Source organism: Plutella xylostella, chromosome 17, assembly GCF_932276165.1.
Source record: "Plutella xylostella chromosome 17, ilPluXylo3.1, whole genome shotgun sequence".
Taxonomy (NCBI): domain Eukaryota; kingdom Metazoa; phylum Arthropoda; class Insecta; order Lepidoptera; family Plutellidae; genus Plutella; species Plutella xylostella.
The window spans coordinates 1,363,672-1,507,850 of NC_063997.1; the positions used below are offsets into that span (position 1 = coordinate 1,363,672).

The following is a 144,179-nucleotide window of genomic DNA, read 5'->3' on the forward strand; positions in this document are numbered from 1 at the left end:
CATGCATGACAATACCTAACCTAATAACTTAATATATTACATTTATTTCTTAAAATAATTACAAATAAGTAAGTACTTATACCAAATTTTAAACATATAAGTAAACATTCATAACAATTTATGAACCAACTGGGTGAGATCTTTCTTAAACTTAACCAGTGAACCTGATAACACATCCAGAGTCTGGTCATGGTGAAATAAGATATTATGGTTTCGACAAATCCGAGCTATAACATTGTTAGCGCCGGTGTTCGTTCTATAAAAAGATAAACTAAATGGATGGAAATTAACAATGCGGGCATTACTACGAGGCACTGTGTAATTTAAGCGCTTAACTAATTCGGGACAGTCAATGAGGCCTCTAACAATCTTAAAAAGTAGCACTTGATCTGCAATCCAGCGACGGTCATGTAAGGGAGTCAACTTGAAGTGCTGGAGGCGACTTTTACTTGTTGTAAGCACAGATTTTTTGTTTTGGTGCACAGTCAGAAAGAACAAAAACCTCTTTTGAATGCCCTCAAGTCTATCAATATGACACTGATAGTGCGGATTCCAGATAGGAGAGCAGTATTCAAGTAGACTACGAACCAGCACATAGTACACTAACCTCAAAGTGGTCCAATTCTTAAAAGCTTTACAGTTCCGCCATAAGAAACCCAACATTTTATACGACTTTTTTATTATAGAGTCGATGTGTGGGATAAATGTTAATTTGCAGTCAAAAATAATACCCAAATCTCTAATTTCATATACCTCTTTTATAAGCGTGTCAACTATGTAGTACGACGTAGTAATAGGGTTTTTTCTTTTGGTGAATTTTATATGAGCACACTTATTAATATTTAAAGGTAGACGATTTTCATATGACCAGTTTACTATCTTCGACAAATCACTCTGTAGCAACATAGAATCATCAATATTATTTATAATTTTGTAAACTTTTAAATCATCCGCGAAAAAAGAAAATGTACTATTAATAATAACGTTAGCGAGGTCGTTTATAAAGACTAAAAAAAGTACTGGCCCCAGATGCGAGCCTTGCGGTACACCAGAAGGGGCTAAATATGTTCTCGATTCATGACCGCTGACAGATACTTTCTGAGACCGACCATTTAAATATGCAGAAAACCAATCAAGCAAACTTCCGTGCAATCCTACCGTATGAAGTTTTGATAAGAGAAGTTTATGATCCACTCCATCAAATGCCTTACTGATGTCGGTATAAATAACATCAACCTGCAGGCCTTTGTCTACTGCTTCAGTGATATCAGTCACAAAAAGTGCAAGGTTAGAAAGAGTGGATTTTTGGCTGCGAAATCCGTGTTGCTGAGGCACCAATATTGATTTAAGGTGTCCCGTAATGACTGGGCAGACCAAGGACTCAAAAACTTTGGCCAGTATAGAAAGTAGACAGATTGGTCTATACTCCTCAACAGTGTTTATATTCTTACCTTTAGGAATAGGCACCACATTAGCTAACTTCCATATAGCAGGGAAAGTACCAGTCGATAGGGAATGATTAAATATTATATGTAATGGTTCAACTAATTCGTTGGCACATTCAACAAAAAATAATGCTGGAATGCCATCGGGCCCAGCTCCAAGATTTTTATCAATATTTTTCAAAGCTGTTAATATAGAATAAGAAGACAATTTCAAATTACCTATAGAGCTATGGGAGGCATTTCCATAATTATTCGAAGCACAAGTGTGAACAAGGGAGCAGTTACAATTAGATGGCAACGAGTAAACTGAAGCGAAGTGGTCAGCAAATGCATTGCAGATGTCTTTAGGGGTAGAAAAGGTACTTCCATTTGAGACCATTATACTAGGAATGGACTGAGCACCATTACGTTTTGCCTTTATAAAAGACCAAAATGCCTTTATATTGTTGCTATGGATTGACGATTCAATTTTATGTAAGTAATCAGCATAACAACGTTTGATTGCAACATGACAATGGCTTCTAGCGACTGAAAAATCTATCGAATCTAAAGGATTCCCTGTTTTTTTGTACTTTTTGCGGAGTTTATCCTTTTCATTTAACGACTTAATAAGGCTGGGCGTATACCAAACGGGATACTTCCCGGGTATCTGGTGACTTTTTGGAACATGTTATAACTACAACTTATCTAGTCACCTGGCCGTCTAGTACTGGAGCTCAAGCTTAACCCCTGTCGATCTAATACCCATAAAATCTGATTCAGGAATGAAGTACATCTGTAGCTGAAACTATAATTCGAATTTGATTATTTATAGCTAAAATAATACTTACGATTATCTACCTCTTATGAACGAAAATCATCAACTACCAAGTTAACTCCGTCCGGTTTAGTAAGTAAGTACTCATTGGGTTTTTTTCAGTTAGGTATTTGTTTCAAATAAATGAAATAGAAAGAATTATTCTCTTTATGTGAAAATATTTAGTGTGACAACCCCAAGAACGTATACCCACATAAAAAGTAACCTAGATAATAAGCCAAATTGTTACTTACACAACTATGGACTTATGTCTGAAATAAATATTCTATTCTAAATACGACAATAACTTGAGCATTAGAAAGCTCGCCGCGTATGCTCGCGACAGAATCGGAATTAGCATCTCTTCTCATGCAAATTGTTCACTAATGAATATGGCACTACGAATTATATTGAAATTAATTCCTCAGACGTGTAGTGAGGGAAGGAGGGTAATTACGAACCTGAGATTGCGGTGCGTTCTTGGTGCAACCATAACTTTTTTTTGAGTTATAACGTACGGGATAGAATGGCACTCATTCATTAGCCGACTTCGAAAAAAGGAGGAGGTTCTCAATTCGTCTGTATGTTTTTTATTTTTTATGTAAGTATGTTCTTTTATTAATTCACACACACACATAATTCACCTGTTTACTTCATATTGCAGCTGGTAAACCTAACAGATAGTGGAACCTTAATACCTAATATATTCCTCTAACCTAAACACCATAACAGTAAGGAACCCTAATAAAACGGGCTAGCGTCTAGCCATTTCTTTCTTAATTAAAAGAAACACCTTTTCCCGCAAATGTTTCTATTTAAATTGTATAAGACATTAGGGACTCGTTACTTTCTAAGATAAGTGAATTTATGGTAATTAAACTTTCGAATTTATTCGTTGTTTTCAGAAAATAACAGAGAAAACATTTCAAAGAAAGCTCATTAACACTAGCTTTTGCCGCGAACTTCGTTTCGTGTTTAATGGAAATGTTTTGCTTCAATTCTATAATACTTATAGGTCTTAATCGCAAAAAACTGCTAAATTACTTAATCTGTGGATAACGGTGTGGATTGTACACCAAATTACTCTTCTTACATATACGTGTTACATAATGTATGTGTACAATTGTTTGTTGTCCCTAATAAATAAAATAAAAAATAAATAAAAAAATAAAAAAATTATCAAGAAAAATATATGGAACCAGCTGAATTTTTAAAACGTTCTTTGTGAACGAACCGTTTTTGAGTCAATTGACTGTGAAAGAACGTTTCAGACTACGGGACATGATATGCACCTTAAGGTCCACCTGTCGGTATCGTATGTGACGAACCAAACGGAATGCCATAAATGTATGAACGGTATCGGCAATGCCGATGAAGTGGACGCACTTGCGTGATCTGTAAAAGAATGCGATATGCGTCTGTTGCGTACGACGTCGAAAGATGGACGCTTACCATAAAGTTCACTTACTTCGCTCACGGAAAGTACTTACTTATATCAAGTGACCTCCCATCCCTCAACTCACTTCCTGGACAAAGACACTTTAATCCCGGTATTCTTTCAGTACAAGAAAGACACGTTTCAGCTTAAGCTGCTTTACGTGAGGAGTTTGCCGACGACAACGCCCGAAGGACGGTTATGTGTTTGCCTCTGTCTGTGAGAATATCAGGCATTATCACTGGTATTATGAAACGTTCGAGAAGCTTCCACAGTCTTGAGCATAGACTGGATTATAGAGATCGCTCTGACATTATTTTGTTTTGGACTGCTGCATGTAGAATAATGTAGATAAAACAGTTTAATAGTGATTTTTACCGACTTGGTAATCGGTGACGGCAAAGTTGGAGTGTAGTTTTTTAGTTATGTACGTACCTAACGTTAGCAATATTGCCGTATGTATGTAGCTAGTACTTAGGCATAATGTAACTGATTTTTCTAATATTCTGTAAACCTGGGCCTGGGGCCCGAAATTTGACAGTTATGTGATAGGCAAATGTGTCATTTCCTAGTGATTGTCATGTATAAAAAAAATCAGACAATTTATCTTTAAACTTTAATTTTTGGTTATTGCTTGAAAGGTAACTGCTGGAATACATACATAATTCAATTCTCGCTTGTGTAAGTTTTTAGACAATCCAACCAATCACAGCGCTGGATTCCATACCGATTCTCAGGTGTTAAATTGTCAAAAACTCATCCCTCCGAATACAGGTCAATTCTATGTTTGATATAAACAAACAATAATTAATTTTAATTGGATTCCTAATTATTAACGAGAGCGGCCCTAGTTATTTACTTCATGGTTTGTTATGTTTGTTGAAAATTCCACATATTTTGCCAGGGCCAGAACATACATAATTAATTAAATGTTCCACCCTGTAACAAGGAATACTAATGACATTATTAATTATTTAACACTTTTCACCTTTAGTAGACTTACTTATAATTAGATAATTAGTCTAATTTTCCATTATATATCAAAATTATAAAATAAATTTTGTGAGATATAAATGCTTGTTGTTCTTTCACAGTCAATTGCAACATCAATTGAATGCTTGTTGACTTCCTCGAAAGGGAGGGGCTGTACTTGATGAATTCTTTCTTTGAGAAACAGCCCCAGAGGAAGTGGACATGGGCAAGCCCCGATGGTAGGACGAAAAACGAAATCGACTTCATTATGACTGATTTCAACTACCAACAAAACAATCTTATAAGCTTATGATATTTTGCTTGTCGTCTAAAAAGTTCACAAGTTGATTTCTTTCTTCATAGTGTTGTATTTTTGCGGAGTGGCTCCGGTCTTCAGTGGCGGCATCTAGCGGCTTCCTCGTCGATGTTTCCGCAACATTTCTCAACGTTGACGGACGCCTAGGGTTGCCAATATTCAGTATTAAGAATAATATCATCATAGTCGTTCGAATAGAATGGGGATCGTGATCATCATCAGACAATGTCAGCATTGAGGTTGGGCCGGGACAGTGTCCTCCGGGTGCTTCTGTCAGCAGCAGTGTGTATACTTGGATCTTGCTCTACAAGATGGTGTGACCAAACCCAAAGACCAACCCAAGCTCAAGTACTATACAAAGTTACTACTAATATGCCTCCAGTGGTTCCTAAGATTTAATAATATATGACACCTAAAAACCATTAATTAGCTTTTTGTCTGATTAAGTTTAAGTAAGATTAGCTTGTTTTTATTCGTATAAAGCTGTTCGTTTTATAAAACTAAAATAAAATAACTAAATGTAGGTGACAACCCTAGGACAAACTGCATTCGCCTAATGCAGCATCTCGCGCCGGGCAGCCCTAGCACATAAATTCAGTTACATATGTACACATTACATGTACAGAAATAATTGAGTTGGTTCGGTGGCCGAGCCGAATAGTTCACTGCTATAACTGCCGGTTGCTTCGTTTATTTGCTTCGATAAATAATAGACAAACAAGATGGAGCGTATCGGTGCAAGAAAACGTCTCGACAAAATAACATCTCACTTTCCAAGTGAGCTTTTATTTTGAATTAGTTCGGTTAGACGATTTGTGACTTGTTTTATTGGTGCAATGGTTGTTATTAGGTTAAAGTTAAAAAATTAAAAAACCGACTTCAAAAAACCCACTAAAATGTAAGAAATAATTTAAGGTTTACACAAATTCTACTCTTATGAGACAGTACAAATATACCTAAGCAGGAACTGTTCTTTTTTGATGTTGGTGCGGTGACAAAGTAATCTGAAGAAATATGGCACCAACTTCAAAAAAGAACAGTTCCTGCTTAGGTATATTTGTACTGTCACATACGAGTAGAATTTGTGTAAACCTTAAATTATTTCTTACATTGTAGTGGTTTTTTGAAGTCGGTTTTTTTATTTTTTTTAATTATTATTTTATTTTATAGTTTTTAGTTTATTTGCAATAATTTTCATTCAAAAGTAAGGTGCAAATGATATCAAAAAGTCCTACTAATCGATACGAATCATTCAAGCCTAAACACGAAGTAGTTGCTATATACCGTTGAGGAGTTCCCCTGACTGCCTTCCGTTTCCATCATCAGATCAGCTCAAGGTCACCATCATATTTTTTTGTTATAAGAACTATATTTACGTTCTTTATTTCATTAGAATCGGTTAATAAATGTGCCCAAAATGGAAATTCATACCCTGTTTTTACCCCTTTACCCACCCTTGGGGGTGAGATAAAATTCTGAAAAAAATGGGACCACCTGGGAGCTCAATCCAATACAACAAAAAAAAGAATTTTTAAAATCGGTTCATAAACAGCGGAGTAATCAGTGAACATACATAAAAAAAAAAAAACGAATAAATTGAGAACCTCCTCCTTTTTTTGAAGTCGGTTAAAAAAATATCTCGGCTTGACAGTAATATATTAAATATCCATGCAGACAGTGTTTGGCTTTGATTTTTTTGTGTGATACTATATCTGGTTCGTTTATTGTTTATCAAACTTTATTTGCCACTGTAAACTTTGTTTAATGTGCATGGATATTGGAGAAGGGCGTTTATTATAAACAACAGCAATGTAACTAGAAGTCATTTTCAAATGTATGTACTCAAAAAATAAAAATTTGCATAAATGTTACTCTGTGATATATGATACAGTATATAGTGTGAATTTCATTTCATTGCTTCATAGCTTCATAGGCACTTTATCAAATAATTCTGATAAGTACCTATAAAATATTTTACTTACATAATTAATACTGTTTTAAATAAAACAATAATTTTATCATGTAGGTACTATACTAGGTACTTACTTACTCAAGCTTCACTTTTTGCAACAAAGCGTAAAATTTGGTTTTTTGAAGTTTTAGAACCATGAAAGTGCCTGAAAGACGAAAATAATATGTCAGTACATAATTACATACTTTGTATGTAGACACAATTCCCTGCGCCTTAAAGTCGACTCTAGCAGTGGGCGAATCGCCTAACGCCACATACCACAGTTCAAACTAAGTTTTACTAGATGCATTCCTATCTCCCCCGACAGCTGGACAAATGACGTCGGAAGGCTATCTCCGCCGGACTCACAGCCGTGAAATTATTTCCAGCTGTAAACAAATGATGCTGCAGCTGAAAACATTACCGGAGTTAAAAGTTAATAACTTTACTTTGTGCCCTGTGAGACTGGTTAACTGGAAGAGAATGCTATTAGCATTAAGTTCGCCTATGTACAAAATTATTAAGTACTTACTTAATTAACTTCTTGAGGTTGTACCGAATCCGATCTACACAATAGGTTTCTTTTATAACCTCAGTAATTTTAATAAAAATAAGTACCTATAAATAAATTTTGTTTTGTCGGAAAATTAGGTAGTTACATGAATAAATTAGTAATATATACGATTGTCTAAATTATACCATTCTCACAGGTACTTAAACTAAAAAAACAAAGTAAAAGTCCAAATCTAGAGGTAAATAATTAACAAAGCAAACTAACCCCTTTAGATGGACCTGTGAAATTATTTTGTACTGAAAACAAACGAGCTAATCTACTAACTAAATTAGAGGAGCTCAGTGTTACCTGCTTAAATTAAATGTTGGTTTCGGGATTAATTTCCTCAGGGTTGCTACCTACATAAGTATTTTTCAGGGTTAACACAATTTTAGCCTATCTAGGAACTAGCTTTACCGGTCAGTTTCGCGTCGCTTTAAAAGACTAATCAACTTTCGTAAATAATTTTATGAATTGATGATAAATTTAATGATAATGATATACTTAATTATGGTACTATTTTTATTGCAGCGGGCCACTCCACTCCAGACTGTTTCAACTGAACCTATTTAAAATATTCTCTCCCGAACGTCCAAACAACGTCGTGCATAAATCATCCTAAAAAAACATTTGTGAGAAAAAAATCTTCGCATTTTTCGCCAAGTGAGTAAACAAAAGTCTTCTTCCTTGGAGTCTCACGAATCTTCATTTCCGAGTTGCGCCGAGTGTCATCGTTACTGCCGATATAAATCTTAGTCACCCCTTCCTGATATGTGCCTGTTTCACAGCAGGAGGCCTGCTGGGATATTATTAAGGCTTTCATATTAGATAGACATATAGGCTGTTCAAAAAGGTAAGCTAAAAGTGGCACAAATCGATATTGAAATACCGGGAAAAAATAGGCAGTATTTTCCAAAAAAAGCTGTTCATAATCATCATCAGTCTATAGCAGTCCACTGCCGGACGTAGGCCTCACCCAAAGCACGCCACTGGATGCGATCTTTAGCTTTCCGCATCCATTCATATCCAGCCACCTTTCGCAAGTCGTCACCCCATCTAGTCGGAGGGCGTCCCACACTACGTTTGCCTAGTCGCGGCCTGTAAAGCTGTAAAAAAGTACAAAAAGGAGTTTAGAATGCCGTCTTGTTTAACCCAAAATGTCTTCCCACGGAAAGAAATCGAAGGTAGCAGCAGCAATCCCTTAAGAGTGTAATTTCATCTGTGACATATCGCAGTCAATTTACGTCTCGTATGGAGATATGCAAGATGACGGAGCGAGCCATACGTCTCTGTACGCCGGCTTGTAGCTAGAATGTAAAATACGACAGGACTCGCCGTGGGGTTTGTAGCGTCTGGGTCGATTAAGTTTAGGTATTTCTTTAAACACAGCGTTATTTCATATTTAATAAATATTTTTATATCTATATTACGTATATTAATCTTAAGAATTATTGAGCCTGCCCCCCATGTAGTCAGTTAATCTATTGCTGTCATGAGACAGCAATACATTAACAAACCCTTCGTTTTAAGAAAGGGTCAGTCAAGGGTTGGTACTAGCAGTCTTAGAATAGCAGTTGAGCCTTAAACGCTTAATATTATAAGACGATGGTGGTGGCATACAGTCACTGGACAATCTTATAGTAATGTATTTATATATTTAAGGATAATTTTATATTTAAGGTGATAAATTTTAAACTAGGCCCAAATCATATTAGTCTGTGCCCAAATGGAAACGTTCCGAAACAAAATAGTACTGCGGGTCGCGTGAGATATTTCGTGTAATCATCGCACCGGATTAGAAGGTGTCGTTTGTCTCTCGAGATTAAAGTGGAGATGGCCTGGATCCCTGGAGGAGACTTCAAGGACATTGGCGCACTTGCCAAGACTTAAATTTTAGCGGAATATAAACCGAAACTAACTAGCAAGTAACTTAATTTTTTTATACAATCTCATGTCGTGTGTACGTGAGAATTATTGGCTACAACTCTTCAACCACTATGTCGTTCGTTTATACACATAGATAGAATAGAATACGTATCTATGGAAAATTTTGAAACATTGTGAAAAATGTATGATTTAAAGATGATTTATTTGACACCAGCCAGTAGTCTCACACTACTTACTTTACATACACACATCCCGAAGTAGTAGTAATCCCCGAAGGGGTTGTCAGAGAGTCAGGGTGACTCGCAAGCGAGACACTGCTTTTCGCTGTACATTATTGTACTCACGTGATAGGTCGTCGTATCGCCGTTTCTATTATTTTACAGTACACATAATATATTTCTAAAATACTTAATATTATTGTGAAAAATATATTCTCAGTCATTTTCATAGCTTTAGTTCATAAAGCAGGGTAGAGAGTACACAGCCCAGTAGCTCAGTCCCCCAGTCGGGCTGCGACTGGCCGATAATTGCATTCCTTCTTCACTGGCTGGAATTTTCATATTTCGAACGAGCATACCAATAGACAAAGCTAAAAAATATGCAACACTATTTCCTTTGTAGTGCTAGACAAAAAACTACGGGGAAACAGATTTAATGAAGATATCGAAAAAAAAGAGAAGCTAACTTAAAAATATTGTTATTGTTATCAGAAAATATAAAAAATCTATTTATCATTATCACAATAAGAATCAGTCACTCACTTACTAATCAAGTCCATAATATCCATCAGTAGACACATAGAACACACCGGTGGCGTTGCCCGGATTGCTGTACCCAGCTATCGTCACCTCGTTGCCGGCGCACCGCCCTTTGTTGAACTCCTTGTAGGAATCACACTTCCACGCCAGGAAATACCCAGGGTTATGAACCGTGTACGCCCAGTACCGCACACACGCCTTGTGACTGCATTTAGCAGCATCAGACTCCCCCTTTCCTGGCAAGATGCCTGGGTTGCACTTCGGCTGGATGGCACCTTCGTAGTTAAAGAAGAAATCTACGTCTCCTAGTACGCTGGTGGTCCCGAGACCCCCCGCGTTGCAGTGGTACACCTCCACGTATTCAGCTACCCCAGAACGTATCTGTTCCTCTATGAGACTGTTCGAGAAGCAAGGACCGGCCGGGTCGATGGCTGTGACTCTCCACAGCTTCTCTCCTGTAGCGTTGATGTACGCACTGCCAGCGTAGCCCAGCATCTGACTTCCCAGGCTATGCCCCACACAATGTATGTTTCTAGACGGTACCCCTTTCCTCCGCAGCTCGGTCAGGAATTTCCCGACAGCTCTTCCTAAGTAGTACGTGTGGTACACCGCTCTTTCGTAGCCTTTTAACTTACCCGGTCTTGACGTCGTGTAGGTGGAATGGTCGAAGATTATGAGGTAGGTATTTGGGACATTCTGGAACGTTTGTCGGATGAGCTCTTCGGTCTTTTTACTGATATGTGATTTGTAGCCGGGAACGAAGACTATGAAGCGACGCGTCACATCAAGGTTATAAGTGCTGATGATGTTAACAGCCTGGTCTATGGGGCTGGTTGCGTTGATATCATAAGCGAAGTCGTAGAAGAATACTTGCGTTTCGTTGACGCTCACCTCCATATTCTTGTTGTGGTCGCCTGCAACGGTATAATGAATCAGTTTTGGGTTAAGGACCTTCAATTTAAGGTTGCGCGAAACGAGTTTTGGATGTTTCCTGCATAAGTAAGTAGGCGGAGCTAAACAAACTATTTTATTTATCGACTTCTTAGTATAACAACATGTAATTAAACGATTGAAACAAAATCACGGTTAGGTACACTTAAGATAAACAATGACCAATATAGATAAGTAACAATAACCTCTTAAAAGTATCTAAGTTTGTAAATATGTATTATGATAATGACATTGGTCCTATAGCCTTTTAAACTACAAGTGAAAAAATACTCACATGTAATCCAATCGGAATAAAGAAGGGTTCGGAAAGGGCCGAAGCTGTTATAATTGGCATATGTAGACAGAATCAGACTCGCTGATAACATGACACAAACAATAACAGACGTCATGATGATAGCGCGGCGCGCGCGCACGTCCATGCCTGGCAGTGGACGCTGTCAGAATGACGAGTTGACGAGTTGACGGTGACGAGTCGATGACTGACAGTGACAGTTGAAAAGCTGTCGACGGTGCGAGATTGAGGAAAACTTTGCAATAAACCGTTGATTTGGATTGGTTATTCCTGAACTTGACAAGGTACCTACTAATAAAGTGATAAGGGTCGAAAGTGAGTAAGAGGATAATACCTAATACTTGGTAGGTGCCTAGTTATATCATGAAATTCTAAAGTATCAACTTCCTACCTAATTGGTAGGTAAGTGGTTACATAGGTTGAAGTATTCATGTGTATAGGTTGAAGTATATATGTAGTATATTTATGTGTATTAAGTAACTACTTAAGTATATCTAATTAGCTTAAAACGCTTTTCACACAAAATACAATACGACATCTCTATTCCCTCGCCTCTAGGCCCAGTTTTATTTATTTAATAATGTTAGTTAAGTATAAATAAAATATTCAAACTTGAAGCAAAAATTCTGATAGAGTTGTAATTTAAAAACTCATAGCCTGGTCTCGATAAATTTTAATTCCTACATTTCTTTCTGTAATTAACTTGCTTTTAACTCTTGGACAGGCGATAAAAGTTTTTAATTGACTTTTCGTCGGGAGCTCCAGATCTACGGAACCCGTATTTCAGTTCATTCGTTTTAGAATATTCGGCAAATAATCGAACTTAGTGACCTCGTAAGCTTTGTATGTAAAACTATCAATCTTAAAAGTTGTTCAGAATGATCCTCTAAGTCTCTGTCGGCTATACATACTACAACATGCTGTATACTTACCATAATCGTGCAACAACATGTAATTAAATGATTATAAACATTGCATAAACATAACATAAACATAAACATTTCTTTATTGCAACACATAGAGTACAATTTATTGTAGCCCTGGTTCCTAAACTAGAGTAACCTGTGTGTCAGGAACCAGTTCCTTCCATTTGGTGGACAATTCTCATTGAGTTACATCAAGTAAAAGAGTAGGTATAAATACTATGCTTACCATTACCGGTATGAAACCTAATGGTAAGCATAACTTTACTTTATCAAAGGCCCAGGGCTCAAAACTCAGCCGGGAACGGCATATTTTCTTCTATGTGAAGCAGTGGGCATGATGTTTCTGAATGAGGACAAATTCTTCGTTAACTGCACCTCTACGTGACTAAAAAGTATAGATAAATATGTAAGGAATTCCCCGCGTTACAGGAATCCCAAAGTGATAAGATTGTTAGGTAAACTGCTTATTGCTACTGTAAACTTCTAAGGTATTACGAGTGTTGTGCACGAACCTTGATGTTGCTATCACGTACCTACCAATGTGGGCACGCTTACCTACCTACGTTTGAAACCTACATCATGGTCACTTTCAAACAGTTACTGCAATATAGCATTAGTTGCATAAATATTACCAATATGAGTTAAATAATATTTAACTATGTACTTATTCGGAATAATACCTAATTAAAAGGTATTTTTCCCAAGTTACGTCATCATACTTACATTAATAAGTAGTACTAAGGTAAGTATATCTGAGTGCCTTACTTCGGTTCGGAAAATCCCTAGACCTGTGACTCAGAGAAAACCAGAGTTCCAGAATACGTGAAAGTTTTTATTTGTACAATTTTCGTTTCGGCTCGTTAATCTCGATCGCAGATAATAGCGGAGTCGACACGAGAGCTAGCCGGCGAATATCACGCTTTTGAATTAATCTTTTAATTTAGACAACTCACTAAGATTTGTTTCTAGGGATAGCAAATGAACGGGTTTTTTAACCGACTTGGAAAAAAGGAGGAGGTTCTAGAGTGTAATTTTTTATTTATTTATTTAATTCTTTATTGCACAAATATAAGAAATCAATCTTACAAAAGGAGGGTTAAAGGCTAAGAGCGTTTTCTACCAGCCAACCTACAGGAGGTTCAGGAAAACTAGTGGGTACAAAGGTGTGCAAAAAAAGTATAAAGGAGGAAAGAATTAAAAACAAATAAGTCACTTAATAACTAATGTACGTACTATGTCCGATATCTTCGCCAGTTATGATTCAAAATCTTTGTTTTTTTTTTAATAAGTAAGTACCTGCATGGTCGGTATGGATAAATCTGCATAAATGAAGTTAGGTACGGATTAGCACAGCGTTAGAGAGGTAACTTATAAAAATGTTCCTTGTTATCACCACAACGTTTGTGTTATGTACATATGTACCTACCTAGATTTGACACAATTAAAATTTATTTAAGCAATGTAAAAAACTGTTTTTTATAAGTAATTATGTTAACAAACTGACATTTGCGCTTACTTGAATAGCACAATAATCTCGAATTACTTACCTTTATAAAATTAAATTTTTGCTTTCCTAAATCTATAATATCTATTTGATGGTGTTCGGATCCAGTTCAGTCAGAAAGTTAAAAATCTAGGCATCATCATTGATAGTTGTATGACGTGGACGGCTCAGGTTGGAGAGGTTAGTCGGAAGGTGTGTGCTTCGGCAGCGTGTCTTCGCAGACTGCGGAACTTTCTCCCAACAGCCACCAAAATTGCGCTCGCACAATCTCTCCTTCTCCCTATTCTTGATTATGCCGACAGTTGCTATATTGATTTAACCGAGGAGCAACTCAATAAACTTGAGAGACTACAAAACTTCTGCATTCGGTTCATATATGGTTTGCGCAAATATGACCATGTTTCTGAATTTCGTCGCAAACTCAAGTGGCTCCCTATTCGCCTTCGCCGGAATACCCATATTCTCTCTCTGCTTTATTCGATACTGTTTAACCCATCTTCACCTGCATATCTTAAGGAACGTTTTGAGTTTCGTTTCACGACTCACAATAGAAATCTGCGTTCCAATGAAAACCTGCGAATAAATATTCCGTCCCATACAACCAGTTTTTACTCAAACTCTTTTACTGTCCAAGCCATCCATCTTTGGAACGCTCTCCCCTTGAACATAAGGCAAGCCCCATCACCTGCATCTTTCAAACGCATGGTAAAAAACCATTATCTTCAAGAATAAATATATTATTTTATTAATCTATGTTAAATTCTATTTATCTAATATATTTTTTGTTGTATTAAGCGTACTTTGAGCTGATATAGGTATATTGTATATTTATCCATACTATATATGTATATAATATATATATATATTATATATTTATTTATTTATGTATTTATTGTATGTATTTATATGAGTATTTAATTAATAATAGTTAGTAAGTATCAATGTTATTTGAATATGTATTTTTCTTTTTAAAATATTATTTGTAAATACACCTTGTAAATGCCCTTTTCTATGTTTAGTTCTTTTCTTACAACGGTTGTCTGGAAGAGATCGCTTTTAGCGATAAGACCGCCATTTGTGCATCTCTGTTATTTAAGTTAGATTTAAGTTTTTTTTATGGTGTGCAAATAAAGATTATTGTATTGTATTGTATTGTATAATTTCTGCCATGGCTACCATTACTTGGATTTTTAAATAAAACAACATGGTTGTGGTTTAATTTCAAGTGTATTAATTTAAAATCATCTAGTTAAAGTTTTCAATTGTAATAGACATTTATAAACATTGTATCTAACTATTTCAGTACAGTATTCATTCATTCAAAATAATAGATAATTTTGAGAAATATTATTTAATTTTCCATAACATACAATAAATAGATTCAACAATTCTATAAACCTGTGTCCGAGATATAAATACATAAATAGAAATACCTACCTAAAATTTAGGCAGTTTCAGAAAACTGAAAGCTACATAGAAAGTCGACTACATCATCACAACACATCACGTCCCCACTGCTGGGGACGGTTTCCTGCCAATGAAGGAAGGTTTTAGGCCTAGTCCACCACGCTCGCCTAGCGCGGGTTGGTGGACCCCAACACAAGCAAGCTTGTGCTGAGAGAGAGATGCCTATATTTTACTATACTAAACCTAAGCCTAAGTAGATAATAGGTAAACATTTTAAATTTTTTTTTCGTTTCAGTATACATTATCGTAATGCCTATATTTTACTAAAGTACTTATACCTAAGCCCAAGTAGATAATAAGTAAACATAGGTATTTTCTTTTTTTTTGTTTCAGAATACTGAAAACTACATGTTAAATTGACTAAGTATATAGAATATATTATGTAAATACTCATAGTTTACTATTATACCTAAGTACATAATAGGTAAACAATAATTTCCCTTTTAAAGGGTTTAATTCTAAATATGGATTATATAGGCTATATGTTGTAGCATGTTGTAGCAAAATTTGTTTTGTGCGGCAAAAGAACAACTTAATTATGACAAAAAAGTCATCGATGTTCGTCAAGCATTGTATTATTTTAGGCCGAATATAAAAAATTATACTTATTTAAATGTATATTTGGCACATATTTATTATAAACCTAAAGTAGAGTCTATTCTTTTATCTCAGATCCTAAATTGAAAAGTGCAAATGTCAAGCTGTGAAATATTAGTTAAAACTTATTTTACTTACTTACCAACTTACTTATGTATGACCTACTTTACTTACCTTAGATTTTATTCAAGATTTTATTATACCTTAGATTTTATTAGATTTTATTGACATTTGCACTGGTCATCAATGGATACCACACTGAGAGCGCTCGCCAAACGATTCTTGTCTTAGATGGAATGAGGAGAGGGACATTCCACCAGGCAAGGAGAGTTATAACGCGGCTCCAGAGGCCCTATTGCGAAGTCAGAACGTTTACAAAATGATTAAGTATAAAATTAATTACAATTTGAATCCGAAAATCGCGGTCTTAACACAGGAGCGCCTAGGGTACAAAGTAATAGCTTTATTAGTTCAAAATGAACTCTAATAAATAGGATATAACTAACATATATTATAACAGTAGTATATTTCAGTAATACCTACAACAATTTTGTAATAAATACGTGCTTATCCTAGTAATATCAATAGACATGAATATAAATTACTACCTACACACTAAAGAGAGCCTGTTTCACGATGTTTGGATGAAAGTTCCACACATCCCACAGATAACTTTATCCAGGCTTTGTGAAACAGGACTTTTAATTAGTTTCTGTGAAGTTACATAATGTTGTGTATGATTTAGCTATTTATCGGATTTATTTAAGTAAACTAATCATTAAAGTTATAATTTGTTAAGGTCAGAATGTAAAAATAACGTTAGGCATTCGGAATTTACCAAATTTAAATGTAATCGTTGTAAAAGTGTCTCTAAGAGCCGGTATTCTTATCCGTTCTGAACTGATTTAACATAACTCAACTATTGGTCAATATCGTTGAATATATTATAATAAATGAGTACTAATTTAATAAATCCTTAATTAAAATTCTATTATTCAAATATGCGTAAAGTTTGGCAACACTATAATTATTTGTTGGAATAAAATTCGAAACTGTAAATTTACTGAAACAAAATAAAAGTCTTACTAGTTACACCTCGAGTAACATTTACACAATAAAATAATATCCCTGTAAATAAACAGATCCAATAAATAAATAAATACATTTTATCTCTTCTTTCAACATTAAAGCTACTCAACTCCCTGTCACTTTCTCACACCCGCGTCGATAAAAATCAAGTTAAATGCAATAACATAATGATCGATAAATTCGATGATGAAAAATTAGTAGGGGGACATACTTACGTAACTTATTTTGTATACTTACTAACTTCCCACAGACCATATTTATAACCTAGACAGGTCTTGGTTATAAAGTCTGTGCAACTCCTACTGTAGGATTTTGATAAACAATACGAAATAGACGGAGTGTCTCGAAAAATAATACCTCACTTTCTGAGTGAGATCTTACTTTAAATTTGTGTGGTTAGAAGATTTGTGTCTTTATTCATTGGAACAATGGTGGTCTAGGTTAAACTTAATTAAAACGTTTATCTCGGTTTAACAGTGAACAAAATGGCGATAGTATCTAGTTTTGTTTTTGTATGTTCGTATTGTTTATCAAACACTACAAACGTCTGTATTCTATTTTTTTAACAAACGAGTACCTACCGCGTACCTATATGTCTCGCACATTTCCGATATTAACAGAGTGAGGGTCATTGTTAGAACCTTAGAACCAATACCAACACAGCAGCAATCAATTACGTGGACCAATAGCAACAAAATAATAATCGGTACTAGTTTGTTAAAAAAAATACACGTCTACTAGCGCCATCTACTGCATAATAGCCGGGACAACTCCGGGCTCGCGCTTCACCGCCGCGTCTGCCTGTTCGTGTAGCGTGGTCATTTGATCCACTATGGGCTGGACGAAGGTCGCCATCCACTCCTCGAAGCTTCGCTTGCCGAGAATGGGGGCGAGCTGGGACTCGATGGACTCCTTGCATGATAGCATACGGGACAGTATGCTGAGGAGAGAAAGAGTAAACACCTTAGTTATGAAAAACTTTTGGTTTCATGTTCTATTCTATTCTCTGTGAGGGTGTAAGAAACTACACCTGGCTCTCCCATGTGGAACCTTTGTGCATATCCCGAAGGTCTGAACAGACTTCTTAAGCTTGGACCATTTCCCACCACGCTGATCCACTGCAGGTTGGTGGGTTCACATATCTAGATGAGCTAAATCTAGATATGCAGGTTTCCTCACGATGTTTTCCTCACCGTAAGAGCGATGGTATAAATTGTACTTAAACTCAAAGAACTCATTGGTACATGTCAGCGCCGGGATTCAAACCCGCATCTCTGGCGTGAGAAGCTCAGTCGTGTAAGCGCTGATTTATTTAATTCTTTATTTACTTAGGTATAGAAATATGTCTCACAGTCCGGTGTCTTCGGCCATGCTCTGCAGCTGGGCCGGGTTGGTGTAGCCGCGCTCCACGTGCCACGGGTTCAGCCACGAGTGCACACTGGAACGCAATTGCAAGTTCACGTTATAAATATTAGTATATAGTACTTATAGTACTTATGTAGCAACAAAATCCACTCTCGGTACGAAGGTAGCTCAGTCGTGAAGTGCCCGCTTCTCACGTCCTCCAATGGGACGGGTTCAAATCTCACCCATGTACCAATGAGTTCTTCAATGAGGATGCTGTTTAGGCAGGATCAGGCAATGTCACCCCCTTTCGGCTTAGTATACCCTGTTTGCAACATCCTCTATAATGCTAATGATACAGGCTCTGCTTGGGGTCGGTGTATAAGATGTCCCTCACATATATCTATATTTATCTATTTATCTACCCTTATATATTTAGCTATATATTCACCCGTATCCATCGGCGCGTACGACAGAGCAGGCCTGGTCCCGCAGGCAGCTGAACTTGGCCACGGCGCGCGCCGCGTCCTCGAACGGCCACGAGTCCAGCCGGGGCAGTTCCGCCGATATGTCCTCTACAACTGTGTTTCAAAACATATCGTTAATTACATATACATACATATACCATGGTAGTAGAAAAAAAGACGGAAGGAATCTCGCTAACTAAAAAGTGAGGCACTTAAAGTAAGTCAGTTTCATTGTTACGACGAGCCCGCCACACACACATTCACACTCAAAGTAAGTCAGTCCGCCGCCGCGCGCCAATCACGTCGCACCTACGCACCCACACTCTCATGTCGCCGCCATTGCTGTGCCTCATTTTTTAGTTAGCGAGATTCCTTCCGTCTTTTTTTCTACTTCCATGACATATACATATGCACGACTGTGATCCCCGAAGGGGTAGTCAGAGGTGGCTCACAAGCGAGCCACCCACTTTTCGCAGCACATTTGTACTCACGTGATAGGTTGCGAACCATATCGCCGTTTTGGAATAAGTACAATGCACCGTTAGTAATAAGTACAATACCGTTAATTTATTGAAGATAATGTCAATACATACCCCCTTATTCATAGATAAGTTATTGGACGTTTGAGCTATTGAACTATTTTGTCGCTCCGTGTCAAAGAACAAATTGTTCAATACCTAAAACGTCCTATAACTTTTCTATGAATGAGAGGGTTACAATTTGTGTTTGCGCGGAATAAAATATGCAAAGTAAAGGGTCTCTGTGCCGCCAGTTAGTTTAACTGTGTCTAGTTACGATCTAGAAACCTAGATATTACGTGCTTTGCGGCACACGATGCGTTGCGGCGGCGGTGCGGCGTCGGAGCGGTGTCGCTGCGTCGTCTTACATAGGAATATCTGTGGCATGTCTTACGATGCGCTTCGCCGGACCGGACTTGCGACCACCAACACGAGGCGGGGAGGGGTGAATACGTTGTGACGTCGGATCGGCATCGCTCAGTTGTTTTGCGTCACAAGGAAGGCCACACAATAACAGACTGTCCATTGTTCAACGCTGCTACGGCGCCGCTGCGACATAAAAACGTTACGGCGCCGCACTGCTCGTGTGCTCACTGACACGGTGAAATCTTTGCGGTGCGGCAACGCATTGTGTGCCTTTGCCCTAACACTGTTTCATTAATAAAACACATTGAATATCCAACACCAAAACTTTACCTAGATACCCTTCACCTTCGCCTAATATCTCCTCAACAGAATGACCCTCAGCGATACGGTTCAGCATGTTAATGATCCAACAGACTATGGTGCAACCAGGGATAAATGTTTCATTAATAAAACATATTGAATATCCAACCCTATTTCAATTTAGACGGTCGAATGGCGTAGTGGTTAGTGACCCTGACTACTGAGCCGAAGGTCCCGGGTTCGATTCCCGGCAGGGGCAGATATTTGTTTAATGACAGATATTTGTACTCGGGTCGTGGGTGTTGATATTTATTTATATTGAATATTTATGTATTTGTGTAGATATATCAGCTGTCTGACACCCATAACACAGGTGCTGCCTACCTTGGGGTCGGATGGCCGTGTGTGAGATGTCCCCACATATTATTATTACTATTATTATTATTCACCTGGTCGTTCCCCCACTATCTCCTCGACAGTGCCCCCCTCGTGCAGACGGCTCAGCAGTTCGGCGTGGAACACGTTGATCTCGTCGCCCGTGGGCGCGGGCCCCGGCGTCTGCTGGTACACGTGCAGACACGCGGCCAGCGAGCCCATCGACACGGGCAGGATCTCGCAGAGTCGCAGACTAAGGATGGATTCGACCAAACTCGAGTACTTTACTCTTTATCCGAGAATAAAGTCAATTGTTATTCCAATGATAGCGTAAATTGCATTTTAACAAGCTTGAAACCAAGATAAGTAGCTTGTACCAAGAATAAAAAGTTATACTTACCGCCAAAATTGACCGTGTAACGAACTTATCCGAGAGTAACTTTGTATAGATTGGCAAGTTGCTTGGCGACCCTCCTTGCGGGGTGAAAGACGCGGAGGGGACGAGGTACCCAAGACGACAGCGGGTAGCGGGAGGGGCAGCCGTGAAGGGCAACGCGTGCACTGCATGTCATTGTTACGGCAGTCTCGGCCGCGCAGCCGAGGCGGCCACATGTCTTATATAGGCTGTCATAATTTGAGTGCGACCCACATGAGATCATTGATCCTGAGACCATTAGTCTTAGGATGAGTGTTGAGGCCTTTTTAATATTATCATTATATTATTATTAGTTATCTATAATTCGTCAACAAAATAACGTTAAAAACAACAAATCGTATAATGTCTCAATATAGGGGCTTCTTGTAGAACAGCGTACCGGATCAGTCATGCTACGCGGCTAAAGGTTGGTACTGCGCAGTCAGATACGAAAAAGTAAACAACAAAGACGAAGAGTCCATATGACAGTGCGTCAGATGTCAGTTCTTGTAACTAGGAAAGCAACCAAAATTTATGTGATTTAATGAAAGTAATTAATGAGCAAAACACAGAGAAAAATTACAAAATTGATGAAATTTTGAAAGAAAATGGTCATATCGTGCCTCGCCTACCCCCATACCACCTGGAATTAAATCCTATTGAACTTGTGTGGCGGTACGTGAAAGGCGAGCTCGCAAGAGCGTCGATTGACTCTAACTTAGATAAAGAGATAAAAGACTTAGAGTTGCTTTTCTCTAATTATTCGCCTGAAAAGTGGAGAAATTGTGACGACCATGTCATAAAAAATTAAGACGAATATTATAAATCTGATAGAGTATTTGAGGATGTATTGGACAGGTATGTTATTGTTTATTTATAATTTAATGTAAATTAAACATAAAATATTATAGGTAATATTATATTATAATATATTATAATATTATAGGTACACTGAACTAATATGACTGGCGTACTCTAGTACATTATACTTCAAAGTAGGTATAATGTTTTTTGGTTTTTGTCTTAAATTTATAATTGAAGTTAATGAAAACGATGATGAAGATGAGGATGACGACGACCATGAACAAGTTCAAACAGAGAGTGAACATGAAAGTGACATGGAAATTGATTTATAAAATAAAACACTTTTACATAAATAAATTCAAATTGGTAGATATTTTGAAGGTAAATATCCAAATTTTAATGCTGTCAAACTATAAATTTTAAGCTAAATATGACATTTACGGGAACACTCATAGAATAAAATTTTACTTACGTCAGAAATAGTTACAAGCTATCGCGAGATTAATCCGGGCACACTTTTCTACGTGTGTAGCATGTCGTGCTACCTCGCCCCCGCCACTTCTTTCACCCCGCAAGGAGGGTCGCCAAGTAACTTGCCACATTATAATAGCGGCGGCACGTCAGCTGATTACAAAACCGTCATATGCCATTTCATACTATTATAATCCATTCAAACTAATTTGGCTTGTAATTTATTTTGCCTGCTTTGAAAACGCAGCTATTTTTATTTATGTTGCATTACAGTTTCGTTCCTCGTTGATTCAACATACAGCCTACATATTATTCATGGTATAACTTGGTAGAATACAAAAATGAACTTATCCCAGATATTTAATCTAGTGTTCATTTTATTCCGATTTAGTTACCCTGATACAACGTGATGTTTGGTCGAATCCACCCAAATACTGTTTCATTAATAAAACATACTGAATATCCAACCCTACTACAATTTACCTCGAATCCAGTTTGCTCGGGAGCTAGGCTGGCTGAGCTGAAATCAAGGGGATATGTACAAAGGTTCCACTCGAGAGAGCCATGTACAGGAACTTCACCCCTATGAGAATAGTAGAATAGGATAGGATACCTGGTCGTTCCCCCACTATCTCCTCGACAGTGCCGCCCTCGTGCAGACGGCTTATTAGTTCGGCGTGGAACACGTTGATCTCGTCGCCCGTGGGCGCGGGCCCCGGCGTCTGCTGGTACACGTGCAGACACGCGGCCAGCGAGCCCATCGACACGGGCAGGATCTCACAGAGGGTGGCGAAGTGGTCGTATCTGGAAACAGCACGTATAAAAGTTACAGCTCATATAAAAGTAACGCAAACAGATCGCATATAATTATCATTATAAACAACTGTTGAAATTTGCACTATGAAAGTTTTTATTTCCTAGCATGCCACAACATTTTCCTAGCCCCAATAGTAAGAACTGATGGTCACGAAAAGAGCTTCCGAACGACATACGTCTATTCGTGGACCAACAGAGCGCCTATCTCAGCTATTGCAACACCCAGACAAACGTGTTCGCGACTAGGCAAACGTAGTGTGGGATGCCTTCCGGCTAGATGGGGTGACGACTTGCGAAAGGCTTGTTATGCGGAAAGCTATAGATCGCATCCAGTGGCGTGCTTTGGGAGAGGCCTACGGCCAGCAGTGGACTGCTATAGGCTGATGATGATGATGATGATGATAGCTACCTGGACCATCCCGTGAGGATGACTCCGTGGAAGTGGAACTGCTGCTCGCGGCGCTGGATCTGCTGCACCCAGTACTTCTGGTTTGACACGTAGCGGCATGTGGTGGACATCATCTGGAATTCAATTAAATACAACGTTAATTGTGTTATTTCATTTTATTCTTGAGTTATTATTAGTACCTATATGTATACTAATGTAATGGGCCTATAATTATGGTCCACATTACGTTAGAGTAGATCGTCTGGTATGGGACCCTGCAATGATTAGCGTGCCAATTTAATTAAGGTCCACACTCCACATTACCTTGTTAAGGAACGTTTGGTGTGAGTGGTGTAGTTCGTCAATGATTATGCAGTGTTTTAACTACAGCTTCACCTTGATATAAGGCTTACATTACCCTGAAGCTCTCTTTAGCGCCCTTGTACTCCATTACAGCTTGGATTGTCTAATAACCAGCGTGCGTTACCACGATATAGGTAAATAAGATGCTAACTAACTACAACCCCAATGGCGTAAAACACAACGCTCACATTACCTTGGAGCTCCCGTTGGCACCCTTGTACCTCGAGACGCTAACTAACTATAGCCTCAATGGCGTAAAACACAAAGCCCACATTACCTTGGAGCTCCCGTTGGCGCCTTGTACCTCAAGATGCTAACTAACTATAGCCTCAATGGCGTAAAACACAAAGCCCACATTACCTTGGAGCTCCCGTTGGCGCCTTGTACCTCAAGATGCTAACTAACTATAGCCTCAATGGCGTAAAACACAATGCCCACATTACCTTGGAGCTCCCGTCAGCGCTCTTGTACCTCGAGATGCTGATTAACTATAACCTCAATGGCGTAAAACACAACGCCCACATTACCTTGGAGCTCCCGTTGGCGCCCTTGTACCTCGAGATGCTAACTAACTATAACCCCAATGGCGTAAACCACAACGTCCACATTACCTTGGAGCTCCCGTTGGCGCCCTTGTACTTCAAGATGCTAACTAACTAAAACCTCAATGGCGTAAAACACAAAGCCCACATTACCTTGGAGCTCCCGTTGGCGCGTACAGCTGCCACGCGTGCGCGGGCACGCCGCCCCCCAGCCCCCGCTCTATGCCCCCCGGCCCGTAGTACCAGACCACGGGGGGCGCGCGGGGAGAGGAGGGGGCAGAGTGACTGGGTGCTAGCTACCATAGCATGCTATTGACCATGGAGCTTCCTATAGCTCCTATACGTTCCATGGGCACTTGGATCGTCAGGTGTCTTAATTCAGCCTCAATGGCGCTATAGGTAAATAACGTGTTTATTACCTTGCAGCTCCCGTTAGCGCTCTTGTACCTCGAGATGCTAACTATCTATAGTCTCAATGGCGTAAAAGAAAGAAAGAAAGATAGAAACATTTATTTAAAACACAAGGTTCACATTACCTTGGAGCTCCCATCTTACGCTCTATTAGCTAGCTTGGATCTTCTGGTGTCGCTTATGGTTTAGCTCTATCTAGTCTAGCGTGGAGACGGCTAATAAACAGCGTGATAATGATAAGTAACTATAGCCTCAATGGCGTAAACCACAAAGCCCACATTACCTTGGAGCTCCCGTTGGCGCCCTTGTACTTCAAGATGCTAACTAACTATAGCCTCAATGGCGTAAAACACAATGCCCACATTACCTTGGAGCTCCCTTGCGCTCTATTAGCGCTTAGATCGTTTTACGATAACTAACTATAACCTCAATGGCGTAAAACACAAAGCCCACATTACCTTGGAGCTCCCGTTGGCGCCCTTGTACGCGGAGGCGGCCCACAGCGCGGGGAAGGCGCGCGCGTACAGCTGCCACGCGTGCGCGGGCACGCCGCCCCCCAGCCCCCGCTCTAGGCCCCCCGGCCCGTAGTACCAGACCACGGGAGTGACTAGGGAGGGGAGCTCGAAAGCTGCGGGAGGAAGTGAAAGGATACGGGTTAATTCCCGTTCCTTATAAACGAATTTTAGGCTTCGTTAAACAGAAAGCGTTACTGACGCGCGTCAGAGTGCTTACTTGACACCGCGCAATGACGCTAAGATGTGTAGTAATACCATGGTAAAATACCATCTAGCGCTAGCGGTACGCAATGCAATGATAGCGCTCTCGCCTGGCTCTAGTAACACTTTCTGTTTGACAAAGCCTCCATGGGATTAAAGATACTGTAAGAATTTCAGGATTAAAAGGTTGTAGTTGTAACTAGCGGTTGAAAAACTCGCAAGCCTTTTGCCTTGGAAAAAAATCCAGTCCATTTCCGGGATACAAAGTAGACTAAAACTTTCCCTTTCATAATATTAGAAAGAAATTGGCCATCGGTAATTATGCAAGTTAGTTTGAAGATGCTCATGAGATATAAGAACTAAATCGCCATCAGAAATAAAAGTGGACGCATGCATGTACCTACTTCACCAAAAGAATTCGCTTTTGCAGACATCTAAACAAACGACGCTGACACTCATGAGCGCTAAAAGTCTAATAACACGTTAAAAATGGCAAAGAAAGAAAAAAAAATCGCAACATGGCAAGCGTACGCGCTCACTGTTCAACGAGCGCTATACACAAGTTAAAGCGGTCGCATACCAACCTAACGAAAGAAAAGAAGAAAAGAAAAGAAAAAAAGGATGAAATAAAGCAAAAATCATAAAAAAACACAACATGTAAAGCGTACGCCATGCTCACTGTGGAGCGCCTGCTCGGTCATGGGGCGCAGCATGTCGTCCCACAGCAGCACGGACAGGCCGGGCCGGCGGCGCCGCGCGTGCCGCGCCATAGCGCGCACGTGCCGCAGGAACAGGCTGTACTTGCCGAACATGGCGTCGCGAGAGTGCGCGCGGCACGCGTCGCATTTCGCCATGAACCATACCTGCGGAGAGGGTAGAAGGGAAGCTTGAATGTAGTAGTGATTATAAGTTTAAAGCATAATTATGTGAATTATGAGAATATTTTCTGAACTAAATTAATTCGAAATGAATCTGAACTAAATTAATTCGAAATGAATGAGAGTACTCACTCAAGAGAGTACGCACTGACCATGAGTCTATCTCTTAAATTAATAATACAGATGGCATAACCACCCTCGATAGAGCTTTTTCGTGTCCTTATGTATAGGAGCTTCACACATAAAGAATATAGATGTCAAACTTGTAACTTGTAACCTCCTTCTATTTCACCTGAAGCTTCGGCCCCAACACACAATAAAGTAAGCTTTCCTTTGATTTCTTTTATTCACAATGAAATAACTAATGAAACATCTACAAACACTAACCTCATCAGCCCCAATATGCAAGAACTCTGCATCGGGCTGCGCGTCCAGTATCTGGTCGATCATCATCTTCACGAGCTGCTGAGCCTTCTCCTTCAGCGGGCAGATGGCGGACGGGGAGTGCGGGGCCTCGCGGAGTTCCTTGAACTGGGGGTGTTTGAGCACGAACTCCATGTGGCCCATGGTCTGGACTAGTTGGATCTGGGGAGGAAGGATATTGATTTATTAGAAGATGACTTGCAATTTTTGGCGCTTTTGTGAACATGACCAACACCTAAGAACAGTAAAATTTTGTGCAGAAATATAACACCAACAATGTTCTTCCATTAGGTTTGTATGTGTATGAAAAGTGGTATTTAATTGAAAGAAGCTTAAATGCATTTTTATATTATATAACACAATGTTTTTATAAACCTTCCAAGACATGACTACCATCATCAACCTACATAAGCCATGGAGCTTCGCACTATGTTTCCGGTTCACTATCTCACTAAAAACCAACTTAACCAACTTACCACTTTAAAATCCTTGGACGAAAAGGTCTGAATAATATGCTTCACTTCTTCCATGGTGTACATTCCCTCCGTGTTGCTGGGTCCATTGCTGCCGATCGCCGCCAGCTCCCCGGTGTAGGGGAACGTGTCCTCCCACTCCAGCAACACGCCCGTGGCTCCGTAGTTCTTCGAGACATGGATCACCTGAAATGGTAAAGGTAGGATTTTTTTTTATTTTATTTTTCTTAATTTTAAATCAGTGATTGGCCAGTTAACTGTAACCAGATGCTTGGATATTGATCTGCATAAATTATTATATGTTGGAAAGTGAGCACAACATTTTAGTCTTGGAATATAGAAGACACATAGTCAATAAATTGTCTTTTTATCATGTCCATTACAAAAACAAGAGCAAGAATATGGCTAGAGCTGGGTTTATCAATGTGGCGAAAGGATTGGCAGTCTTATTAGGATCAGCTGCTGGCTGGCCATAGCCAAGAAATCAAAAAGGATAAGTTTAATGTACTTACTTACTAGTGAATTAATTACAATAACTATATTATACTTACTTAATGCATTGCCCTAACCAGGAATATTCTTTGTTCTAGGTAGTGTACAATAAAGTTAATAAAATACAAGCTGGTTACGAATGAATGTAGATAAGACTTCAACAGGTGGTAAATAATATTATGTAAGGGAACTTGGACTTACTTAAGTATCTGTCATTATTTTTTTTCGTTAAAAAAAAGTATTTTTGAACCTTTCTTACCTTTAGCAAGTATTCCATACGAAGAGGAGCTCCCTTTAGATCAATATGGACGATCCTGGAATATCAAAATACACGTAAATATGCATTAAATATACCAACACTTGTTAGGAATTCACTTCAATAAACGCTACAAGTGTTAGAGGGTCATTTTTAGGTAGAAATACTTACTTATCCATTTTTTTGAAATCAAAAGCTGCGCCCTCCATGTTCTCGAAGTTTCTCTTCATTCTTATTATTAGTACACGGCAATTAAATCAATACTTTGTTTACGATTTTCGGCGCAGATGCGACCTGCGGCGATCGATCAATGAAATTTATTTATTTTGATTTTCAACAGCTGACACTAGTAACAGACTAACAATAACAGCTGATGATTACGTATCTGTGGACTGACTGACTCTCAGAATAATAATTATGATGGAAAGTACCTATTAGTTAGATAATATTCCATGGGTTGAACCAAGAAATATAATAACTCATTACTTGATGAATGCATACATAACAACGCACTTTTATCAAGTATGTACCTATATCGTTCTATCACAGTACACTCGCAAGTGCAGTATAGTCTGTACAGTGAATAGCTTTCTCTATAGAGCCCGGCAACAATAAATTTGCAATAGTATCGAATATCCACCCAAAATACAGTTTATTACAGAAACATGGTCGCTTCACAAAGTGTAAATCAGTAAAGTCGCAGCTCCAGCACAGTACCACTGCAGTTATTCATTTTGAAAATTCGCGATAAAGGTTACCTATTTAGTTAACTACCTCCATCCCTACCTTACCCCATCAGTTCCCTTTCGGCGTAACTAACTGACGACCGAATGGAGTAGTGGTTAGTGACCCTGACTACTGAGCCGAAGGTCCCGGGTTCGATTCCCGGCTGGGGCAGATATTTGTTTAAACACAGATATTTGTTTTCGGGTCTTGGGTGTTGATATTTATATTTAGTATCTATCTATATATGTATTTGTGTAGATATATCAGCTGTCCGACACCCATAACACAGGTTCTACCTAGCTTGGGGTCGGATGGCCGTGTGTGAGATGTCCCCACATATATAAAAAAAAAAACTTGGTAGTTATACACTTATACCACGTATCGTATGCAACCAAGGACTTATTGTGTTATCAAAGTCCTTGTATGCAAGACTCTGTACCTATAGAGTGTTCATTATAAGTAGTTAGGTTAGGTATAGGTAGAGTTAAAATAATGTAGAAATTAAAATTGTCAAACATTTAATTTAAGATTATAAAATGTCAACCTTATCTAAAGTCATACTTACTAAACTATTATTTATTTATCTATCTGCTCAATAAGTAGAAGCCAAACTATGCCTAAACTAAACAATACCTTTTTCATAAAAAAATATACTTAAGTATAAATCCGTATTTTAAATTCTTTGTTCAATTTCATTGTGGCAAGTTTGAGACTGAGTACTTATGTAAAATATAAAATAAGATAGGTTACCTATTTAGGGTGCTTTTCCACCAGAGATGTGCTATGCAGCTATGCTGCGAAGATGTGATATCTACGCTACGAAAATATGTGACCGTTTCCACCAATACTACGCTAGGTAGCTGTGCGAGGAAGATGCGCTACGAAGATGCGCCGCCGCAAAGTAGCTGTGCGAGAAAGATGCGCATCTCGAGCTATGCTATGTATCGATAGTAGGGAAACGACGGGGGCGGCGGCGCCATAGCTACACCACTCGCGATGGTCCATAGCACATATCCATAGCACGCATCCATAGCACACATCCATAGCACGCATCATTCCATACAAAAAACATATCTTAGTTGAATCCGTTTCCACCAGTGCTAAGCTATGTGCACCAATAATATGATTGGTGGATATCAAACGCATCCATAGCATCGTAGCATAGCACATCTCTGGTGGAAAAGCACCCTTATTGGTACTTACTTATACCTATCATAGGTATAAGTAAGTACCATACTATTCTCGGTAAAGAATGCTATTACTTAACAATTAGTTCGCCTGTGTAGTGTAAAAGTACCTTTACATTGTGATTTTGTGATACAAAACAAGGGCAAAAAGTGGGTCAACATAATGCTTGTTTAACAGCTATAAGTAACTAACTATATTTTTATTTTCTCGAGTAGGTATAAGTATCTTGAGTCTTTATAGGCTTGAAGATAAATTAGTTATACATAATTAATTAAAATTTATCTACCTTTAGGTAGGTATGAATATTAATCATTTATTTACTAAGATCTTTCTTTTATTACAACCTATAATTAAAGAAATAAATAATCACTTAAAAAGTAATCACTATATTTTTATTTTTAAATAGGTGCCTAGTATGTACCTACCTAACATACTGTACATAAGCTCAAAAATTCCAAAAAGTATAATCACTGAAACACAAAAAGTATACTTACTTGCTCTAACTAACAATAATTACTTAACTTAATTTCTAATCAGCATCATTATCATAGCTACCTAAATACCTACATAAAATAAATCACTCTCAACCCAATCAGCACAACTGTAGATTCCTTATTACCTCAAAACTCAAACCCTTTATAAATCAGATACCAAAAGTTTGTCACTTCTAAAGAACTCGCTTAAAGCTGCGTACACACCGGGCCAACGAACGCCCAACGAACGCCAACGGTTATCCCAACGATGGATATTAACGTACAGGGCAGATTGCAGAAACGAAGGCCAACGAAAAACGTTCGTTGGCGTTCGTTGGCCCGGTGTGTACGCGGCTTAAAAAGTACTTACTTATCTTCTAAGTAATAATTACCTTAGAAGGTACACCTACATGTAAAAGTTTGCGAGTACATATTTTAGTGGTAACTACTTAATACACTCACGAGCAATACTTAATTAGCTAATGACGCCGCGCCGTCTTCAATATCAAAAAAAAAAAAAAAATCAAAAATGTATTTATTGTTACAAACAAATCATTAACAAAAATGGCAAGGGCCCTTGTACTAGGTGGTAACCTGTATTACTAGGTACCCCGCTCTTTCACCACGACAATAATTATTTTAAAAGTAGCAGTATATTAAAACAAACACTGTACGCTATTAATTTCAGTTTTAGAATTGTAGGTATATATATTATTATAACTATCCGAGTTGGTTAGTAGTGTAAAGTGTGTGTGTGTGCGTGTGTGCGTGTGTGCGTGTGTGTGTGTGTGTGTGTGTGTGTGTGTATGTGTGTGTGGTGTGTATGTGACAATGGGCTAACATTTTAATTAACAAGATTCTCTGTTTCCTTATAGCTAAATTTTAACAATAGATTAGGTAACTTTCTTTTAATTTCGTTAATAGTCAAAGGATAAATTTGAATTATTTTATTTACTTTATTATAGATTGATGAACACTGGATCATAAACTGTTTTTTGGCAAATTTAGTGTTAAATATGGAAGACCTACAGACAATGTCATTTCTTCTTTTGAGCATATGTTGTTTGTCAAATGGTAAGCTTTTATGTTTTTTTAATATAATATTTAAAATATACATTTGCCGCGCAGTCAGTAATTTATATGTGTTATGCAATTCATAAGTTGGGAACCGTATCGGCTTAAATTGCATAACTTTTATAAGGGCTCTCTGGGCTCTCTCGATGGTTATAAAATGGGTCTTAGCTGCTCCACCCCACACAGTTATACAGTAACATAAAACTGATTGGGCGAGTGCTTTATAAGTAGTTATTAGAAGTTTAGCATTTGCGACATGTCTTAACTTACTAAACACCCAGATCAGCTTTCTTACCCTATCAGATGTGTTGTTGATATGTGGTTTCCATGTAAGATGCTGATCTAGTGTGACTCCCAAGTATTTAATATTAGTTTCCCTTACGATTTTACTACAGGGGCAATTATTTACGTTAGGGTTCGCACAAGAATGTACTTTAATACTAAACTCAGCATCTGGTAGGGTATTTTTGCGGATCGAAAAAGGTACAAACTTTGTTTTTTTAACGTTCAACGTAAGCAAATTATTTCTTAGCCATTTAGAAACTTTAGTAACTCCGGACTCAGCAATATTCTTTATATGGAAGTAAGTATACATTTATCAGCGCACCAGAATATTACCACTACCAAGTACTTAATTAGAAAATTTCAGTTGTTAAAATGTAATGTATTGGGGTGATTTTTGTGTCGCCATTTTGTGAAAACTTTTTTATTGCTCGCGAGTGATTAACAACTCTCGTCCATCATTAACCACTCACGTCCCGATGACCCATTGATAAACCAGACACAATTAGGTAAGTTTTATAAATTTTTAACTGTCCTGATTTCCCTGGATGTGACAGGTTAATGAGCGACAATGATCCTAATGCCCGGGTCCGGTTCAGACGCCACGTCCTTGCAGAGCGGCGCGCTGCCCACGATGCGGAAGTTCTTGGTGTACGGTATGATGAGGATGAGGAAGCCGGACACGATCACCCAGATGCCGGCCAGGTAGAACGCCAGGTCCCAGGTGCCGGTGTTGTCTTTTAGTGCTCCTGGAATGAGGAAAGAATTGGGTTTAGTTTGGTCAAAGTACAGCTCTGTTTTTTTTAAATTATTTCGAGAAGCATCGGTCTATGAGGTGAAGAAATGGCCAAAGAAATTCCTCGAGCATCTTTTCGACTTTTGGTCGGTGTTTTGGGATCACTGTGTTCTTACATCAGTGGTTGTCTCCGTGGTCACCTCATTTATCAATAACAATATTTTTACGTCATAACTTTACTTATCGTTAGTAAGTCGGATAGGACATATTCCCTTGATTTTAAACTTGTTGTGTCTTTCTTTCTTTAAAACCAAATAGGTATGTAGTTAACTGAATATTTTGATAGGTACATTTGAAATGTCCTTACCTGCCATAGGAGGCCCAATCAGATGCCCAAGTCCTTGACTCAGCAGCACCAAACCATAGGCCATGGCGAATTTATCCAGTCCAACCAATTCCACCAGGATACTAGGAGTATAGGAGTATGAGCTTGAAAACGTAAGTCCGAAGATCAGGGCATTAGCAGCGAGGAGGTAGAAACTCATCTCGTTGTCAGCATCAGTGGTTTCCATGATCACTGCGAACATTATGATGGATACTCCACATATGATCAGACATATGGCGTAGGTTTTCATGATGTGGACCCAGGGCTGGTCTCCTGCCCAACCGAGTGACACCTGGAAAATAAATGTTTTTTTATTGGATTGTGTTCACGACGATTAAATATACCTACTTAACTATAGAAGTAACTTACGGCTCAAACCAAAAATAACCGTATGCTGTCAGTGATGATTTATATGTATAGGATGCTCAGCATTAATATTATTAGCTACTCTATATATCTATGGTATTGGCTAGCCAAGCATCAACTACATTCGTTAAATATGTGATTTAGGTACGTAGCCAATTACAAAGTCGATTTTCTAACCAATTTAATTTGTGCTTTCAGAATCACTTACATTAAAGCTCATGCTACCAGTCGCAACTAGGGCATGCAATACCGTAATACCGGTATCCGTAATACCGGGATCCCGGACCAAATTTCAGCTTTTTTCAATACCGGTATTGAAAGTTAATACCGGTATTGAAGTAATACCGGAATAGGACGTTTTTAGGCTATAAATAAAGCGATTAAGATTTAGTTAGCCTTGTGTTCCTATATTCTGTGAAAGCGCACTTGTTCCTAACCGTTTAATGCAGTTTTCGGCTGCTAGAAATCTACTGTTGACCATGCGTAAACCGACACCGGATGAAAAAAATAATTTATTCTAAAATTTAAACTCGAAAACTGAAGTCTCGTAAAAATCTACAACAAAATACAGAATATGATTGCATTTTCTTGTTTTATTCTGACGTATACGACCTTTAAAGACAGTATATGCCATTTATTACAAGGAAGTCTAATACCGGTATTAATACCGGGATCCCGGTATTGAGTTGTAATACCGGAACTCAATACCGGTATTGAAAATTGTTCCGGTATTGCATGCCCTAGTCGCAACACAAATACTCACAATGCCAATAATAGTCGCGACTCCGAAAATACTCAGCATAATAGCGCCTTGCGTCTCGGTGTAGTTGTTCATAGTCATGAAGGTGGATATGTAGAAGTAGGGCACGATGAACCACACGAAGAGGACCAGGGTGGACAGGTTCATCATGAGGAAGTGGAATTCGGTGAACATATTGAAGTCAAAAGTCGCGTTGGCCATGTCAGCGAGCTTGCGGCCCCAGGTCTGTAAGTTTAAAATTATGATTAGGGTTAATTAGTGAACTTGGTAGTGTTAAACTTTGGTAGGAACAGGGTGGTTTTACATCAGTCTAGTTACACGGAAGGAGGGATTTAATTGCTTCTAATACCATGTAGTTTCATGTATAGTATACTGCAGGTAAGAAAAACATGCTTAATTCGAGGTAGATATAACCGGTTCAATGTAACAAAATATAATTGTAACTACTCATAGTTACTTCCGAGTCCGCGTTGCTATATTTTCCTGCATTGCCTGTCTTTATCATAGCTACTATTTAGTTATAAGTACAAATGTGTATATCTGTCATTGTGATTTGTTGTGTATGTAAGAAAGTGGATCAAATAAACGATTTATCTATCTATCTATCTATCTCCTTGAGAAACTTATGCTTAGGTACTTAAAAATATTGATAAATGGGAAATAATTTAGAGTAAGTAGAAAACCTACCCTTTCTTGATCTTCTTCGACAGACCACATCGAATTCCTGTAGATATCAGGGCAAGAAGACGCCCTCAACTTGTACTTGGCAATGTTCATCATGGCTCCTCGATGCATAATAGAGTTCCTGTGCACCCTGAGGTCCCTGAAGTAATGGTGATTAGTACCGAACTGACGGGACAACCAATCTTGTCTGACCCCTCTTGCGGTCTGTGCTGTATTTGCTGGCTTGTTCTCTGGAATCGGTTGAAGGAACTTTTCCCTGACAATGTCAAGCTTATCCTCGAAATCTTTCTTCGCTTTCTTCTTCATCTTTATTTTCATAGACATAGTAATTGGCTTCTGCTTCGACACTTCAGCTGCAGGCTCTACTGGCAGTTTTTGTTCTGATGTGCTTCTTAACGCAAGCAATGACGGATAATTCTCCAGGATGATGTTGTATAATCTTGTGTTGGCTTTCAGATGTTCTAATACTTCAGCTGGAACCTGAAATATAATAAATATTACATCAATAAAGATGATAGGTTGAAGTTGATGAACACAGTTAGGTAGGAGAAGAAAATAAATAGATAGTTACCTTCTCGCTTTGCCTTAAAAATGTTGGCAAATTGATTACCGAGTTGACTTTGTGCTGCGATAGTTCTGAATTGATTTTAGTTGTTGCATCTAAAGTTTCTGCTTCCGCTATTGATGCCACAAGAGTTGTCAAAATATATTCCGGTGTTTCTCCACTTTTCATCAAAGTTTTCAGTTCCTCAACACCAGGAAACACGGACTCCGTCCCACAAGATCTTGCAGATTTGGCTGATATGGAAACGGAACTTGAAGCTCTCTTTGATTTATTCAGCTGTCGTTGTTTTTTCTGCTCTATTTTTAACCATTCAGGATCCCTCATTACTGCTCCACAGACACATACATTAAGTACAGTGCCGGATAAAAGGAGCAAAGTTCCTCTCCAGTTGTACTCGTCCAGCAGATAGGTCGTCAGAGGCGAGTAGAAGAATGTACCAAAGCCGACACCACAGGATCCCAACCCTACAGCCAAGTTACGGCGTTTGTCGAACCAGTAAGCAATGCAGACCACGGCTGTAACGTAGAGTAATCCCATTCCTAAGCCAGCCATTAATCCATACGTTATGTAGAGTACTTCAATAGAGTTGCTGTAGGATGCAGCCACAAACCCGATGGTTGACGATACGCCACCAAGAATGGTCATTTTTCTACAGCCATATCGATCAACGAGAGCACTCATGATAGGTCCAGCAATCAGTGGGACAGATATGAAAAGACTTCCAATCAGTGAGGTTGCTGCTTCTTTTGTTTCGAAGTACTCGACCAGTTTTTGGTTGACCAGGCCGTAGGAGAACGCTAGACCGTCCGCAACTGTTGCGATCAAGAACGATGCGACCACCACCACCCAGCCCCACCCTCCGTCCGGTATCTGCGGAGTCTGCTCCTCCGACGGCGGGTTGCTGGAGCAAATACTGTCATCGTCGCCGAGACCCAAGAATTTGACTCCTTCGTTAGTCGATACAGCATCATCATCGCTGTTCTTTCCGTCCTTATGATATTCTACGGCTAGGGTATCTTTAGCCGCATTATATTTCCCTCCATCCGTTTTCATAGAATTTATTGTATTGAGATCATTCTTAGATGTTTCTAACCCTTTCGTGTAGTAATGCTCATCACTTTTATGAAATACTGCGGGATCGGAGTTTAATTTGTTCCCATCGACGTTGAGACGATCACCACTCGCCAGGAGGGGTGACGTAGCCTTCTCCTCTTCAGAAGGTACTTTCGACTCATATTTGATCGTCTTTTCTTTGCCTGGTATTCCATTTGTATAGGCTCGTTGGGTGTCCATCAGTTTTTTTCAAAAACGAGACGGAGCTAAGAGCTAAGCGAACTTAGTTCTATATTCGATCCCTTGATTAGGGATCGTAGGGTTGACTTCAGAAACTGGGTTCTCAACCCTTTCCACCGACTTACGTCGATGAATTTAGTTCTCTCGACCAATGTCTTAATCTTGGGTCTCTAGCAGAGTACCGGCAGGGTCTCTTAGTGATGCAGAGAGTGAGGGAGCGCGGCTTGTTGGTTGTCGAGTACATCAAGGACGGACAAGTCCTCGATATTACACTTTTGAAAAATGCACTTTTCACGTTCTTGCGCCGTCGGCTTCTAAACGCTGAGGACCTCGTTGACATAAAGAATCAAAGTTTTATTGACCACATGACAACGCGGAGGCGATGAGCAGATAATCTGAAACAAAACACAAGACGGCATTTAATAACATTATTAGAGGTTTAATAATATCCTATTCTTAAACGGCGATACGGCTCTCGACCTGTCTCGTGGGTGACCTGCTTGCGAGTCACCTCTTACTAACTCTTCGGGGATTAAAGTCGTCACAATAGTATAAGCTCTTTGATATAGCTACATAGGACGAGACAATGAAGCAAACAAGATATAAAAGTTTTATGTTGACCTAGTCAAAACTGCAGCCAACTTTCTCTTCTCTTGGTAGCACTCGAAAGGAACTTTTTTCCTACCTACCTAACTATGTACATGTACCATGGACCCATGGTACATAATAGTCTGTAACCCTAACACCAATTTACCAAACATACTTAATTGACTATCAGTGGATCCCAAACGCTTAAACTTATTACCAATAGGTACCATGAAAGCGAAATTGGTATTCATTCCACGATCAACCTAATAATAACAACGTAAAACGGTTGATGCCGGTTTTGTTTAAAGATCCGTTCAAAAACTGCAACGTTTCGGTTCTCGCCGGTTTCTACCGGTTGGAATTATTGGAAACTAGAAGCTCCGAGACTGTTACGGTGGTCTTGATAAAAAAGGTGGACTCAACAATGTTATATTTTATGCTATTCGTGGTAGCGTAGCAAATTAAAGTATCTATCGTCACAACCAATACCATCTAGGTACCTACTTAAGTATTATATTCCGGATGTTTTCCTTCACCCTTTGCACTGCCAAGTAACTATTGACATTGACACTGGTAGATGGGCAACTTAAGGCAACTTTACATATAGTTACTTAAATATTATAATATATATGAATAAATAATATTTCTGCCTAATCGAGACGGAAATGCCCTGTGGAGTACCTATCATACAGGTTTAGTTAACAGGTTTTATAACTTTCGTTGTTAGAGATAAATATTACATGAAATTAAGACTTATTAAGATACCTACCTACTACACTACTTTACATAATGTTTGTACAGTGCCATGCGTAAGTGCTATATTTTTTATTCAAGTAAATAATTAATTAAGTAAGTACTTATGTCTTCTTGAGTTCAAAATACACCACAGAGATAAGACAATGCATTTTTATTTTTTACATAATAATATCTGTCTTCAAGATTATTTAGATATTCCATTTAAGTATGTACACACTTAATTAATTAATTTTAAATACTTTTTATCTCATACATTTAAATACTAAACCAATTAATTGAGATAATTTAAGCGACAAGTAAACACAAATAACAGGTAGGTAAGTACTTAAAAATGACAATTAAAGTCGGCTCTTCCTATCAACTCATGAGTGGGTGGGTACATAACTATACCTTATCATTATTAAAACATATCAGCACTATCACCTTATCAGAGTAAGTATTCGGTATATACCAGCTAGCACTACGAGATGAGTTTTCTTTCAGTGATAATGATAAGTGATAACTTTAAGAACAAGTGATAAAAAATTTACGAAGGTCGGCCATTGACATGTTTACTGTCAACCAAAAGATAGGAGCGGAAATAAATTGAGCTCCAATAAAAGTAGTAAATTAAATGCCAATACAATAACCGTTAATCAATGAAAGGACTTCCTTAGCCATAAATTTTGATCAGCACGCGAAAAAGCTATAGGTAAGGCCGCGTACCCACCCATTTGGGAAACTGCTATCTTACCACCACCGCCACATTAGCAATCAACAATCCATAAGGAATGTTACTCTCCTGTCAAACATCAGTCAAATCCATACAACTTACGTCTGATTTGACAAGCGAGCGACGACGCCGCTTAAGGATTGTCAATTGTTAATGTTCGGTGATGGTAACCCCACTGGTCCCGTCGAGAGTTCACGGTTCGCTATTTTAGTGCTCACCGTACACAGTTTTTTAGTTTTGCGCTCACTCTACGCATTTTGAAGCGGCATGCAGACATCAAAACCTACCTACTATCTAGATACTTTCATCACCTTTCCATCAGGTCAGACTACACGTATGCCGACTGAATAATTATCTGGTCATTGTAGTGTGGTAGTTATGCACTTGATGCGTATACTTGACCCAGTTGGTGCGAGTGCCGATAACTGTAGTAGCGTCAGCATTGACACTATTAACTCAAGTAAGAATACAATATAAAACATAATTTGTTTAAAACAGAGGACGTGAAATCCAAAATTCCGTGAAACTGAACAATAAAAATTTAGGGGTAATTTTTTTTTTGAGTTGAGGCCCCGAACAGTCGCTCGTCAATCTCGTCATATGCGGGATATGGCTAAAGTGTAAGTATACATAAATATACTTATCACGGATAATAATATAGTTATGTGACAATAATCACCTTAGGCTTTGGTCTTTGGTTGGCCTTTACTTACCAAGCCATCTTTTGTTGATGCGATTATAGTCATCAATTCGGTCACTAATCGAACTCCATTGGGGCGTAAGTCAGCGTAACGTAAATCTCTACAATGTACCTCTCCATAGCCTAATCCCATTCTACATACCTACCTATCCATCGGATAAACTTATCAATTGATCTGTTCCTTTGACAGATGACTTGACGAGCCTTCTACCAAGGGTGCCTTTCCACCAGAGATGTGCTATGCAGCTATGCTGCATTGATGTGAAAGAAAACCGTTCCTACCACTGCTATGCTATGCGGACCAATTAATAAATGAAGGATATCAAACGCCACATAGGTATATAGCAACGCAGCATTGCACATCTGTGCTGGGAGAAACAGACTTACTGATTACGTCATTTGTCTTCTATAAAATAATAAAATACATTTCCAAGTAATTCGTCCCTGCTTGCGTCAGAGGCGCATGATTATGATCCAGACAGAAAATTTGGCTAAAATCCAATGTTTATTTGTACTGTTTACGTAAATAGCTTATAGCCCGCGTCACATTGATATTTCACCTAATGAAATACATAAACTGCCTGCAGTGTCTTGTAGCGTTATTTTTCAATTTCAGTTTTGTTGCAGTTTTATACGCAGTGAATTTTTGTAAATAATCGATCTCTTCATCAGCCAATAATCATCTACTGCTGGACATAGGCCTCTCCCAAGGAGCGCCACAACACTCGGTCCTCGGCCTTCCTCATCCACCCACTACCCGCCACCAATAATCGACCTGAAAAATATAATTGACATACTTACTGAACAATATAGGCAAACATGTTTCATGATGTTTATTATTTTATGTTTAATCAAAGTCAAATATTTTTATCAATCGAAATAAATTTGTCTGATGTTCGTAAATTTTTACAAACTACTCTCAAGGGCACTTAACTCCTCAACGGCCATACGTAACGGAATGAAAATTCCTGTTTTTGGGATCTGTGCCATTTAGGAATTGACATTGAAGATCGTACCAAAATTATTAGAATAGGTAGATCTAATCATAATTATAATACAGTCATATAAAATAATAATATGACTGTATTATTAAGTCATAATAAAAAAGTTATTAGATTGACCACAGCACAATAAATATGACAATAGCAACAGGAGCCGCTTCGGTACCAGGAAATCATAAACATTATGCAGGTTTATATTCAACACATGATACGTTTGTACGCAACTCGGCCATTGTCTGTGTCCATTGTTTGTGCGGATGTTGAGATTGCACAGATTGATCAAATGCAGTCATCAACTACACCGGCAGGTAATTAGTTATACAGGGTGGCGCAGTAATGGTATTGTTAGTTTAGTATGTTAGCCGAAACTCGACACAACTCTGGTCACCCTAATAAACTACTGCTGCTACGGCTACTACCTACTTACTTACGTTCTCTTAAACACCCTGTGTGTACCTATTATTAGTTAAGTTGGTACCTTGGTACCAAGGAACATAATACTCTCTACCGAGAGGTTGCTAGGTACACTAACTTGGTACCTACCACCCTACATTTCTACATGTTATAATAATTATGTTACTAGGTTAGGTTGCGACTTAGACATTAGGTATACTTACTAAGTACCTAGGTGCCTACTAATACGAGGTCAATGACTGGGTTCGACGGCACTTGTATGATAATCTGCAGTGCTATATAAGTAACTACCTATAATATCTACCAAGGCAGCACATAATCTGTACCTAAATGGGTATATTTATTGTGGCAAAAGTATAGTATAGTATGATTTGTAAGCCGATTTTACCGATGAGCCTTTTATTTTCATACATAAACTTATAACACCCGTCGCGGGGTTAAAAACTTGAGAAGGATTGTTATTCTATGGGTACAATTTAAATCATCACCAAAAAAAATATTTGTACGCTAATACATTGCACCAAAAAAAATAATTAAAACCAAATTAATTAAACCAACTCCAAAATAGAAATCCCAAAAAAATACATTTACCTTCCAAAATAAATAAACACGCCTCCAAATAATTGGAAGTTTACAACAGATAATCTTTTTTGTCCCCAAAACGGATAAATCATCACCAAATCATGTGTCCTATAATATTGTAGAAATGTTGGCACTATTTACACACCATAAAAAATATATGAACATCATAAAAATTTATTTCAAACCAAATGAGGTTGCCGTCCCCGTCCCGTCCCCAAGGTCCCCAAGGTGTCCAAGATGCCCAAGTTCCCCTAGGTGCCCAAAGTGCCCTAGGTGCCCACTTAGTGCCCAAGGTGCCTAAGGTGCGCAAGGTGCCCAAGGTGCGCAAGGCGCCCAAGGCGCCCAAGGTGGCCAAGGTGCCCAAGTTGCCCAAAGTGCCCAAAGTGCCCAAGATGCCCAAAGTCCCCAGGTCGCCAAGGTCCCCAAGATGCCCAAAGTCCCCCAGGTCCCCAAGGTCGTCAAGCTACCCAAGGCGCCTAAGGTCCCCAAGGTCGCCAAGGCCTCCTAGATCCCCAAAGTCTCCTAGGTAACCCTAGGTCTCCAAGGTCGCCAAAGTCACCAAGCTCCCCACGATGCCCAAAGTCCCCCAGGTCCCCAAGGTCCCCAAGGTGCCTAAGGTCGCCAAGGTCGCCAAAGTACCCAAGGTGCCTAAGGTCCCCAAGGTCGCCAAGGTACCCAAAATCCCCAAGGCCACCAAGGTCGCCAAGGTCGCCATCCCCATCCCCGTCCCCGTACATATTCCCATCCTTATCTTAATTCGCATCCCTATCCCCACCCTTATTTGAAAATATTATAAAGATATATTATAGTAGGTACCTACTAATTATTTATTCCTAAAAGTATTTTAACTAGTAACTTTGGTTTAGGGTACAATTATTTTTTTTGGCTTAGCAGGGTTACTAAATTGGTACTCATAAAATAATATATTGGTTACATCTACTTAGCGACAATATAGTTTATCTGGTTTGAAATAAATTTAAATAGTGTCGATATAATTTTATAGTATACAGTAAAAAATTAATTGGTACATTTCTGCAATATTATAGGACACATGATTTGGTGACGATTTATCCGTTTTGGCGGAGATTTCGAATTTATTGGAGGCAGAATTGAATATTTTTTGGTGGAGGTTTAAATACAAGCCTTATTCTATTTACAGTGGAACAAATGGATGTCTGAGAAGTTTATTTTCACCCAGTTAAATGACCATTAACTGGTTAAATTGTTCAATTACTTGTTATACACAAATACATTGGCATACAGCCGGTTCAATTGCGGACAGCAAGCATTCAATTAGTGGGTAGGTACTCGCGATGGCCCATTCGATCTAAGTAGAAGATAAACTTCTAGAAACATTTGTTAGGTCCAATGTACCTTCATGTTTGTATGAAGGTAGCAGGGGGGTCACTATGTAGATCGAAAAACTAACGAACGATAGTTGTCAAACCATCGGTACAGATAATAACATTCAAAAGTCAAACCCCACAATTATTCAGAAGTTACGGATTCGTTCATCTTTCTTTACATAAATGTTGATAGTAAATAGCTACGCACTCGAATTAAAGTACCTCCTTCTTATGGTTAACCTAATAATATCTGTCCTATCCTATACCTTGCAGGGTTTCTTTGTACAATAAAATTATACCATATTATACACAATTCAAATGTTTTCAGTAAGATTATTGATTCTAATGTAAGACCTGCTGCCGTACCACCAGCATAGCTTAGATTTTTGATAGATAAGCGAGGCTGATTGGATTGTTAATTGATAAAGTACGGTGCGGCAGCGATACTTAACAAAAACCTAACCTTTCTAAAAGTAAAAAAAAATAAACGCTAATGCACTGCATGGCTTATTGATGTTTGGTCTACGCTACTTTGCCTACAGACATACACAACAAACGTAAGCACCTTTCATTTTCAGTTGCGGGTCAAAATCGTCTAGACATGAGCACCAGACGATGTTAAAAAAAGTCAACATGCAGGCAAGGACGCCGCGCGGGGCGGGGCGGGCGGTGCGGGGAGGGGCGCCATGGCGAGCCGGGTAAACGGACAAAATGTTATAAAAAAACACTAACTGTTCTATAAATAAAGCATCTGAGAGGATTGGCGGACATTCTCGGCACGACTGTAAAATGCGAGAGCTTTATAGCTTTAGTTTAACAATGAAGAGTTACTTGCATTTTTAAAGCCTAGTAACTGGGCCAAAACAACTGAGAATACCAATTAAGTTAAGTGGAACTTAAGTGTTACACTGTGATTGGATTAATTGTCATTGAGCTTTAAGTTCATGCTTGTTGAGGAATAAAATAAATGTTTGTTACTCTTTTGCGGGGAAAAAGATGTTGTCCACAGATAATGTCGCTAAGATGTTGTCGCAGGGCCCTAGCCGTCCGCTGCAACATGCTCGCGAGGCGGTTTGCTCGTTGTACTGAGCAAGTAAAAGTAACTCTGTTTAGAGCGTACTGCCAGAGCTTTTATACTTGTCAGCTCTGGCTAAATTACACGAAACGCGCATACTCGACTCTTAGGGTTCAGTACAACGATGCATTCCGTATACTTCTAAAGCATCCTCGTTTCTGCAGTGCGTCAGGCATGTTTGCGGAGGCTGGGGTCCCTGACTTTTTTGCAATAATCAGGTCACGTGTTGCGGGCTTCTGGGACAGAGTGCGCTCCTCCAGCAATACCATACTGCAAGTGGTTAGTGACGACTTGAATGGTCCATTCTTTAGGCACTGGCTAGCTGTGCATCGTGGTGGGAACGTTAAATGACATGAACTTTATCCAAAGTGAAATCTTATTATATACATAATTATATATATATTAATATTGTCTTTAAACGTTAATGATATTTACTTTTGTATCTTTTAATTTTTAATTTTATAAATGTAAATGTAATTAGGATATGATATGGGCTTTTTACACCTGAAATAAAGATATATTATTATTATTATTATAATGTCCTAAAAGCTCGGGGGTTTAGCTTGGCCATGGCCGCACAACGTTTGTTTATTGGGCACGTCAACAGATTGTTACAAAAATGAATTGTAAAGTGGCAATTTTAACAACTCTATACGATTTACGTACCTCTACCAAGCCACAAACTGCCTCTTTCACGCTGAGAACGGCAAGTTAAGTAGAACTTGACTCAGTATGAACTCAGTTTATCACTGTCGTTGAGTAGGACTTAATTGCAAGTTTATGTACTTAGATTAGATTTAGTCAAGTGAAAAACCGGGTGTTATAGAAGCTGGGCTTATCCCATCCGTAAACTAAAACGAATAGAGTCACAAAAATAGCAACTAATAGGAATAAATGATAAAGTATTCAAATAACCATGGGGATTTTCCACAAAGACAAACTGAGACAGGCTGCTCTCACGCAATGAGTTATTTATGTGTTAAACTCAGTACTTATACCTATTATAATTCATGGATTTCACCAAGATGCACGCACATTTTTAACTCCATACTAACCAGTAAAAAGGTAGTAACGTAACGTACCTTGGGACGCTTGTACCTCGGGACATTGATTGTATTTTAAAAACCGGCTAAATAAACACATTAAAATTCTACCCTAGGCATAGTATTTTACTCGCTTGGCAAAACTAGTGAGTCTCGTGATCATACCAGCATCGAGTGTGTGGTGAAGACAATATGAAGTTTTTTGGAGTCAAAAGTAGCTTTTGTATAGTTTTTTGTGTTGCTTTATCTCATTGAGGCATGCTCAAAATAAAGACATGGATGTCACGTATAACTTTTCAGTTATTTAATTTTATGGCATGGCAATTATCTGAAAGATTCCTATTAATTAAAAATAAAGGTATTTAAATTTTGGTTAAATATTGCTTTTTTGTACCTTGGGACACGATTAAATTTGTACCTTGGGACACTGTTTCCTATGGCTTTGTACTATGGAAAATGCAAACATCTAAATAACGCCTTATGTCTCTGTTCTTATTAGTGCCAGAGTGAAACTAGACAGAAGAGAGATGCTGTAAATCAATAAGAACAGAGATATAAGGCGTTATTTAGAAGTTTGCATTTTCCATAGTACAAAGCTATAGGAAACAGTGTCCCAAGGTACAAACGTGTAACGTACCTTGGGTCAAAACAAGCATTTTTACTTTTATCTTAATTTAATAAAATCTGGCCACACTAAAGCTTTAGCATAAATACTAGTGATAATAGATTATATATCCTACCGAATAAAGAAAATTTCACATTAATATCTTAGTTGTACGCTGCGATCGCTTCATTCAAAGTTGGGGTAGTCGAAAATGTCCCTAGGTACGTTACGTTACCTACTTATTAGTACTATTCGAACGAACAGACATGTCATTTATTTTAGCGATAAGCCCGTCTATTTCTACTCAAAAATTGTATTAGGTATAGGTAATATTGTCTATTTTATCTATCAAGTTATTGTATTGTAAATATTGATCCAGATAAGCAGATAAAAGAACAGCCATGTGCTCCTGTAAGAAATTCATAGTAGATTCATCGTTGAATGTCATAAACGACAATAACTGTAAATAAAAATATATTAAAAGTAATAATTATTATTGACATATCTCTGATTATATACATTTAACGGTGAATTACAGAATAACCTAGCCTTCTCCTACAAGAGTAGGTACTAACATGAAGTACTAATTCAGCTGATATAATTGTACCATACAAGCCCTGATGACTTGCAACAACAATAAACATACTTATGCATGTATAGGGTTGAGGCTTAAGGTATCAGGTAGCATCTGAGAACACGACTGGTTGGAAAGTTGCATGCGAGGTGAACGACCGTCGGTCCATTCGCATCTTTCGCAGTACGAATCGAACCTGCCTTATAGTATAGAAATGTTTATTTAACTATTCTTACGCGTTACTTTATATGAATATGATATCAGAATAGTAAAGTAGCCTTTAGCTTTTAGAGGACTACCTATTTGTTAAATTATTTAAGAGGGAATCGTGAAGGCACGAGAAAATAATTTGATCAATTTATATTTTGAATAAATGAGAGTAAGTAAATTTGTTTTAGATAACGATGCTAAATTTTATTTGGAGTTACCTACCGACCTACCGACTTAACAAAAATTCTTAAGATTCATTAAAATTAGCTTCATTTACAAACCTAATCGTGATAAGTTCTGTACAATCGTATCGAATCAAACAATAGAGACATTCTCATTATTATTCCGCACTCCGTATTAAAACTTGTTTTTTTCATTTGCCAAGAACATCCGAAGATATTTATCTCAAGACAACCCATAAATCAGCGAACGGTTACAAAAACAACAATAAAATGGTTTTCAAACGCCAAGAATCGAACCCGAGATAAAAATACCACGCTATCCACCTCCAGCTGTGTTTTTACATAATTATAATACCAAACTATATTATTTAATTATTGTGTCCTTGTAGGTAATTAAGCGCGAATAAGACATTGAACTAATATTACTAGAGTAGGTATAATATTAGTTCAATGGGAAAAGATTATATTTTTACTATAGATTACATGACATCTTCGTTCGTTCGGTTTCTATAGTGACCCCCCAGACGCTCACTTCACTACTGAAATCCATATTACTTAGGTAATTTTATAAATAAATTATGAGATAAAACTCTGAAGGTGCCATCTACAGAAACAGAATCCTTCAAGTTCTGATGTTGAGTTTTGAGGATAAGTGAATGTTGTTCGTACTGAATACATAAAGTACTTACTCTAAAAACTTCTCAATGCCTGAATTACGGGTAAGGAGCGGGTATGGACCTACTTATACATTTATCTTATTAAAGTACCTATATATCTTTCACTGTTAGGCACAGGTAAGGTATGAAAGGTGTTACTACACTATCATCATCATCATCATATCATCGGTATCATTTATTAGTAGAAATATGTGCAATAAAACAATAAAGTTGAAAAATCTGTACTTACGTACATCAGTAAAGATAAGGAGATGCCATTTGATATGACAATTAAAAGATAACCACCCAATAAATGTGACATAGCATATCAATGTAATTTCCTTTCATAATTTGGTGTATTACCTACCTACTACTACACAAAAAATACTAGAATTAGGGAATGCTAGATCTTTATTGGAAAGAGGGATTTATAAGCTGTTTGACAGCGCTAAATGTCTGTAAGGATCGTATAGCGTTTGTGATAAGGCCGTTAGGATTTTAAGTTTTAATCCATTTACGATAAATTAGGTGTGTGTGGTATACACGTGTCTGCTTTTTCACATTTATTTCCTCAACAAAATACTCAGTAACACCAAATTGTGATCCCTCATTAACTTATAAATATTTTCAGGGTGAAGTAGGTATTGTAAAGTCAAGTGAAGTGCATTTAAATGTAAACGCCCTCTTTATCAATCGAAACATTATTGTCTATAAGTACCTATAGGGTATAGGTACTTATATACAATAATGTTCAATCATAATATATATGTATATACTTATGACTGATGATGATCAATACTGATAAGGAGAGCTTAGGTAGTTAAGTAGGTATAGGTAGGTTTAACTAGTGTCAATGTGTAGCGATATTGAAACTGCGTTCATAATTCGCACATAGGAAAATGAAAACTGTAGGCCGAGTGTGTAGAGTTATTAAAGTAGATAAATGTAGCCTATGTAGAGCCTTAAAATAACAATAATCTAAGTAAATACTACCTACTAAAATCCTACCTAACTCAAATTTAACTAAGTATCATTAAGTACCAGACCTGCCTACTTAATAATATTTTTTCAGTCCTACCTACCTACAGTAAGTATCTATGTTAATCAGTCAGTTTTTATTTACAATGCTAATACCTACATAGTTTATCTACAATAAGGTGCAGTTGTTCAATGAAACATGAATACCTACAAGCTACCTAAACACTGTAAACAACTAAACACTGATGAGATTTAATGTGAGTGCAACAATTAATGCATCACTGCCTTTCATCAAGCTTTCCATCCATCTACCATCTTTCCCTTCCACAAATTAGGTAAGTAGGTATATATTTGAACAATGCCAGTAATTTTCCCCTGAAATGACTCATTTCAGCACATTCAGAGAATCCATCCGTGCATTCGTAAGTGTAGTCTGCTAATTATTGTAAAAATTATATCACATCAAGATCTTTACTTTAAATTTAATGAGGTACGTACTTAAGTTCAAAAACTTGTGTCAAATTATTCAAGTGCGTAAACGAGATTAGGTTGTGAGAGTATTCGCAGCCGACAAACAGCTAATTGACCAATACGAAACATCGCTATCAATAACCACTCCGTGTTTACTTAACCTAAATGCTAAACAACAAACAACCGCTAACTAACTTCACAATTACCACCTACCTTTCCGATTCCGATTCAGGCGTCGGCAAAAAACAATCACTGGACAGTTTCAGTTTGCACAACAGTTAACAGCTGATCACTGGCTGCAAAACACTTGGAATAATCACGCGAGAGCGTTGGCGCGCGTGCGCTGACGTCCACTAGCGAAGCGGTTCTGTGGTGCTGGCTGGCCAGACGAGAGCCCATAAAAAACAAGCACAGAGGCAAGGCGGCTCAACCGCCCGGCCCCATGCTATAACACCGCATTTTTGAACACTAATTCTAGAATTTTCTCTCAATAGAACACTGCACATCCACTCCCTCGGGAGAACAGGCACCGAGTGCTGGCTTATCAGCTCCAGATAACAGTCGTGATGCAGACGCATCGTAAAAGTTATATGGCAGCGAAATCCGGACCGTATTTGTAGTGGAATTTTACGCAAGGATTTTGTGATAATTGTATTTTCTCTTAATGTTCCTTATGATTTGTCTGCTTGTGACTCTTGTGAGGAGGAAAGAGGTCGTGGTCGATGGCCTCCTTTGATTCTTGTCGAGTGGAACCATCAATGAAAGCCAATAAATATCCATTATAATAGATTCCAATTGTGAAGTGGAACTCTCTATTAATTGGATTTAAGTATAGCTAAGTAGATGTTATAGTTAATCTCTATATACAGTCATAATTAAGTCTCTATAGTTAAACGCTGACATTGAAAGTATTATCTTTTAGGACTTTACAATGGTTTCTTATGTTCTATTCTATTATAGATATATAGTAGATACTCCATATAGCCTGATAGCTATAGGATCAAAGAATCTGAAGATCATGATTAACAGATCATAGAGGTCACAACATCAAGGTTTATTTAAATAAACACACTTTGGACGAATAGTAAAAGCAAATAGGAGTCTAACTTAATTAACTTAAAATTATGTCTAGATAATTTACCTAATCAAAAAGATAGTATACTTACTTTTTGTTGTAAATTCTACCTTATCTAGCATTACCAGTTACTAGTCATAAGACTCATAAGATGAAGATAACGAAATTATAGTTAGAACAAGCGCAATTAATATAGTGATCACTGTAACGTTAGCTCGCTCATTTCAAATCACGTGCAACAAGTTGAGGAATCCTAACACAACGTCTATTGTTTGTATTGTTCAAGATAATACAATAACAAAGAGATAAGTTTGTGGACGAGCAACAATATCCCCCGAGTACTCAGAACTACTTCACTCTTGGGTGTGTTTAGAAGCCATTTATTAAGAGCGATCCAAAGCTGCGTAAGAATTAAATAGGTACTTATTGTTTTTAGGATTTTTTTAAAATGTTCATATCTTGTTTTGTAAAAAAAACTTATTGCTCTAGTGACATTATCCAGGGAGGAAACAGGGGACTACTTTTGTATGGAAAAACAGCTCTTTGGATTCCTCTTAAAGTTAACTCTCTGTTAATTTTAGATTTAACCGGTTTAATCTTAAGTTTATCTTCACAACTATAATTTGACATAACAGGTTTATAAAAATTCAAAAATACCTTACACGTACTTACAGAAAATTTAGTTCTTAAGTACTTAGTCCTGCCTAATGAACTCCAACCCGATATCTACTCGTTCATTAGCAATCAACAAAAATAATAATTATGAAAAAAATAAGCAATGCTGGGTGACCAGACGATGAAACAGAAAAGCAAAAAAAATTGTAGAGAACGATGACTGGATGAGGGATGCTGTGGATAGAGTGAGGCGGGGGCTACTCCTGGAGGCCTATTTCCTACAGAGCCTACAACGCGGCAACGGCTACAACCACAGACCTGTATTTGAGTAGACAACGCAAGTGCATGTACTTCGCGTGTAAAAAGGGAGTGAAATTATCTTCCTTTAGCGCAGTGTCATTAGGGACGTTCCTAGACTAAATCGTTCAAGTGACGTGACTGACGTGACAGTAGGTATAAAAATAATGGCACGCTTGGTTTCTATACAAGGAATGAGACAAGCGTTGTCTATTCAAATACAGGTCTGTGGCACTGTGGCTACAACGGTGTTAGTTGTGTTAAAATGTTCTTAACTGTCTCAAGTGATAGGTAGATTAGGCCAACACATGATCAGAATGATCAACAGAGGTGTTCTCTATCTAATTACTTATGAAATGTAAAGCTACGTACGTAAACAATACCTGTGTAAGTAGATAACTAAGATGTTTAATTTGTTTTCAATTATGGAATGTGCAGTTGTGCAGATTAATTAATTGACAATGCTCTGTTATTGGTAGATATGTAGGCACTCAACTTTATATAGAAGGGTATTATGTAACTGTGCCTTCTATGTACAGTTTACTCAGTAGTGTAGTGTGGTTAATACGGTTAATTAAATATTCATGTATTTTTTTGAGAATGTGAATCATGTAACATGACATAAGCAAGATTTGTGTCGTAGGGCAACCTGTACAATAAGTAAAACTAATAATCTAAATTTTCTCTCTGAAATTTTATAAAAAATTTGGGTAGGTCATGTCTTAGTGATACACTTAACTAATAAAAATGTAAGTAAGTAAGTATTAAAAATAAAACAATGTTTAGGATACTAATAAATTTTATTAATTTATTGAAAATATGTATTGCTATAGTGGCTGTATAATAGGAATAACAATAAGTTCTTAACGTTATACAATAAATACGTGTAGAGTAAAGTTAACTACAATTTTAACAATAGACGGTACAAGGTTTGGTAAAATACTGAGATCAAAACGTTTAATTAAAAATATCTCTAACAAAGCTCTAATCTTCTATTTTCTTCTATAAAAAATACGATCTCGTCAATGCCTCATAGTAATGTTTCCTTCCAATAACAATATTTTCTTACGATTTTGATCGTTTAATCCGTAATTAATTAGTCAACTTCAAAGGGATAGAGATAATATATATCAGAAATAATATTAAATACAATAGTTAATCAAGACATTGTTTTATCAATCCCTTATTGTAGTATTCTCAAACGAAGATGATTTTTTTTCAGTTCTTTGCATTCATAATGCGGGGTTTTACATAGACCGTGCGGGGAAAAGTCAACACAACTTCGCGTAAAGATTACATAATATATTATTATATTATGCATATTTCACACAATGCAGTATACTTTATGACTATCGCATTTTGCTGACTTTACCTCTTTTCCTTGCTAATTATGTGAGATCAACATCATCGTCATTTACGGTAGGTAAGTATATCAACTCTGTGTAAGTAACAACACAACGATTAGGCATAGACAAACCAGCTTGAAGCAACTTTTTCCAGCTCTACCTAGAGTACCTAGGTTTTGTTCTAGATGCTAGATCTTAGATCATACCTAGTTGGCGCCGGATCATTGTGTCATCTCTCGTATACCTAGGTATATGGGTTCCTTGCTACATAATCATATGTTATAAAAGGATATATAATTAATTACATTGGTATATGTATTATCATTTCTAATTCAAACTTAATTTAACAAGTGCTAGTGTTTATTTAGTGTTGTGTATAACTGTGGCAGTTTTCCATTTCGGTAACTATTAAATCCCTGTAAGAAAGACTTCAATGGTGCAAAATTAAAATAAGTACTTAGTTACCTAATTGTCCTAAGGTGTATTTTTTTGTATCGCATCTTATCTTCTAGGTGTTTTTCAAAACTACTACTGACCGTCATGCGATTGGTGGATTAAGTATAACCTTTATTTTAAAACTACACTCACGAGCAATGAAAAAGTTCCTTTTACAAAATATCGACACCAAATGACCCCAATTCTTTTAAACATTGATGAAACTATTTACGTTTTTTGTTGGTAACTAATATTCTAATGCGCTGTTAAATGTACATTTAACAAACATATTTCAGACGGCATCACTAACCTAGTCTTATCCGTTAAGGAGTAATTTGGTGCTATTGTCACTGGAACTGTTTCATTGCACGTGAGTGTAATATTTAGACTGCTCTGGCCCTGTAGCACGGGGCGCTGTTAAGACGTGACAAAGGTTACCCGTCGCGCTCGCTCTTGAGGCTGCGTGATGTGTGTGAGCGCCATGCAAAACTTATGTCACGTCTTAAATGCTCCCCGTACTAGCCTTTCTGCTCGCGCCGCCCGCTGCCCTGGTTGTTGACAGCTAATGTCCAGTAGTGGCATACGGTAGCCGGTCTAAGCCAAGCTATCCACCTCGCTGTTCCGCCGCCGCCCCTGCCCCTGGCCGCAGATGGTGAAGTTCCTGGTCATCGGGATGAGCGCTATCAGGGCTCCGGCGAGCACGATGCAGCCCCCGGACAGGTAGAACGACAGCTCCCACGAGAACGTCACGTCGTAGATGTAGCCTGCAGATGGAGGAGGGGTTACTGTATAATGACGAAAAACTAGAGAGCTGCCGTGCCATCGGCATGATGGCCCACGGTCTATAATCGCGGCAAGATATTAGGAAGGTAAAATCCAGATAAAGACACTGTTTTCTTCACGCCTTCAATATCCAGCCGGTACGGGCCTCATTTCATTGCAGCTTATAATAGCTCTCTGGGTATCCAGATCATAATGCTACCTCATTTCACATGCGATCCTTCAGTACAGTGATAAGTAAATACACCAATGCAAAACCACCAACCTGACAGCGGCGGCCCAATCAAATGGCCGATACCCTGCGCGAGCAACACCAGTCCGTACGCCGACGTGAACTGATCCAACGACACCAGTTCCACCAGCAGACTCGGAGTGAACGTGAAGGCTCCAGCGAACAGCAGACCGAAGGTGCAGGATACGGCAGCTAGCAGCCAGAAGTTGGCGGCTGCTGGCGGCATGGCGGCCACGCAGGCGCCGCACAGAGCCAGGCAGACGGAGTAGAGAGCGCCCACGCTGATCCACGGCCGGTCGCCTATCCAGCCGAGGCCCACCTGGAATATTGGGGTATTGTTTATTTGCAACATAGTTATAAACAACATGGATGTTTAAAATCTACTTATTATAGCATGGATGGCTTGCTGATTGTAAAGTCTGCTAGTCTACCTGGTTACTTAATATTATGTTGCTGTATCGATTTCGATGGAGATATGAGGATATTAAATAAGTAGTTGAGTACGTCTATAATAATGTCACGTATGATAATTAAACTCAGCCTTCTACGTCCTAACCAAATTTCCACCTGGGCATCGTACTCGGACCTCCCGGTCCCTCCCATCTCTGCATGTTAAAGCAGAGCTTCTGCTATCCTTGAATTTACATTGTATAGGTAATATGATTTTTAGCTACATCTTCACAGTTTTTAATCATGGATTGGAATGTGAGCCTGAAATCTATCAAGGACATCATTCGCGAAAATACTCCTCAAAACTTTGTTTTGTTTCCAACACAAAATTCAGTCCAATGTTACAGGAAGTTACATAAAGCAGCAACTGTCCTTACGTCGATATAACAAGTCTGCGTAAATCATGTCTGGTTCAAAATTAGAAATCCATTCGAGTGGATTTTGGCACGAATGTGAAAACTTGTGCAGTGCAGACGGAATGTGGGGGACACTTGCGAAACTGGAGATTTAGGTATTTTGGGAGACCAAGATCATTCGGCCTCACGTGATGGCCATGTAGTCATCTCACTACCTTACTACAAATCTGTCATAGTTATAAATAATGATAGTGTTGAAATATTTTGTAGTTTCATCCTAATTAGGTAAGTAATAAATTAAAATAATAGTTAACATAGACGGACATAAAGCCATCTTCTAGAATCTTCTAGAATCTAGAAAAAGTGTTGTACAACTGATCTTGTTATGAAAAACATCGAACAAAAGTATTACTTATCAGATAATAGGGTAACTATTTAACATTTAACCAGCCAGCCCACATAAAATTACCGCAGTATTTTAATAGCTGAGATTAGGGCCTATTGTATCTGTCAGTATCAATCAATAAACTCATGAGTTAATTTTCTTTGTGTTTGACTATTTTAATAACAATAAAGAGTAAGTAATACCATTACATAAAATATGTGAATAAAATTTAGGTATAAATTTTAAAGTCCGTAGAGTCTATTTTAAGGGCACAAATAAAAACAGTTTCAAATATAAAATTAGTGCCCTTATCAACGCTAAAAATTATAAAGCTCACCATCCCAATAGTATTAGTGATCCCGATAAGACTCAGCATGACAGCGCCATCGTCCTCATTGAACCCCCGGTGGATCATGTGCTCGGCGAGGTAGAAGTAGGGCACGATGAACCACACGAACAGCACGATGGTGCCAGAGCAGAGCAGGAAGAAATGCCACTCGAAGAATAAGGACACGTCGAGGAGTTCACCAAGGCAACTGAGGCAGGACGTGTACCATTTCTGGAAAAGGATGGAGAGGAACTTAGTGTTAAGGAGTTATTAAGCTTGCAAATGATTCAAATTGAAGATTTTCTGCATCAGCTGGGAATTAGAGGTATGAAGCACTTCAATATCCTCAATAATGGAAGAGGTAATTATGATAATATATGATATTAACTTACCTCTTCTTTCTCATTAATTGTAATCATGGAGTTCTTGTAAATATTCGGACACGAAGAAGCTCTTAATCTGTATTTAGAAATATTTAACATTGCATTGCGATGCATTATAGAATTCTTTGGCATTCTCAAGTCTTTTAGGTAGTGGTAGTTTACGGAAAATTGTTTCTTCAACCATTCTCTTTTCTCTCCTTTGCTATCCTGCTTTTTCACTGGCCCCTTCATTTCCATTGTTTCGGCTGAGAGTAGTCCGTCTGTGACATCGTCTGTTTCTTTCTCGCAACTTTTCTCTCGTGCCATAGCCTTTAGTTTGACAGAGACAACAGGTTGTGCGTGAGTTTCCTCTGAGGTTTCCGTTGGGAGGGTGTGCTCAGACGTGCTTCGACAGTTGTTGAGAAGAGAAGGATAGTTGACCAAAATAATGTTGTAGAGTCGTTTGTTTGACACCAAACCCTCCAGCACTTCAATTGGCACCTGAAAATGAAAACAGTATGGTCACTGAATCATAATAGTATTAAGTAATAATATTGTGATAAAACATAATAAACAGATTCAAACATGGATCAAAAGACATGTCTTGTGTACCTTTTCACTTTGCTTCAAAAAAGTTGGTAAATGGACTAATGAATTCCCTTTGCTCTTCATGTTAGCGTTCATTAGCGTTGTGGACTCGAGATTTTCGGCGTTTTTTATGGAAGCAGCTAGTTGAGTCAAAATATAGTCGGGTGGTTGGCCACTCTTCATTAACTGGCGGAGTTCTTCCATGCCTGGGTAGATGGACTCCCCGTCCCCAGACCGATTTGATACAGAAACTGAACTGGAGTTCTTAGACCTGCTCAACTCAGCCTGCTTCTTTTGTTCTAAAGTCCACCATTCAGGATCTCTCATAACAGTGCCACAGACACAGAGATTCAGGAGGGTTCCAGAGAGCAACAATATAGCTCCCCTCCATCCAAATTCTTCAATAAAATACTGAGTCATTGGTGCGTATACGAAGGTTCCCACTCCTGTGCCACAAGCACCTAATCCAACGGCTAATGTGCGTTTTTTGTCGAACCAGTAAGCTATCGAGACCACTGCCGTAACGTACACCAGCCCGAGGCCCAACCCGGCAATCACACCAAAAGTTATCATCATCATCTCCAGCGATGTAGATATTGAGGCAAGAACAAACCCCAAGGTGGATATTATTCCTCCCAAAATCGTCATGCTTCTGCACCCGTACCTGTCCACCAGTGCACTCATTATAGGTCCAGATAATAATGGAACTGCTATGAACAGACTTCCGATCCAAGCCGTAGTGGACTTACTAGCCTGGAATTCATCTAAGAACTCAATGTAGAGCAGTCCGAACGAAAAGCTTATACCGTCAGCGATCATCGAAATAACAAATGATGACAATACAACGATCCAACCCCAACCTCCATCTGGGATATTAGGTTTCATAGGGTCATCCTCATCATTAGAACAGATACTGTCTACATCGCTAAGTCCAGCAAATTTCACCCCATCATGCACTTCTGAAGACGGGTTCTCTGTAATTGTAGCTTGAACTTTAGTTCCACTTTTATCTTTATTAGCGATCTCCGGGCCTTGTTCAATGACAGTAGCTACGACAGTTTCGGTGACCTCTTCCTCCAAATCAGGGGAAGCAGTAGAGTGGGAGTAGCTCCCGACGCTAGTCGTATCATCTTCCGGCGTTCCTTTCTCTATACCAGACGTGGAATCTGATATCAGCGACTCCCTTATCGTTTTGTCTCTAACAAGAACGCCTCTTTTTGGCGGTGTCCTAGTCTTCTTGAGGATAGCAGCCTCACCCTCATTGAAATCAAGCTCCATTATATAAGCTAAATTAGTACCGTGTGTGTTTAATACTGGCAGTAAGTGGTTGTGCGTGTTTAGTCGGTGGGCAGTCTTAACCGCGGGTCTCTGGCGGAGTATCGGCTGGCCTGTCTCGCCACGCTATTCAGTTTCAAGGCGTTGGGTTTGTTCTGTCTGGGGAGCATTAAGAACCTGCTCAGTTCGCCGCCGGAGTCCTCAGGGGTGGCGCCCATGCGGGGGCAGTGGGGCGAGGCGGCGCGGCCGGCGCGCCACGACCCTTGGCACTAATTATCGCAGTGGAAATCCTCTTCGAGGGAAAATCTGCCGCAGACGGCTGCGATGATCTGCAATTGATAAATAGGTCGGTTTACATCGCACTCTTATTTATTTTAAAGTCATAAATACCTAAGTACCTACATTGAGCAGTAGGGCAGTAGGTACGTTAAGTAAACCAGCGATATAGGTTACGCAAATATTATTATATTTTGTTTGCTAGGTACGATAGTCTAACTACTGGGAACACAAAGTCTATTAGTATCATTAATCATTATCGATTTGCCTTCGGCTAAGCATTGCGGTACAGATACAATGAGGTGGACCGTCTTCTCTTATGTACAGAGTCTGGAGCCAACAGGGTAGGTAAGCCTATGTAATGACATGTCATGTAGATGCTATAGATATTGCACTGGTTGATAATAATATGAGTGGGATGGGAGGAAATGTTGTAATGAAATGTAGGTACAATTGCACTGAACACGGGTAGTTATACCTACGTACACACACTTTTCAGGTAGATACGCCCTACTGTTCTTATCTCATTAGTTGGTAAGATAAGCTTCAGCTTTCTTTACATGTATGTACACCAACTATGTATTTAGTTATGTGCTAACACTAGGTACATCAAACTTACCTGTACTAAATATTAAGTAAGTATACGTTATAAATATTATATTGCTCAATTCAGTATTAAGTATGAACAATACCACTCGCGGTATAAGTCTAACCTAATAGTGTAATGTGACTAATATGACATACCTACAGCACCTACCCAGTCATGAATCTTACATAAATATGCTAATGGGGACTATTATTAGGAAGTTACTAACGTTTATGTTTTTTATAGGGCCTATCCTTAAACTTACTTAAGTGCCGGTTAACATGCAATGGGAAAATGGTAATGCAGGTGAAAAACTACAGCAGTTTGAAATCTAGTAAACTACGATAGAATGTGTATAACAAACCTGACGACCAGGGTAGCAAAGGATGCAAGAGAATCGATCAAACAAAGTTGTAATGTTGTCGAAAGAAGAAAACACGTCCACTCCAGCCAGTTTCCTTACAAAATATGTGGTAGAGCGCCTGGCTCGATCGATACAGGGAGGTTTGACATGACCAGCGTGGCTTGCTCCGCCCCGCCCCTTCGACTGCCATATCTACCCTTAACACAACAGGAACTAACCAGCTGAGTGCAGGATCATAATAAACTGGCTAGCATGGGGCTGACAGGATGACGTCAGGTCTCAAGTACCTACAAAGAATGAAGCTATGGCTGAGGAATTGCAATAACAATTTTATTAATGTCTTAGGTATAGGAAAATTCCTTTCAAAGTAAATTGCTTTTTTCCTTACATGGTGGTAATAAATTGGTTTGGGTGGGACTGCTGTTTGGTATGATTCTGCAATATCTAATGGGTGGTAGGTATGTGTACTCTACGTACTCAGTATTCACCCTTTATTGTCTCAAACAATAAACAGCCAATATAGTTACCAAAGTTTTGTCAGAACCACAATTTTTATGCATTTAGGTGTTCATATCTGCCGAAGAACGATAACCATTGGGGTAGACGAGTTCTCGAGCGGAGACGGTGGGACGCCCTCCTGCCCGCTGGACTGACGACCTAAGGCGTGTCGCCGGTAGTGGCTGGATGAGGACGCCGAGGACCGAGTGTTGTGGCCCTCCTTGGGACAGGCCTATATCCAGCAGTGGATAATTATTGGCTGATGATGGTGATGAAATAATGATGATAAGGTAGGAAAAAAATATATTTTTTAGACCTGATGTTCGGGATTCGGATTTTGATGGACGGAATAATACCTATATATTATTTTTATCGGTGGTTGACAGTCGACGCGATGGTACTTCAGTGTCCTTATCATCATCAAAGGCATATTCGTCTACCTAACCAGCAGGTAATCAAGATTCAATTTATGATAGGAAAAAAGTATCACGGCTATGACTTTGCTATTGCTTTATTCCAGGCGCGACTTGTGGATTATACAGCAATACTGTTCATGTTTAGTTATATTTTGTTACTGTTTATACAGTATACGCCACGTATACAATAGTTGATGCAGACTTCATAAACATGATGTTTGGTTTGGAGATTAAATAGTTTTAGGTAATTTAAAGCTCGGATAGGTAACTGGTACCTACTTATGAAACCAACTAGATGACATCGAATAAGAATCGCGAGTCAGTCAGAGCCTAAGGTCCGAGCCCATAATCGTCAAGGAACGCCCCGTTCTTTCGCACTTCACCCATCCTCACAATTTCATGCATAGAACAACGCGAACTCGGGTGTATTTTAAAGCTGAAACAATGCTTAGAACACGCCACACGACAGAACAACGAATATAACGAATATTATTATTCCAAGGAAAACAAGTTAGCATCTACATGAACTCAGCTTTAATAAAAGTTGCCACACAACAAAAAAAACTTTTACTTTTCATGTTTCTACTTTATAAATTTCTTGATATAGGCTATTTTTATAAATTATTTATACTTACTATTCAAAAGATTACTACTTCTTATTAAATATATGAGGAAAAAATACAGGTATAAATCAAACCCTGTTAATTTACATAAAAATCGCGAGTCAGTCAGAGCCTAAGGTCCGAGCCCATAATCGTCAAGGAACGCCCCGTTCTTTCGCACTTCACCCATCCTCACAATTTCATGCATAGAACAACGCGAACTCGGGTGTATTTTAAAGCTGAAACAATGCTTAGAACACGCCACACGACGGAACAACGAATATAACGAATATTATTATTCCAAGGAAAACAAGTTAGCATCTACATGAACTCAGCAGCTTTAATAAAAGTTGCCACACAACAAAAAACACTTTTACTTTTCATGTTTCTACTTTATAAATTTCTTGATATAGGCTATTTTTATAAATTATTTATACTTACTATTCAAAAGATTACTACTTCTTAGTAAACATATGAGGAAAAAATACAGGTATAAATCAAACCCTAGTAATTTACATAAAAATATTAACTTCTGTCAAATATGGCTAAGCATCTAGTAGAAATTTTACTCTGAACGAGGGCAACACTGACACATTCTTTTTCTCCCTAAGTTGTCGGAGACACGTGCGTGATTTACGCCGAAAACACTAAAATAAGTAAAAATGAGTGAAGGAACGGCGACAATTCGCACCCGGAAATTCATGACCAACAGGTAAAAGTGCCACACTATTATTTCCATGCCCGAACACTCATATTTTCGCCATCAAACCTTGTTGCCCATGATGACAGGTTATGTCTGACAACGTTTTTGGTTTCCAGGTTGTTGGCCAGGAAGCAGATGGTGTGCGATGTCATCCACCCCGGCAAGCCTACCGTCAGCAAGACTGAGATCAGGGAAAAGCTGGCTAAGATGTACAAGGTGACGCCCGACGTCGTCTTCGTCTTTGGTTTCAAGACAAACTTCGGTGGTGGCAAATCGACCGGATTCGCTCTTATCTACGACACACTGGACTTCGCCAAGAAGTTCGAGCCCAAGCACAGGCTGGCGCGCCACGGCCTGTACGAGAAGAAGCGGCCGACGCGCAAGCAGCGCAAGGAACGCAAGAACAGGATGAAGAAGGTGCGAGGAACCAAGAAGTCCAAGGTCGGAGCGGCCGCCAAGAAGTGATGTGACGGTTAGGTGTAAGTAAATAAAAACCCAAAAAAATACTTTTGTTGTTTTCTTCCAGTTTTCCAATGTCTCTTGTTATGTTCTCTAGTATTTTTAATTTATTTCTGCTTTGTATATAGTGCCTATCAGTATTATTCTCTCTATGTTACTTCAATTAATAGTTCTTGCTGTTGATATTGTTATATTGTCCAGTTTCTGAAAATGTGAGATGATCTTGCCGCTGATCTTTCAAAAAGTTAATTTAAATTGATCCTTTCATCTTGATAGCAGAACCTTTATTTCTAAACCGATGTATATTCTGTCAACCACAGAACAATACCATTCTGGTGCCATTTATATTTGTAAACAACACAAGACAAAATAAAGGTAGCCTTGTAGACTAATGGGGGCCATGAAGGGTTTACCGGAGAGGTTGACTGAAGTGTATCCTGATAAATCTGTGGTGGATTGTAAACTGTATAACCTCCTTAAGGTTAGCTAGGAATTAACAGCAAGAAAAGCTTGTAAGTATGCTACACTACATGATGTATGATGTACATGAGTTCACCTGTTGGGAGGCTTGCATGCGGCTACGAGTTAAGAAGACTCAATTAACTACTATCAAAAAGGACCCTCTTTGAGAGATATATCTTATGTATACATCACACAGTGAGTATAGAAACAGCGCACCCTGAGCAGTCATCAACTGACTGCCCAAGTGTTCCACCTGGGCGACAATGACAACTAGGTGACACTAGGCCGATTCCGGCTTTCATGACCAACATGAAAAGAAGATAAATGAACAAGTTGAACCGGCTGATGAAGTAAGGTTGCCATATCCTTGGTTGCATAATTAATATTGCATTGAAGATGAAGGCCAAGTTGTGTATCTTGTAGGATAGGATAGACAGGACAGCTACGGCATTCTCTAAGAATTTATTAGTAGGATCATCACATTCATCATTATCTGAACCATGTCAAAATTTATAGTATAAAAATGATTGGCAAATGATGGCATTCCCATTCCATGGGGAAAGACGCCTGATACAAAAACTACCCTTATTCAAATGTAATAAGGGTTCTGTCAGATGTCTTTCCCCATGGAATGGGACATAGGTACTTTCATTTTATTACAGAACTATCCAGCAGTACTAGTTGCCCAAGCCTAGGTATTATTTGATTCAGTTTCATTTTGTGACTGATTCTATTCTATTGCATTATTTTTGTAAGGGTCATTGTAGGTAGATACCTGCACTTCGTTCAATCTAATGAAACCTTAGGGCATAATATTTTCGTATGGTCTACATTTCCTTCTTAAGCTTACCATGAACGCAGTCGCCATGGCCGAATACGGCTAGGAGGATATATATACATACCATTTCTCATTATCCATGGTGGGTTAACACTGTCATTGTCATCTATGTGTGATAAATAGTAAAGTAGGTAGGTAAGGTCAGGGTCTATTGTGTCAGGGATCCCGGGTTCGATCCCGACCAAAGCACGGGAAAAGATGGGACTGTCAATAGAGATAAGGCACAGACTTTTATGACTAGGTACATATGTCTGTGGGATAAGGTGAATTATTTAAAGTTATGATATTAGTTAGTGGAGACTCTCTGCACCTCTGGGGTGCCATAGGACGTCTTGGACAACACAACAACATGATATTATTAACAGAGCGTCCTCCACTACCTATATTGGATTGGAACTAGAACTTATCACTAGTAGAAATTGGGACAGATAGATTTAATGGACTGGACCAAACTGGGCTGAGTGTAGCACAGGACCGTGGGGCTTGGCATAACATGGAGGAGGCCTATAGCCTGCAGTGGGTTGACATAGGCTGATGATGAGATTTAATGTTTGGGCATGATAGTTAACAAAACTATAAGTAGGTAATGGCATAGGCATGCTGAGTAAAACAAGGGTAAAACCCTTTGTTCCCATCGAGTCACACATCAAACCTGTCACACTGTATACGGTTGGGAATTCTTCATGAAAAGTGTGCCATCTAGTCACAGTGTTACTCGATGGGAGTGTTACTCGTTGGGAATGATTTATTTCTGAATTCCAAACCAGCCGCTGTAACTGGATGGGAACATAAACTAGAAAATTCCCAACTGTTCTCTCGTTACTCGTTAAGATTTGTTCAGTGATGATGAATGATGATGATGCCTAACCAGTGATAGGTACTGTGACTTATACAGTGTGTTGTTTTTCGGACCCGACAAACTTTAAGGGTGGATTCTACGAGTAGGTAATTTCATCTAGAAAAAACCCCCATATGTGGGGTCAAATCTCAATATTCTAGAAATGGCGGCCATTTTAAAGTTGCTTTGAACTTTTTTTATGTAACTTTTAAGCAGTTGTGAATATTTTAAATGAATAGAGATGACTTTTTGCTGATAATAGCATTTTATTTCATGTCCGTAAGGCGTTTAAATCTCGAGATGATTTTCTAATCTCTTCTAAACGAAGAAGAAAATGTAATTTAAGTTACTTAGACCCCCACATATGGGGGTTTTTTCTCGATGATATTACTCGTAGAAACCCTTAAAGTTTGTCGGGTCCGAAAAACAACACACTGTATAAGTATTTAATATTACGATTTTTTTTATTTTCGTTTCTTGAAAAAGTATGAAAATAGAAATAATTATTCCGAACAATCAAATAAGTTTTATTAAACTAGTTAACAATAAAATTATAAAATCAAAACCGAATTGTAAAATCCAATCATTTTTTTTCTATGAATGATAGATAGATACTGGGTGGGTAGTACAGCAGTAGCCACAAAATAATAGAGAAAATGAAAACTTTCATTTCCCAAATTTTGCGTGGAGGTGACTTTATGGCTGTTTGATATTTACTTATCGACTCATATCTGCTCTGCTTCACCATGAAGAAATAATTAGGTACTTCCGAAGTAACTACCGCAGATTAATGATGATCTGGGGCTTACACCGCGGGCGCGCCTCGGACATAGACGGAAGATGCAGATGATCTCAAAATAATGGCGAAAATTATGGGGACCAACACCGATATAGTACTTACGTGCTTATTTATTTATTTTATTCGGAAAACATAAACTAGTTAAAACTTAATATTACTAATTTGCATAACAGCCATGTAGTAGTTATAGTTATCGCATATGGTGGAATTCAGATCCATTGGACTCTTGTATTGGCTCAAAAGACTTGATGAGGTTTCACTAGCGCCATCTACCTAAATATCTTATTCACTCCATCCAAAGGTTGTCTGGCAGAGATCGCTTTTAGTGATAGGACCGCCTTTTGTACCCTAATTAGGTTCATCATCTTTAGCCTATAGCAGTCCACTGCTGGACCTCTCCCAAAGCACTGGATGTGATATTTAGCTTTCCGCATCCAAATTAGGTTACAACTTGTATATTTTATTATTCTTTTGGGGTGTACAAATAAAGTGTATTCTATTCTATAATCGGTTTGGTCTATGGTGGAAAATTATAAATTGAAAATCCCAACAAGTTACTGTGACTTGTTGGGAATTTTTATTTTCATAGTCCCAACTAGTTACAGTGTTACAGTTGTATGTGACACGTTGGGAATGAAGGAAAAGGATGTTTCAACGAGTAACAGAGTGTGGACTGATGGGAATTTTATACATAAAATTCCCAACGAGTAACAGTGTGACTGGTTGAGGTGTGACTGGCTGGGAACAAAGGAGTAAAACGCGTGGAAAGTGGAAAGCACGCCAATTTGTATAGCACGCAAGAGTTGCCATCTAGTGGTAAACAAGCTGCACTACTGTGATACGATAAAGTTAGTTTCAATCCAATGTAATAGAGGGCGGCTTATCAACATCATAGAATTAAGAATATAGACGCGGCCCCAGACCCTCGCAAAAACAGTTACTATTCCTGCGAGCTGAAGGGCCACCCCACGCTATATTTGCCTGCTCGTGGTCTCTGGTTCCCACTCGTGAGTTGCGATCTTGTTTAATTCAGAGGTCATCCGCATTCTTCAGCTTATATGGCCAACTCATTGGCAATTTCCTGCATTAACTATGGTTGAATATCAGAGGATATTACCTTTACCACCTCTGAAGGCTCTGAAAAGTAAGCATCGAAGACTAGAAATTCACCATAATACATATTCTAATATTGTGCTCTCAGTCCCAGAATAATGACTGAAATTCCTGCGTTCGAAAATTGATTTATTAGTTGCTAAACAGTACTATTAGGCGCATATAGATGGCGTTATGAAACACATTTTAGCATAGAATTTCCATGCAATTTAGCTTTCAGGGATTTATTGGTAGTTGGCCATTCCATCTAACAATAATAATTATCTAACTAAGAAACGGAATGATGCAAAATGGATCCTCGGTTAGCGAGGACCCACAATCTCATTTGATTAATTTAATTTCATCATCAAACATACAGTAACTAACTAGGCATACAGAGGATCAACCCATTATCCATCCATGTCCACCATCGCCGTCATATCTGCATTAGCAGCTCAAAGTACACTAGTATGTAGATTATTATTAAGTACCTACGTATTAAAATAACCTAGGTACTTCGATAAGTATCTATTTAATAATAATAAGTCAAGTAAAGTACCTAGACCTACCACCACAATCATGTTTCTTGTGTATAATGGGTAGGATACCTACTGAGACGGTCCATCTTCTGTAACCCCGGTAGGTAGGTTACTTACAAGGTATCCACTTGGCCGCGAACAGTTTGGTATCTCCAGATGACGTCATTCTTCAGTGTCAATCTCAGGCTATTAAAAAAATTGGAACGTAATTTATGTCGAAACTATCATCATACCACAATCATACCAATACGATAAGTACGATAGTGTTCCCTAGTAACTATCGAAAACAAAAGTTTAAGAGGTCAAAGAACTAGATTTCAAATATAAAATTTTACAATCATCAATGAATGGGAGACTTTCTGACAGCTCATTAAAACAAGTAACTAAGTACTCAGGTAAATCATAGATGGCGTTCTTAAGAGTAAATTTTATTAACTTATTGAAAACCAATAAAAATAAATTGAATCACTGCTTTTTATGTTTTATTTCTTATATGTATTTAAATGAGCTGTCAGAAAATCTACCATAAAATCAGATAAAACGAGTCCGAAGCTGCGTTTCAAAATCTACTCGCTGTCCCTAACGTTAACGCTTGCAAGATTGAAACGAATATCATCGCCCACTCATAATGCGAAGGTCATACATTTTCATGGCATGCCTATCACCATTGGAGGTATATTGATTGCGTCAGCCAATGCTTGATGAAGGTTTTTGTTCTAAGATAGGTAACTACAATGTTAGAAGCAAGCAACGCGTAACCATAGAGTAATAGATTTTGAAGGGCAACTTAAAAACTCATTCTATAGGCCATCTACATCATGGATTAAAGGAGATTCTATGAAATTATCCTACATTTCATTTTATAACTGATGATCCCTACAAGGTGAATGATTGAGTTCTATGGCTCGCTAAGCTTTTCCTGTTGTAGGTAGGTATACGACCTTGCATATACCTAGATGTAGATAAGTGGATAGGTACTAGGTAGGTGTAGGAGGATATGCATTAGCATTATTACATTATCTATGTACTATGAATGTAGATAACTCTTGTTATGGCTGAAGCCGAGATATTGCTATTTTATTTATGTCCTTACCTACCTACTAAGTCTCCTAACATACATATACTCACGACTGTGAGTACGGTATGACCTATAGTTAATGCAAAGAATTTTCTTTATAAGTACATACTTACATAATTTTCCTAGGTAAGGTAACAACTTTGCATTATTTCAACTGTATAACCTAATTTATGTACCTAAATAGGTTTAATAGGTCACATTTGACATGTGTCTTGTTACTCTTATATTTAATTTAGAATTTATCGTTGCTATTGCTCTCAAATGTGGCCTATTAAGTAGGTTTATTAACTCTATTAAAATAATATAGAAGATGTTTAATATCCCCTACGTAAGATATTGGCAAAGCGTGTAGGTATATAGGTCAGAGAAAAACTATATTTTTACTGTTTACGAATTTATTTCCTCAGTATTTTCTCCCGCTATCCTTCTGTGCTGGCGATGTAGAAATTATGGTACCTGTAACAAAGAACAAAGTTTATATTAATTGTGTTAAACGTGTGCATTAAAATAATGAAGAAGTTGCTAATTAGGTACCTAAGTATTCTAAACCCAAGAAATGAAATACAAGCTTAAATAATATAAGAACAATGAACAAAGACAAAGTTGAAAGTATACTTTAATAGGTACTTGTGTATATTTTAACAACCTACTTGTGCAAGTATACCTAAATTGAATTCTACGAAAAAATGCTTGAGAGTAACAATAATAACTGCTAGCCATAAATTTATGCTTACCAGAGCAAACCTCGAATTACAACGAACGCTTCGCTCGTACGCGACTGGCCTCGATCCCTTTGTTACGCTGCAGATTGCTGTAAAATTAATAATTTGTTTAGTCATTATAATGTTAAATACGCGTGTATCACTGGCATGTAAGAATAAAAAAGTTGACGACATTTTTGTCTATGCTAAAGAGGCGCTTTCCCGCCATTTTGGTGCGCGGGCTGAAAAAGCGGAAAATCTTGAAAACTCGAGGTGTGAAGTCTATCATATAAGAAAGAGAAAAAGACTGACTGATACAAAACAAAGTCTAAGTCGATTTCTCTCCCCATACGACAAACTGTTGTCTTCAGTTCTTCAGTTTTTCACGGAAATCCTTGGTAGTTTTTCTTCATTCTTGGAACTGTAAAGTGAACCGCCTTGAAAACCCTGCCATGTTTTACTACCTAGTAACAAACGAAGGTGATACGATAGAAATAACATCGTTATCTTATCGTCATTGAATCTAGTCGGGCAAGTAGATAGAGGTACCTTTGTATTAAAATAACTGTTCCTATCCAATTAAGTTACAATACATGCGAACATGTGTTCAAATACTTTAGTAGGTAACACGTGTGTAGGTATAACCTTATTGTTACAATCGCGTCGGCAGAAGTTTAGGCCTATAATTTGGGTAATTTGATTAACATAAATATTTAAGGTATCTTACTAATTATGTTAGCGGTAGGTAAAGTAGGTTATCAATAGGATACGTAGTAGGTTAGTGCCTAGACATTTGCAAGCAGCCGTTACAGTGTAATCAAATAATGATATCAGAATGTACATAGCGTTGTTACTGTGACTATTCATTATACAAGCTCAGTACCTAGGTACCTAGTTAGGTACTATGTAGTTCTCGGCCGCAGTCTAGGCAATGTAATATAGTTAGCTATGACGTCTCTGCGTTATTTTAAAAACCGGTGCAGGTACTCATTTAGCCACGGATTTTATTTAGCAACTCTGCCAGTGGAACTCGACAGTTAGATAATTTAGAAAGCGACGTTCTTCCGAAACTGTTTTGACACAGAAAGGTCAGCTACCCAAACAAAAATGTATGAAGTACTTCAGCCATTGAGAGTAAATGGAACGTGACCAACTGTAATTGATTCTAAGCACACAATGAATGTGCGAAAACCTTGACCAATTTTAAGACACGATGATGAAAATTCGGCGGCGATAAAACTTAACGCTATTGCGTTTAGAAACCTTGGAGCGGTTACGAAATAACATGGTAATGGCGGTTGAAACACACGAGCAACATACCGTAATAGCACACGTAAAATTGTAGGCTACCGAACGTCAAACGCGCCACTCACAAATTGGAAGTAAAACTGAAATTTTCAAACTCCGCCAACGGTCCTTATCTTCAGGCTATAATCTTATCACACTATCGCAGCGTGTACACAAGTGGGCCTCGGTGCGACGAAAAACGTTCGATAACCTAGATACACGCGAACACATGTCACAAGAACAACGGAAATTTAATAGAAATAATAAATGGAGGTCTTACCATTAGGCGCGCGCTGCCGCTGTCATCGATTTAGCTGGAACTGCGACGTATCTATTCCGCGTGCTAGCTGGCTCGACCCGCGACTACGTTCACGGCAGAGGCGAGTGGACATCGTGCCGTCTCATGATCCAGGGGCGCGCTTTGCGCATCTTGCCACCAAGCGATGACCTAATTCTTCATGACCTCATTTTTTTATTTATCTAGGTCAACCTCGCGTCGGGGAGTAGACAAAGGCTCTGCACTAACCGCCGACGGAAAGGCACATTCCTGTAACACGCCCATGGTTTTCGGGTAGTTTTTGACACGGAAATAGTTGGCAAATCAATTACTTCAACAAAGCACACGGGTCGATGATTCAGTGTAATGAAATATTACTGCGACTATATTTACCCGGAATACCCGCAAACCACTTGAGGAAATGCAATAGTTTTCACTGGTTATGTTTAGAATTGAATTTTTGTGAAGTTATATTACTTGGAATAGACCAGGAAATGCACAATGATGTATTTTTTGTTAGTCAAATACTAGAACACGTCTATCAGGCTCGGCAGCGAGGTTTGCAATGGCGCTTGACGCCACCGGGTATGCCATGAAACGCGCGCAGCGAAAAACCGACGGCCACAGACGCAAAAGCGGAGCGATTCATAGGCGAGCGAAACAGCGATTATGATCCGACTTCCCGATTCTGATTTCTACGTCCCACAAGGAAATGATTTAGGACTTAGGTTAGGACTTGACTGATAGGTCCTGAAAACAAGGTTTTTAACGTTTTTTCAGCAACTTTTGGTTGATATAAGGGTCAAAATCAGAGAGGTGAGCATTATGCCGGCGACAAAGTTTTTCCTAATTTTATTACATGATATTACTAAAATAATTATTTCAAAATAAAGGTTCTGTGCATATAATTACAGTGCACTCAGCATATTTATTTCGCTACGGTAATATTTATTTGATTTTAAACAAAATACGTCCAAATCGTCATTCCGAGAACGCGTCCTTATACCATGTTTCGAAGTTCAAACAAGTCAAAAATGTTTAAAATTTAACTTAAAATTGACATATTTTAATATTATCTTTTAGAATAATCAAATTATGAATATAAGTATAAATTACATTATTACAAGTAAAACTTCTTCATATTTTGGCTATTCAAATGCTGTCCGTCGTTTATCAAATCATTCCGTGAACGTGGTGGATATCGGTCGATGTAAATAAAACAACACACGCCAGGTGGCGTTAGCGAGCAGTAGTGTAAAGTTCACAATTCAAAGCAAAAGGCGTGTGTTGTGTTTTCGAAAAAAAATTATTAGATTTTGTTGGTAAGTACCTTTTAATTTCATATGTGTGAAGCGTACTTTAATTCCCTGTCACTACGGGAACGCTCTTTAGTATGTAGTTTTTCAAAAATTTGCGTACTTTTAGCAAAATTCTTATAAATATTGTTGCTCACTTGTTCATAATCTCTAAAACCAATATTTAACATGGCGGCGTCAAGCGAGACATGAAAATATTTAACGAATAATCATTTCGGGAACGGTCATTTCGGGAACGTTCTGTTATATGACAGATGTTCACGAAATGACGCCTACGTTCCTGAAATGCCATTTTTTTGGGGCAAAATGATGCTTTAATGCTTATAAAACAATAAACATGCAAAATCTTGGTTTTAGGTATCCATTTAGTACGAGTAAGATGGAGAACGATGAAAATGAAGAGAAAAGGAAGTCAAAAAAGTCGTCCGAAAAAACCTTAGCGTTGGTAGCTCAGTCGGGTAAGCGCCCGCTTCTCACGCAAGAGATGCGGGTTCAAATCTCGGCGCTGACATGTACCAATGAGTTATTTTAACTTAATTACAATGTATACCATCGCTCTTACGGTGAAGGAAAACATCGTGAGAAAACCTGCATATCTAGATTTAGCACATCTAGATATGTGAACCCACCAACCCGCAGTGGACCAGCGTATTGGGAAATGGTCCAAGCTTAGGAAGGCAGTTTAGACCTTGGGGATATGCGCATAGGTTCGACTCGAGAGAGCCAGGTGCAGGTACTTGCAACCCCACAGAGAATAGAATAGAACCTTAGCGTTTGTAGACTATCAGAAGGCCTTTGATTCGATCGAGACGTGGCGTGGGCGGTGCTGAACGCCTTACAACGGTGTCACATTGACTACGGGTATATCGAAGTGTTGAAGTGATTGTATAGAAACGCCACCATGTCAGTTTGAGTACAGGACCAGACTACGGAAGCAATTCCATTGCAGAGAGGTGTGAGACAAGGAGATGTTATAAGTATCTCCGAAGCTCTTCACTAATGCGATGGAAGATGTCTTCAAGCTCCTAGACTGAAAAGAACTCGGCAATCAACGGCGAATACATCTCTCACCTTCGGTTTGCCGACGTTATTGTGGTTATGGCAGAATCGTTGGAAGACCTCAGCAAAATGCTGACCTCAATCGCGTTTCCCAACAGGTAGGCCTCAAGATGAATATGGACAAGTTGAAAGTCATGGCCAATTCTCAGGTAGCGCCCACCTCAATATCTATAGGGAACTCGATTCTTGAAGTGGTGGAAAATTACGTCTAACTTGGACAAACAGTCCAACTAGGAAGATGCGACTTCGAGAAAGAGGTCACTCGGCGAATCCAACTTGGCTGGGCAGCGTTTGGGAAGTTACGAAGCGTCTTCACGTCCGAAATTCCCCAGTGCCTCAAGTCGAAAGTCTTCGAACAGTGCGTGTTGCCAGTGATGACCTACGGTGCCGAGACGTGGTCCCTAACTTTAGGCCTCTTGAATAGGCTCGGAGTCACCCATCGAGGTATGGAAAGGGCTATGCTTCGTATAATCAGAAATGAAGAGATCCGTAGAAGAACCAAAGTAACAGACATAGCTTATCGAGTCAGTAAGCTGAAATGGCAGTGGGCCGGACACATTGCTCGAAGGACTGATGGTCGGTGGAGCAGAAGAGTCCTCGAGTGGAGACCACGTACTGGCAAGCGCAGTGTTGGGCGGCCCCCCGCAATATGAACGGTCGATATAGTCAAGTCCGCGGGGAAGCACTGGATGCGGGCCGCCTCCGATCGTACAAGGTGGAAATCTTTGGGGGAGGCCTATGTTCAGCAGTGCACGTCCTATGGCTGAGATGATGATGATGATGATGATTATATTATTTTCATACACCAAATGTACCAAAAACCTAGCTTTGCGTTCATTTAGGGAAGGTCAACGTCATTTAGGGAACTTCGTTGTCATTTTGGGAACACTCCCATCATTTTCGGGAACATCACAAAAACGGCAAATAAGTCACTATTATGTAATGCTATAATTAAATCTTGCATATACAGCATTAAATTACCTTGAAACCTTTGTATTAATATTATTAATATATAACGTAGTGCAAAAATGTATACAATAAATTGAAATTATGGAACGAAATTTTCACAAATTGGAAATTTATGGAGAGTAATTTGAAAAATAAGTGGTTTCATTATGAAAAAAATCAAAATAATAATATTTTCTGATTTAGGAAAAGGTTAATTACTATTTCTTGAAGGGGATTCTTAAATGTGTTCGTTATATTATTATTTAAAAAATAATTAAAAGTGTTCCCGAAATGACTCTTGGCCCTGTCATTATTCTTATTAACAGGTATAATTTCTAAAATATATAATTTTGTGCGTGCCTCATCACAGGCTATGTTCATGACAAATGCCACAACAGACTCCACTTGTTAGTTTTCTTCAAAATAAAACTTAATTTCTCAGAAATTTGAAAACCTAAAATGCTCACCTCTCTGATTTTGACCCATAAGTATGCCAATTTGAAAGTTTTTTTTAATCTTAAAATTTTCTTCTGGAAAATGTAATACCAATCTGTTAAAATTTCCATTGCCAACTAAACTCTAATGCAACATTAGACAAACAGACCATTGCATTTCCACATTGAACAACGCGAAGGGCCTTCGACCTCGCCCTATTTCCGTATTTCCACGAGCCGTGGAAACCGCCGTTCGCCCCGCTCTGTCCCTGCCCTCCGGTTTCCCAATTTCATGTACTTCTGAAAATGGGGGCGAAACTCGCGCAGGCGCGCCGCCGCCCCAGCCTCTGCAACATTTTATCGGGCGAACTCTGTATACTACGGTATGCATGTACCTAGCTCGTAACTGGTAAACAGTGATGTCACTGTATTGAAAGTTTGCAGGTCACACAGACATCGGTATTTCGGGGCGGGTCGCGGTATCGATCCACGTTACACAGCGCTCTGCGGCTACGGAGCTCGCGCTACATCGGTCTGCTACCGCTTCCAACCACCGCCCAGCATACGCTGCTCCATCACCTACTAGATGTAAAGGTGTTATTTATAGATTTACGCATAGGGAATGTTGTAACAGTGGACAGCTGTCTTAAGATTTTTATTCAAACCAGTTTCGCTTTGTTCTATTGAAATCAAAAATCGCCATTGAGCATTGAGACCCCTTTATGGGAGCGGATTGGCACAATGCGATGGCGACTGCAGACATTGGGCGCGGAATATGCTAGAAGTGACAAAGAGCGTCGTGATTCCGTTCTAAATTGGAGTGAATCGAGCGAGTCGTTATCGCCAGCACGTGGCCGTCAGATGTGTGCGTGACCCGATTGCGCGCACAGTGGCGACTGTTCGCTAGTTTTATCGCGGCGCTGGCGAATTAGGGCAAAGGCAGGGCGCCGCCGACAACGAAATTTAGTTCAAGCTTAGTCGATATTGCGCTCTTTGTTCCTGACGCGCCACGTCTAATACGCAGTTCGCATGTTCCAACGCAGATACGATGGGTAATGCGACGTACAATCCATATTTACAAGGATTTCACGCCTATCTCCTCTCCTCTAGTAGTATAGCTCCCAGGCTGTTGGCCAGAGCTTGTATACAAAGTTTCAGGGTTGGAAAGTTCATTGGTCCCTGAAAACTGTTTAATTACATTACACAAGTCGCTAGCACTACGTGGGTAATCGTAAACTTTACTGAAAAGTATTTTCGTTTAACATGGACTTGAAAAAACTTTCACGAAATATTTCACATACTTTTTTTTACTTTTAATACAATATTGTGAAACTGAAACTCATGAAAATATAATCATTATCACCAGGCAAAAATTACTTACTGAATATTAATTCAGCTCGGCCAGTACATATTCCCTTCAGTCGTATTTACTAATAAAAACATACAAGATAAGAACATTGTATAACTTTATTTTTATAATCATTCAATAACTTAAAATAATTTTCAATTTATACAATTTTCTAGGGCAATTAGTATTAAAATTTATGCTATGTGTGAACGCAATTTCAACAAAAATTTGCACTGTAATATTTTTACATAGTCATGATGATAGTAAAACTCGATTTCATTAAAATTGCACTCACAGACAGAATCCGACACTTTGGATAAATAACTTACTGAAATACTTGAAAGCAAATTATAAATAAATACCACTAATTTTAAACAATTATATGATAATCTTTGTACCAAAAATAAGTAGCTATTATAATTATAAGTCAATTATTGTAATTATAATAGTTTATATCATGTCAGGAAGATACACTTGTGCGTTCGAACTCTCTTAATTTTATAATTGAGCAGCAAAAATTCCTGCATTTCATTAGGTACCATGTTCTTTCGAACTAGTTATATAAAGCCGAAGTACATACGTAGTATCTACCTAGTAGGTAAAACGGCAGTCTATAAAACTTATCCATTGATAGCAATCTACGATCCATTGAATCCTAAAGTTGTATGACATATTTTGAGAAAATTAAACGTTGCATAGAAACTGGTTATAATATATTCATTATACTACACACTTTGAACTATTACTTGTTGTAAACATAAAGAGTATTTATCGTGTCTTTAGAAGTTTAGAAGGCATGCGCATAATAATTATGTGAAACCAAAACATACATAACAATATTATCGTTCTGACATGTTTTGTCAATACTTATCTACGTAAGTTTATATAAGTAAATAAAGGAATTATGCAGTGAATCAGAAAGGTTGTGATGCTTTTAGCATCATTTATCCGAACTAATATTATAAATACGAAAGTAACTGTGTCTGTCTGTCTGTCTGTTATTCTTTCACGCCAAAAAACGGATTTGAATGAAATTTGGTATACATATGGTCTAGACCCTGAGAAAGAACATATGCTACTTTTTATCCCGTAATTCCCACGGGAAAACTTTTTAAGGCGAAGCGAAGCTTGCGGGAACAGCTAGTTTAGAATAAAACATGTAAGTAGTCCTACTAATATTAAAAAAGCGAAAGTTTGAATGTATTGAAATCTACATATATGTATTTAAAAAGTAATAAACGGATTTTAATGACATTTGGTATGCAGCATGCTTATAACGCTGGATTCACATATACTTTGGCAAATTTTTATGCCAGTTTTTTCCCAAGAGATTATTTTAAAGCCAAGCGAAACCCACGGGATCAAGCTAGTTCTTCTATAAAAGATAATATATAGGATCCGAACTACCTAATCAAGGCCGATTCAGATCTTCAATTCTTTATCGGCAGGCGTGTCGTGACCTACTTTTTCGTTTCGAAATTTCATAGATAAAATAGTTTATTACATCCCAACTCGTATCTTTTATACATTTACTCATGAACTTGTGACAAGGATGAGAAGTTTATAATTTACTATTTTAGTAATTATAAATATTAATGTGGGTATAAATAAACCACACTGTTATGTACTGAGTACTGACCCTATTTTGGGCTGTGGATTAGTGAAGGGATTTCACTTGCGTAGGCACGCAATAATAACAGTCGTAAGGCTTCCACGAAATTTCCCCACTATTTCCTCACCCAATCATGTAACCGCTAATATTATTTTATTATTAGATATTCATTGAACGTCGTTTATATTACGTCATTCCTGTAAAATGCGTCACCTCAAATGTGGTACCTACTTAACATGCAGAACAAAGAATCTATATTTTTTACTGATTTTATTCTTCAGTTATTCTTCAGTGCATCTTGAAATATCTTAATATTGATAAAGAGAGATAATAAGTATTGCTTTCTTTTTAGGAACATGAAAACCCAACATCTACTTTTCAAATGCCAAGTGTTCCCCTTTGTAAGTTTCAACTGAAAAATATTCTCAATTTATGGCTGGCAAAACACAAACTTAGGGGAATAGCATTTGCCTAGTACCTACCTATGTATAAATATATATTCATGCAATAACCTACTTCTGGTGTAAGGAATCAGGTCACCGAATGGGGTCGGCATTGCAGGCGGCCTCCGCTCTGATAGATGCAGAGAAATTGGCCTCGATTGTTTGTTTTCAGCAAATTTAGATATCGGCCCCTAAGAGTGTTTCGTGGAAATAGACACAAATGATATATATGTATATGGACAGAAATACTGATTTGTAAAAAACGACCGGACGGTTCCTTGCCATGCCTTTGTCTAGATCGGGAAGACAAAGGAAGTAGGTAATTTACTTCAGATTTATCTGAAAGAATATTTAGTTTACAAATTCGTTCAATGTTTGTATTTCTTATATTGAAGTCCAACAGGACTGCTTTATTTTCATTGTAATCAGGTAACATGTTAGGTTAAATCCCACTCATCTGAATTTCATGATCGTATTTCGTTCATAGTGAAAATCATGTAGATTCATTGTTTTTTTTACAGGAAAGACCTAGTATACCTACCATAAAATTCAATAAACTCTAATTACGTTTGAATTATTTAAATCTTTGCATGTTTCCGAGTTCATTTAAATGTTTAATTTATTCCAACCAAAAGCGAAGCAGCCTCAAAAACCCACCAAACATCGGTGCTCTAGAATCATCATGTTGTCACAGTGGGTGCGCCAGAAGTGTGGACGTAAACGAAATAATTGAAATAACCATGTCACGCGGAACTGGGGCGCGGGGCCGCGGCCGGGCGACGCCCCAGCCTGCCCCGGAGCACCCCGGGTGTTGTAGGGTCCAGGTATCTGTGTGTCTGTCTGTCTGTAGTTGGTGGAGACTGGATGGATTAGATCGCATTCGTTTGTGTTTTGTTAGTTTCAGGTTTTAAGCATTAGTTTGTTGTTTATAGGTAGGTATTTATCAAAATCCGTTCAGCCGTTTTACGTTACGAGTATTTTAACTGATAAGTTTTTCAATTTTAGCTTGGGTATAACCTACCCTGGTTAGGTAGGAAAATAAATTTTCTTTGAGCTACTGTACGGCGCCGTGAAATAATGCTTTGTCTGATCTGGACGTGCCGTGCAATCATACCCCGGACCAACCCCGAGGGGTGTTATTTATACGTATCTATCTGTGTGTCTCTGTTCTGTAGTGGGTGGAAAATAGATGGATGCATTCGAAGGCGCTGTTATTCCTTGTGTTTTGTATCGCTTACTTATTGCCGCTGGTCTTGTGATTTATCAAAATCGGCTCAGCCGTTTCACAGTTACGAGTATAAGCCGATTAGCGTTTCATTTTTAGCATAATTAGGTACCTTCCTATGGGCGGTTAGATTCATCAATTGGTTTTTATTTAGAAAACAATTATTTTCTTTGTGCTTCAGTACGGCGCCGTGGAAAGGCTTTGTCTGATCCCATTTTCCGCGATTACGTGTGTTTTTTTATTCAATTCCGAATGGAGTGGGAAATGTTTATAGGGTTCTGTACACGAATAAAAATGCTTAAGTTGTAAGACAAACACTCCAAAACTGGTGTGATAAATAAATTTATAATATTATTAATGTAGATTACTTTAATGGCCTAAATTATTTTCCGCTACGTAATCTAAAACGCCAAACTCACAAGTGTATTTCCTAACTGATAATTCATTATGATATTATATTGTAATAATAATAATGCACCTTTCCGAAATACTTATAAGGTATTTATATTTTAACTGGAATGTGGGTCATTCCTTCAGTTCTTTTACGTATTTTTGTGATCCATTTGTCAAATAATATAACATTTACAATTATGACGATTTTAAAGGCACAAACTTAAATTATATCCATCAAACTAAAAATTCGTCCAAACATCACGTTACACGAGAATAACTATACCGGAATTAAAATTATACGCGAGTAAATATCTAGGATAAGTACATTTGCATTCTACCAAGTTATACCATGATTAAATTGAATGAACGAGGAACGAAACTGTAATGCAACTAAAATAAAAATAGTTGCGTTTCAAAGCATGCAATAGAAATGACATGCCAACTTAGTTTGAATGGATTATAAAAGTATGAAATTGTTTATGTTTTAATATTTTATTCGCTGTTGTTATTCTGAGACTTTGCCTTTTAACGTACTTTTGTTTATGTTTTGACACATGTGTTTATATGTCATTATAACGGTTTTCTAATCAGCTGATGTGCTGCCGCCATTACAAAATTACTCTCGGATAAGCTCGTTACACGGTCAATTTTGGCGGTATAACATTTTATTCTTGGGATAAGCTAGTTATCTTGGTTTCAGGTTTGGTAGAATGCAAAATCTGCTTACTCGCGAGTAACTGGTACTTTACTCGTGAGTAAAAAGTTACTCGACGTTGGTCGAATCCGCCCTAAATGAGATTTACGTAAACACTCACATAGTCGATTGTACAAATATTTTTAGGTCAGTGGTAAATTTAATTTTTGTGCCTTCATAATCGCTACTAGTGTTAACTTTATAAATAAACTAAGAATGTTGGTTTTATAAAAAAAAAGCCTTAGTCGTAAATGGCAGCTAATTAAAACTATTTCCTGATGAAGTTGGTTTCATTGCTATTTATACATCAAACGCGATGTCTATAAAATACATAAGTACTTACCCTATAATTACTGCATTTTTTCATAAGTACTTAGCATAAAATGAAAGCGATCTTAGTGTCTTTTTAATCAAAATATAATAAAAAAAAGAACTACGGCTAAAATAAATTCTTTCATTACGAAAGTAATATTTTTTACTAGTTAGCATTTCATTGGTTCTTATGTCTTATTTTGAAACGTATTTTTTTAATTAATTCAAATAAAAAGATACACTAAGATTATTCACCTTTTATGCCAAGTATGAAAAAATGCAGTAAGTATACGTACTATTTTATAGACATTATTACTAACAAAATGCATGTAAAATAAAGCCATAGCTCATGGCGTAAACACGTAACCAACTCATTAGTAACTAGTTTGTGTTAACAAAGAAAAGTCAAGAACGGCGGCGGAAAACCTTGCGGAAAACGTGAGCCCTAATGCGAGGGCGTGTAAGGCGTTTATCGATTGCGCCGCTAGTTATACAGTGACGTTTGTATGTGTAAAGCCCTGACCCATCTTCCTTCTACGGCCTTCCTTTAGCGTCCTAGATAAATCATCTCGCTGCTATCGCACTTTACTCGACTTTAGACTCTGTTGCAAACTTGGTAGATTCTAAATTCCCGTGACAAGGAACGTGAGCCTCACTAGCCAGTTTTATACTTTTAAAATGGTTTCATATTGTTAGTGGACAGCAGTAATTTTCATTTCCCGCATATTAATGAACTGGGGTAGGTACTAGTTATTATTCTGTGGAACTGGGAAAATAGGCTGCAGTTTACAGCTGCCTCGTGATTGGATGGACCATGGACCAATCGCAAAGTGGTTGGTAGCCTCTGTTTGTATCGTGCTTAATTAGTTATAAATACTGTTACATTATAATAAAATGGCGTTTAGATTCTACATCCTGTAATTATAAAAGTTATAAGCGGTTAATAACATAACAAAGCGTGTAGTTTTTTGTTGTTTTGCCTATTATTCTTTATAAGCTTATAACTTTTATCGTTTAAAAACAAGTAAGTACTTACAAACGTTATCTAAAATATGTGCGTGAATGAAATTACAATCTGGATCAATGAAAATTATAATTAAAACGGGAAATTTAAGATAACAACTATAAACTATTCGTGAATTTAGAACTTTATAAGCCAATCTATTATACATATTTATTTTTAATTACTATTTTATTTTATTTTATATAAGTATTATGTTTATATTCCAGTTCATTGGCACTTCTTAGCCCTTTTATAAATTACATGTATTGGTCCGACGACATTAGGTTGTTGTAGTTCTCAACTTGCCGCAGCGGCACTACTAGTTTTTAACCGATTCGTAAAAAGGAGGAGGTTCTCAATTCGTTTGTACGTAGTTTTTAGATAGCTTTGTGTATATGTTCAACGATATCTTCGCCAGTTATGGACCAATTTTGAGAATTTCTTTTTTAAAATATTTTAATTTTTTGGACGTATGTACATGTTGTCAAGCGATGAATACATAGAAACCAGTAATAACGATAACGTTGTCTTTTGGTAAGCGTCAACTTCGCAACGGACGCATCACAATCACTATCATTTTTATAGAAATTCCAACAAGTGCGGCCACTTCATCGGCATTGCCAACGCCGTTTCTCCATACATTTATGAATATCCGTTTAGTCCGATACGTACGGTGTCGATAGGTGGACGCTTACCTTTTTGATTTTTCCAACCTCATGTCGTCGGCAACCAATTTTCACCTTTCGTGAAAGAATTTTTCATTTCAATATTTAGTTACTTATTCGTTTTACAACCATTTCATTCTCACTTTTTTATTCACTGAAATTCAGACATGGATAATTCGTATTGATTAATATTAAATGATATTTAATTGTATTTATTTATTTGTTTAATGTACCTACTTTAGAATTTTACCTCGGTTGTGGGTACATTCCTGAAAATTCACATAATTTGTAATAAATAAGAAAAGAAGACATGCAAACAAAACCTCAACTTGCTTGACACATAAGGCAGTTTATTGCTTGTCTCACAGGAAATGCAGTCTACAATGTGAAAGGGGTCCTTTGGCATGAGGCTGACATTGACAGGTCTATGTAAAATTCTTTAGGAATCTATGGTGTCGCTAGTGTCTTTCGTTTAAGAATCAATGGTGCTGCCATCTAGTTGCCATTGGGCAGTAGCCGATGGGTTTGTCGCCATTTTAGCTTACGGCTGTACTAATATAGGATTTATGGACTCTTATTATTATTATTATTGAACAATCAATGATATTGTGCAGCTGAAATCAAACTGTGAGTCATAATATGAATGGTTTGTTTCATACAGTTTTGAGACACAATTTTGCAATTAACTTTTGGTTGTGGCTCTATGCCGTGTAAGCCGTAAGGAACACACAATGTATAAAATCTGTCTTTACGGTGAAGATTTAGATATATTTACAATGTTAATACCTGAAACCGTACAGAAGTAACTGCATGTCATCGATAGATAGTTTGAAATTGGCAGTAAAACAAAACCCGACAACGACGAACCTCAAACGAGGATTTCACTTCTAACCCTCAACTATAACTCCTCACGCCACGTACCAAAAAACCCCTTCACTCTTCATCACTGAGCATCTATGATCGCCGACAGGGATGGCATCGGATCCTTAAAATATTCCATTCCTCTTCGCTCTAACGGCTTGTACACAAAACTGCGTTGCGACGTCACATCGCAAAAATCTGCGACTGTTTTGACAGTTTTTCAGGGCAAATGCTTGATTACTGTGCAGGTTTTTGCGATGCGACGTCGCAACGTAGTTTTGTGTACAAGACCTAAACTCAACGTGATAACCTTCAAAACATAGCAAGACCTACATTGCCATTGCCATAGCCTTAACAAAACAACTATTATAATACATACTGGGTGTCAGCTGTGCGGGAAGACTGCTACTGCGCGGGGCGAGCTGGCGAGTGCGACCGGGCCGGCTCGCCGTCGTCTTTGGACTTCTTCTGGACGTACCTAAGGGTTTGGAGAGGTTAGTAAAGGGTTCACGGTCCCGAACTAAGCCTAAAGCCTGGTGGACTACGGCCTAAAATCTTATCTTTATTTTAAGGAGACTAGTCAGTGGGGACGTGATGGGTTTTGATGATGATGAATAAACGCGTTGTTAACGTGTAATGGTTGGTGTCTATTTGCATGTGTGAGAATGTATGTTCTTGTGTGTGTACAGCGGCAAATTAGGGCCGCTGATCCTGTTATTTTATTGTTTATAGTTAGAGAGAGTGGCAGGAATCTTGCAATGCAGTAATTTAAGTAGATGGAAAGGGAACCGGCGGCATAGCGCCCACCAATGGCTACGCAAGTTTTTCTACACCGAAATTTTGGCTAGATGGCACTTACGCTTATGAACGAATGATCTTATTATCAGTGGTCGGAACGCGTCCATATACGTATCATAATCAACCTGTCATAAGTAGTCATATAAGGGGCCGTCCATTAATCACGTGAGGTCGTTTTTCTCATTTTTTGACCCCCCCCTCCCCCCTGGTGATATTTGGTGAGGTTTGGGAACAACCCCCCCTCCCCCCCCCTGGATCACGTGTATTTTTTTGGAAGTCTATGTAAAGCCAATTTTTGACTAGAAAAAATATAGGTCATACTACAAATCGTTAAAATTTTTGCGCCGTCCAAAATATCGGTTCAGAAATACCTAATTTTTGACAAAAAATTAATACACGTGATGTCTAACGAGAACCCCCCCTCCCCCCTCGTGATGTTTCGTGAGGTTTTCAGTACCCCCTCCCCCCCCCTTTGAGCCTCACGTGATTAATGGACGGCCCCTAACACAAAATTTCACCCCCCCAGCACGCCTGCTGCCAGAGCGCTCAACTTGTACACAGACACACGACACTCACTTGTACACGTCGTCAGTGGGCTGCAGCCGGCCGGACGCGAGCTGCAGGCGGCGGCCGCGCGCGGGCGCGGGGGGCGCCCACCACTGCACCACGCGGCCCACCACCGGCACGCGGCCCAGCACGCCCTGCTGCCAGAGACGCTCGTACTGCTCGCGGGATAGGTCCGCTTCCGCTTCTTCTATGCCTGTGAAAATTGGTGGATATTAGTTTGTCATACATATACATAGAAAAACATTATGCTCAAAACTGCAATCCCTGAAGGGGTAGATATACTCGTAGATGACTCACATACATTTAAATGCACTTTTAACATTAACATTGGGTATAATGCTGACAAAAACACTCGTATAAGTCGCAAAGACAGTGGAAAGTCGTGAATTAACTACAACACTCTACTGCGTCTACGCTAAGACCGATGCAGAGGAAACGTTTAGGTCGAGGACGCAAGCGACGAGCATCTAGGTACTAGGAAATCCTAGCACACATTTACACAGTGTCAGAGTGAAAACTACAATCACATTTACCTTTCTAGAGCACCTCGCTCATAGTGCTTATGTCTTTTAACAGGTTGTAGGTGGTGGCTGGATGAGGAAGGCCAAGGACCGAATATTGTGTCAATCTTTATGAAAGGCCTATGCTTGGCAGTGGACGCTCACGGGCTGATGATGATGATGATGATACAGTACCCTTCTTGAGCACCTCGCTCATGGTGCTGAGCGCGCGCGAGGTGTCCTCGACCTCGCGCCCCGCCGCCAGCACAGCTGCTGGTGATGATGATGATGATGATACAGTACCCTTCTTGAGCACCTCGCTCATGGTGCTGAGCGCGCGCGAGGTGTCCTCGACCTCGCGCCCCGCCGCCAGCACCAGCTGCTGGTGATGATGATGATGATACAGTACCCTTCTTGAGCACCTCGCTCATGGTGCTGAGCGCGCGCGAGGTGTCCTCGACCTCGCGCCAGCACCAGCTGCTGGTGATGATGATGATGATGATACAGTACCCTTCTTGAGCACCTCGCTCATGGTGCTGAGCGCGCGCGAGGTGTCCTCGACCTCGCGCCCCGCCGCCAGCACAGCTGCTGGTGATGATGATGATGATGATACAGTACCCTTCTTGAGCACCTCGCTCATGGTGCTGAGCGCGCGCGAGGTGTCCTCGACCTCGCGCCCCGCCGCCAGCACCAGCTGTAGCAGCTCCTCCACGTCCGTGTCCGCCGTCACCATGCCGAACCTGGGACCATGGAGGTTGAGGTTAGAAGGTGTGAAGGTAAATGCACACAGGTGTGTCAGATATGTATATTAATAAATGGATGGTTGATGATTGTTTACAATGGGGTGCACGAAAGGAGCTACTTGAGTCACTGACATTCACCTGTAACTGACTGGCCAATCATTTTACAACGATGACAAACCCTAGTTCAGCCTTAGTATCATTGACTCATGTTACCATAGAATACAAGTACAGTACTATAATATATATATACAGTACTATATTTTTTTTTATATTATGTTACTAGCGTAAGGACATGGCCAACCGGTCAAGAAAATGCACGGGTGACATTTTCTTTATACAAAATATCTGACGGGCGCATCGTTTCTTTGACATCATTGCTTAGTATTTAGAAAGGCTCAATACCAATTAGGTTAGGTGATGAATGCAACACCCGTGAAAAAGCAATCAAAATGTCTTTGTTATTCTATTTAATTTTACTTCCCTAGTATTTTTCCTAGTCTTACCTCACACAAGCCATTCCGTCATCGCCATCACCGCAAGAGAAAGCCCCGTCGGTGGCTCGCAACGTGTCTACCAACTTCTTGTTCAACTCATTCAGGTTTTCAGTCTCAGCATCATCCCAGCCGGACGGGACGTAACGGACGCCACCGAGACCTGTCGATGGAATTATGTTATTAGAGTAATCGTTTATGGAAGAACTAGATGTTCCCGCTTCGACTTAAAACGTATTTCCGTGGGATAACCGCGATAAAAAGTAGCCTATGTGTTAATCCAGGGTGTCAGCTAACTCCATACCAAATTACGTTAAAATCGGTTCGGCCGTTTTGACGTGAATAATTAGTAACAAACATACACATACACTCAAACTTTCTCTTTTGTCTATTCATGACTTCGTGATAGTTTTGGCTGGAAGCGCCACATAGCATGCAACAAGAACCTAGTATATCGAAACTGTACCGGTTACTACTTATATGCCCGATCACTAGGATGTATATAAAACAAGATGGAAAACTTACCCGCCCAGCCGGGCACGTGCACTAGCCTCAGCAATGGTGACTCTGTGACTTTTTGTTGAAAAGGTTCCCTGAAAAAAAATAACTCAGTTAGCTTCATTTACTAGATTGATACACATGAATGCTTATGCTACTAAAACATAACACTCACGTCTTTATGGTTTAACGATCATTTTATACCAAGTTCAGTTAAGAAGACTTGCTTTAGGCTAAGGCTGCACAGGCAGGCGGCTTGCTTAGCGCCAAGAGCCTAACAAGTAGCTTAGTATAACAAACATTCTAAAATCTTCAAGTCACCTAGCGATTATCTTAGTAAAACAAACGTTCTAAAATCTTTAGGACCGTCCGCAATGATAAACGCTAAGCGCCTATGCAATCCGGGCGGTCGCCTGAGGCTTTGTCTAACTGAAAGCGTACCAGCGCCCGTCAGAGCGCTAACTTGACGCCACGCTTTGACGCTAAGATGTGTTGTACTACTATGGTAAAATACCGTCATAAGAATGCCAGCGCTAGCAGTACGCAACGCAACGTATTTTACCATAGTAGTATCGCTCTAACGCGCGCTACTAATGCTTTCTGTTTGATAAAGCCTTTACCCATAGCTACTTCGTATTCCTCCTCACACCCACAAGCTCCACAGTCGCATATATCACCTAGGACTAACAAACGAAATTCGCTCTTACAGCCACATACCTAAGCTCCACAGTGGCGGTGAGCACGTGCACTGCGCCTCCACGGCCGCCCGCAGCTCCGGCTCCGAACAAACGAAATTGGACCTTATCCCCACATACCTAAGCTCCACAGTGGCGGTGAGCACGTGCACTGCGCCTCCACGGCCGCCCGCAGCTCCGGCTCCGAACAAACGAAATTGGACCTTATCCCCAAATACCTAAGCTCCACAGTGGCGGTGAGCACGTGCACTGCGCCTCCACGGCCGCCCGCAGCTCCGGCTCCGAACAAACGAAATTGGACCTTATCCCCACATACCTAAGCTCCACAGTGGCGGTGAGCACGTGCATCTGCGCCTCCACTGCCGCCTGGAGCTCGGGGGCGCGCGCCTCGTCTAGTATGGAGCCCTCTAGCGGACAGTACCGGAGCACTATCCCGTGGGACTCTGTCTCGCAGACTTCTATGCTTATCTGTGGGTTAGAGGGAGATGGATTGTAAATGTTATTAGCTGCTTATATGCGAGTTAGACGGAGATAGCGGATGTATTATTTCTATTTAAGAGCGAGCCCTAGAGAGGACAGTACCGTAGCACCATGCCGTGGGATTCTGTCTCGCAGACTTCTATGCTTATCTGTGGGTTAGAGCGAGATGGATTATTTATTTATAGAATTTTTTTGTTAACCTCTAGAATGCCGTGTGCCAGATCTGTCCCAACCCCCCTTGTCTGCCTAGTGACAGATCTGTCCCAAGAGCAATTCATCGCGATTTTTGTGATTTTAGTTATTAATTACCATGAAATAGAGTATGAAATCACCTGTAATTTATTCTATATGAATGAAACAACCATCGACAACATTTATTGAGTCAAAAACTTCACTTGTTTACTAGTAGCGCGAAATTCAAATTTCGGTACCTTGAACAGTCCTTGTACTCGTGACTGTTGGTAATAAAATAGTGATTTAGTATGGAAAAAACGTGAAAAGGTAGGTAAATACTATGTTTTCTTGTTATTTATTCAATTTTGAAGGTATAGTGATATATCAATAGTATAAAAAAATACAAAAAATCGAGTTTTTATCGATCTAAAATTGTACCGGATTATTGCCTGAAGGGTGCGTAACTTTGTAAACTGATTTCTAGACTGTTATGTAAAAACAACAATAAATAATTTATTTCATTTATACAGATAATGGACAACATTTCATTTTCTTTACCCTATATTTTTATTAGTTATTCGGAAAGTTTATAGAAAATTAGTGGACCCGTATTTTTTTATTTTGTATATACATAAATTTTTGCATGTTATTTTTAACTTTAAAATTAATTATTTTAAAACCGGAACTGACGTCACATATTAGGCTCAATTTTTTTTTTGTCTATTGCCTGAGTCTCGAAAAAAAACATAAATGGCACTGACAAGTGACATTTAAACTTTGTTTACATGCCAACCAACAAACGGGTCATTTTCAAATGACCTTGATATTTCTGATGATGGAAAGTAGGTACTTATCATGTAAAAAAATAAGCAGAAGCATTTTTTCAGCTGTGTAGGCGGTGGCATGCTCTGGGACATATTATATAGAGGTCATCTCCTAATAATAAATAAAAAAAATAGTCAGAAAGTGTCAGAACAGAATTAATGAAAATGACCCAAATAAACAACAACGTCACGATAAAACGTCAACGTCAATCAAAAATGAAAGTGACAGTTACTTTGTTTTTAAATCTATAGGCTTTGATCATCAAAATGCATCGCACCTGATGCATGACGTCATCAGCACTTTTTTACTATTTTATGATTTTCTCGAAAATGATACATCCAAAAAATACAAAAACATTTTTTTTGAGGCCTTTAGAGCTAAATCTCGAAATGGTTTTCGATTTATAGCAGCTTTAGTTTTTTGAAATGTTGTCCATTTTATTGATAATACGTATTTATATCGGTTTATTCAATAAATAGCCAAAATATTAGAGAAAATCAATATTTATCAAGGTGCATCCAAAATTCACACACACACATACGCAAACAAAATGGCGGCCGCTCGTGTATGTACACGAAGTGCGTTGGATTGTTATACAGCGTGTTTTATTTTTTAGGATCATCGCTCTAGTGAACGTGAAGTTTAGGCTCTTTAGAATGATATCGATGTGTAGATGAGTCTGAGAGGGTGATCACCTGTCCTATTTATATAAATACATATATGTATTTATATATGTATATATTTATAGTATCATATTTGTTGAAAGTAGGTTAACAAATAAGTAAATATGATTCAGTAAGTAACTTACGTTTAAGTTTTTATAATTTAGAATGCTAAAATACGAAACATTATAAAAATATTATCATTCATGTTTTATTTCATCAAAAGTGAACACCCTTGATTTGGGACAGATCTGTCTCACGGCGCACTGGAGCAAGCTCTTGTCACGCACACATGCACATGTACAGAAAATGGAGTCTTTTGAAATAAAGCAAATTATAGTCAGTTTTCAAAATATAAATTATGAATCTATTTCTTCTAGAGTTTATACTTTATTGATATCAGTTGATAGCTATATAATCTCTTCAAGTAATAAGTATAAAAAACCTGGATTGAAACTAAAACTATATTGAAATAGAGGTATTTTTCTGTGATGGGTGCAGTTTCAAGTAAAAATCTGTAATCAATGACCTATAAAAAGCAAATAAAACTATTATAACTAATAAAATTCATTGTAACACGTTCATTAGCTATCTGACAATAAATTACAATCGATACATTATTGAGTACCAAACAATAATACCCAAATATTCATATAAATGTGATTCCCGCGCGGGCGCGCTCTACTGTCAAAAAGCGCCGGCAGACGGCGGTTACATGTGTGCGCGGCTGCTCGGCATAGGAAAGGTTAATCTATGCTATCCTGTAACCTTTATACATAGATTATTTATTTATAGAATACGGCACAGTTATTAATCGCGTGATCAGCGAACATTTTGTTCCAAGACCTTCCTTTATAAGGGCCTAATCAAACGGCAGAGTTAGCCGCTACCGCCGTGCTTAGCGATAAAACGTAACGTACATAATATGGTATTAGTGGGACGAATCATAGCATACCGGTTACAACTAGCAGTAGCAGATAACTCTTGAATGAATTGATATCCGAAATAGAGAAACACATCTCACAGAACCGTTATTACATTCAACATAACGGTAGTTTTTGTTTGTATTAGATGTCTCTCCCCGTGGAATGGAATATAGGCAAGATTACGTGTCATGTCATTTTGGTGCGTCACGCGTCGCCACGCGAATGAACGCTCGCTGCTTGATACAATTGCATTGAATGTTGGAATAAGCGACAAGTTACGTGCCATAACACTGGTAACATCACAGGGCATGCCAATCAGGTAGGTACATTTTAATATAACGTACCATGTCAGCCTCCCTCTGTAGCACCTGTCCGAGCCACGAGTTGAGCTTGTGGTAGTAGGGCGGCGGCTTGTCAGTGCCTGCGCATGCGAATTGGAACGACACGCACGCTGATGCCGCTGATACTGCGTCCTGGGGGTTGTAAAGGGAAGGTTTAAGGTCACAGCATATACACCCGTAACGTAAAGGGATCGCCTCTTATTTCTTCTGACAACCAGTAGAACGCGACCTCGCGAACGCCTGGCGCGAATTCGTTCGCGAGCTTACGGTCTATTGGATACGGTTATTTCTGCGGTGACCATTGATATGACACAAATGTCGATCGTAGCCCTAGATTTTCGCTGCTTCGACATCAAAACGATAAATTGTGCCAGTGGGACATAAGATTTACAGTAACACACATACTGTCAAATTTTCAACAAAGAAATAGTAATTATTACGACATCGTTTAGTCCTTTGTATCATAATTATGTTCAATGAGATGGTGGTTTGGCTAGAACTATACTTACTATTATATCTACATTTGGTAGTTCGTCGCCGCCTGGCGGTGAGCTCTGAAAGTTTGAAAATGTGTATTAAAATATACTTCTTGAGACATCATTATTATGTGGCTGAAGGGTGGAAAATGGAAACAGGCTGGCCAAAAAGCTTAACAACACTGGTGAAATGTAGAAATATAGCGAATAATATGTTGAACAACGCGTACCTAAATAATAAAATAAGGTATACTTAAGTAAATATGAAAATTAAATATTAAAATAACTTACCAAAATTTTTAACCCAGCATTTTTCATAATTGTATACGCTGTTCTCGCCGACCTGCAGAATAAAGATATAATTTAAAATCATACAAAATTAGGGGCCATGGCCATAGGCCACAAAAAAAAAACCACTAAATGAATAATGGCCAATAATAAAATAATAACAAAACGTAACGTGGAACGGCTTCCAGCCTAAAACCATTTCTTCATTGGAAGGAGACCCGTGTCGTGACCCAGCAGTGGGGATGTGATGGTTATAAAGTTTAGATAGATTACCTGAAGGCAGTGGCCAGGTGTGCTGCGAGCGGCGCGGCGCCGGCGGCGCGCACGGCGGCCCACAGCGGCAGCGCCGGCAGCCGCGCGCCTCCGCCCGTTAGCCCCGCTAGTGCTGCTAGCGCCACCTCGCGGCTGCCCGCCTGGAAATAATGTGGTAATATGTTTTGGACATGTTGGGATAACTTGGTGAATATGAGAATTGGTTGATCAAGAAGAACGGTCATAGTCAAACGAACAAACCGTCATGTTTGAATAAATAAATAGGCGGTTTGTTGCGACTGACAAACGACCGCGTAGGATAGATACTAGTGGCGACTTATTGTAAAGAGTACCTGAGCCAGCGGAACTATCGAAGAAGTTGTTACTACCTCACCTGATGAATGATTTGTCAATAAAGAACATAAATTTAGCAAAGCTGTGCTGAAGGAATGTATGAAATGAAAATGAAAAATATTTTATTTCTTTAACAAAAACGGTACAAAAAACATTTTATGGTTGCGACCCTCTATTAAGTGTAAAAACACCTGTGTTAGGGGGCCACGCTCTTCCGTAACAAAAAGATTTTCGTACCATAGGCATATGTTATCGTAAATATTAGGCAGGTTTACATGCAAAAATAAATACTTAAATACTAGGTATTTAGTAGGTACATTAAATGGCAATTAGATATAACTCTTTTAGATAGAATAAAGAGGAAAAGTTATATTTATAAGCAAACTACAAGAATTTGTGTTAAGTGAGAGTGTGTATGTATGTGTGTGTGTGTGTGTGTGTGTGTGTGTGTGTGTGTGTGTGTGTGTGTGTGTGTGTGTGTGTGTGTGTGTGTGTATGTGTGTGTGTGTGTGTGTGTGTGTGTGTATAAGTGCGGTACGTGTAGCTTTATTCAGGGTACATTAAAAGATTTTCAGTTTCAGCATAATTTAATGACTTCAACCATTCAGTTATTTTATGTTTAACTTCATGTTTATTTAGCATGTAGATATTAAGCTTTTCATTTATTATTTTATACAGATGTTCTGTTTGTCTTTTATATTGACGCCCAGCAAAACTGGTCGAAAAACTGGTCAACATTACAACTGCATTTTTTCTTCGTTTCAAAAGATGGGCGGGATCAGGAATAATGGATCTATGTTTTCTGAGTGTTGCATGAAGTACATATAGTTTTCTAATCGACAACAAGTCATCAATTGCTCAGTGGAGTACAATCTAGGTTTAAAATACGCAACTTTAAGAAGAGCCCTCTGTGATCTTTCTACATCCAAAAACTTGGTTTTTGCGGCACTGCCCCATACCGTAATACAATAAATTATGATTGACTGCGCAAGAGCCAAGTAAATTGAATTTAGCAGGAGCTTGGATGCCACGTGCCGTAGGTTTTTAAAGATCCAGATAAGTTTCCTTACTCTATTACCTATTGCCTCAAGATGTACATACCACGTTAGGTGCTGATCTAAGTGTATACCGAGATATTTTATAGAGAAAGCTTTTTCAATTGTGGGACAAGAGCAAGTATCTTTCAGGGATTGACAGCTATATTTATGTATGTATATTTTTAGGTCTGGAGGAGGTTGAGTGGATTTATTTATAGTATGGCATAAATACTTCGTCTTTTGCGTGTTTAGGGTCAGTAGATTGTGGCTTAACCAAAGATCAACTTGCGAGAGTCCTGCTTGAGTGTCGCTAACTATAGATTTCCAAGTCTTACCCGTAAAAACTATAGCGGTATCATCAGCATATGAGAAGAAGCTTGCATTTTTATGTTTAGACATTAGTAAATCGTTAATATAGATGAGAAACAGTGTAGGCCCAAGTACGCTTCCTTGGGGCACTCCAAAAGATATGTTACAATACTGACTCACCTTATTATCTACTTTGACACACTGTTGCCTATCAGTTAAATAATCTTTAAAAAGAGCTAGAGGTATACCTCTTATACCTATGTGTTCCAGTTTTTTTACAAGAATCGGGACAGACACAGTGTCAAACGCCTTTTTAGGGTTCCGTAGCCAAAATGGCAAAAACGGAACCCTTATAGTTTCGTCATGTCCGTCTGTCCATCTGTCACAGCCGATTTACTCGGAAACTATAAGTACTACAGTGATGAAATTTGATGGGAATATGTGTTGTATGAACCGCTACAAAAATATGACACTAAATAGTAAAAAAAAGAATTGGGGGTGGGGCCCCCCATACATGTAACTGAGGGATGAAATTTTTTTTTTCGATGTACATACCCGTGTGGGGTATCAATGGAAAGGTCTTTTAAAATGATATAAAGTTTTCTAAAAAACATTTTTCTTAAAGTGAACGGTTTTTGAGATATCAGCTCTCAAAGTCGTAAAAAGTATGTCCCCCCCCCTCTATTTTTATAACTACGGGGTATAAAATTCTAAAAAAAATAGAGGTGATGCATGCTAATTAACTCTTTCAACGATTTTTGGTTTGATCAAAGTATCTCTTATAGTTTTTGAGATAGGTTGATTTTACTGTAATTTTGCTGCTACGGAACCCTTTGTGCGCGAGCCCGACTCGCACTTGGCCGGTTTTTTAAATCTAGGAAAGCTGTGAGACATTTATTTCCTTTGTCAAGTTGTTCAACAATTAATGTACTTAGAGCTAGAACAGCGTCTTCCGTTGATTTGTTTTGTCTAAATCCAAATTGATGATCAGATATGATGTTGAATTTATTAAGGTAGTTGATCAGTCTTTTATTGATAATTTTTTCTAATATTTTAGCAAAAACTGTAAGTACAGATATTGGTCTAAAGTTGCCAACATCGTCTCTGTCCCCTCCCTTGTAAACTGGTGTCACAATAGCCTTTTTCAAAGCAATGGGAAATACACCTTGATTAAAACAAAGATTTATAAAATGAGTCAGCACAGGAACTAATTCATTTTTAGCAAGTTTTATAAAACTAGTGGGAATAGCATCATAACCTGAAGCACTTGTACTCTTTAAATTCATTATCGTTATCTCTGTTTCTTCAAAATCCGTATCTAATAGAGCAAAAGAGTCCGGTAGTCTATTTTTTAAATTTAAATAATCAGCACTTAATGTGTTAGGTGGTGTTGTTATTTGGTTGGCTAAGTCACTTCCAATGTTAGAAAAATATTTATTGACAAAATTTAAAGACTGTGAAGTTGATTGTTTTAAGTTAAGTAATTGTGTGTTGTCGGTTTTGGGTAGTTTAGAGTAAGTAATACTATTTATAGTCTTCCAAAGACTTTTTGAGTTTTTAGCTGAAATTTCTAAAAGTCGTCTTTCATATGATCTTTTGATTTTTTTAATTCAAATTCAAATTCATTTATTTCGAGCATAGCTCATAATCACACAACATAAAAATAAAAACAAATTTAAACAAACACAGTAAATTATATACAGAGACAAACACAGCATAAATTGTAGGTAAGTAAAAAATATATAATAATAATAATAAAAATTCGTGGATTAACTCTCCACCGCTGGTGCGCCACTCGCGACTACTTATAGGTGCTAGCCTTACTGGCGTGCAGACGGACCCAGCGCCCCAGCAGTGGCGAGTCCCACCGGTCGGCCAATGTGCGCAGGATGGAGTTGCCACTGCCACGGATGCGACCTAGCAACGAGGCACAGCGTTTCCTAATAATGGCATGGAAGCCATCGACCATTGCATCCGCGAACATACCTGAAGCACTGCAGTGCCGTGGCAGCCGCATCACCACCCTGAACGCATTGTTGTACTGTACGCGCAGAGCGCTGTATACTCCCTGCGTGTAGTTGACCCACAGGCTGCATGCGTAGAACGACTGGCAGTAAGCTCTAAATAACGTTCGTTTCGCTTCTGCACTACAACGAGCGAACCTGCGGGCCAACATGTTACAGCGAACAGCCAGCGCCCTGCGCTCCCTCTCGATATCATGGTGATCCTTCATGTCCTCAGAGACCCAGTGGCCCAGGTACTTAAATTTTGTGACTTTTTTAAGTGCAGTGCCATAAAGCTCAACAGGCACATTTGTGTATGTTTTCGTGCCTGACTTGAACACCATAAGCTCACTTTTCTTCAATAAGATTATTGCAGTAGTTACGATAGCGTCTGTAAGTAATTTTTAAGACATCATTATCCGGATCATTTCTTAACTGTTTTTGTTGTTTATTTCTATTTGTGTTCATGTATGAATAATAGATATGAAGTACTTACAGCATTTACAGATTTGGAGTGGTCGTTAGCTGTAACTGGTTCAGGTATTTTGTAGAATGTCTGAGTTCCTAGTTGAGGAAATTATTTTACAACATTAATTTGAAATCATTTGGTCACATGAAAATGCGCATTTCATATTTATTTTGTTTATGTGCGATTGTTTATGTTTTTTAAAGGATACAACAGTGGGGAGCCCCGGTATTCCAAACCACGGTCCCGGCGTTATCGTCACGGAGTCTGCTATGCTGAAGCTCTGAAATAACAAAAAAATACAATCTTAATAAGATGAGGATGAGCATAAGTACTAAGGTTATTTTATTTTTTTGCCCCTTTGCATCTAATAGAGTATCTGAATACCTCATAGAGTAGTCAAGAAGACAGATAAACAATGCTGCTCAAGGATTGTTGATTGCTAATTTTCGGTGGTACTGATGAAGGTGTTAATGTGGTAGATTAACATTAAAAAAATGTAGCAATTAAATGGACTAATCATGGAGATTCATACATAATATTAGATAATATAATATATAGTCTCTGACTCTCTGGGAGACAGGCGAGGTGTGAGCAGACATACTATGAACCGATTCTTTTTATATAGAAAATCCTAAACTACTATAATAGTGTGCCACCCCTCACCTGTCTCGGCTGCAGCGCGCCGGGCAGCGCCAGCGCGTGTCCACTGAGATGCAGGTGCAGCCCCCGCGCGCGGCACGCAGCGTGCAGGCGCCGCAGTCGCGACCCGCAGCCCAGCGGCGGCGCGCCCGCCTCGCCCAGGACTAGGAGCGGGGAGCGCCCGGAGGCGGCGTCTTCTTCCGCTAGCCGGTCGAGGGCTTCGGTGTCCATGCCTCGGCCTGGGGGTGGTTAAGAGAAATTTTCATTAACTTAAAATAATCATAGGTATTGTAACTTTAAGTCGGTGTGTGAAGAACGTGACGTAGATTTATTATAATTACAGAAATCCTTGTAAGATCAACTTAGGGTCACCCTCGAATTAGGGGTCTCTCAGACATTATTTAGCAAACTTAGGCTGCCTATCTAGCGGAAGCTGGGATGCTAGGATTCCTCTTCTTTTCAACTGCCTCAAATATTATTATCCTACAATATTCATTCATAGTAAACTGTAGCTGATTATCGGCTGAAGGTGATGAATTGATGACAAACAATATTAAACTGTTGATGCAGCCGTGGAGCATCCACCAGCACCAGTTTAACATTGACATGACACTGGACAAGGAGCCGTAAATCCTTACCTTCAGGGTGCACCGGCACAGGCCTAACACAAGCTAACGGCAGGCCGAGCTGTCTGCACAGATGCTGCACGACTCCCAGCGGGCTGCTCACCGAGCTGTAGATGCATGGCATCCGGCTGGTCAGCGCTAGAGCTGGAATGGAAAGTGAATAATGTTGGTGTGAGTGAGAGAGATAGACAATCTCTAGCTCTAGTAGGTAAGTTGTTCTACTCTAAGTTCTACAAGGCAAAAAGTAAATAAATTTAAATGTATTTCCACCTTAACTTTATGGCATAAAAATGTATGGTGGCAATGTTTCAGCCACTGACTGTAAAAGGTCCGCACGTTCCGTAGGACCATTGGAAACTGACGATAATTAGAATCAAATGTGTCGAAAATCAGGTGCTCTTGAACTTTCTTGTAATGTAATAAGTATAAGTTGTTTTAAAATTAATAATGGCTCAATAATCAGTCTCAGCCAGTCAATATTTGGTTTGTAAACCAATCGGCTGGTAATTTGTCCTATACTATATTAGCTTGTATTTGTACTTGATTTAGTAACTTCATGTACTAGTAAGTACCCGAAAAACCATGTCTAGATTCTAAATTCGTTTGTTTCTTACAATCCCTTTATAATGTTCTATGAATACAGGGGCTACTTATCTTGGCTTTCGCTGGATTTCATATTCATGCAGTAAACGGAAATACAATCAGTAGCTAGAGCTGTACGGTGATAAACTTATGTTTATAGTGTTGATAACGTTTTATTAGGTTTCACTAATAGATTATGCTCATTGGACTAAACATTATGGGTATTATTAATTTCAAGGAAAGCAATATCAGGATACTGTAGTTTTAAAATTGCCTAGTTTAAATTGTATTTGTATAGCTTGCTTACTGTTCTACATAATTCTTTACTGGAATTACTATAAATCAACCATTATTCTTGAAGTCATGAGCATTACTCCTGCTCATAAATGATGACAAAAATCTACATTAATATTATAAAGAGGAAAGATATGTGTGTTTCTTTGTATTGGCTTAGAAACTATACTGGACAGATTTTAAAAATTGCTTCACCATTATTTTCTTGCATTCAGCTTTACAATGGTTAATGCATTTTTTCCATGTTATCCATAAGTACTTGAGACATTTTATTTCCACAAGAAACCCTTAAAAAGCAATCCTTGTGCAGAAAAACTATCCTCTATAACTTACCACCATCCTCAAGGTATCTGGGGTAGCGGTGATGCAGCAACATCCTTGTGACTCTGACGAGACCCTCCATCTGCTCTGCATGATAGTATGCATGGTAGTCAGCCAGTCTAAAACAAAATACATTGCTAGTTTACTCTTTTCTTCTATGAAGTTATAAAAAGTCATATAGTATGCATGGTACTCGGGCAGTCAAAAACTGTGTTGTTACAAATCAACATTCATATTTAGTCCTTTTGCTATTGGAAATTAACTGAATTCGTTAGAAAAAGGGACTGATCTAGGAATCAAACCTAGCTCCTCATTATTGTCAACTGCTCTTAGTTTAAGAAACCCTCCAATGAAGTAGATACAGTCAAGATTATATCTTACAACAACATATTATTCTCATTGAGAATATTGTTATACACAGACACTTCTTATAGGTATAAGTATCTTGTATTTGTTTAGAAACAGCAAAATGGCAGACAATGTAAATATCAATAGTCCGTGAGATAAAGGTTAACAAGTATTTTCAACTTTTTAAATAATACTCTACTCCTCTTATATGATTTCGGATTATAAGGCAGGGATTGGTGCCGAAATCATACCCAAAGTTATAAAACAGGATATTATTATAACAATGTTAACCTAGTCAAGATTGCGGGAGCGATCGGAAGGTTTTTAAAAACTAATTATTTAATTAAAACGAGACACGTCTTAGCAGAAGCGCATGCTAAATCGATCTGATATATTCAATGACCAAAATGACTTACGAGCTAAACAAGATAAAAATTTGCTTACTCTAACTTACTGCTAACAGACCACCTGGAAAGTGCAAGGCATGCAAGCCTAGGCGCGTACTTGGATTACTCTAAGGGGTTGAGGGTTCATAACTCCTCCATCCCCAAGATCGAAATTACTGGAAGATTCTTGATTCCGGGAATTTCGAAGCTTCGACATTATCAATACTCTATAACTATACATAGAAAAACCAATGGCACATATGATTAACAAGAAATACAGAATAAGGGTTGCTAAGCTAACACTTTTCACTTGCACTGTGGGCATTGAGATATTTTCACTGTTTTCACTAATTTCACTTTGTAGAGTGTTATACATCTGTCGTAGGTTGTCTAAATTGACACCCTTCACGTTCACGGTGCGGGATGTAGTCACGTTGTCTTGTGGAAGCTCTGGTAGATCTATTATTGGTAGCGCCTTGTACTGTAGACTAGTAAAATAGTGTTGTCTATGGTGTAGGTAGAAATTCTCCAGCTGGTAATCACATAATATGTTAGATATAGTTAGTATATAGGTGCCTTGTATCTGTTGATGTGTTATATCATTCTGACATTGAGTGGAGAACATGGATTTTTCTCGTGCATATAAAATCCAGCTGGTAGAGTCAATCCGTTGAACTTTGATTGTCTCTATATCTATAGCGTATGGGGTGCAGGCATTATAATTTATACTAAATTTCATCAGCTGTTCTACACAGGTAGGTGGTGAGTACAAGACAGTGCTATCCTCGGTACACAGGAACTGGTCGTCGGAGGCGAGCTGCTCGCAGGGGTGTTGGACCGGCAGGTATTCCGAACCTTTCACCAATAGGTAGGGGTGTTTGGGAATAATTACTTGGGTTATATTGCGACTGCTATTATATATAGGTAGTGAATATATTTGATAGTAGCTATAGGTATTATTATCTATTAAGGGTACCTCCATTATGAACGTTATCTGACTCTCTTTTACATAGCTTTTAACAATTATTGTCTTTTCCAGATTAACCAAATTTTCAAGAGTTGCTGGGTACATTAAATTTGCATTTTTAGAAATAGATTGTAACAAAGATAATAATTCTGTAGAGTTCACAATACTTTGGTGTAATACCGACAATTTGCTGAAGGCCAACGCAGTTTCAATTTCTTGTATAGTAGTATGAATGGTTCGAAAATTATTTAAGAACATATTAAACATACTTAAAATGTATACTGAGTATATATAACTGGTTTCCTTATTTGCTATAGTTTTTACAAGTTTTTCCATCTTTTTGAAACGTGCGTCTAATGTTAAAGTATTTTCATGTAATGTTTCAGTACTATTTATGAAACTGTCCATCATTTTGGAGATAACCATAATTTTCTTATCTGTAATAATCTGATTGCCCTTTAACTGAGATATTAGTGACTCGTAACGAATAGCGTCTTGATTATCCAGGTTTCCTGTAATTACTTTAATCAGTGATCCTAAGGGGTTGATAATGCCTCGTTTGAATCTACGCGTGGGCGTTAGCTCTCCGGATTTACTTATAGCCTTTTCTTTAAGGAAATCTACCTGTTTGCGTAAATCGAAAAACTCATATGCATTTGGTTTGTTTATATCTACTAATTTAGAAAACTCATTATACTTATCTATGTTAAAAACTAAATCTTTGTATAAGTCGCTTAAATCTAACACTTTAATAATAATCCACTTATCTTCCTGCTTATAAGCATGGCCTCGTTTAACGGGTAGTACGCCTGGGTTTTTCTCAATTTTGAGCAGATGATGGGCCTGGCTCAACGTGATCAGGGTCAGGGTGACCAGACACCACCTGTGGGCGACGTTTCACATTTTTAATGGGGACTTTGGTATCTCTATGTCCTATCCTTACGGGAATAATATTTCTTTGTACCTGACCTACAACTTCCGCTTTATTATATCTGGGCTTATCTTTACTCTTCCTAATATTGATATCTTTAACATAGATATCTTCACCTGTCGCGAATTCATGTCCGGTCTCACCTCCTTTCTTTTCCTTTACTTTTTCTTTTCCTAACAGAGTCATTTGAGCTATGTGTTTATACAGAAATTTGGTACGCTTCGCATGGTCTTTTAATAGTTGTTGCATGTAGTTTTTCTCAAAGTTTCCCTCAAAGATTTTACTGGAGTCTGTATGTCCGAAAACTACTTCAAACGGTGTCAGTTCTGTGGTGGAGTGTATGGTGTTGTTGTATGCAAGTATGGCGTACGTCATGACAGATGCTGCGTCGGTACATTTTTGATCATATTTAGCTAGGCGATAAATTTCGATAATAGTTGAGTGGAATCTTTCTACAATGCTAGTGGAGTTTGGATTATTGGGGGTTGTTATGTGTAAATCTATTTTATACATCGTCATTAGTTCCTTCATGAGCTCGTTATTAAACTCTTTTCCGGGGTCACAGGTAATTTTCTTAGGTATTCCGTAGTATGAGAAATATTTAATCAGGGCCCGAATAACTTCAGGAGTTGATCGGTTTGTGACTTCTATTGCCTGTGCGAGTTTACTAAAGGCGTCTACGAGGGTAAGATAATATATCCCATCAATTGTAAACAAATCTATGAACACCTCTTGAAAAGGAGCATCCTGTGTTTGTGTAAGTTGTAGAACGGGCTTTATGGGCTTCCTGTCATACTTCATTCTCTGGCATGCATCACATCCATTCAATATTGCAGCAACAGTATCTCTCATATTTAACCAGTAATAATGTCTGCGTATCCTAACTAACGTCTCTTTTATTCCGCGATGACAGGTCTTACCTTCGTGCATTTTCAACACAATGGCCTTTTGTTCTTTCTCATCCTCTATGTATACAACCCTTTCGGTACACTCTAAAAACTCAACGGAACCCTTTTTAAATAAATATATTATTACTTTCGTAAATAACTTCCGGTGTCTTACGTCCTCAAAATATATAAAATATTTTGTTTTTAGGTTAATATATTCCTTTAAAAAGCGCTTCACTAAATCCTCATTATCTGGTGGCAAAAATACCTCTATTACTTTTTGGTTGTCTCTAGTTGTATGTGTGACTTGTATGTCGTTCTTAAACCAAACGAATACAAGTATTTGATTGGGCTTCGTATCTATAGCCTCTTGTAATATAGGAATACCAAATGATTCTAAGTCTTCAGCAGAGTGAATAGTTTGTGAATGACTCGACAATGAGCGGACCGGATAGTTATCAGGTTCTTCAGAGCCTGTTATCGTTGCAGAGGAATCGGAAATAGTGATAGTCGAAGAATCATGTCGTTGGGGTTTATTAGAACAGTCTTCTATGTTTTTAGTCAAGTCGTTTATGTGGTCTTGAAGCCGTTTCTCTTTGTCGTCAATGTTTACTTGCATAGACATTGCGTCGTCATCGGACGTCAAAGCATTCACTTTGATTCGAGATAAGGCGTCGGCGTTGGTGTTCTGTTTGCCATTTTTGTAAATTACTTCGAAGTCATATTCTAATAGACGTAACCGCCATCGGGTAAGTTTACTATTTGGCTCTTTAATGGAATATAGCCACGACAATGGGCGATGGTCAGTGTAAATCAGAAATTTGTGGCCGTATAAGTATGGCCTGAAGTGTTTTACAGCCCATATTATAGCTAGGAGCTCTCTCTCGATAGTACTATAGCGAGACTCGGTGTCGCTGAGTGCTCTACTTGCGTAGGCGATTGGTTGGTCGCTGCCAACAGTGCCTTGCGATAAGACCGCGCCTAATGCCACAGAGGATGCGTCAGTAGTTAGAATATACGGTCTAGATGGATCTGGATATTGTAGTAGGGGTGCGTTAGTCAAAAGTTCCTTGCATTTCTGAAATGAGTCGATGTATTTTTGGTCAATTATAATTCGGTTTTTCTTTTTAAGGCAAGATGTTAAAGGGTAAGTTATTTTAGCGAAGTCCTTAATGAATCTTCGATAATATCCAATCAAACCCAAGAAACTTTTAATCTCTGTCGTTGTTTTAGGTAAGGGAAAGTTCAATACAGCTTTAACCTTATCGTCATTGGGCTTAAGGCCGTCTTTTGTAATGGTGTGCCCAAGGTACAAAACCTCTTTTCTAAGAAACTCAGACTTATCAAGCTGTACTTTCAAGTTGGTGGCTCTAAGTCGTTCAAAGACTGCCCTTAATTTTTGTATGTGTTCTGCTAGGCTTGCAGAATAGATAATAATATCATCTAGGTATACCAGGCAGTGTATTCCTTGTAAACCTCGAAGGACATTATCGATAGCACGTTGAAATGTTGCTGGGGCTGTCTTTAAGCCGAACGGCATTCTCAAAAATTCATAATGGCCGTTCTGGGTGCTAAATGCCGTCTTTTGTCTATCGCTTTCATTGATTTCGATTTGATGGTAGCCACTGGCTAAATCTAAAGTAGAAAAGTAAGATGATTTACCCAATTTGTCAAATAAGTCGGTTATGTTAGGGAGAGGATATTTGTCGTCTATAGTGATGTCATTTAAGCGTCTGTAATCTATAACCATCCTATATTTAGCTTCACCGGATGCATCCATCTTTTTAGGGACGAGGTGCACTGGTGCACTCCAAGGGGAAAATGATTCCTGAATGACGTTATTTTTCAAAAGATTTTCCACCTGATTTTTAATTTCTTCTGCTTGTATAGGGGCCTGTCTGTAGGGTTTTACGTATATAGGGTCTTCGTTCTTTGTTCTTATAAAGTGTTTTACTTGATTCGTAAATGAGAGAGGAAGTAAGTCGCTATAAAATATGTCCTTATATTCCATACATAAGTTATGTATCTGCTGACGTTCTTCCGCATTCATATGATCAAGTCGTAATTTGGCTAAGTTTTGTGTCAATATCTCATCTATTTCAATATTTCTTTCATCCATCATACTATTAACCTGACATTCCGTACTACTTTCATACTGTTCTGTTTTAAACGGGTGTGTTATAGTTAATGTCATCTGTTCATCACGAGTATTTTGAATAACCGTGGTAGCATATCCATTTGTACACCTAACTAGCGCGCTAGGCATCCTTACTCCTTCACAAAATTCCGTATAATTTAAAATAGCTTCGCCTGAATATAAATCAGTCGGCAATTTCACTCGTTGCTCAGAGCGGGGGGCCAGTTCTATGACGTGGTCCTCGCGATTGTGTATAATAGGTATAGATGTCGTGTTCGTTCGTAACACGTGATGTTTATAATCAACAATGGCTTGTAACTGCTCTAACAAGTCAGAGCCGATAAGTCCATCGTACCGCGTATCTACATTGTAGACATAGAATTTGTGCTGACCCGAATTATTTAAGCTGGGAAATAGCGGAATATTTATGACTTCGTTATGTTTACTTGATGAGTGTGTACTAATCACTTCGAATGGTTCGTGAACTATTTGGTCATGAAAATACTGATATGCTAAACGTGGGCTTATAAAAGATTTCATACTTCCTGAATCTATCATGAATTTACCGTTGATTTCGGGAAGATAAATATGCGGTAATTTTAAGTTCGGGTCACAATTTAATTCTAATTTTTCCGGGGGATGTTTGAGGCTGTTATGTGAAAATTTTCTATTTGTTCAGGGGTTGCATTTTCCTGTGTCAGTTCCTCGGATGATTCCTGTAATTGACAGTCAGAAAAGTTACCTTCGATATCTGGATGATGTACTTGTTCTGCAGGTACATCGTCTAGGTAGACGTACTGCTCCGGGTTGTAATAATTTGGTTGGTATTGGTCCTCTTCGTAGAGGCACAGTTCATTTAATTTAAAACCCTGGTTAGGTCTCTGAGGTGCGGTTCTCATCGACACATCGTTTGAATAAACATGCTGTGGTGCGGCCGCGGGCTTGTTCCAAATAGGGACTGTGGGTTTGTACCCAATTTGTTGAGGATTATTATTTCCGAATTTTTGTGCAGTTGTCATACCAAACTGTGGTCTATAGCCGAACTGCGGGGGTTTGTATCCGAACTGCGGGGGTTTGTATCCGAATTGCGGAGGCTTGTAGCCAAATTGTGGCTGTGGTGGCCTATACCCAATTTGTGGATTGCTGTTCCCTAACTGCGGCCTGTAGCCATAGGGTTGATTATTAAATGATTGGACTGCCATACTATTATTAAATCGAGGGGTGTAACCGGTGGGTAATATCGGTCTAAGGCCGGTTGGCTGGAGTTGGCCATAACTGATAAGCTTTGCGTCGAGTTTTTGTGTGGGCGTTGTTACTAGTGTGTTCTGAGACTTTACCATAGAGCTAGGAAGAGTCATTTTATTACGCATAACATACTGATCGTGGAAATTGACCTCCTCCAATACAATTTCCAATGCTTTTTCCAAAGTAGCGGGGGCTTTAAGGCGAACAATGCGCACCATATTTTCGGGGAGATTGTACAAAAATACGTTGAGTGACGTATTGGTGTAAATAGCAATTTTACTATTTTTTATGTTCGCGTCTTCGATTCTATTTACCTTTGAAATTAAAATAGAACGCACTGACTGGATCCTGTTGCAAAAATCAAGATAGCTTTCGTTAGGATTAATTTTGAGAGTTTCTAATTCTATGGCAATACACTCTTCGTTTCGCGGGTCTCCAAAATGTTGCACGAGTAATTCCTTAAAATTATCCCAGTGCATAATATCCTGCCTCTCACTTACAAGGGCAGCAGCATCACCTGCTAGTCTGCTGGTTATAGCATGCATGATATATGTGTCTTGGGCCTCATTACCTCTAAATCTTTCTATAATATATTCGCTTTTAGCCAAAAACAAATTTAATATGCGTTTATCCCCATTAAAGATGGGTATGATCTTTAGTACTTCGCCCGGAATGAGCGTTATACTCTCCATGCCTACCTGATCAGGCATTTTGAATATTTTATTACACAATTCACTTAGTCTAAGTTTAAATTTTAATCTTATTTATAACACAAGTATTTATAGGTATATATATATTACAAATTTTAGTAAGTACTAATATTTCTAACTATACATAGATAACGTTATAATGAGAGAGTTCTTATCTCAAGATAACCCAAGAAATTTTACTTGTAGAGGGAATTTGGACAGGAGGTGAAAAGTTGTACTCACCAGCCGGTCGGTATAATCCTTCCGCCTTGACACATTTGTTTGGTTCGCAGTAGGACACTGTTAACACTATCCGCGGCGCGTTTCCCGGAACGCGCGGAAAACCGGTAAGAGTTCTATAACCGAATTTTCACGGGATAATTCAGTTATCCTACCGAATCGGCTGCGCCAGTCAAGATTGCGGGAGCGATCGGAAGGTTTTTAAAAACTAATTATTTAATTAAAACGAGACACGTCTTAGCAGAAGCGCATGCTAAATCGATCTGATATATTCAATGACCAAAATGACTTACGAGCTAAACAAGATAAAAATTTGCTTACTCTAACTTACTGCTAACAGACCACCTGGAAAGTGCAAGGCATGCAAGCCTAGGCGCGTACTTGGATTACTCTAAGGGGTTGAGGGTTCATAACTACCTATCCCTATTGTTTGTTGGTAATGGATGCTTACAAACAATCAGTATTCAGGTATGTAAGTAGATGTTGACAATTTTGAGTTATTATTTTCAATTAATAATTGTAAAGCTTTACATAAAAAAATACTTAGTTTTAAATTACTCTGTAGCTATGTGAAAAGAATAATTCATAGTTTAAAAGTAACTATTTTAATTAAAAACTAGTGCCTAATCAATGAAGACAAGGCCACAGAGATAATACCTGCACTATGATAATACTTTACTTAGCTGATATGGGTTACCTGTGTATGTATGTATCATACTTTCTAATCTCAATTTGTTAGCTAATACATTTTCCACCGGATTTCGGAATTGCACCCAAGCAAAGTTTGGCATCAAGCACCAATAAACTCCAAATACAGGATATCAGTGGCCAATACTAGCTAGGCAACATAGACTAGGGTTTGAAAAGATTGGCCTGTCAGAAAAGTGTCTGACTGGCTTAAGAATTTAACTGACCACAACACACTCAGCCCACTGTAATGGACACTGCTTAAAGGTATTAGTAGAAACTGCAATTTGATAAGTAGTTCACTGATGTGCATTGTTACGGTACCGGGCATATTTACCATGACATAAATTCAAGATAGTTAGTTCATGTTTATGCTACTTTAGGTGATGGCACTCCCACCAGAAAACCTATTTATGTAAAAGCACACAGCAAAAAGCTACTATACTGTCAACATATCATACCTAAACATATGAGACATCCATCTCGTGGTCTCACTGGCGATGTGAGCGCCAAGTCTGGCTGCATGGGTTCGCTCGAGCCTGCCAAAGAGAGCCACAATGCTGTGGGACAGGATGGCGGCCCGCGCCGGCGCGTCCGTGGGCAGAAGCGGCGGCTCCGAGCTGTCACACGTCGGGTCAGTCTTCACAACCAGCTCCTCTAGCGTCTGCAGAATCTCCCCCATAGAGGAACACTCTGGCTCGAAGAATCCCGCCGAAATCTTACGCCCCTCCACCGGACTCTTCGGACTGTCGTCGTCAGTGGCATCGTGAGCGTTCACGCCAGCTTCCAACCTCCCGACCAAGTCAGATACTTGGAACTCTAGCCCGCCGAAAGGCCGTTCCTGAAAAAAAACGCAACATTACCAACTGGAATTTCGATGAAAGTACAAGGGATTGTGGAAAAGATATTACTATGTCCAGGTGAACTTCTTCATTGGGGATCGGTGGGCTGGCTTCTGGTTCTGGGGCTGGAGCATCTCCCATGATACGTGGAACTTTTTTGGATTTTTACGACACCGACATTAAATTTTGTAAACGTCACAATCAAAAATTGTTTTGACGTTTGCGGATTTTGCTGATTTTGTTTCTGGCATAGACTAGACCATAGACAAACAAGAGTGCGTTATTATTTCAAGAGTGTAGGTGACGCGGCCTCACGCAGCACGGGATAGGATGGATGAGGCGAGTTTATTTCCAAGAAACTAAAGTCGTCGAAATATAATAGGCCCGTTTGGACAGCTCCAAAATGTATAGGATGACAGCTGGTGTCAAACCTAAATCATAAAAAATATAAACAATAAGTAACTTTTGGTGCTTTGAAATTTCTTTTTTTCTTTCAGCCGTTAAATAATAAGCCAGATTATGTGTTTTTTAATGTATTTCATCAAGTAAATCAAGAGTAAATAGCAAATTTGAGTAGCTGTCCAAACGGGCCTATTATATTTCAACGGCTGTATGAAAATGTTTCCTCGGGAGCCGGAGATACGAATTTTACGAAATATCAATCGTACGATTTCTCGAAGAATCGATTAAAATTACGATTATTAATCTGTGTAAAGCAGGGCTACCAACATGACAAGAAATAATATTGGTGTTGTCAAAATTTGACATTGACAGGCGAAAAATTCTTTCCTTCGTCAAGTCAATCAAAATAAATTCGAACTTAGTGAAAAAAATACTGTAAAGATGTCCTTAGCCAAAATATTCTCCGTATCGTCGCGAGGTAACGATTTTGTTTAGCATTTAAGACCTTGTCAACTGTAATATTCAGTGTCTTTCACACAAATAATCGAAAAAGTTGTTACGCAACTGTGTTGTTTATAACCTCTTTCTCGCTTTACATGATAAACAATCATTTAAAAATGTTGATATTCCTTTATATTTCTAGCGTCACTCATTAATTACAAATCTTTCCTTTCAGTGCGAGCATCCGGCGCTTGCGGAATGCTGTCCCGCCAAGCGAACTACAGTTCTAAACCCGATACTGAACAAGTGTACCCTACAGCTGACGCAGGGTACAAGTATGTGAACCTCGATGACCCTAGGATGACCATGAAGGCACTGTCGGACCGGGCCGCCCAGACCATGTTCTGGACTGAGCTGGCCAGAGGGTTTGCTGTTACACTCTCACACATTTTTAAGGTGCGTAAATTTCATATTGGTTTTCAGGTTTTTGTATCATTCAGCTAGTAACGGATAGCAGCTGTAATCTGAACTAAACTATCTATTATGCTTAAATGTTTTTCATTTATGAGCAATGAAGTGTGCACAATATGTGATAAACAATAAGTGATTTAAAATAGTCTACCTTGCTGTAACTTTGAATTGATTCTCATAGGTCTACTAGCATAATTATCATTACTGGAATACACACTTAAAATACCTATGCAAATACTTTACAGGAGCCTGCCACAATCAACTACCCCTTCGAGAAGGGGCCCCTGTCCCCCCGCTTCCGCGGTGAGCATGCCCTGAGGCGCTACCCGTCCGGGGAGGAGCGGTGCATCGCCTGCAAGCTGTGTGAAGCTATCTGCCCTGCCCAGGTACAGACATAAGAGTGATTACTGTACGAGGGCTACACCGAAAAGATCGGGAATAGAATACTTAGGAATAAATTAGAGTGAAACCTTTTTGGTGTATCAAATGTAGTGTTTTTTCAAACATAATTCCATTTTCGAATTTTAAAAAAAGTAAAAAATAAAAGAGTATTGACCATTTGAATTTGACAAGTCGGTGTAAAAAATGGAGCTTACGCGGGAACATTTCCGTGCAATAATTTTTCACAACTTTCGTCGAGGTTTATCTCAAGCACAATGTCTCGCCGAGCTTGTTTCTATTTATAAACTTGAAGCACCAAGTAAAACGACTATATATCGTTGGTATTCTGAGTTTCGCCGTGGACGTTCCTCTCTTACCACAGTCCCTTCTACTGGTCGGCCAAAAACACCGGTAACATAAGATAACATCGATGCTGTACGCCAGTTAATAAAAGAAGATAGACATGTGACATATGAGCAGATTCGGGCTTCTCTCAGCATTGGTATGACAGCCATTCAAACCATTTTACATGAAGAACTGGGTGTCAAGAAGTTAGTTTCGCGCTGGGTGCCCCACCGTTTGACCGAGGAACAAAAGTCGGCTCGTGTTAATTGGTGTCGATCTGCTCTGCAACGGTTCAATGGAGGCAGTTCAAATGCTGTCTACAATATCGTCTCTGGTGATGAATCGTGGATTTATTCATATGAGCCCGAAAGAAAACATCAATCGGCAGTTTGGGTCTTCGAAGGTGAGGTCAAGCCAACAAAAGTTATACGCTCACGCACCTTGTCGAAAAAAATGGTCGCTTCGTTTGTATCGAAAACTGGCCATGTGGCTACGATTCCATTACAAGAACAAAGGACGGTTACTGCTGATTGGTACACAACAGTTTGTTTGCCGGAAGTCGTAAGAGAACTTCGTAAAACTAACCCGAATCGTCGTATAATCCTTCACCACAATAATGCAAGCTCTCATACCGCTCGCAAAACAACAACGTTTTTAAATATGGAAAACGTGGAGTTGATGGACCATCCTCCGTATAGCCCTGATCTGAGCCCCAATGATTATTTTACATTCCCAAGAATTAAAGATATGCTACGTGGTCAACGGTTTAGCGGCCCAGAAGAGGCGGTCGAAGCTTACAAATCAGCTGTTTTGACAGTATCCACTTCAGACTGGAATTACTGTTTCAATGATTGGTTTAATCGAATGAAAAAGTGCATTGAATGTCACGGAAACTACTTTGAAAAACAATAAAAGTAAATAATATTATGATATCTTTGTACTTTTTTCTATTCCCGATCATTTCGGTATCGCCCTCGTAGCAATAGCATTACATATTTTAACAAAAATGTTTATCAAAGACAAGCCAGTATTGGATTTTCTTGCCCTCATTATCAATTGATTCTTTGCCTTCCAGCTTTAAAAAAGGGTGTTAATTGACTAATAAAAAAATGGGCTTTGCTTCCCTGAGCAGTGAGACCCTGGAGTGGATGCAAATTGCTCAGAATTTCTATTGTTTTTCATACATCATGCTAATACCAATCGACCACAGCTTCTACTCTAGGTGCCCTATCAACAAAGTGGAGGCCTTCAAAACCTTTTAGTTTTTTAGTAGGCGCCATGCTGGCAGGGCCATGGTTGCTAGCTTCTACACCATACATTTTGCCACTCACAAAAATACTCATAGGTGATTCAATAAAAAAATTAGGCAGATACTTTATCATGTCATGTGTGTAAAGTGAGTGGGTCCATATTGTTGCATGGACATAGGCATAACATTCTCTACTCATGTTTATCATCGGTATACACAAATCTGTGCCCATTATTAATATTTTGTTGTTTGTCTATTCCAGGCTATCACTATTGAGGCTGAGGAGCGTAAGGATGGCTCGAGAAGGACCACGCGTTACGACATCGACATGACCAAGTGCATCTACTGTGGATTCTGCCAGGTACATGATAATTCTACCGATATAACCCCTCTAGCATGGGTACACTACATAAATCCGAATAACTTTTTTACGAATATGAAAATAACGATTTTCAAAATTACGAATTTCATAGTTCCGAATAATTCACAATCCCGAATTATAAGTTTCCGAATAACGAAAATCACGAATAGTTAATAAACGAAATTTCAAACCACAGATTTATTAAAATGACGAAACTCAATTTTCCGAATATTATTATTTCGACGTTTCAAAAGTACGATTTTTTATTATAACGAATTGTTAAAATTAAGAATCCCGAAGTTTTCATATTCCGAAAATACAAATTCCCGAATATATCTAAGTTAACAAGAAATAGTTATCTATTAGGAGTGTGTTTAACAATGTTTTTTAAGCTATATTATGTGAAACGCTCCGCTCCGCTTCGCTGCGCTCCGCTTTGTTTTTCGATATCTATGTGCACCTAACACGCTCCTCCTCGCTTTGCTCGTCGTCGCACCTATCTTTAGGTTTAGGTCCTAAGATTTTTAAGGTTAAACACCTCAATAATCAGAGCAATTATTTCGCTCTATATTTGAAACGCTCCGCTCCGCTTCGCTGCGCTACGCTTTGTCTTTCGATATCTATGTGCACCTAACACGCTCCTCCTCGCTTTGCTCGTCGTCGCACCTATCTTTAGGTTTTGGTTCTAAGGTTTTAAGACGTTTTTGTTTTTTTTGACAAAATCACGAATTATCACATTTTCGATCGGGATTTGAATTTTTCGTGATTATAATAAATCGGTATTTTATTTTTCGTATACTTAAGTAATCGTATTTTTTAACGTTCGTGTATCTGACAATCGTAATAACAATCTTCGTTGTTATAATATTCGAAATTATAATTTACGTGATTTTTATAATTCGATATTTTAAAAAGTCGATATTGCAATATTTCGTAAATTACACATTCGGTATTTTCAAATTCGGAAAAAAGTTTTTCGAAATTTTTGGGTGTTCCCATGCTAGAGACTTCAGATAACTAAATTGGCTGTTTGGCAAACTAGTATTTTCAGTAAGGTTTAGGCATTGTAGTCCAGCTTTTGTTACTTCACAATCATTATTTAGGCTGCAGAAGTGGACGTTTTCTATTGTTACCTTAGGCATCAGCGACCGCTTCACGGATCTGTTATCGACGTCGATAAAAGCATTTAGTTTGCTTTACATTAATAACACAGCATGGCGAATATAGTGACGTTTATCTACGTCAATAACGAACCCGTATAGCGGTAGCAGAAGCTATAAATAAAAATATAATCGAAATTTTTGAGCCATTATCCCACAATAATGGCGTTCATATTAATTTTATGTCAATTTTCTCATGTTTCCGCTTCCTCTCTCCAGGAGGCGTGTCCTGTGGACGCGATCGTGGAGGGTCCCAACTTCGAGTTCTCGACCGAAACCCACGAGGAGCTTCTCTACAACAAGGAGAAACTCCTCTCCAACGGAGACAAGTGGGAGAGCGAGATAGCAACTAACATCAAGGCCGATCATTTGTACCGCTAGATGAGAGAGAAAGAGATGTGAGTTGTAATACAACATGAGGTATTTTTGGTCTTCTTCTTCGACATCTAGTATTTTTAACAGCGCAGTTATAGTTGTTAACTTTTACTTTAAACTGTGTAATTTGTGTATACATACAATAAAGTGTTTAAATAAATAAATATAGTGATCTACTTATAATAAGCTATATAATACGTAATGAAATTTCAAATATTCTTAGATGTTTAAGCAAAAATGTCTTGTGTTTTATTGCAACTTTTGTAGTGTAAATAAATAAAATGGATAACTTGTTGACTTTTAAATTGTTATTGGGATAAAATTAACTACCTATGTCAAGAACAATGTTAAAAGTTAAGTAGGAATAATTTAAATTATTCTTTTGTGATAAATAAAAATCTATTATATCTCAGTTAGCAACTTTTAATTATTTGTCTATAAAAATAATACTAAGAAGGTAATTTAATAAATACGATTTTCTTACTTGTAAGTAATCAATTATACTACAAAAAATATAAATTATTATTTCAGTCGAATTTTTAGCTGTAAATGAATGAATATACCTCATATTAGACAAAGTTAAATCGCTAATGGGCTATGCTATATAGCCCATTAGCGATTTAACTTTGTCTAATATGAGGTATATTCATTCATTTACAGCTAAAAATACATTTTAAATCTACTTTTAGGAATAAAGTTAGCTTACAAAAGGCACAGCTGATTAAACTTATTTCCAATTACATAATTATGGTAGATGAGTTTCTTCTAGAATCCTCCATACAAAACTGTGCATTGACAATTATAGATCTACTGAACACCTGCAAGTAGGAGGGATGTTTTTGCGATGCAATTTTGACCCGCAGATTGGCCTGCAGTAGATAAATTACGATGAAGGTATTCTGGCAACATAATAAACTGTCATGATGTAAATTCAATAGTAAAATTTAATAGCTACCTAGTAAATAACTAAATACCCTACAATTTCCCTTTGACACCACAGCCTATGGAAAGAATAGTGGAGAAAATCCTATGTTTTCTGGTATATAAGTTAAGAGAAGTTTCCTAGCATCTTTAGCCATTAACAAAGATCCACTTGATATTCAATTAGTGTGATTACCTCCTAAAATTTTATAAGTGTATCTTTGCAAGTCATCTTTGACACAGTCCAAGTTTCTGTCAGCATCTATAGTCAGCACTTCACACCCGACATTTGGAGCTGATAACCAGTTTTCATAGGAGTCATGTACCTGAAAGAATAGGGTAATAGGTAATAGCAATTGGTTATTTTGGGTAGTAAAAGGAGACAAATCCAATTTGGATGTGGAAGGGACATCTTCACATTTATTTATCTATAGACTTTGGCAAAATAGATTCAAAACTTGAAAAAAAGGTATGATTCAGTAATAAGTTTGAAATTTTCTTTATGATCAAGGATGGCCTGATTTGTACTTACTTGTTGCAAGTATTCTAGAGGAACTTCAGATTCTTCGGCTCTCCCTCTCTTGGCCATTCTGTCCCACACCACTTGGGGAGTGGTTTTCAAGTATACTGTGGAAACATAAATAATTGATCAATCATCAAATTGAGACAATGTGAATTTATGATAGATAATAGAGATTTAACTATTATAACTTAACCATCAATAAATAATACTTGTAGATGTCTTGCTGGGAGCACCATAATGCTATGTACTCTGCTTTCCTCATTCTTCCATTCCATTTTCAGCAGAATATTGCATCTCATCATAAGATGCTTGAAATAAATAACTCATCACACATTTACATACCTATTAGATCCAAGTCTATGTCAAGATTCTTCTCGGAGTAGTCAAACCAAGTGGACAAGACTTGGTACTCGGCATCTTCTAGAAAGTTCTGCTTCTTGGCATTGTGGACAAAACAGTACCTGCTGTTCTGAACTGACCTGTAAGAATACATTTTACTTATTACTCCATTGAGTTAAAATGTGACAGCTAGCTTTTCACACAAACTTTGCATCAACTGCTAAAACTTTGTTTTAAGGTAAGGGGATAATGCATAGCTTTATAATGGTGAATATTTTAATAACAATAGAATAGAACTTTATACATATCAGGTCCTTACCTCTCAAACATTTTAACAGTGATGCCCGGGTGAGCCGGCGGACTGATCTGTATCTTGAGTCGGCTCAGATGTACGTAGTGCTGGAACGCAAACGTCCACTTGTGCATGTCAGAGTACATCAGACCCAATAGGTTGTGGCCGCTGACGTCACGCCATTCGTGGAGAGGCTCCTGGAAGGATATAGGGTATTTTGATGAGTGATTTCAGTAGGTAAGTAGATAGATAGATCTGTCCATATACTGCCACTGCCAAAGCAGGGCAGCAATAGATTTAAGGCTAGATAAATAGAAGTCAGCTTTTAGCAACTCAGGGTGAGTGTGCCAGCTACATCGTATAGTAAAATTCAGAAAAGAAAATGAAATTATATTAATTTGAGACTTACCGCATGAGTTTCAACATTGTCGAATTTGTCAAAGAACTTGATGCATGTAGACTTTCCCGAGCCGATGTTCCCTTCAATGGACACCCTGAACGGACGCTTCCTGAGTGAGCGCGCTGCAGCAGCCACAGACTTCATGTTCAACGAAGTAATTAGAGCCTCTACTCAAGGAAAAGGAAAACTAATGCCAAGGTAAGGTTATGAGTTGTATTTTTTAATGACAGAGAGCGAATACAGTTATGTATTTAAAAATAGAGGGTAGGATATTGCCTTTTATTAAGTTTAGTTCAATAATTTGAACAAATTCGTAATATTTTTCACGAAAAGCTACGACTACAGCTTATATCATGCTTATATAGTTTGTTTGGCGCCAAAATGTCACTGTCAAAGAGTGAACTGTCAAAAAACTGTGTTCTAAAATTGATTTTGTCTCTTATATTAAAAATAAATAATGATAGCGTATTCTGAGGTCACGTATCAGTTGGGTCAACTTGGGTCGGTCGTCCATTAGGTATCTATTCGGTGGTAGCTCAGTTGGGTAAGCGCCCGCTTCTCACCCAAGAGATGCGGGTTCGAATTCCGGCGCTGACATGTACCAATGAGTTCTTTTAACTTAAGTACTTACAATGTATACCATCGCTCTTACGGTGAAGGAAAACATCGTGAGGAAACTTGCATATCTAGATTTAGCACATCTAGATATATGAACCCACCAACCCGCAGTGGACCAGCGTGGTGGGAAATCGTCCAAGCTTAGGAAGGCAGTTTAGACCTTGGGGATATGCACAAAGGCTCCACTCGAGAGAGCCAGGTGCAGGTACCTACTTACACCCCCACAGAGAATAGAATAGAATAGGTATCTATTCATATCAACGAAAATTTTGTATATTTCTCTAAAGAGAGGTGGACTCGAGCGTACTCTCGTTAGAGAAGTAGGGGAGACCGGGGACAAAAGTAACAGTTTGTGGATTCTGTCTGATTTCTCGTTATTAATAACATTTACGATAAAATAAATATAGTCACATAAAACTTTCGTATATAGTCTACAAATATCCATTATTACTTTACTTAATACATCTCGAATTTTAGCATTTCTAAAGCCTCAAAAAAAAATTGAAATCGTTACTTTCGACCCCATGGTCAGGACGAAAGTAACAAGGCATGGGTCGAAAGTAACTACCCATAAATTCTGCTCAATGTTATAAATACGATTCAAACGAAAGAACAAAAAAAACAAGCAAATTATTTAGTTAAGAAAACTTCTTAAAAAACTATCGAAACTAAAAAAAACCTATGACTTATTGACAAAATTAAAAAAACTTCTTAATATAAACTTTAAATGAGATCCATAATTTAAACTGACTATTTCATAAGATGTTGTTTTATTTGTGCCATAATATACAATATTATGACACAAATATCTTATCAAAACAAAAAAAAATAAAAATTTATAATGTTACATGGCAAACTTACGTAAGTAATTCGTTACTTTTGTCCTGCCGCGAGCTGTTACTTTTGTACCCATCCCCATTTTTGAAATATAAGGCGACATAACTTTAAAACAGCACGTGTTATTCGAAAACAAATTTATGACATGCTACAGACAATCTTATAATGAATCAATGAACAAATAGTCATATGGTTCTTGGCATCTTAATTCTACGTAAACACTAAATGAATTCTCTCTTCTTCTTAGCCGTTTTCAACCTCAAAGGTGTAGGCCTCCTTCAGTCTATGCCACTCATCTCGATCTTGGGCTATCTCTATCCATTTGCTACCAGATGTTTTCCTTATATCGTCGGTCCATCGCATTTGTGGTCGACCACGAGGGCGTGTCTCACCATACGGTCTCCATTCCAGCAGCGTTTTGCACCACGAGCCATGTTTTCTGGCGACGTGACCAGCCCATTGCCACTTCAGGTTCGCTACACGTTTGATGACGTCAGTGACTTTGCTTTGTTCTCTGAGCCATTCATTTCTCTTTCGGTCCCTCAGTGTCACTCCTACCATTTTACGTTCAATTGCTCTTTGTGCCACTCTGAGCTTGGAGAGAATCTCTTTTGTAAAAACCCAGGTTTCGGCCCCGTATGTAAGCACAGGTAGGATACACTGGTCATGTATACGAGCTTTCTGCTCAGCCGTGATGTTCATCTTTATAGCGAATTCAATTTTGGAGTAGGCTGCCCACGCTAGTCTTATGCGCCGATCAATTTCATTGGTCTGGTTTTTCTTTCCCATGACGACTTCTTGACCAAGATAAACGTACTTCTCTACCCTTTCTATGACGGTTTGGTTTATTCTGATGTCCATGGTGTTGTTGGGACAGTTCGTCATGACTTTGGTTTTATCCAAGTTCATCTCAAGCCCAAACCCAAACACCAAAAAACTTACTTTGGGTGTGTAAAATCACGAAATGCTCACTAAAACAACCTTGCACCGCGGCACGGGCGCGGAAAATGATATCATGCGTGGGGGGCATCGCATGCTGACTACCAGCTGTCGCTTGAGACGTTAAGGTTATTGGGGAAGTCCACAGAGTCTTTGTTACTTTCTACCCGCTGTTACTTTTGTCCCCGGTCTCCCCTATGCTATGTTTAAACATTTTATAAAATTATAAGTTAGTAGTGAAGTATACTGTAGCAGGTTATAAGAAGTTTATTTGGTATTTTTAATAACATTTTCAACTACAATAACATAACTAAGAATCCCTAGGTTCAACAACAAGATGGAAGCCGTCAGCGGGCCGCAGTATAAACGCTATCGGGTGCAGGCGTTGCGACCGCGGCGTCTTGTCGCCCGGCCGCACTCGGAAACCGCTCAGGATCCGCACAAGAAACACCTTCGCAGCCAGCACTGCGAAACGGGACCCTGGGGAAGACAATCATGTTGTTTTTATTAAGGTACCGAAGTTGTTTAATCTTGTCTACTTACCTTACCAATAAGTAAAATGTAGGTATACCAGACATCGTTTACCTACCTAAGCGAATAAGCTATTGAAACTAGCAAAGAGCTGAAGAAAACAAAACAATGACGATCGAAATAAATAACGGTAAACAAGCTCAGTATCAGAAAGTGCAGAAAGCCATTAGTTTCGATGCCCGGAGTGCGTCTGGGAATTTGTGCAAAAGGTCAAATGACTCATGAGTCTGAAAGGTTTTAAAGGGAGTAGATAACATCCATGAATAAAGAAACGGTACATAAAAAATTACGGCTAATAAGCTATACTATCTCGTCTCTAACTCGATCCATCTACAGATCTGTCAATACTCCCTCTATTTCCACTTCTGTAACGGCCGCCATTTCCATAATGTATCTTTATTTACGACAATGTATAGAGCTCGGACTCCAGTTAACAACGACGGATGTTATAGAAAAGCGCGCTTACCAATACAATGCCGTGGGCCGTTTCCGAACGGCATGTAAGTGTAGGGGACTATCTCTGACTTCCTCTCCGCGGAGAATCGTTCGGGGTCGCACTGGTCGGGGTTCGGCCAGTAGGCCTCGTCGCGGTGGATGGAGAAGATGGGTAGCCACACGTGGATGCCGGCTTCTGCCTGGAAATCACGGACATACAAGGTGGTTTATAGTAAGCCGAAAGGGTTTGGCTCATCATCATGTTGTTATCATTCTGAATGTGCTGCATGGTGACTTTTATGAGTGAGTAAATAGAGATCAAATTATAAAAACAAGACCCACACTTTCGACGTGTGTACACGTCCGTCTCATCGTGATGTTTCCTTGAGGACGTCTATAGACGTTGTGTCCACGAATGTGCTAACAAAGTTTCTACGGAGTAGCACATAGATAAAAATTTATTTGTCACTGTGGTAGGGATTGGCTAGTCAGAATTTGCGTCAATGGCTGATTGTCTATAAGCACCTTACACTAGTAGGGCAAAGATAAAGAGTAAGTTTTAGTATTGTCAACTCACAGTTAATTCATGCTTGCTCCCTGGAGCCGTGGGTCCGAAGTTGTAAGGAGCCACGGATCTACGGTCAGCCGACCCCACTAGCGGCCACAGACGTAGCACCTCTGAAAATTTAAGGAAAACCTGCTTAAAAGACAACACATAGGAAATGATAGTAAGAAATTGAAATTGAACTGCGGCGGTCCTAGCTGCAGCACGACACCTTTATCCCTGTAGATAAACGGCACACTGTATAGCGATAAACACAGCGATTATGTTATTGGTGGAACGTTCAAAGCGGGGTGGTCTACGTCGATAATAGTAAAGATGCCGAACAATCTGGGGACACAGTTATTATTTATTACCTACTTATTAAAGAACACTAAGTATAAATAAGAATTATTAGGTATATTTTATTGTAAGTTATGCGTAAATCGAGTTACGTACCGACCACAATGATGTTAGCGTAAATTGGCCTTTCGCTGCATTAACCAACACCATTCCAAAACCCAAATCCAGTTAACTGGCCTAATGAAAACCCTTTTATATAAGGGGCGCTCCGAAATTACGTTATTACAGTGACCGCGGGGTTAAGTTCACAGTAGGCACTTTCCTATTTCATATTTATTTTTAAAATACACTCGCGTGCAATTAAAAAGTTCCAGTGACAAGGCATCGAATTGCTGCTAAACGGAAAAACACAGCTTTATGATGCTGTCTGCAATATTGAAGTACATTTAACAGCGCATCATCAGAATAATATGTATTACCAACTAAGTATAACGTGGATTTTGGCAATTGTTTTTTTTCATTGCTCGCGAGTTTATTATGTTTTTTATGAATCGGATTATTTATTTATTTATTTATTTATTTAGGAAAAATAACAGAAATAGATCACAGAGAGTAATATGCAGACGGATATAAAATAAATGCTTAAATCTACTTCCTTGAACATTTTTCTCAGGGATATAATATTATAATACTTTATTTGGTGACATTTTAGAATTAATTTAGTAGATATAAAAATATTTATGACTAAAATTAAGCATGCAATTTTTTAAAAGGGAAAATAAATCATGCATCCTAATTATTATACATTATAAAATTATTGTCTAATTAAATTAAATTGAAAATTCTACATTATTATATATAATTTTGAAAATCTATATCTACAGTATTTTTAGTAAGTACCTACTATATTATTTACTAGGCTTCGCATTTTGAGTATCATCCAGTATACATCTTATTTGATTTTTGAATTTCAATTTACTCATAGTGAATAAGTCAACTGGGTGGAGTACTTTATTATACATCTCACACATCCGTCTCAGAGGTGCTCGACTACCGCTGTTGGTCCGCGCGGTGTCCAGGGAGAACAAGGCCTTGGATCGCGATGGTCGCGAGGGTGCTCTGTAGTGTATGTGTTCCAGTAAGGCGGGACAGTCGTAGAGGTTGTTACATACATTGTAGAGAGTCATTGCGTCCAGTAAAGTCCGTCTATCACTAAGTCGCTGCAGTTTGTAGAGAGCTAGGAGATCAGCGTAACGCCCTCGGGAGTGTGTCAGCCTGAAATGTAGAGCCTTGACAAACCTTTTTTGAATACTTTCAAGTTTATTTGAATGAACTGCATAGTGTGGGTTCCACACAATTGATGCAAAGTCAAATTGGGATCGTATTAATGACTGGTATAGTGTTATGTATGTGGAAACTTGCTTGAAAGGTTTTGAAATTCTCAGCACGAACCCAAGCATTTGATAAGCTTTCTTACAAATATGTTCTATATGTTCGTTAAATGTGAGTTTCTCGTCGAACATAACCCCGAGGTCTCGCACGATACTGACTTTATTTACATTCACCCCTCCGATATTGTAGGTGTAGTTTGTTTTAATGCGTTTTCTAGTGAAAGAGATTTGTTGGCATTTTTCGTACGCCAGTTGTAACTTATGTTGTGTACAGAACTCGTTAAACCTATTTAAGTCCTCCTGGATAAGAGTACAGTCATTTTCATCTTTAACAATTCTAAATATTTTTAAGTCGTCCGCAAACGATAGTATGCTAGAGTTATGGAAACACTCGTTTATTTCGTTTATAAAGAGCAAATATTGTAGAGGCCCTAATATAGAGCCTTGAACTACTCCAGAAGATACCAATTTCTTCTCTGAGCAATAACCATTTATGGTTATAATTTGGAATCTATTCTCTATGTATGACGCGAACCATTTCAGCAGATTGCCTTTTATTCCGTTGTAAGATAGTTTTTCTAGTAGTAACATATGGTCAACTTTATCGAACGCTTTACGGAAGTCCGTATAGATGGCGTCTACTTGAAGACCGTCGTCTAATGCTTTGAATAGGTAAGTAGAATAAAGTAATAGATTCGTACCTACAGATTTCTTTTTCATAAAACCATGCTGCTGTTGGTTGATATGCGATTGAACCAGAGGATATAGAGCATCGTGGACCATAGATTCACATAGTTTGGGGATGGTAGAAATATTAGATATGGGTCTATAATTGGGTATTTCAGCTTTGGGACCGGATTTATGAATTGGGGTAACGTGTGCTATTTTCCATCTATGTGGGAATGAACCTTCTGTTATGCATTTGTTAAAAATTAGGTAGAGGGGGTAGGCCACTTCAGAGAAAACATTTTTTAAAAATAATGCACTTATTCCGTCTGGGCCTGGGCCCTTGTTAACATCTAAGTTTTTTAATGCAATCTCGACTTTATGTAGATGTAGGTGTAGTGTGGTTATGTTGTCAGCCAGGGGGTTAGATGGAAGACTATCCAAATCAAGCTGGTTCATAGTATTTGTAGGTTCGAATACGGATGAAAAGAAAGTTCCAAACATCTCAGCTATCTGTTCTGGATCGCTGGATGAACTGTCTCCGAGTGACATAGTACTAGGATACCCCGAGCTATTTTTCTTGAGTGATTTTACGTACTGCCAGAAGCTTTTGATGGTTTTTGGTATAGCTAGTTCCGTATCCAAAATATACGCTCGAGAACAGTCCGCAAGAAGCAGCTTGCATCTAGTACGAAGGAGGGAGTACTCAGCGTAGTCTGATAGTGATTGGTAAGTCTTCCATCTTTTCCACAATTTAAGCTTTCGCTTCAATGAAGATTTAAGTGCTGGGGAAAACCACTTCGGGTATTTTGCCTGGGTGTTCCTTTTTAATGGTACATTATTATTTAAAATTTCATATAAAATTTCATAAAACTTATCCACGGATTGAGAGGCTGACATGTTTTTTAATGTGTTATCCCAATCGATAGTTTGGAGCTGTTCACGAATTGACGGGTAATCTGCTTTGTAAAAATTATACTTAGACACATATTTAGACGGAATAGTTTTCTGTGCTGATCGCTCCATGTTAAACTCAATCGGAGGGTGGTGAGGCCCGGGTCGGGACAGCTCCACTCCAGATCTAACGCATTTACAAGGAATGTTGCATAGCAGTAAATCAAGGATACGCCCATTTCCATTCAAACAACTATTGTACTGATAGAGTTTTATTAGTGTGAGAGTATTAGTAAGTAATTTATGAATTTCGTTAGTTGGCTGAGATGGATGAAGAGCTCTATCTGTATTATTAGGAATCCAATCAAGGTCTGGGATATTGAAATCGCCTACCATACAGTATGTAAATTCTGGGTATGATGAGTATACATTTTGAATTTTATTTAGTATTTTTTCGTATACATGTGTCCTTGATTTGGGTGGTATGTAATTAACCGATAAAAGAAGAGTGGAGCCTTGCTGTGTCGGTAGAGTGATGATTATGTCCTCATTAATTGAGTCCTCCAAGTCAAATCTTCTAGTAGCTGATATAGACTTCTTAATAGCGACAAATATTCCACCTCCGTCTAGTTTAGTCGTTAGTGATAAATCACGGTCTCTACGATAAATATTGTACCTATCGTCTACTAACTCAGAGTCATATATCCCTAATCGCAACCATGTTTCAGTGATAATAATAATGTCAAAGTCCGTATTCAATATTGAAAGTCTTAAGTCGGCCAACTTGCTACGTAAACCACCACAGTTTTGGTAATAAATATTTAAATTGTTTATTCTATTGAAAATTTACTTAGTACAGGTACATATTTTGTTTGTTTGTAGGACATAAGAAAGTATAATGGATGGCACTCATATTTGAATTTACTAACTATTTTTATTTGGTTTATTACAGTATGAGCAGAGTAGTGGTATAGGGACACATAATAGTATATGCGAGCCAATTGCATGAAATACAAAGTAACCGATATTAAGAAAATGTACAATACTAGTCAGAGTTTGAGCAAATCCTCCGAGTTACGGATCGTTACTACTCGTGAATCATCCGTCTTACGCATAAGGATGGTAGCGTTTTTAATCCAAACGAACTTGTAGTTTTTTTCCTTCTTAGCTTTACGGGCCTCGGCGTACAAGATTTTGTTTTTCAGCGTTAGGTGTTCTTTTATATAGATATTCTGGTCGTGCGCTCGGCTTTCAGAAGCTGCTAGTCCACTCGTAGGTGTACCTCCCATTGCCTTTTGTAATTGCGCTACGGTGAGTCCTCTGCGCACTCTTGCTGCTGCTAGGACGTCGTTACGAACGTGCCTTGTAGCGAGTTGCACAATTATATTTTTAGGGCGATCAGATTTTGCGTTGTGGGCCACCCTGTGCACGTCCTTAACTTGCGTGGGGGGTATAGGGTAGCCAATAACTGCACCGATTGATTCTATAACGTGCATTAGATTCTCACCCTTTCGTTCAGGGACATTTTGTATTTCTATGTTAGCGTTGCGGGACCTTTGCTCTAACTCCTCCACATGACTTTTAAGAGATTGTACGTCATTGCGAAGTGTGTCATTCTCACTGGAGAGATTTTCATTGGCCGTTACCAGGGCCGCCACAGTAGATTCCATTTGTATGAAGTTTGACTCCCATGTAGCGACTGTCTCAGATATTTTGGACCATTTGTTATTAATATCCGCGCGCAGGTCTTCTATCATTAGTTTTACGGTGTCAAAGTTTTTGTTCATGAGTACTATGATACTATTTCCATCTAGATTGACGATTGAAGACATGGGTTCATTGACTTTGTTTAGGACAATAGGGCTATTAAGTTTGTCTTGAGTTTTCCTTTGTTTACATGACGGACATTTCCATTTTCCCTTATTCATGGGCAATATTTTCTTGAAGTCTACTAAACTTCTAGTAGTCCAATACAATGGTAATGGTGTGTATTTGAACATGCGTTACATTTCAGAACTTCTTCGGGTTTAACTTGTGTTTTACACTCAAAACAGTTCATATTTAGTTTTTAGTTTTGCAAAAGAAAAAGCAATATACTGCCTTGGCAAACTTTTATTATCGGCTTTTTGGCCCTCTATTGGTTTAGCCTTGTATCAGGTACTCTTCTTATTGAGTACAACAACAGTTGTTGTGTTAGTACGGCTATCCGATCATAGATGGCGCTCAATGGTAGTTTTCTAAGTGTAGATGGCCGTTTTAAATTTTATTACTTCTACCCAATATTGCGATTAATTGGTATGTAGTGTAAATATTTGTATATTTTCTGTATTTTTGTATTTGTTGAGTCTTAACATCTATTACTCACAGGGAATCAGCAGTCAGATCTTGCAGATTGTATTGGCAGATGCAGAGTAGCGTAAAAACTTTAGTTTAGATTAGGTAAAAATTATGATTTTATATTACGTTACGCAGTCAATTGATCAGTTCTTAAAATTCTTGATGGTTGGTATTATTCCGCTAGAAACGAATGAATTTTCCGATAAACCTAATGGGCACGAGCATCCTCCAAGAGGGTTGTCATAATATCCACAGGCGGGTTGGGGATAAAGCTTAACATCATTCACCATCATCATGACCCATCACGGGTCTCCTTCCAATGAAGGAAGGGTTTTAGGGATAGTCCACCACGCTGGCCTAGTGCGGGTTGATGGACCCCAACACAAGTAACATGAGCTGAGAGAGTTCTCGGTACTTAACATCATGCTTAGGTAAATTTACTCATATCAGGCCCTGGGCACGGGGCGCTATTAAGACGTGACAAAAGTTCTCCGTCGCGCTCGCTCTGAGGCTGCGCGATGTGAGTGAGCGCGATGCAAAACTCTTGTCACGTCTTAAAATGCGCTCCGTACTAGCCCTTCAGAAACTGCTGGTCCCCATCCATCAATTCTCACTCACCATTAACGCACATATCCAGATACTGCAACCCCTGGACCGCTTCATACAGATCGCCGCTTTTATCAGCCTCATCAATTTCGGCCAACAGCTTGCACTGGACCTCCGGATTGACCGCCATTTCGTACAGGAAGTAGTTAATCAAGTTGGCAGTCGTGTCGAAGCCGGCCACGTAGAATAATACCGCCTGAGCGACCAAGTCGTCGTCGGAGAATTCTGGAAAGTTCCAAAGATTGGCGGTTGGAGTGACGAGAGGATTTTTCATTTTGGTGGTTGGTAAAAGTGCAGTAAAGTTTAGTTTAGTGCATTGATGTCTAACTTAGTATAGTTGGCAAAAGAGATATCAATGTGTATCCCCCTCCCCACCCCTTAAATTTTAACATCCAGCATGCATGTCTATCTACGAAAATTCTTTGTTGCATCTATTTTCTATAAGTTCAAACTGGGTTATTATAATTATGTTTTGTTTACTGTACCTAACTAAGTGACTACATTATGAATTTATGAAAGACATATAAAATACTTATGAGCTTTAAAGCAACAACAAATAAATATCTACACTTGTTAACTGTAGCATTTGTCGTAAAAAAACGACCATTATTTTAGAGATAAAAATGAAAAGCATTATATAAATTAGGGAAGGAAAAAGCAGGTAATCACTTTTAGTCCAATTTGTCGAATCCTCATTGTTATTCGCGTCCTCTTGCTTATCCTTCAGTTTTCCTGAAAACAGAATAAAGAAACGTTTTGACGAAAATTATAATAGGGATTTTGTTTATTTTTCTTAGGTACATGACTTAATTAGTTTTTAATTGAATCTGAGAACTGGGCAAAAATAGGTTCCAGGAAAGGTAAGTAAGTACTTCATTAATAAGTTAGGTAGGTACTAGGTAGCTAGCTAAATTTTATTTTAAATGTACCGAATTATAAATTAAAATGCCTATTTTGAATACACAAACAAACTCACGTGCAATGAAAAAGTTCCATTCAAAAGGCTCCACTCCAGTACACAATTACATTATGTTGTGCCACTAACAGGCCATCGCCATTGTGTGAACATCAAAGTGATCGTGGCCTACAAACTGTTGTGCATTGCAAAGCGTGGTCCAACACAGGCCATTGTGTACTTGAGTCTTAATATACATGTATAAATATATCACATGAACTTTGGTTTCAGGATGGGCGGGTCTATAAAAGTCGTGCTCATCCAACCAGCCTCCAGCTTACCATATCACAACACAACAGACAATCAATGAAGCATGAGGATTGGCGATTGCTAATGTCCGGTGGTGGTAACCATGCAGTACCATCACCCTAGTTCTACCAACCTTCAGCGGCGTCGACAAGCGTCTGTATGAAGTCAGGTCGCGGCTGCGACTGCTGCTCCCGACGCGACTTGAGGGCTGACTTGAACAGCTGAGCGAACTTGTCAGCATCGGACGTCGAGATGATCTTCACGCCAAGCAGCTGAGAAGTTAACCAAATTTTAATATACAGGGTGATGCAAAGGTGGTATAGCAAGGCGAAATGAGCAAAGGAGGTTATGCAGGGAGGAGGACATTCTCAACATCTTTTGTTTGACTTTTGGAAAATCGCGGACAAAAACTCACTTCTCCAGTGCTTCTCCATATATTATTACAAAAGTCACATACAGTGCTCCAAAATTGATAACGCGCATAGAAATATTTGACAGATCGGTTGTTTTCGATTATGTGACACATGATATTGACTCCTATTTCTTTCGAACAAGGTGCAAAATGCAAGTGTTTTTTAAAGGCTCTTACGATTTAATGATTCGGGTATGAAGATCTGCATGTGCATTATTATTAATTTTGGACAAGTGTACGTGACCAAAAAAGTTTGAAAGGAGTTTGTTTCTGTGTTGATATTATATTATTATTATTTATTTTGAATACTATCACCATAGACTAAGTGCCAATTTCACCATTCCCGGTTATCTAACCGACAGGGATTGATTTATAAATTAAACGTCATCTCCATATAAAATTCATGACAGATGTGTCAAAAGTTAACCACTACTCCCTGGTTATGCTCTAACCGAGAATGGTGAAATTGGCACTAATAATCACAGACGCCATCTTCACCGTAAACAGGTTTTCTGCGAAAAAGATTTGCGCTTCCAAGTAGTAATAAAAATCTGTCTCCTCTTATTTTACTTTCTAACAGAATTTTCTAGGACACAACTCATACCTTCATAAACCTCGGAAAGTTTTCATATCCGAAGAACTTCATGACTTGCGTAGTATGCTGCACCACGGCAGTCTGGCCGAGCCTGAAGATGCAGTTGGTGGGGTCTTGCAGGGAATCCACTGCGAAGCCGAATGCACACGACGCTATCACGTCGTTCACGTATGCTGTCACTATCTGGGAGTGGGGAAGGGGAATGAGTTGGAGTGGGATAGGTAGAATTTTTCTCTTAGGTGGCAAACGATAGTACTGGAGTTGGTTTATCACAGTGGCGAATTAGCCAGTCAGACAGATTAGCTGTCTAGGGTGCGCCGAACTTACCTCTATTGGTAAAGTCCATATGACACTCACTCAGAGATGCACCATTACTCTATTATCTACTGTCAATCTTAAGTTCCAGTCTCCATAGCATGGGTTCGTTATCGACGTAGATAAACGTCACTATATCACGATTCTCCATAAATACGGCGTTTTCATTGGTAAACGCGCATTAACGAGTTTATCAATAACGGTTCCGTGCCGCGGGGACAGTCTACATTACGCACCTTGTCAGTATCAATCTCCTTGCCAGTCCCCACATGGACCCTCAGGTAGTCTACGGTTGCAGCGGCACATTCTGCCATCAGCGGCGCCATGCTGCGCGATCGAGCGGCAGAAAACGCGGGAGATAGAGACGCACGCATCGACCGCCATTTTGAACCTGGGTCACGGAAAAAAAAATAAGTTGTGGTGTCAAATAACAAGTGATAAGTATTATACGCAGATAACTGGTTTTACGCTTTTATTTTAATTATATGTAAAAATACAGAATATTCTATCTATTTTATAAATTGTGAGCGTACACCAAGTTATAATGCGGTTAGGTATAAGTATCTATACTTATCAAAATCGCTAGTGGCGCCAACTACCTTTTTCCATCACCTCTCTCGAACACTCATATAAGTAGGTACCTACTTATTAGAATTAGACAGTATTATAAAAATAAAAATAACAGTCATTAGTAATTTAGCTTACAAAAATTATAGTTATTTTGTGGAAATTCCATAGCTTCGGAAAAAAATATGGGAGAATTAAAGTTAACATGGTGATGGTGAGGTAATTATACTTAGTTATATCTGCATATTATATTTGTTACTCCATCTCTCTAAACAAAAAAAAAAGCCATTTAAGCAATAAACTAGTCCATAAAATACCTACAAAGGAAAACGAACATAATTTAGCCGCACCAATTCCAACGGCAGAGGGGTCCAACCGAATATTTTGAATGCGCTAATTACGTACTTAGGTACGTAATTATTTTGACAGGAGAGTTACTCTAGATTTGAAATATGAATAATAAACGAACGATGGCATGCAATAACAAATAGAGTCGTGGTTATCACAGCAGCGGCCGCTACACGGGTCCGTTATGGACATCGATAAACTCGTAGCTAACTAAAGCGTAAATAGCTATTGTGTCAGTTATGGTAACCTCGAAAGGTTTCCAAACTGTACCTCTGAGCATGATAAGGTTGAGTCCGAACAGCGGGTCGCAGTCCGGCGGGATGTGCACCCCGCGGTCGCAGAACGCGGCGAAGTCGCGCACCACGAGGCGGCGCACCAGCTCCGGGGCGCGCGGGACCAGCGTGGGCACGTGGTACTGGTCACTAGAACCCGATAGCTTTCTACGGAAGATAATATGTATATCGCGCTCTTAACCCATAACAGCTAGTGCGCTATATTATACCCATTAGGCACTTTATAACAGCATGCGGATTTCACCACGCACGCGGGATGGCGGCAATTTTCCTGCGTGCGTGATGATATCCGCATGCTGTCTAAGGGTTTCCTATGGAAGACAATATAACACGCTATATTATCTTCCGCCCGCTAGCGCCCTATATCCTTACTATCTGTGTCTGTCTGTCTGTCTGTCTGTCTGTCTGTCTGTCTGTCTGTCTGTCTGTTACCTTTTCACGCCAAAACTACTGAACGGATTTGAATGAAATTTGGTATACATATGGTCTAGACCCTGAGAAAGAACATAGGCTACTTTTTATCCCGGAATTCCCACGGGAAAACTTTTTAAGGCGAAGCGAAGCTCGCGGGGACAGCTAGTTACGCATAACTTCAACGCTAAACCGCACCGCTATCGCCTGTCATCGATAAACCCGTGCAGCACAAGCATATCATTCTGAAAGAGGTCAGCTCTCTCGGTACCTCTCAGCATGATGAGGTTGCGTCCGAACAGCGGGTCGCAGTCCGGCGGGATGTGCACCCCGCGGTCGCAGAACGCGGCGAAGTCGCGCACCACGAGGCGGCGCACCAGCTCCGGGGCGCGCGGGACCAGCGTGGGCACGTGGTACTGGTTACTATAACCCTATAGCTTTCTACGGGAGATAATACCTATATCGCGCTTTCAACCCATACCCGCTAGCGGGCTATATTACGCAGCGGGATGGCCGCCATTTTCCCGCGTGCGTGATGATATCCGCATGCTATTTAAGGGCTTCCTACGGAAGACAATACATATAACGCGCTATTTTATCTTCCGCCCGCTAACGCGCTATATTACGCATAATAACTTCAACGGTATCGCCTGTCAACGATAAACCCGTGCAGCCCAAGCAGTAGCCATGTCATTCTGAAAGAGACCAGTTAGCTACCGTACTACCACTGACACATTAGCAATTAACAATCCATAAGCAGCATCGCAAATACAAACATCTGTCAAATACAAACAAGTTTCGTCGCTCACATTTTACAAGCGAGCGACGCTGCCTAAGGATTGTAAATAGCTATTGTGTCGGTTATGGTAACCCCGAAAGATTTCCAAATTGTACCTCTCAGCATGATGAGGTTGCGTCCGAACAGCGGGTCGCAGTCCGGCGGGATGTGCACCCCGCGGTCGCAGAAAGCGGCGAAGTCGCGCACCACGAGGCGGCGCACCAGCTCCGGGTCGCGCGGGATCAGCGTCGGCACGTGGTACTGGTATAGGCCGAAGTATCTGAGGGGAGTTGCAGTTAGAAGTTGTAATATCTGCAGGGTTACCATTTAACAGTCGATAAACAGCGTTGCTCGCCTGACAAATCTGACGTAGGTACAGTGCCACAAACTTATCTGTTCCGGTGAGAGCTCACGTAAATGTCTAATATTTCTTCATTCTTTAAGATGTTAAGTTTTATCGTAATGGTATTTTACCCTTGCAGTTTTAATAAACCCATCTAATCTATATCAATATATAATTTATTAGTAAATAATGCGATATGAACCAATTTAATTAACTGTCACCGGAACAGATAATTTAAGTTTGTCGCACTGTAACTTGTATGGATCTGACAAAGTTTTGACAGGCCAGCAATGCTACTATAATTACTATATAATGCCTTGCTACTCTCGCCAAACCAAAGTTAGACAAAGCCTGGAAAACGACATGGGACACCTCCAAGCAAATTAAGGGAAAACATTTTGCCAGCATCCAGCCCAATATTCCAATAAAACCTTGGTTTTTCAAGGCAAAGCATCTGGAAAAACGCGCAATTTCTACAATTTGTCGTCTACGACTAGGACATGTCGTGCACCCCAGTGCACTTAGCCAAGATCTGGGTTCGAGATAGCTCCCTATGTGAATGTGGACTCGATGATGGTTCTGCTGACCACATTTTACTCCAATGTCCCAATCATCAGCTCTCCTTATACGACATCTTGCCCCCTTCCTTTCCTCGTCCGGTTAATACTAACTTCCTCCTAACCCATGTAAATACTCCCCTTGTAGGTAAATATTCTTAGTAGATTTATTAAAACTAACATAATAAAACTGTAACTATAATAAATGTAATATTAGTATGTGTTAAAAACTTCATCAAGCCAAGGTACGCGATTATTTTGAATGTAGATTGTAGTCATAAATACCACCGTACATTTTAACTTGCTCTACTGTTTCCTATTTCAACACATGATACTGGCGGAATTTACTGTGCTAGTCACGCACAGTACAAGTGCCATACAAAACAAGAATAAGAATACTATATAATGGGTCGGTGGAGGTATGGTAGATGTAGTATGCAACTTCAAGTAGCTTCATTAGTATCTAGTTATACAGTTTAAAACTCACAAACCATCAAGGATTTTATGAATGAATGGGCAGTTCGTGAGTTTGAGGTATAAAAATACTAAGTTAATAATTATTATCTAATGTTGTATTTTACTTCGGTATAACGTAACTAAATACCTAATATTATCTGTTTATATTTTGTAAAGAGGATAATTATTAATAAAACGATTTACCTCTGATCCTTAAAAGCATTGTAACCTGCAGCAATGGCATCAACGAAATTTTCCCGCCCAAATGTGACAGCTGTCAGATTACCTAAAAATGGAAATGGCGGGAGTGTGCGAACACCTCTCGACGAAAAATACCGTAATCGCTGCCACGAGTAATAAAATAGACATGTCACAAATATCACAATAAACCACCACATTACGGCGGCACTTAGGTTTTAGCACTGGCTGGAAATACACTATAAATAAAAATAGAAACACATTCGATTTATTTTTTACTTTTTTCTAGATTTGTAAACTCTTTGGTCAGATATAAATGCACATATTCGCACGGTTTTCGGCAGATAACTAACCTCCTTCGCTCGAGACTTCGAGAGTGAAACGGCTTGGAGAAAGTTATGTGGAGGCTGTTACCAAGTTATGTCATAGTTTGTTTTGGTGTTGTATTGTTATGTAATGAGGTGCTCTGGTGCTCTCTATGCGTAATGCATATTATAATTAACTAAGTACTTAATATTTTGAATGAAACCTAGGTAAGTATAGGTACTTACTTATCTAGTTGATGACTTGTCTTGTTGTAACGAAAAACAAATCATATTACTAGGCAAAATCTTGTTTAAAATAACAAAGTTATATGCTACTTACTTAAATATTTAACCTACTTAAATATTTGTATTTATAGTCTAAATATTGTGTGACGTGTGTCTTTTGAACAGAATGAACGAACAGTAATAGAAGGAATGACGTCACTTGGTGCCCCCCATCCCCCACTAAACTACCCTATTCAGTCAATCAAGGCACTGTATTTCATAAAGTTCTGTTTAAATTTATAAAGGTATCCAGGTATAAAACTAACGCATAAAAAGCGTAATTAAATAAACCTAATTAATTGTAGAAACGTTGAAGTATAATATTCCTATAATAATAAATAATAACAAGTTGTTGTTGTTGTTCCTGGGTGGATTTCAACAAGTCCTAAAAAATCTTCATTTCCGTGGACTTTTTTATCTTAAGGTTTTTTATATTAGAAAAACGCTTTTATTAAAGTTTTTGTTAATGTTAGTGTTCTTACTAAATGGGTAGCAGATAAGTTAAAAACTTAACGAGATACGGATGATTAAAAATTTCGTGCCACGGCGATGAAACATGCGTTCACGGCAATGAAACAAGCGTCCACGGCAATGAAACAAAGGCCCACGGCAATGAAACAAACTTCCACGGCAATGAAAGAACTTTATACAATGGAAATGAAAGAATCAATACACTGCAATTTTTAAAAAAGACTGTGAAGGAAACGCAAACTTAGACAGGTATGTATGGCAGAAATATTTGGATAGATATTGGAACGAAAGAAAGAACGACAGTATGTATAAAAAAATAAAAATATAGTATGGAATTCTCTAAGTAGCATTGTGGGGTCCGTATTGCGACGTATAAAACAAAATGTTTCATTTCACACTAATAACGTTCACAACATATAATAAACCTTATCTATAACATCTATATTTTCATAAGGTATAATATCCAATTCGTATACTGTTCATTTTATGTAAAATTCATAAAATATACTATAATATGACATAATCTGTGCTGAATTACACAACACCGGTAAAACACCAAGCACCAAAATATAAAGATAGGTGCGGTTAGGTGCACATGTTGGTCAGCTAAGCGTCTTCCTACATAGCGCCAATAATAATAACGCAGTCAAAACTCCTTGCACCAAAACCTAAACATAGAGCGTCTCCTCATGTAGCCCTGCTTCGCTTTTGATGAACATGTGCACTTAACCGCTCCTCCTCGCTTTTCTCGTCATCGCACCTATCTTTAGGTTGTGGTGCTAGAGGTTTTGATGGTGTTGTGTAATTTAACACAGATTATGTGATATGATAGAATATTTTATGAACTTTATGCTAAATCATAGTATATTTTAGTTGGTATAATAATAATTATGTTCTATTCTATTCTATTCTCTGTGGGGGTGTAAGTACCTGCACCTGGCTCTCTCGAGTGGAACCTTTGTGCATATCCCCAAGGTCTAAACTGCCTTCCTAGCTTGGACCATTTCCCACCACGCTGGTCCACTGCGGGTTGGTGGGTTCACATATCTAGATGTGCTAAACCTAGATATGCAGGTTTCCTCACGATGTTTTCCTTCACCGTAAGAGCGATGGTATACATTGTACTTAAGTTAAAAGTCTCCTGGCACAGACGTTTATTAATGTCTAAAAGGAGGCTTCAACTTCTAGTTGTTAAGAAAATTTGTTAAAGCAATAAACAATTTTAGTTTTTTTTTTTTTTAAAGAACTCATTGGTACATGTCAGCGCCGGGATTCGAACCCGCATCTCTTGCGTGAGAAGCAGGCGCTTACCCGACTGAGCTACCACCGCTCTATAATAATATGAAATGTACATGTTATCATCATCAGCCTATAGTTATCCAATGCTGGACATAGGCCTCTCCCAAGGAGCGCCACAACACTCGGTCCTCGGTCTTCCAATTCCAGCCACTACCGGCTACCTCCCTAAGCTTGCAAATTTTGACAGCTATGTTGTTAACCTTAGTCCTCTAACGTATAACCTCTTTTCTGATACCATCCATTAGAGAAACCCCAAGAACAGCTCTCTCCATAGCACGCTGAGTGACTTTGAATCGGTGGACCAGTCCCACCATCAGTGTCCACGTCTCTGCACCATATGCCATAACTGGCAGGGCGCAATGGTTGAAGACTGATGGATGCGCCTTTCAGCCTCCTTGTCGAAGTTGCTTCTGCCTAGCCGAATAGACTGCCTCAGGTAGTCATATTATTGCACAACTTCGATAGTTGTCTCACGAACGATCACCGGCTCCGGTTTTATGTGAACATTCAACATGACTTTTGTCTTGCCCAAGTTCATACGGAGGCCTACACGTTGCAAGCAGCATTAAGGCCACTTAGCATCCAGCATTCTACTATCTGTGGGAGGTGTAAGAACCTGCACCTGGCTCTCTCGAATGGGACCTTTGTGCAATGTGCATATCCCCAAGGTCTAAGCTGCCTTTCTAAGCTTGGACCATTTCCCACCACGCTGGTCCACAGCGGGTAGGTGGGTTCACATATTATCTAGATGTGCTAAATCTATAGGTAGATATGCAGGATTCTTCACGATGTTTTCTTTCACCGTAAGAGCGATGGTTTACATTGAATTTAAATTCAAAGGAACACATTGGTACATGTCAGCGCCGCAATTCGCACCCGCATCATTGGCGTGGGAAGCGGGCGCTTACCCGACTCAGCTTCCACCGATCTTATTTATACGTAACGTTCATTATAATTATGTTGTGATTGTTATTATTAATGTACCTAATATTACATATTTCGTTTTTATACATCGCGATACGCACCCGTTTTAACGCACTGCAAAAAGAGGTCATTTGACTCGTCCTGTAGGTGATGTCAGTGATCGGTATTACCTGTATTACAGGTAAAAGATGGTAAAGATAATAATATGTTACTTTGATTAATCATACATACCACGGCGATGAAAACATAAGTCACGGAAATGAATAACCTGGCCACGGAAATGAATAACCTAACCACGGCAATGAATACAAATTATATTACAAGGCATGGCAATGAATTTTTTTTCATTGCCGTGGCTTTTTTTTCATTGCCATAGCAAATATTGGCCACGGAAGCCACGGAAATGAAAGCATGGCGATGAAAACCAAGGCATTAAATATAAATAACTAAAAAAGTATTAACTATTCGAAGAAATAAACACTGTATAAGGTAAATATTTTCAAAAAGCTTTCTTTTGAATGCTTACTCTAGAAGACAAACTTAATGTTACAGAAGTTATATCTATCCACGGCAATGAAAGAAAAAATGTCCAGTCCCCAAAATTTTTACTTATTTTCACTATAGCGCAAAAACGCGGGCACCGATGTACCTTCTTCCACGTCGAGCAGTTAGGCGACACTTGTAAGAAACGATTAGCGCACTGAGGGGGGCACCCAAGTTCATAGGTATAACAATATCCTTGATCAAGTTTAGGACACGGCGATGAACAGAAGTTCTGGGACACATGAATTTTCACTTACCGTTCGTTATATTCTTTATATATTTCAATAAATGTATTCCGTGACAATACTTTAACTATTAATGTATCAAATGAAACTAAGTTTAACTATCAATACTCAATATTTTTTCATCAATGAAGAATAATACAAAACGAGGTAACGTGGGGACAGACACGGCAATGAAAGATTTGGAGGTTTAATAATTTTTTTTTAAATATCCATTAATCCTATTAATAAAATATTTAGTGCTACACATAGATAACTATTTCACTTAACCGGAAAAAAATATTAGAAAATTATAACTTGGTTTTTTAGTACCGATTTCATTGATGCCACGCAATTTTTGGCCGCGGGAAATTCACCCTCCTATGGCACCCCAGAGGTGCAGAGGGTCTCCACTAACGTCCACCACTTCCGCCTATCTTCGGCTGTACTGTTGGCCTCGCTCCAGCTTAGTCCAGCGGCTCGCAGCTCGTTTTCGACGCTTCGGCGCCATGTCTGGACAGGGCCTCCACGGGAGCGCTTGCCATTTGGTGGCCTCCAGTCAAAAGCTACGTTTCCGGCATTCGTAGCTCCTCTTCGTACAGTGTGCCCCATCCATCTCCACTTTCGTTTCGCAATTTCCTTGCCGATGGGAGATTGTCGGCACAGCTTCCACAGATCTTCGTTACGTATTGTCTTTGGCCAGAAAACGCGCAGGATCGACCTGAGGGACTTATTGACGAACACTTGCAGTTTGTTCGTCAGCCTTTTCGTCACTCGCAACCAAAGAGCAATACGGACTTCACGATGGAGTCGAAGAGGGAGATTTTTATCCGCCTTGTAAGCTCATTCGAGTCCCAATAATAAAAAGTATTTAGGTATAATTTATATAGGTCGTAGGGGAGAGGGGGGCAGTCTTGAACGAATTTCATTAAATCATCTGTAACTTTTGATTCATTGTATATTTCATAATGTTTTTTGCACTGACACTCGTGTAGGTTAACCCATTATGTAATTACTATAGCAGATACGACCGAATGGCGTAGTGGTTAGTGACCCTGACTACTGAGCCGATGGTCCCGGGTTCGATTCCCGGCTGGGGCAGATATTTGTTTAAACACAGATACATATATCTAAGGTCTTGGATGTGCCCGTAAAATGGCAATAGGCCCGCCCCCTATCACATTGGGACTAACATAACACTCTGGCGAAAAGTGGGTGCAGCAATGCACCTCTGCCTACCCCGCAAGGGAGTACATTAGTACAAGGCGTGAGTGCGTGTTTTTTTTTTATAGCAGATACGTGTTAGTATCGCACACTGTTATGTTATTACAGTTTTTTCATGCTCAGGAAAAACTTCAAATGTGCTTCAAATGTGCAACTGTATTTAAAATCAAAAGTGAATGGTGAAAATACGTAAAAATATAAAGAACACTTATGAAAAATTTACCTTATTGGAAATTATAAAATGAATAATTGGAACTTTCTATATAAGAAGGAACAGGAACTAGTCCGAAATATCTACATAAAATTTAATGATACCTATCCTGATTTGAACTTGCTGAAACGAATTTCAAAGAGAACATCGACATTGTACTTGAGGTACCCGGAGCAACAACAGGTTGAGACAATTTAGTTAGTAAGTACATCTTTTTCTTATAGTTTAGAACCATTTTGCATGTAGAATACGAAAAGATTAATGATTGAGTAGAACATCAAACAAATTCAAATGTGCCCCCTGTTTTTTTGTCAATACTGCCGCTACCACCCAGGTCAAAATCATTGTCCCAAATTCACAACAAAATATAAGTATGGCAATTCAGATTTTCACTGCAATCAATATTTAAATATATAGACATTTATGTAAAAACACTTCTACTTACATCACAAGTATATATTTTGGGCAAAATCATTAAAACTTTCCGAAAAACATATTTCGTTTTGACCTCTTGAAAAATACCACCATATACCGTCCAAATGAAACCTCAAATATTACTAATGACAAATGGCAGTGACGTAAATAGGTGTTGCCATCATGGAAAACTAGATTCTACCAATTTTGGTCATGGTAGCGAGAACAAAATTTTCAATATTCAAATCTGCCCTCATTCAAAACTGCCCCCTTCTCCCTACCTAGGTACATCTTAATTATCTATCTCGATTTACTAAAGCTCGTGTGGGCGCACGGTCGATTGGCTTTCAAAAGAGGCAGAACTGGAAACTTTTAGCTCAATCCATTGGAAATAGTTAAAAGGTTTTCAAACCAAATATTTCAGTCGAACAGACTCATTAGATTTTAAACTAATAAAGTCAGGGCTCAAGGTCTTGCCCTACGAGTGAGGATGAGGACCTCACACAGGGTCCAGACAATGACAATTAAAAAGCTTTTACTGGGAACACAATAATTGAATAAACTTTTGGGTAAAAGTTAGATAGAGAAAATACCTATAGAAGTTATGCTATGAGTACTTAGACTACTCATAACATAACTTGGTAAGTTCTAAAAGTTGTATCGTTGCTGTAATCTAATCGAAAATGTAAGGCTATGTAGTCATGAAGTACTTCTATATTCATAAATAATCGTAGTCCACCAGTCTTTGCCTATAAAACCCCTATTATGCAAGTACATAAAGGGATGGATTAAGTATATAATTAAGTTCCTATGTGGTTTGTTTGTGTTGATCCTAGGATGGCTTGAGCTGAATACAATTGCATCCCTCACGCGATAATAGTTTGCGACAACAACAAATAACGCACAGCAAACAGTGCGACCAAACAATTAAAACGGGCAAACACGAAAATCATTTGACGGGTCCATTGTTCGAGACAATAGGCCGTCAACAGTTCAACAGCCATTCGTCCGAAAACTGTAGGCATTGTAGTGAGTGCCTAGATCTGCAAAAATTAAAAAGTTAGCTCTTCCACAATGCGACGTTGGTGGAAGTAGTCGAGACAATAGTTTCCCGCGCGCGGGAAGTTTGTTGTTCGAGTCTGCCGCTGCCGCGCCGTGGCGCTAGTGAGCTGGTGACGAGAACAATGCCGCCATTATGCCATTATTTAATGAGCTCCGCCGCATGCATCCTCCGTGCTGAAATGAGCTTCGTAGTTTTTTTTTATAATGTAAAAGCTTGGATAATGCAAGTTGATGCATAACACTTCATATTGCTGTGAAAAACTAGGTTAGTTTTTCATTTTAAACAATTTTTATAGTTATTTGTGCATTTTAAATTAATGGTAATGGTATGGGAGGTACATGTTGAATAAGTACCTACACCTTATGAGACATCTAGCTGTCTTTGTCGGCCTGCCTACAAACTAAATACCTAAAGTAATTGCTCTCTGCAGAAAAACACGTGCATTTTGTAAATAATAATAACTAAGTGACTGACCCATTGACGTATATACTTACTATACAGTGTTCCATCTGGCGAGAAACACTGTAAGTATTTCAGTCATGGTAAACTGTGACGGTGACAAGCTACTAGAGAGGGGTCAAGCTTATTTGTCGCTGACTGTATTTATTTATTTATTTATTTAATCCTTTATTGCACAAATATAAAAATAAGTGTACAAAGGGTGGACTTAATGCTACAAGCATTTTCTACCAGTCAACCCACAGGAGGTGCAAGAAAATTTTAAGTGTACAGTGTACAATGCACATAGGAAGCCTGTAAACTCGCTGAAAGATAATTTGGAAAAGCTGGACTTTAGCATTTCATGGCACTGGCAAAGTACACCTAAGAATTCTCAATTAATCTTCAATTTCGCCATACTCGGTTTGATCGTAACCAAGGATTGGTTCATAATAATTATACGTCATCTCCATATTAAATTCTTGATGGATGTGTCAAAAGTACTCAAAAGTCAACCACTAATCCCTGGTTCTAACAGAGTATGGCGAAATTGGGGCTAAGGGTGGATTCGTCCAAACATCACGTTACACGAGAATAACTATACCGGAATTAAAATTATACGCGAGTAAATATCTAGGATAAGTACATTTGCATTCTACCAAGTTATACCATGATTAAATTGAATGAACGAGGAACGAAACTGTAATGCAACTAAAATAAAAATAGCTGCGTTTCAAAGCATGCAATAGAAATGACATGCCAACTTAGTTTGAATGGATTATAAAAGTATGAAATTGTTTATGTTTTAATATTTTATTCTCTGTTGTTATTCTGAGACTTTGCCTTTTAACGTACTTTTGTTTATGTTTTGACCAAGGACTTTGTATATATTATAATACAAAGTCCTTGGTTTTGACAGATGTGTTTATATGTCATTATGACGGTTTTCTAATCAGCTGATGTGCTGCCGCCATTACAAAATTACTCTCGGATAAGCTCGTTACACGGTCAATTTTGGCGGTATAACATTTTATTCTTGGGATAAGCTAGTTATCTTGGTTTCAGGTTTGGTAGAATGCAAAATCTGCTTACTCGCGAGTAACTGGTACTTTACTCGTGAGTAAAAAGTTACTCGACGTTGACCGAATCCGCCCTAAGTCAAATAAACTAGAGGTACAGTGCTCCAAAATTGATAATGCGCATAGAAATCTTTGACAGATCGGCTGTTTTCGATTATGTGACACATGATATTGTGATGGGCTCAGGTTCGAAAGGAAACGACCGGCTCGAATGAGTACATGTTTAATAGTGAGTAAATATTGAAGTAAATGCGATTACAGAGTATACATTCAATACAGACAAAATATAGTGTAGATGCAATATAGAGTACTTAACTTAACACACTTCACCTCCGGGGGTGAAAAAAGAAAAAAAATAATACATTATATATTTTTTTAAAATCTAATACGTATTTAAAAGTTTTAATTATTGAATAAATGGCTTAGTTCTATTCTTATGTATAATGTCAATTTTGTTATTCTTAAGTATTTTAACATTTGGTTCTATGTCTTCTATAACTACAAATGGTCCATCATACAAACAATCCAGTTTATTAGCTGTTTCATTTCGAACTAATATCAAATCGTCTTTAGCGTAAGTAACAGGGTTAACAGATTTATCGTAAACATTTTTTCTTTCATTTTTACTTTTTAATACATTATTACGAGCATCACTGTGTGCTACTTGTAAGCGATATCTGAGTTCAAAAGGATAGTAATCAGGGTTATATAAAGGTTGTACGGTGGCCTGCGCCTAAAAGTATACAGGCGGAGTTTTTAAAATAGCGATCTCAAGCTCACATGCTGCTCAAGCACATCCACATAAACACCACTGCTACACACATCACACACAACACGTCCCCGGATTTATAACAGATGTAGCTGGTCCCCTCATCATCAGGGATCGCTATTTTAAATACTCCGCCTGTATACTTTTAGGCGCAGGCCACCGTACATCTTCTTCTGTTATTTTAGGTAAATTTGAGGTTCTGCCAAAAACTAATTCGAATGGAGTGTATTTTGTTGCACTATGTACTGTGTTATTGTATGTATAACACCAAAATGGTAACCAATGAGACCAAGTTTCCGGATGTCCATCACATTGGATTCTTAAAAACGCACCTAAGTTTTTATGTGTGTTCTCAAGAGCTCCAATGGATTGATGATGATAAGATGTTGAGTTTAGTTTATCGATTTCTAATAACTTGCAAACATCTGTCATTACAGAAGACATAAATTCAGATCCACGGTCTGTAGCGATGATTTTTGGAATACTATACCGAAGAATGAAGTTGTTGACAAAATTTCTGGCAACTGTCTCACTTTCTTTATTTTTAAGAGGATATGCCTCGATAAATTTCGATAACTCACATTGTATTGTAAGTATATACTTATAACCGCTATAATCTTCTTCAATAGGTCCTACTATATCTAAAAATATCTTCTCGAAAGCATAAGTAGATGTAGTGGTTATAACCATTGGTTCCTTTATATGTTTAGAATATTTCATCTTTTGACACTTGTCACATTTTCTTATGAGCTCTCGAATATCTTTTTCTAAAGAAGGCCAATAAAATCTACGCTTAATAGTATTCACCATTCTGCGCACACCAGCGTGTCCACTAGTGGGCAGTAAATGAAAATCATGTAAAATCAAAGCTTTTTCTTCTTCATTATCTATTCTTTTAACACCTTTTAATATGCAAATGCGGGGTCCGGACCACACTTTTAATCTTTGTATTTCATCATTAATATTTTTTATAAATAACGCGTTTTCTTTATCTTTTATTATATATATTTCTTTTATATTTCTTTCATTACAAAATTTCTTTAATTTCTGCACAAAAACGGCTCGCGTGTAGAGTGCCTTGAAACTAAGATTAATGTATAAAATTCGTCGACTTTCATTAAGAGCAAAACATTCTGCCTCGGCAGTTATTAAATTATGTTTTCTATACTCTTGTAATTCTTTTTCTTCTATTAACATCATTTCAGTTGTAAAATCAGGTTTATTTAGCATTTCCACAACTCTCGGGTGATCAGTCCGATGTTCTGTACGTGCATTTTGTGTCGAATCCGTTTGTTTATTTGCATCTTGCATCTTTTTACTCTGGGCCCTAGTCATTACAGTCATCATTTTCTCATTCATACTCTTCAAATCATTCATCGTCATATACATTCTTGATAATGCATCCGCGACTGCATTATCTTTCCCTTTCACATATTCAATCTTAAAATCGTATTCCTCTAATGCTAGTCTAAATTTTAGAAGTCTGGACGAAGGATCTTTCATTCCGAATAAATATACGAGTGGTCTGTGGTCTGTCTTAACTGTAAATTTTCGACCGTATAAATAAGGCCTAAAATATTTAATACCCCATACTATTGCTACTAATTCTTTTTGTATGGTAGGGTAATTTCTTTCAGCTTGGTTGAGTGGTCTGCTAGCATATGCTACTGGTCTTAAATCACTATTACATAATACTGCTGCTACCGCTACTCCTGATGCGTCAGTTTGTAAGATAAATTCATGGTTATCATTAAAGTTAGGATATTGTAGAACTGGTGGGGTTGTTAATGCTGTTTTTAATTTTTGAAATGCTTGTTCGCACTGTTCAGACCAAACAAAACGTTCATCTTTTCTAGTTAATTTGTTTAAAGGCATGGCTGTTTCTGAGAATGATGGTATAAATTTTCTATAATAATTACAAAATGCGACGAACCTTTTTACGTCGTCAGTACATTTTGGAGTGGGATAATCTTTTAAAACACTAATTTTTTGGGGATCCGGTTTAACACCTTCTGCGGAAACCACGTGTCCTAAATATAAAACTTCTTTTTTGAGAAATTGGCATTTGCTTGGGTTTAATTTTAAATTAACCTTACGTAATCTTTCAAAAACATCAAATAAATTTCGGTTATGTGTTTCTAAATTTCTGCCGAAAACTACAAGGTCATCCAAGTATACAAGACATTTTTCGTACGTCAATCCTGATAGAGCTACTGTCATCGCTCTAGAGAAAGCACTCGGGCTTGTCTTCATACCCATTGGTAGGCGCTTCATCTGGTACTGTCCTGTGTCAGTTGTGAACGCAGTTACCTTTCTAGAGTCTGGGCTTAAAGAAACTTGGTAATACGCCTGTTGGAGGTCACAGTGGCTAAAGTAAATTGAGTTTGAAAGTGAATGTTGTTAGAGTTATGAAAACAAGCTAGATTTCTTTTTAGATAATTTATTTCACAGTAAGTACAACCATAGGCTCTGACATAATGTGACATAAAGCAACCACAAACTCTAGCTCTATGCGGCACCTACTCATCAACAAACAGCCTACAAATTTACAAATCCAACACTCCCACTTAAATTTGTAAACTATACTTACATCCCTAGCTACTTAACATAATGTACAATCCAGAAATAAACCTTTAACATGGCAAGAGGCTTATGCCTGCTCTAAAGTCAGTCTCTGTGGCTAACAGGCACACATGGGGTGGTCTTCCACTAGACCATAAGACAGGACCACTTTCTACTGTTTCTAATTGTCTCCCACTGGACCACGAACCTCTGTTTCTCATCTTCACTGTGACTTTGTTTTCTTGTTTGTCATATTTTACTCTGCTTGAAAATCTGTCGTTTGCCGTTGAACATAGGTATTTCTCCACTTATTTTTCTTCTTCTGTAACTTAATTTCTTCACTTTTTCCATTTTTACGGTATCGATTCGTATTTTGCTCGTCTATACTTTTTAATACTTTCTTTGCCACATCATCAAACTTCTTCATGACAACAGGAATGTCAGCGGATTCTGTGCGTATTATCACTTTCACTTCATGTTGCTTACTTATCACGTCATTTTCAACTTCATTTCCAACTTTTGACTCATTCTGTATCGATGCTACTATATTGCACTCTTCATCCGGTCTAATCACTTTCATGTTCATTTCATATAAATTATTATTTTTCAAGGAAGCGTGCAATATCAAATTGTTGCCTTCATATAGCATAGCATTCGTACCTATTTTAAATATTTCGAGGCCTTTTCTTGCTAATACTCCTTCCGATATTAAATTTCTCTTTAGCTGTGGTACGTACAATACATTTTTTAAGATATTCTTCTCCCACTTGCCTTGTATATTCTTATTTATCAAAATATTTCCTATTCCATGGACTTCAAGAATGTTGCCATCACCCAACTTAAGAGGAGATCCCACATACGTTTTCATTTCCTGAAAGGAACCTCTCTTATAGCACATATGTGCTGATGCTCCACTATCCAGGAACCATTTTTCACATTGAACATCTTCGCTTTCACGGCTTGCAGGAATGTTTCTGCTTTCTTGTGATGTGTTTCGTCGGAACAGACATTCTCTACTAAAGTGGCCACGTTTTCCACAATTATAGCAAGGAAATCGATGCTTTGTTGTGCTCTGCCTTTCATATTTTCATTTTTTCTATATTTTTCTTAATTTCTGGTTTCAGAGCATGAGGTAAACGGTATGGTTTAACATATACTGGACTTGTATTTGGTTTCAAATGTATTTTTTGTTGATAAACATTGGTAGTAGTAAGTTTATCACCAGGTAAATAGAAGATATCCGAATATTTTTCAAAAATAGGTAATAAAGATTCTTTTTCTTCCATATTTAGATGATCTAATTTAAGTAAATTTAATAATTTTGATTTCCGGTTCAATTTGGATTCACACCTATTAAACGTACAAACGTCATATTTACTAAATTCGTGTATTTCTGGTTGAAAAGTAGGTATAGTAATGTCTTTGTCCGAAGTATTAAGTATTTGAATAGGTATGATACCCTTATTTGGCTTTACTATGGTACTAGCTAAGAATACGTCTTTCTCTAGCTCTCTCGCGCAAACCACACAGTCATCTGTCATACTTTTATCTATCTCGATGTAATGAATTGACTCACTTCTCGCAGGTATGATCAAAAAGTTATTTATATTCATATACAATTTATTTGTATAGTACAGAGGTACATAAAGTTCATTATCATTACAGTACATCTGTAAGTAATTCGTATCTAAATTAATTATCGAACGGTACTTGTCTAAAAAGTCAAGTCCTAGAATTCCGTCGGCCGAACATGGTAAGGTATCAAACACATAAAATTTATGGCGCATAATGTTATGATTATCTGGCGATATGTTTAAATAAACATACCCAGTTGTCTTAACTTGTCCACCGATTCCTTTAATTGTTGTTTCATCTCTATAAATGGTAGCGCTTCTAGATAATAAGTCGCTTCGTATGACGGAGAGCGAGGCGCCGGTATCCAATAACCAAGAATGTTTGTTTTCATTAACCGACATGAGTACATACCGAACATTATTACTACAACTTAGAATAATATCTTTAGGCACGAAAAAACTGATGTTCGTTATTTTGCGGTACAGTTGAAGAAGTTGATGGTGACGACGCTTCGTCTTCATTTATCACCGGATACATGTTTTGATGACGGGGATAGCCTCTGCCACGGTTGCTGTTATAGTTATTATTATGATAATGGAAATTTCGCCTATTTCCCCGATTAGAAAAATTGTTGCCATCGGCATGGTAATTTCCACGATTCGGAGAAAAATTACCCCGACTTCGCGGAAAAAATTCGCGGCTTCCATTTCCGTGGTATCCTCTATAATTCGATGTTCTGCCCCTGTAAAAGGTATTATAATTAGACCTACCTCTGGTGCTGGCCATGACGTGCTGAGGCGGGGCGGGACGTGCCTCCAGCTATAATCCTCCAAAATTTAAACTCAATAGAAACTATTTCTGATGATGCCAAAAAATAGTCGTGAAATAGTCATAAATAGTCGTGTTTTCCAAAAAAATAGTCGTATCATACTTTCGGAGTTAGAGCTATACTTTATGGAGGATTATAGCTGGAGGTCTCCAGCTATAATCCTCCAGCCTCTGCAGAACAAACGGTAAGG

The 144,179-nt window shown here is 38.6% G+C and overlaps 10 protein-coding genes across 17 annotated transcripts; 2 read left to right on the forward strand and 8 right to left on the reverse strand.

Annotated features, from left to right (window-relative positions):
• Positions 1 to 10,036: 10,036 nt before the first annotated feature.
• On the reverse strand, positions 10,037 to 11,542 carry LOC105389658 (lipase member H). Its single transcript, XM_011560810.3, has 2 exons — positions 11,339 to 11,542; positions 10,037 to 11,027 (listed from the first exon to the last, which is right to left on the reverse strand). Exons 1-2 carry the CDS (start codon positions 11,481 to 11,483, stop codon positions 10,120 to 10,122), a joined length of 1,053 nt encoding a protein of 350 aa, XP_011559112.3. The 5' UTR covers positions 11,484 to 11,542; the 3' UTR covers positions 10,037 to 10,119.
• A 3,215-nt stretch (positions 11,543 to 14,757) lies between these two features.
• LOC105386348 (hexosaminidase D) lies at positions 14,758 to 28,251 on the reverse strand. 4 transcript variants are annotated; one of them, XM_048626813.1, is made up of 12 exons: positions 27,929 to 28,251; positions 27,761 to 27,815; positions 27,013 to 27,195; positions 26,501 to 26,698; positions 25,915 to 26,098; positions 24,978 to 25,147; positions 23,225 to 23,337; positions 22,776 to 22,803; positions 20,384 to 20,546; positions 18,735 to 18,864; positions 18,291 to 18,377; positions 14,758 to 17,879 (listed from the first exon to the last, which is right to left on the reverse strand). In XM_048626813.1, the coding sequence occupies exons 1-12, from the start codon at positions 27,985 to 27,987 to the stop codon at positions 17,687 to 17,689; spliced, it is 1,563 nt and encodes a 520-aa protein (XP_048482770.1). In that variant the 5' UTR covers positions 27,988 to 28,251; the 3' UTR covers positions 14,758 to 17,686. The 4 variants fall into 4 exon arrangements, with proteins under 4 accessions (XP_048482770.1, XP_048482769.1, XP_037964989.2 ...); XM_048626812.1 differs by having other exon boundaries at positions 20,384 to 20,555; positions 22,785 to 22,803; positions 27,929 to 28,217; XM_038109061.2 differs by lacking the exon at positions 20,384 to 20,546 and having other exon boundaries at positions 22,613 to 22,803; positions 27,929 to 28,192.
• Positions 28,252 to 30,662: 2,411 nt separating this feature from the next.
• On the reverse strand, positions 30,663 to 48,724 carry LOC105386364 (monocarboxylate transporter 14). The gene is made up of 6 exons (XM_038108873.2): positions 48,395 to 48,724; positions 35,003 to 36,684; positions 34,435 to 34,911; positions 33,751 to 33,972; positions 32,604 to 32,913; positions 30,663 to 32,249 (listed from the first exon to the last, which is right to left on the reverse strand). The coding sequence occupies exons 2-6, from the start codon at positions 36,287 to 36,289 to the stop codon at positions 32,059 to 32,061; spliced, it is 2,487 nt and encodes an 828-aa protein (XP_037964801.2). The 5' UTR covers positions 36,290 to 36,684; positions 48,395 to 48,724; the 3' UTR covers positions 30,663 to 32,058.
• Positions 48,725 to 50,951: 2,227 nt separating this feature from the next.
• Positions 50,952 to 58,083, reverse strand: LOC105386350. The gene is made up of 6 exons (XM_048626945.1): positions 57,932 to 58,083; positions 55,455 to 57,034; positions 54,873 to 55,343; positions 54,490 to 54,711; positions 52,995 to 53,280; positions 50,952 to 52,713 (listed from the first exon to the last, which is right to left on the reverse strand). The coding sequence occupies exons 2-6, from the start codon at positions 56,706 to 56,708 to the stop codon at positions 52,544 to 52,546; spliced, it is 2,403 nt and encodes an 800-aa protein (XP_048482902.1). The 5' UTR covers positions 56,709 to 57,034; positions 57,932 to 58,083; the 3' UTR covers positions 50,952 to 52,543.
• Positions 58,084 to 60,068: 1,985 nt separating this feature from the next.
• LOC105386351 (40S ribosomal protein S24) lies at positions 60,069 to 60,654 on the forward strand. The gene is given in 4 exon segments (NM_001309110.1): positions 60,069 to 60,159; positions 60,267 to 60,553; positions 60,556 to 60,567; positions 60,569 to 60,654. Coding segments are annotated over 4 exon segments (396 nt in total). The 5' UTR covers positions 60,069 to 60,109; the 3' UTR covers positions 60,616 to 60,654.
• Positions 60,655 to 66,632: 5,978 nt separating this feature from the next.
• LOC105386352 (pyridoxal-dependent decarboxylase domain-containing protein 1) lies at positions 66,633 to 105,795 on the reverse strand. Of its 2 annotated transcripts, XM_048627072.1 has the most exons (20): positions 105,612 to 105,795; positions 105,162 to 105,541; positions 96,196 to 96,302; positions 94,999 to 95,130; positions 94,385 to 94,599; positions 93,930 to 94,001; positions 93,749 to 93,808; positions 89,571 to 89,710; positions 89,301 to 89,352; positions 89,043 to 89,087; positions 88,537 to 88,665; positions 85,442 to 85,593; positions 84,458 to 84,525; positions 83,945 to 84,095; positions 83,317 to 83,438; positions 82,208 to 82,391; positions 81,213 to 81,311; positions 68,524 to 68,790; positions 66,990 to 67,066; positions 66,633 to 66,711 (listed from the first exon to the last, which is right to left on the reverse strand). In XM_048627072.1, the coding sequence occupies exons 1-17, from the start codon at positions 105,681 to 105,683 to the stop codon at positions 81,239 to 81,241; spliced, it is 2,154 nt and encodes a 717-aa protein (XP_048483029.1). In that variant the 5' UTR covers positions 105,684 to 105,795; the 3' UTR covers positions 66,633 to 66,711; positions 66,990 to 67,066; positions 68,524 to 68,790; positions 81,213 to 81,238. The 2 variants fall into 2 exon arrangements, with proteins under 2 accessions (XP_048483029.1, XP_048483030.1); XM_048627073.1 differs by lacking the exon at positions 68,524 to 68,790.
• Positions 96,890 to 105,152, reverse strand: LOC125489824. Of its 2 annotated transcripts, none has more exons than XM_048627074.1 (2): positions 104,017 to 105,152; positions 96,890 to 98,767 (listed from the first exon to the last, which is right to left on the reverse strand). In XM_048627074.1, the coding sequence occupies exons 1-2, from the start codon at positions 104,049 to 104,051 to the stop codon at positions 97,024 to 97,026; spliced, it is 1,779 nt and encodes a 592-aa protein (XP_048483031.1). In that variant the 5' UTR covers positions 104,052 to 105,152; the 3' UTR covers positions 96,890 to 97,023. The 2 variants fall into 2 exon arrangements, with proteins under 2 accessions (XP_048483031.1, XP_048483032.1); XM_048627075.1 differs by having other exon boundaries at positions 102,582 to 105,152.
• Positions 105,796 to 106,298: 503 nt separating the features above from the next.
• LOC119691473 (NADH-ubiquinone oxidoreductase subunit 8-like) lies at positions 106,299 to 111,139 on the forward strand. Its single transcript, XM_048627102.1, has 5 exons — positions 106,299 to 106,422; positions 106,621 to 106,841; positions 107,102 to 107,242; positions 109,094 to 109,192; positions 110,572 to 111,139. Exons 1-5 carry the CDS (start codon positions 106,386 to 106,388, stop codon positions 110,731 to 110,733), a joined length of 660 nt encoding a protein of 219 aa, XP_048483059.1. The 5' UTR covers positions 106,299 to 106,385; the 3' UTR covers positions 110,734 to 111,139.
• A 198-nt stretch (positions 111,140 to 111,337) lies between these two features.
• LOC119691472 (deoxynucleoside kinase) lies at positions 111,338 to 113,567 on the reverse strand. Its single transcript, XM_038109015.2, has 5 exons — positions 113,212 to 113,567; positions 112,830 to 112,999; positions 112,514 to 112,650; positions 112,181 to 112,275; positions 111,338 to 111,974 (listed from the first exon to the last, which is right to left on the reverse strand). The coding sequence occupies exons 1-5, from the start codon at positions 113,344 to 113,346 to the stop codon at positions 111,828 to 111,830; spliced, it is 684 nt and encodes a 227-aa protein (XP_037964943.2). The 5' UTR covers positions 113,347 to 113,567; the 3' UTR covers positions 111,338 to 111,827.
• Positions 113,568 to 115,848: 2,281 nt separating this feature from the next.
• Positions 115,849 to 130,303, reverse strand: LOC125488440 (cytochrome P450 9e2-like). Of its 3 annotated transcripts, XM_048627099.1 has the most exons (10): positions 129,784 to 130,303; positions 128,340 to 128,503; positions 126,063 to 126,217; positions 125,521 to 125,694; positions 124,638 to 124,776; positions 123,970 to 124,032; positions 123,313 to 123,525; positions 117,140 to 117,240; positions 116,594 to 116,762; positions 115,849 to 116,076 (listed from the first exon to the last, which is right to left on the reverse strand). In XM_048627099.1, the coding sequence occupies exons 1-10, from the start codon at positions 129,975 to 129,977 to the stop codon at positions 115,907 to 115,909; spliced, it is 1,542 nt and encodes a 513-aa protein (XP_048483056.1). In that variant the 5' UTR covers positions 129,978 to 130,303; the 3' UTR covers positions 115,849 to 115,906. The 3 variants fall into 3 exon arrangements, with proteins under 3 accessions (XP_048483056.1, XP_048483054.1, XP_048483055.1); XM_048627097.1 differs by lacking the exons at positions 128,340 to 128,503; positions 129,784 to 130,303 and adding an exon at positions 127,717 to 128,239; XM_048627098.1 differs by lacking the exons at positions 128,340 to 128,503; positions 129,784 to 130,303 and adding an exon at positions 127,012 to 127,335.
• Between the last annotated feature and the right edge of the window lie 13,876 nt (positions 130,304 to 144,179).

What these genes read in the sequence shown, in the direction of transcription:
- LOC105389658 (XM_011560810.3), bottom strand. Translation starts at nt 11,483, where the DNA reads ATGGACGTGCGCGCGCGCCGCGCTATCATCATGACGTCTGTTATTGTT. An exon ending in TTATTCCGATTGGATTACAT is followed by an intron (nt 11,028 to 11,338) that starts GTGAGTATTTTT and finishes ATACCGTTGCAG; the next exon opens with GCGACCACAACAAGAATATG.
- LOC125488440 (XM_048627099.1), bottom strand. Translation starts at nt 129,977, where the DNA reads ATGTGGTGGTTTATTGTGATATTTGTGACATGTCTATTTTATTACTCG. An exon ending in TTCGACAAATTGGACTAAAA is followed by an intron (nt 123,526 to 123,969) that starts GTGATTACCTGC and finishes GGAACTTTCCAG; the next exon opens with AATTCTCCGACGACGACTTG. An exon ending in GGAGCAAGCATGAATTAACT is followed by an intron (nt 116,763 to 117,139) that starts GTGAGTTGACAA and finishes CGTGATTTCCAG; the next exon opens with GCAGAAGCCGGCATCCACGT.
- LOC105386364 (XM_038108873.2), bottom strand. Translation starts at nt 36,289, where the DNA reads ATGGACACCCAACGAGCCTATACAAATGGAATACCAGGCAAAGAAAAG. An exon ending in TTTTAAGGCAAAGCGAGAAG is followed by an intron (nt 34,912 to 35,002) that starts GTAACTATCTAT and finishes ATTATATTTCAG; the next exon opens with GTTCCAGCTGAAGTATTAGA. An exon ending in TCGAAGAAGATCAAGAAAGG is followed by an intron (nt 33,973 to 34,434) that starts GTAGGTTTTCTA and finishes TTAAACTTACAG; the next exon opens with ACCTGGGGCCGCAAGCTCGC.
- LOC105386348 (XM_048626813.1), bottom strand. Translation starts at nt 27,987, where the DNA reads ATGAAGAGAAACTTCGAGAACATGGAGGGCGCAGCTTTTGATTTCAAA. An exon ending in GACCGAGCAGGCGCTCCACA is followed by an intron (nt 25,148 to 25,914) that starts GTGAGCATGGCG and finishes TTCCTCCCGCAG; the next exon opens with CTTTCGAGCTCCCCTCCCTA. An exon ending in GATAGTGGGGGAACGACCAG is followed by an intron (nt 18,865 to 20,383) that starts GTGAATAATAAT and finishes TTTGAAACACAG; the next exon opens with TTGTAGAGGACATATCGGCG.
- LOC119691472 (XM_038109015.2), bottom strand. Translation starts at nt 113,346, where the DNA reads ATGAAGTCTGTGGCTGCTGCAGCGCGCTCACTCAGGAAGCGTCCGTTC. An exon ending in ACAATGTTGAAACTCATGCG is followed by an intron (nt 113,000 to 113,211) that starts GTAAGTCTCAAA and finishes ATATCCTTCCAG; the next exon opens with GAGCCTCTCCACGAATGGCG. An exon ending in CATAGACTTGGATCTAATAG is followed by an intron (nt 112,276 to 112,513) that starts GTATGTAAATGT and finishes ATGTTTCCACAG; the next exon opens with TATACTTGAAAACCACTCCC.
- LOC125489824 (XM_048627074.1), bottom strand. Translation starts at nt 104,051, where the DNA reads ATGTGTCAAGGCGGAAGGATTATACCGACCGGCTG. An exon ending in AGGATTATACCGACCGGCTG is followed by an intron (nt 98,768 to 104,016) that starts GTGAGTACAACT and finishes CGTCGCCCACAG; the next exon opens with GTGGTGTCTGGTCACCCTGA.
- LOC119691473 (XM_048627102.1), top strand. Translation starts at nt 106,386, where the DNA reads ATGTCCTTAGCCAAAATATTCTCCGTATCGTCGCGAG. An exon ending in ATTCTCCGTATCGTCGCGAG is followed by an intron (nt 106,423 to 106,620) that starts GTAACGATTTTG and finishes CTTTCCTTTCAG; the next exon opens with TGCGAGCATCCGGCGCTTGC. An exon ending in TCTACTGTGGATTCTGCCAG is followed by an intron (nt 109,193 to 110,571) that starts GTACATGATAAT and finishes TCCTCTCTCCAG; the next exon opens with GAGGCGTGTCCTGTGGACGC.
- LOC105386350 (XM_048626945.1), bottom strand. Translation starts at nt 56,708, where the DNA reads ATGGAGCTTGATTTCAATGAGGGTGAGGCTGCTATCCTCAAGAAGACT. An exon ending in CAATTAATGAGAAAGAAGAG is followed by an intron (nt 54,712 to 54,872) that starts GTAAGTTAATAT and finishes ATCCTTTTCCAG; the next exon opens with AAATGGTACACGTCCTGCCT. An exon ending in GATTGGGCCGCCGCTGTCAG is followed by an intron (nt 52,714 to 52,994) that starts GTTGGTGGTTTT and finishes CTCCATCTGCAG; the next exon opens with GCTACATCTACGACGTGACG.
- LOC105386352 (XM_048627073.1), bottom strand. Translation starts at nt 105,683, where the DNA reads ATGGGAGATGCTCCAGCCCCAGAACCAGAAGCCAGCCCACCGATCCCC. An exon ending in TGTGCCGGTGCACCCTGAAG is followed by an intron (nt 94,600 to 94,998) that starts GTAAGGATTTAC and finishes AACCACCCCCAG; the next exon opens with GCCGAGGCATGGACACCGAA. An exon ending in ACCGCCACTGTGGAGCTTAG is followed by an intron (nt 84,526 to 85,441) that starts GTATGTGGGGAT and finishes ATTTTTTTTCAG; the next exon opens with GGAACCTTTTCAACAAAAAG.